General features: G+C 42.8%; 3 protein-coding genes and 1 pseudogene across 7 annotated transcripts; 1 reads left to right on the forward strand and 3 right to left on the reverse strand.

Annotated features, from left to right (window-relative positions):
* Positions 1-1,575: 1,575 nt before the first annotated feature.
* Positions 1,576-2,157, reverse strand: LOC311175701 (coiled-coil domain-containing protein 90B, mitochondrial-like; annotated as a pseudogene). The gene has a single exon. The product of its transcript is annotated as a coiled-coil domain-containing protein 90B, mitochondrial-like (transcript).
* Positions 2,158-12,797: 10,640 nt separating this feature from the next.
* Positions 12,798-13,683, reverse strand: LOC311176001 (nucleophosmin-like; the record flags this gene model as incomplete). The annotated part of the gene is given in 2 exon segments (XM_084241287.1): positions 12,798-13,223; positions 13,225-13,683. Coding segments are annotated over 2 exon segments (885 nt in total).
* A 24,107-nt stretch (positions 13,684-37,790) lies between these two features.
* On the forward strand, positions 37,791-46,934 carry BBS4 (Bardet-Biedl syndrome 4; the record flags this gene model as incomplete). Its single annotated transcript, XM_084239668.1, has 9 exons — positions 37,791-37,861; positions 40,421-40,475; positions 41,451-41,519; positions 42,737-42,889; positions 42,978-43,149; positions 44,537-44,606; positions 45,228-45,369; positions 45,851-46,052; positions 46,525-46,934. 9 exons carry the CDS (start codon positions 37,791-37,793, stop codon positions 46,638-46,640), a joined length of 1,050 nt encoding a protein of 349 aa, XP_084095794.1. The 3' UTR covers positions 46,641-46,934.
* Positions 46,935-54,890: 7,956 nt separating this feature from the next.
* On the reverse strand, positions 54,891-81,196 carry ADPGK (ADP dependent glucokinase; the record flags this gene model as incomplete). 4 transcript variants are annotated; one of them, XM_084241007.1, is made up of 7 exons in its annotated part: positions 54,891-55,442; positions 58,105-58,203; positions 58,765-58,961; positions 63,121-63,241; positions 70,226-70,288; positions 73,722-73,947; positions 80,970-81,196. In XM_084241007.1, the coding sequence occupies 7 exons, from the start codon at positions 81,194-81,196 to the stop codon at positions 54,891-54,893; spliced, it is 1,485 nt and encodes a 494-aa protein (XP_084097133.1). The 4 variants fall into 4 exon arrangements, with proteins under 4 accessions (XP_084097133.1, XP_084097132.1, XP_084097135.1 ...); XM_084241006.1 differs by having other exon boundaries at positions 54,891-55,445; XM_084241009.1 differs by lacking the exons at positions 58,105-58,203; positions 58,765-58,961; positions 63,121-63,241.
* Positions 81,197-144,179: the final 62,983 nt, after the last annotated feature.

The raw sequence follows: 144,179 nt of genomic DNA on the forward strand, positions 1-144,179 counted from the left end.
ATGATTAATGATGTTGAACATTTTTAATATGCTTATCTTAAGTATGTATATCTTTCATGAAGTGTCTATCATGACCTTTCCTATTTTAAAATTGGATTTTTATTTTATTTATTTTTTTAAAGCACTGAACTTTTTTTTTTTTAGATTTATTTATTTATGCATACAAGAACTAGGATACAGGCCAGAGGTGCTGGGAGTGAGAGGATTCACCAGAGACAGAGTGGGGAACAGAACAGGCAGATTGACTGAAGTACACTGCTGAGGGGAGCAGCAGGCGAGACAGGAGAGGTCTGCTGTGCTGTGTGGGTTGCTCCCTGGCCGGCCGGGGATCAAACTCTGTGCTGCAGAGTCTTCGGATTGCTTCACAGTGTGTTGCTTACCCTTGAGCCACCAGGGAGGCCCCCTCCAGCAACATTTGTTTAAAAAGATTTTCCTTCACCCATTAGATTGAGTTGGCCTCTTGGTTGAATGTCAACTGACTGGATGTGTGTGTAGTTATTCCTAGACTGTATTCTGTCACCCTCTATATTTCATTATTATTACTCTTAACATTTTCTAAGGAATATTCCTGATCCCTATCTAATTAAAGCACTTGAAGTTTGGTTTTGGTGTTTTGAGAAACCAAAATGTTTTCTCATGAAAAAAGTCCTGGCACATAAAGTGCTTTAACTTCTTAAGTGTGGGGTCAAAGAAAAAGTTTTTAGAACATATAGTAATAATAGCATCTTTATTTAATAAAGGTGTGAAAATATAATTTATTCCTCACAAGTCCTCTTTCAGGGAGATTTTATATATTGGAAACCTTTCCACCAACATCTTCCCCAATACTCCCCATCATAGCAACTAGCTGTATTATTCATCTAGTTTTTTTTTTTTTAAGTTAGAAAACTTAACAATCTTCCAGTGACATCTGTCTCCTTCCCCCTCATTCTTACATATCCAATTATACATCAGTGGAGGTTTGTTGTACCTCCTAGATTTCCTAAAATCCATTCTCCTTTTTTTCCATTTCTTTTCCCCCTCACTCTAGTCCAAGTGAATAGTTTCATTATGTCTTATTTGCAGTATCCTTTAATTTTCCTTCAATTATCAATTCTTGTTCCTCTCTCAATTTATTCCTCATTCATCAGCTAAACATGACCTTTTTTTGTTATATTAGCATTTTATATGAAAAGACAGTAGTGCTACACTTATCAGCAAAGTTGATACAATAACAAGTATGTAGGCTTGAGAATAGTTTTCAAGTTTGCAGAAAACACCAAGGTAAATTCTTCAAGCAAATACAAGAAAACTCTAGTTTGGTTTCTAAGACCTATCAAAAGGATAAATCAGAAGACCTTTCTGTTTCAAGTTAGTTTTTTTTTTATGACAGCTTGTTAATACAATGAAGATATAAATATAAAACAAACTACATCTTCCCATTCCAAAACATTTCTTTTTAGTCCATGTGTACTTTGAATAATCTTGTATTATGATTCTGCTGCAACTTTCAATGTTGGAAAATGGAAACCTTTCCTGATTCAGTGTTCTAAGCAGTCAACTCTGGCAGCTGAGTATAATGCAGTAGTTTCACTGCTATTTCCAGAATCTATAAAGTCCCAGTGCTATTGCCAGGAAGGTAAACACTGAGGCTGCAAGGTAACAAATTGTCTCAAGTTTGTAAGATTCCATCAGTGCTTTTAAAGCAGCGATTTCAGTGTCAGTTTTATTCCAGGCCTCTGAAATACTTCCGGTTTTGGTATCTTTTTGGGTAAATTCTGTGGTTGCTTAAGGTTTTTTTTCCCTATGTTGATGTCTAGTTTATTATCTGCTCTGATTTGACTGGTTTCATTTATCAGTTGTTGCTTAACTTGTTCTAATTCAATTTTCATTTTCTGGTTCTCTGCTCTCAGATTTGCACCTTTCTCTATATAACCATTTCTTTCCTGATGGAGTCCAAATGAGTCATTAATTATTGTACTGTTATTCCTTGTTGAGCTTGAGTGGCCATCTCCTTATAGATAGTGTCCAGGCTCATATTGGATAAAGTGGTTAGTGCTGATACAACTATTTCTGCTTGTACTTTGCCAAAGTTGTTAGTTTCCAAGTCTTAAACCAAGGCATGGGTAACAAAAGTTATTTCCTTTGTTCTAAAGGAATTATGTCCACTGGCCTCATAGCCTTCTTTAGTGGTGGTAGTTAATGACTCTGTGCAAGGCCAGTGAGAAATGCCCGCAGGGGATTGAAATTTAGCAGCCCCTCACTGTCTTCAGAATGCAGGAGTCTCCAGGGTCCTCCCTGGTGGCGCAGCGGGTTGAGCGCTGGGCTATGAAGCTGTCCCCAATCTCTGCAGTGTGGGTTTGATTCCCGGCCAGCAGGGGAAATAACCACATGGTGTGGCAGACCTCTCCTGTCTCACCCGCTGCTACCCTCAGCAGTGTTTTGGGTCCAGTCTGCCTGTTCTGCTCCCCGCTCTGTCTCTGGTGAATTTTTCACCCTCCCGTGCCTCTGGCCTGTACCCCAGTTCTTGTATAAATAAGTAAATCTTAAAAAAAAAAAAACAACTGCTTTAAAAGGAAAAAAAAATGCAGGAGTCTCCAAACACAGTTACTCCAGGTGTCCCCAGTTTTCCGAAACATGACTCTTTAAATGTTCATTCTCACCATGTCATTTCTTGCTCAAAACACTCGTGCCTTCTCACCTTTCACCTGGAATGGGTGAAATAATAAATCGCCAAAATGACCAACACAGAGGGAAAGAGAAGCACCTGCTATATGTTTTCTAGGCCTTTCAGAAAACTTGGAGTTGTTCCTTTGGCCACATACATGCAAATCTACAAGAAAGTGATATTGCAGACATCAAGAGGGTGGACACTGTTGTAAAAGGAATGCTCCACAATGGCTACCACAGCAAAACTGAAAGTCTATACCCAGCATGCAGTTGGCATTGTTGTAAACAAACAAGGGCAAGGTTCTTGCCAAGAGAATTATGTTCACATTGAGCATATTAAGCTTTCTAGGAGCCAAGAGTTTCCTGAAAGGTGTAAAGAAAATGATCAGAAAGAAAGGGAAGTCAGAGAAAGGTATTTGGGTTCAACTGAAGCTCCAGTCTGCTCCCCACAGAGAAGCCTACTTTGTGAGGAGCCTGAGCTGGTAGAACCCATTCCCTGTGAATTCATGGCATGATAGGTATGAAAACAAAACCACTGGACTATTGAAAAAAACACCACAAAGCCAACAACTCTAGTGCCTTCTCAATGCCCTTAGAATAAAATTCCTCAAATAGCCCTTGTGGCTCTTCACCACTAGTCTCTCCTACCTCTCCACCTATTACAGCTCTCCAACTCGCTTTGTCTTACTTCTTTCCAAAAGCTCTGGTCTTCTTTCTGTGTGGTGTAAACTGGCCATGCTTCTTCCATCTCCTGGATACTTTGCACAAACTCTTCCTTTGCTTTAGAATTTTTTTTTTAAAGATTTATTTATTTATGCATATGAGAGCTGGGGTACAGGCCAGAAGTGCAGGGGGTTGGAGGATTCACCAGAGACAGAGTGGGGAACAGAATAGGCAGACTGACTGAAATACACTGCTGAGGGGAGCAGGCAGCCAGACAGGAGAGGTCTGCTGTTCCATGTGGGTCAGCTCCCCGACTTGCCGGGATCAAACTTGTGCAGTGCTGCAGTGGCTGCCCATAGCTTCATAGTGCTGAGACTTAACCCCTTGTGCCACCAGGGAAACCCCTGCCTTAGAATTCTTTTCTAAAGATTTATTTATCTATACAAGAACTGGGGTACAGGTCAGAGGCGCGAGAAAGGGTTAGAGAATTCACCAGAGACAGAATGGGAAGCAGAACAGGCAGACAGGCCAAAGACACTGCTGAGGGGAGCAGCGGGTGAGAAAGGAGAGGTCTGCGGTGCCACGTGGGTTTCTCCCCCACACTGCAGAGGCTGTGGACAGCTTCATAGCACTGCGCTGGGCTGCGCTCAACCGGCTGTGCTGCCACTGGAGGGGCCCCTGCCTTAGAATTCTTTCTTGCACTTCCCACTTTCTCATCCCCCCCTTCCCCAAGCTAATGTCTTAAACCTTTAGGTTTCATTTCAAACATCACTTCCAGTGAAACTGATTTTCCCCAACTGAAAAAGTCTAGATTGGATCTCACTGTTAAATGCTCTTATAACTTTGTATTTCTCCTTTTTTAGCATTTACTACAATTTTAATCAGATAGTATGTTGTTCTTTTATTTTTCTTTATTATTGGAGTAGGTATTACAGCCATATGTACAAAATTCAAATTGTGTACAACATATAGAGTAAAATGTCGCTTTTCTTCCCTGTCCCTCTGCTACCCATTTCTCCTCCTTACAATCACTTTTAGCATTTTGAATATCCTTCCAGAACTATTTTGAGTATACAAGCAATTATGTACATAATGTTCGTCTTTATTTTAGCCCTCTCTATTACTAACATAATATATACATTTTTCCCTGCACTTTTTAATCTGTTATTTTGAAGTTCTTTATTAATATGTAAATAGTTGACTTTCTTTTTTTATGTACTATGTAAGGGCTGGGCATATTAATAATTTCGTTAACCTCAATTATTGGCCTTTCAGTTTGTTTACAGGTGTTGGTTATGACAAGCAATGCTGCTGCGTTGAATAACTTTGTAGGTAAAGGCATTTCCCACATTTATTACTGTAGAATAAATTCCTAGAATTGAAACAATTGATTTTGAGGTTATGTGCATTGAAAATTTTGTTTCCAGTTGAAGTTGTGCCTTCACATTCACTAGCCATAAATGAAGAGCGCATGTTTCCTTATACCTGTGTCAATAAAAGGGGTGGAAAGGATTGCTTGGAAATTTTAATTTGCCTATTTTTTTCTTACTGGTAAAGTTATATTTTCATATGTTCGAGTCATTTTTTATCTCCTTTTTTAGCGAGTTGTTTCTTCATAAATTTTGCTTATGTTATTATTTAATGTTTGACTTCCTCACTTTCTCGGTCCTCTGGGTGCAGAGACCCTGTTTTTGTTCATGACTTATTTGGAATGAATGAGGCTCAAATAAATGACTGGCTCATGTTATGGAGTAGTCAGGTTCAGAATTTGTTTGACTCCAAAGCCCACACATATTTCCACACTTATCTAGTGAAAGACTAAGCATTGATTCATTCAGTCTGGGGCCAGATATACAATGTAAATGTTATAGGACAGGGAGAGGGGCAGCCCAAACCCCGCAAACCTGCCTATTCTAAATGGGTTCTGCCATCCGCCGCATCAACACAAAACACATGAGACTTTAATGGGAAGGAACTTTAATAAAACTAGGAAACAATACAGGTAAGGCAAAGAGTCTAGTTTCTAAATGAAGCACCCAAAGTTACCTGTCCCCTCGTGGGTAAAACTCCATCCATATGGGATCCGCCCAGAACAAGGCCCCAAAGCCTGCTACAAGTCTAAAGCATCTTCCAGTGGGGACCCACAGAAAAGGGTCACAAACAACCGGACAAGCCCGGAAGGAAAAGAGCAAAATCAACATCCAGATAAAAGCTGCCATTGTCACCTCCCCACGGGTCTCACCCACATCTGTGTCACCCAGTCCACCACCAAAAGACAAGCGCAGTTTCTTCACATGTTTCTAGGCTCCATGCGCCTCTTCCAGGTCTCCTGGCTCCATCCTGCTTCCTTCCTCAGTCTCTTCTTCAGCTTCTCCTCTTCCTGCTCAGCTCCACCCTCCCTTGGGTGGGGCAGGGAACCTCCCCCTTTCCTGGGGACCACCCTGTTACATAAACAGAAGTGGGCAGGGAAGTGAGGACTGGCAAAAAGGTTACCTACTCTGGCAGCCCTCCTTCAGTTGTTTTACTGCTATGCAAGAACGCATGCCAGGGTCAGATCTTTATTCGCGCACGGATTCCTAGCTTTCTCACATCTCCTGATTTTTATATACTTCCAATCAAAACAGGACTGCGCTTAAATGCAACCCTCCCGCAGCGGGTTAGCTAGTGTAAACAAGGGAGGAGGTCTGATAGGCCAGTGCCTCCTTAGCACTAGCACGAGTAAGTTATTTTTTTTTTATATTTATTTATTTATGCACACAAGAACTGGGGCACAGGCCAGAGGTGTGGGGGGTGAGAGGATTCACCAGAGACAGAGTGGGGAGCAGAACAGGCAGACTGACTGAAATACACTGCTGAGGGCAGCAGCGGGTGAGTCAGGAGAGGTCTGCTGCGCCATGTGGGTTGCTCCCTGGCCGGGGATCGAACTCCTGCTGCAGTGGCTGCTGATAGCTTCACAGAGCAGTGCTTGACCCCTTGCGCCCCCAGGGAGGCCCACGAGCAAGTTTTCACGTGAGGCGAGACTGCGGTCTCTCTCTGCCCTAGCGTTTGGGGTTGGAGACCGGGACTCGGAAAGGAAGGTTGAACTAAGCGCGCAGCAGCCTCAGAATAGAGCAGGGCCAGGCAGCGGAAGACAGAGCCGCAGTCCCGGAAATACTTCTCCAGGAACGCCCAGACAACGCCCCACCGCGTGGGGCGGTGGGGGCTGCCGGCGACGGCTGGAACCACTAGCTGCGCCTCCCGTCACGGGCCCTCCAGCTAGGCGTCCCCCCGCCCAACTCGGCGACCTACTTCCTGGTGTGCTCAAGCCCCGCCCACACCCCTTACCACTTCCGTTTGCCTGTTGTCTGGGGAACGTCAACTTCCGGCGCGCCGCGCGGGGCGGAGCCAAGATGGCTGAGGTGAGACCCGCAGCGGTGAGCGGCGAGATTGTGCTTTGTGTCCCGGCCTCCAGGGCGGGGCCGGGCCGGGCCGGGCCGAGCGGCTTGGCTGGCTGGCTGGCTGCGGCCTCGGCCGTCCGCAGCGTGCCTGGGGGAATGCGGAGCGGGCCCTGAGCTGCGGGCATGGCGGGGCCGGGCTGAATTCTTTGCAGGGCTGGGCTGTGCTGGGAGGAAAAGGGAGATTTGTATCAGAAGGAGCTGCTGCCCTAGTCCCATCTTTTCTGTTTCACGAGATCTGGAGAGGAAGCACTAACCATTTGTGTAGGGATAGTTTCTGTTAATTCCCTGGTTTAGGAGTTGAAGTTGACAAAGCCTGGGAGTTGGCAGCGTTCGCTGCTGCCTGTCGGTGGGGTGGGACCAGGTGTTCTCGGTTAAGATTAAGGTTATGAAGGTCCTGTTCGGGATTCAGCTAAAGCCAGTTAGGCGTTGATTAAAGTCAACAGAACCGCTAATGCAAAGTAGCCCAGAGGAGTTTGGGATGATGATCCAGTAGTAGTTATTCTCGAGGCGTGTGTTCACAACTGGCTTTAATTTCTGTAAAGTTCTAAATGTAAATAAAGCCTTGCCTGCGTTGAAGTGTTGGGTGTGAAGGTATGTTCGACCCATTTGTTAGAATGACTTTAGTTCAGAATTTACTGCCCTTTTAAAAACGCCCTGGAAACTACAGGAGACATAAAATAGGAGCCTTGGCTGGCTGTTCTACAACTTAGTTTTGGCAAGTCCCACGATATCTGTCAGGAGCCCTGTTTTCTATTCTCTTTTCATTTGTAGAGAGATCAAATCATTTTTAGTGTACTCAGAAAACAGAATCCAGAGGAAGCCCCAAGGAAAGGTTTTTGTTAAGCTATGAATTAAAAAAAAAGTTAAATGGCCTGATTAGGGTTACTAGATTTTATTTTATTTTATTTAAAAAATTTATTTATTGATACTAGCACTGGGTACAGTCAGAAGCGCGGGAAGGTGAGAGAATTCGCCAGAGCGGGGAGCAGAGCAGGCAGAAGGACCGAAGTACACTGCTGAGGGGAGCAGCGGGCGGCAGGAAAGGTCTGCGCGCCATGTGGGACCCTCGCTCTGCGGCCGGGGATCGAACCGGCGTTGCAGAGGCTGCGGGCAGCTTCGCAACCCAGCGCTCAACCGCTGCGCCACTGGGGAGGCCCTTATTTATTTATTTTTTTTAAAAAAGTTTTATTTATGCATACAAGAACTGGGGTACAGGCCAGAGGAGTGGGGGGGGGGAGGATTTACCAGAGACAGAGTGGAGAGCAGAACAGGCAGACTGACTGAAGCACAATGCTTCAGGGGAGAGGTGGGGGGAGACAGGAGAGGTCTGCTGCACCAGTGGGTAGCTCCCAGGTGGGGGTGGAACTCATGCTGCAGAGGCTGCGGATAGCTTCATAGATTGCATCTTAACCCCTTGTGCTGCCAGGGAGGCCCCGGTTACTAGATTTTAAATACTGGAAACATACCAAAGAAAATATTTCCTCTACGTAATTTTAAATATAAGGTGTAATGATAACATGACATTGCTACAAATACTCTTCAATAGTCATTGCAGGTATAGCTAAGTGTCCATGTGGCCTAATATGAACTTGATTTCTGTGATGGCAGAATTTCCTGTACTTTTTAATCTTGTATGTTTTAAAGGTAATGGCTTTTTTGTTTCAATATGACTTTAGCACTTGAGGCTAAAATTAACTGTTTTCATGATTTATCAGTGTTATAATTACAGTAATTTCATCTGTGTGGAAATTTGAACTTTTGCTGTCTTTGAAAGTGAGCTGGCAGTTTGTAATAAAATTAAAAGGACCTAGCAATTCCACTTCTAGACCTGTATCCTTTCTAAGTGAAACACATGCATTGTAGTGCAGGGCATTCATTATAGTAGTGATGATAGTTGAAAAAAACCTGGAAATTAGTGAAGTCCTGTTATTAGGGTAATGATTGACATCTGTTCTTTTCATACCTAAGAATGTTATGTAGCCATGAAAAGAATGTTAGAACTATATGTTCACTTGGAGGGATTTCCAAGTGAACATACACATGTTTTTAAAAAAGCTAGATGTGGAATAAGGGTATGTTGTGTGAACTAAATTTTGTTACACACCTAAAAAACACATCAATCTGTATAAATGGATTTATGGAGGTGGAGGGGAGAAGACTAAAAGACCTCGAACTCATAGCACTTTGAAGAAATGCATACATGAAATTCTCAGAACACTGCAGTGAATGCCTTGACTGGGAGACATCCAGCAAATGGACTGAAACTAGGCCAATGTTGAACACACAGATATTATAAAATGCTGTGAGAACTAATGATTACTCTTAGTTACTTAGGCAAACTGGGGACTGTTATTTATATTTTATTGAGGAATGTATAAAAATGGTTGAGATATTAAAAACAAAACTAAGCAAACAGCTCTGGTTTCCATGGTTTATATGTATAAAATATTTTATAGTACCTTAATTTCCACTATTTGATGTGTTTGTATAAATGCTTGTCTCTGTTATGTGAAAGATTAAACCTTTCAGGACAGAAAGTAAAAATTATCACTGCACTAATTGATTTGGTTCATATATAATGCCTGGCATGTATCAAGTGTTATATGAATATTTGTTAGAGGAATACATACAAATTAAGAAAAAACCAAAAAAAATAATGACTTCTGCATAACAGCCTACTTATGAATGAGATTGAGCAATTTGAATGCTTTCCATTTCAAAGTTCTGGAAAGTCTGAGAAAGACGCACAATAAGTACAATTTAACTCTCTTTTGTGTATAAATAAGGTTTGTTCACTTATGAAGATGCCTTTTTTTAAACTTTTTTTAATTTATTTTTTGATTTTTATTTATTTATACAAGCGCTGGGTACAGTCAGAAGTGCGGGAGGGTGAGAGAATTCACCAGAGCCAGAGCGGGGAGCAGAGCAGGCAGAAGGACCGAAGTACACTGCTGAGGGGAGCAGCGGGCCGGCAGGAGAGGTCTGCGCCCCACGTAGGACCCTCCTCCTGTGGCCAGGGAGCAGCCGGGGATTGAACCGGCGCTGCAGAGGCTGCAGGCAGCTTTGCAACCCAGCGCTCTACCGCTGCGCCACTGGGGAGGCCCATGAAGATGCTTTTTGAGCCTTTAAGATTCTTAGGATGGTCTCACTCACAGCAGGAATCTAGAAAACTTAAATAAGGGACCAGGAAAATGAATAACTATAAGAAAGTGAAAATCAAAATCAACAAAAAACTACGAACCAGAGACACTCTTTGGGGGGTGGGTGGGGGGGCGGGCGGGGAGGGATTGGGGTCAGAATTGGGGGGTAGCAATTGTATGGGGAATATAAAAATAAAATTTATTATTTAAAAAAAAAAAAGATTCTTAGTAAGTTCCCCAAAGTTAAAAAAACAAATAAACCGAGTTAGATTAAAAGGTCTTTGGCATTTCAGAAACAGCTTGAAGTATAATACATGTATCATGAAATTTGCTCATTTAAAGTGTATGCTTAGTTTTAGTAATTTTATATTGTTGTACATTTGTCACCACTCACCAATTATCTTTCTGTTTTGATAGTTTTGCCTTTTCTAGCAATTTTCTATAATGGAATCATATAGTCTTATGTATCTTATTTTCACTTAGCATGTTCTTTGAGGTTCATCTATATTGTATGCAGCAGTAGTTCTTTTTTATTTCTAAGCAGTATTTATAAGAATATACACTTTTTTAAATGTAGCAATTCATGAATTTTTGGATTGTTTCACAATTTTGGCTGTTAGGAAAGCTCTCTATAAATAGAGTTAGAAAAATGGAAATTTTTGGCATAGAAATCTTTGTATGGATATGTTTTCATTTCTCTAGGAGTAGAATTAGAATTTCTGGGGTAGTGTGTATGAAAAACAAAAACAAAAAATTAAAACTAAAAAATCTTTTCTAAAGTGGCTGCCATTTTAACTTGCCTGTGCAATGCACATGTGGATTTCAGTTTTCCATATCCTTGTCAGCACTTAGTATTGCGAGTCTATTTAAGCCTTTCTGCTGGATATGTCATGGTGGTTATTATGGTTTTAATTTGTATTTCCCTAACAAATAATGTTGAGTATCTTTTTATGTGTGCATTCATTCATTATTTTGGTAAAGTGTGCCTACAAATCTTTCATCCATTTTTAAATGGGTGTTATTGTTTTTGTCTTTGTTAAAACAAGATAATAAATTAGCTAAATATTTACACATTTTCTTTTATTTTGAGGATTAATTTTTGTTATGAAATGTCTTTTGTAAGAATTTAAAAAAAGGTTATGTATAAGCTTTACAGAACAATATAATGGAAACTTGTTTTCCTACCTCACAGGTGAAGAAGTTGTCATTAATAATCACTTTGAAACCTAAACGTTTTCCCCCCTACTGCATTTTCCTCCTTTCCCATCAGAAATAATCTCTTCCTCAATTTTATGTTAATTGTTCTTTTATTTATAGTTTTACCATATTTGATACCCCAAGCAATATATTGCTTTTTATTAATGTTCCTTAATGTTATTTTCACTGCTGTATAATTCCCATTAAGGAAAATATTATAATAACTTTATCCATTCTAATAGATTGATTTTTTTTTCAGTTTCATTTTTTTTCATTTAGATGACAGTGTTGTGAAATATTTAAAGTGTAGAACATGATGATTTGGTGTACATATACCTGTTGAAAGGATTTTCTCTATTGAATTAATTAACACATCTGTCACCTCAAAGATATATACTTTTTTTTTTTTTTTGGTAAGAATACTTTGCAAATGTCAAGTAGTTCACCGCGTTATAAATGAGATCTTAGACTCTTTCCTCAAACTGAAAGTGTTTACTCTTTTCACCACCTTCGCATTTCTCTCAACCCCCTCCCCCCACCAACCACTTTTTGCTAGGAAAGGCAAAGGTAGTGCTTAGAGTGCAAAATTTAGAAGAGTGTCTCAGAAATATTCTTACAGGAAACTACTGTGATTGTGATAATTTATGCTTCAACTGTTTCTGTTGCATACTTCTTTGATATATCTTTAAATTTTGTCAACATGATAGATACTAAGTGATGCCATAATGTGGTATTGATTTACATTTCCCTGATTATTAATGAGTTTGAGCATCATTGGTTGTCCTTTTTCCTGGTTCATGTATTTTGCTTTTTTTCCTATTTCATTGTTTATTTTTGATTTGTAGATATGATTTCTTTAGGCTTTGTGGGTTAGATAGTCTCTCACAATTAACTGTGCAGTTGTAGTGTGAAAGCAATATGTAAGCATCTGATTGTGACTGTGTTCAGATAGATATTTGCTTATAGACACTAAAATTTGAACTTTGTGTTGGCAAAATATTAATTTATTTCTCTCAATCATTAAAAAAAGTAAAAACTATTCTTAGTTTGTGTAAAAAAAGGCTAGACTTGAACTATAGATCACAGTTTGTTGACTTTGTGTCTAGATTAACATTCATTTTACTTAAACCTGATACTTGTTAATAATCATTCTTATAATGTCTCAATGTGATATTGACTTCCAGTTTTAATTGGTGAGAAGTCAGCTGTCAATCTAATTGTCCTTTTTTTGTAGGTAATCTGGTGATACCTTTTTTGGGGGGTGTTGCTTTCAAGTACTTCTTGTTTTCTCTGGTGTAGGTCCTGTAATGTGTTTTTTCATTAACCTACTCAGAATTTGTTGCGCATCCGGTATCTAAATATTAACATTTCTTGTTACTTCTGTTTTTTTTTTTTTTTACTTTATTAAAATACTGAGTTTATTTCACATGTATAGTTTTGTCTCCCCACCATTTCCATTTGTCTGACCACCACTACTACTATGTCCTATCATAACATTCCATACATACTTAAAACCAAGTAAAGGGTGGAGTTCCATCTTTAAAAACTAAACAGGCATTTTGGACAACACATTCTTGGCAATGAAACCTGGACAACATTTATCAGACACGGTAGGGAAAGTTCTCACTCTGCATTATAAAAAGGACAGCCAGATATCAACTGTTACAGAAATGAAATAAGACGGAAAATTTTAACAAACTGAACTATTTTCTTAAAGAGACTTCCTCCACTGCCAAAGATCTTGAATAGCCTCCTGATCAGTCATCCGGAAGCAATTCTTCACATAATTGATGAACTTGGCTTCCACTTTGGGAAGAGAACCACCTTTTTCTATACTTGCTTGCATTTTTGCTTTAATGTCTTCTACAGAACTAGGTCCTTTTGGTGTTTTAGGAGTTTTTTCCTGTTTTTTGAAAGATTCTTGACCTTTTGATCTTGGTGTTGATGGTTTTGAGTCTTTTCCATTCTGGTTTGATTTTTGTGCATTTTTGGCTGGAGTATCTCGTATAGATTTCTTTACAGGTGCCTTTTCTTCAGCTTCATCATCATCAAAATCATCATCATCATCATCTTCGTCGTCGTCATCATCATCGTCGTCGTCATCATCATCTTCATCAGCAGCAAGTTTTACTTTTTTTCTGTGGAACCTTGCTACCACCTCCAGGTGCAGAACGCTTCCCAGATATACTCAGGAGTTTCACGTCCTCCTCCTCTTCATCTTCTGATTCTGCATCTTCCTCCACAGCTACTAAGTGCTGTCCACTAATATGCACAGGCCCTGAACCACACTTCAACCGTAAGACCACAGGTGGTGTGATTTCAAAGCCCCCAAGGGAAACCGTTGGCTGTACAGACATTTTCAAAGTTGCAAGTGTTACTTTAATAGGACTGCCTTCATAATTCATTGCTTCTGCTTCAACAATGTGTAGTTCATCCTTTGCACCAGCTCCTAAACTGACCGTTCTTAAAGATAACTGGTGCTCATTTTCATCATTATCCACTTTGAAGTGATAATCTTTGTCGGCCTTTAGTTCACAACCGAAAAGATAGTTCTGGGGCCTCAGAGGGCTCATGTCCATGTCCATCGAATCTTCCATGGGGTGGTGGCACGCACTTAGGTGGGAGAGAAGGCGGGCGGAGATAAATGACTACTGTTCCAAGGAACAGCCGCACAGGACGGAATCACACCAGGGCTGTTTTGTTTTTGTTTTTAAGGATTATTTATTTATTTATTTTTGCATAGAAGAACTGAGGTGCGGGCCATAGGTGTGGGAGGTGAGAGGATTCACCAGAGACAGAGTGGGGACAGAACAGGCAGATCTACTGAAATACTCTACTAAGGGGAGCGGCAGGTGAGAAGAGAGGTCTGCTGCCCCATGTGGGTCAGCTCCCTGGCCAGGGATCCAACCCAGGCTCTCGGGGTGGGCCTTCACGGTCCTTCTGTGGTAGCACTGAGACAACCCCTAGGCCATCAGGGAGGGTCCTCTCGTTATTTCTAGAAACTTTCAATCATTATTCTTGCTTGTATTATATCATAGGTGGTATGTATAAAAAAATCTATTTGAAGATTTTCTGCGAGTTATCGTGTAAGATTTTATTTATTGTATTAAATAAGGTCCCTTTAGAAAAAAATCTCTACTAGAATTGAATGCTAGACAGTTTCTATGTAGGGACTTCATAAGTTTCCTTTTATTAAAGTTAACACTTTTTGTTTGGCCACTGCCAAGTATGCCATTGAGTGTGATACTAATATGTAATGTCTAAGAACTCAGTACTTTTATTTGTGCACGTTTCATCAGGTGTTATAACTTTATAAATATGTATTTTAAATATGCATTATACATTATTGAGAGTTTGGATAGCAAAAGTAAAACTTGAAATTTGTCTTTTAAATTATATTCAAAATAATTCTGCCTATATGCAATTTACTGCATAGTTGGAGAGCTACTGATTGTTATTTGAGTGTTTTGTGGATTGACAATATTCATGCAGTAGTTTTTTTTTTTTTTTAATTTTTATGTAGAAGAACTTGGGTGCAGGTTAGAGGTGCTGAGGGGAGTGGGTGAGAGGATTCACCAGAGACAGAGTGGGGAACAGAACAGGCAGATTTACTGAAATACACTGCTGAGAGGAGTAGCCTATGAGACAGGAGAGGTCTACTGCGCCATGTGAGGGTTCCCTGGCTGGGATCCAAGGCAAGCATAGTGGTGATAGCACTGAGACTTAACCCTTAGGCCACCAAGTAGGCCCATATAACCTTGTTTTAATGCAGACTTCTTTCATTTCAGAAAACACAGTTTCCTGCATCTTCTGAATCTCAAAAACCTCAACTGAAAAAAGGTCTGTATGTAATTTCATTGTGTATGTATATTTGTATAATTTCTCTTGATTATTTTTTGTTTTATATGCATTAGAGCTTTTCAAAATGTGAGTGTTGGGAAAACAGTAATAGTATAAATGCTGTGCCACATCTAGCTTTTATGGAGTTGTTAGATATTTGGAAATAGTTTTTACCTATAAATGTTTAAATGGTTTATTTTGTTGTTATATAAATGTGTGCTTATTTTCTATTTGTGGCAAAGCAACTCAAAAGTTTCCATAGTAGATAATAGTTCTCAGTCTTATGTATATGTTAAATAAATGTGAGGTTTAATGAAAATTGCATCTGAAAAGCCTAACTGAAGGACTATGCTTTAAAATCATAGTGTTTACAGGAATAGAATTCCTTAATTTGCTAGCCTAGAAAGACATAGGAGGGTTTGCATTAGGTGATTGTACTGACTATTTTCCCATGTCTACCGGGTTGGGTATTCTTGCTACTTGTCAGGCAAGGTAAAGAAATCATCTATTGTATTATTTAATTAAGTTATTATTTTCTAGATGAGGAAACTGAGGCTGAGTGTAGTGGTTTTGTGTGTACTTCTTGTCTGCACACCTGAAAAGTTACCAAGCTATACATGCTTTTGCAGTATGTTTTTTTTTTTTTTCCTTGATAAGAGTTTTAGAGTTGATTTTGCTAGTAATTGTTTACTTGGGGTATTTCTGTTACTTTATGAAATTATAATGTATGTCAAAAATACTGCCTTTTAGGAATTTATTTTCATTGAAAGAGCGGTACATTAATAATTTGTGAAATTTAGATGTATGAGCAATTGTGTTAGATATTAGCAAAATTACATTTTACACCATTTCCAGTGTAATCTTGAGTTATTGTCTTGCTGTGAGAAATCATCCTGGTGATTAAATGAAGTGATAAATTGACTAGCTAAGCGGGGCTAGTGGTATTGTGATTGTCTCTCCCATCATTTTATGGGAATTTAGAATTCCTTTGCCATTATTGCTTTGGCTCTTTGGTGAGATTGTTGGCCCTTTTAGAAGTATAGAATTCAGGACTAAGTAGAATATTAAACGTCTGGTGTGAACAGGGCCAAGTAGAATGTCTGGAAGGCAAAAATTTCTTTATCTGGATTTTTTATTTGTTAGTCAATTTGGAGGGTGTATTGCCTTTGGGCAACCATTTCATGTATTTGCAATACTACTATACTGCACAATGGCAAAGGTATTCATGTAGACTACAGTGATTACAATATAAATGATACCTTTAGAGGTGTGTAGGGTAATAATGTGGGTTTCTCAAATACTAAGGGTATAATCTGCCCTTAATTTCTGGATTTCATAACCCATAATTTTATCTATTGACAGGGTGAATTACATTGAATTTTGGTATCTTGTGCCAACCTTGCATTCATAGAATAAACCTCATATAGCACTGAGATATTAACCTTTCTGTATATTGCTAGATTCAATTTGCTAATATTTTATTCATGCATCTATATTCATGAGGTATGTTGGTCTACAGTTTTATTGTTTTGTGATGCTTTTGTCTGTTTTTGGTATCAGGATCAGGCAGGCCTCAAAATGACCTAGAAACTATTTTGTTTCCTAGAAAGTGTTATGTAGAATTGGTGTTCTTTCTTAAGTGTTAGCTCCCTGGCTGGTTGCTCCTGCTATGTTGTGGGCCATCGAGGTGGGTCGGCTGAGACTTAACCCCTAGGCCACTAGGGAGTCTCTAGAGTTTTATACTTTTTATGGATCTTATCAAAGAACCAGCTTTTGATTTTTTTTTCTCTATTGCTTTTCTGTTTTGATTTCATTGATATCTGTTTTTTTTTTTTTAATATTTTCTTGTGTTTAATTTGCTGAATTAAACAGACTCCTGTTTCAGTTTCTTACGGTAGAAACTTAGATCATTGATTTGAAATTCTTTTCTGTTATAAGCTTTTAGTACTTTACATTTCCCTATATACTGGTTTAACCACATTTGAAATATCACACTCAACTTTTATACAATTCCATTTAAAAAAATTTGTGTTCCGGGGCCTCCCTGGTGGCGCAAGGGGTTAAGCACTGCGCTATGAAGCTATCTGCAGCCTCTGCAACATGAGTTCAATCCCCAGCCTGGGAGCTGCCCACATGGCACAGCAGACCTCTCCTGTCTCGCCTGCTGTTCCCCTCAGCAGTGTATTTCAGTAGATCTGCCTGTTCTGCTCACCACTCTGTCTCTGGTGAATCCTCTCACCTCCCCACACCCCACCCCTGGCCTACACCCCAGTTCTTGTATGCATAAATAAATAAATCTTTAAAAAAATTTGTGTTCCCCTTTTGCCCATATATTATGAAAGGTGTTGATTAATTTCCATATCTTGGGCATTTTCCCAGATATCTTTTTGGTTTTGGTTTGTAGTTTAATTCTGTTGTTGGTAGAGAACATATTTTATATGGCTTGTTTTATGTTGCCGAATATGGTCTATGTTGGTGAATATTCACGTGTCATGAAAAGAATGTGTATTCTGCCTCTTTTGAATGAAGTATTCTATAAATGTAGGTCAAGTTGTCTGATTGTGTTATTCTTCTATGTACTTATTGAAACTGATATTAATATTTTTGCTAATACTGATAACTAAAATCCTTAATGAGAGAAGAGTGTTGAGATTCAGGTCTATCAATTTTCACTTTGTTGATTTTGAAGATCTGTTGTTGGATGTATATACATTTAGGATTTTTTAGATGCCATAGTAAAATGACCTCTTTATCATTGTGTAATGTCCCTCTTCAATTCCTGATAGTATTCCTTATTGGAAGTCTACTTTGTAAAAATTATAAAGATATTTCAGTTTTGTTTTGACCAATGTTTACATCATAATTAATGTATAGTTTACACATAGTAAATTCCACATTTTTAAAATGTAAGGTTCTGGGAGTATTGACAAATGAGTCATATAACCACCATCATCACAATCAAGAAATAGATTGATCTTTGTAAGATTAGAACCTGTAAACTTAATCATCCTCAAAAATTCATTTTGACTTTGTAGTAAACTGCTTCTTCCACAACTAATAGCTGGACTCAGATTTTTTTCTTTCTATGATTTTGCCTTTGCAGGAATGTCCTATAAATGAAGTCATACATTGCATAACTTTTCAGCTAGAATATTTCTGATATTTCTGTCTGTTGTTGTGTGTCTGAGTTTCTTTTATTAATAAGTAGCACTGAATTGTATTTTAATGCCATAGTTTATTCAATTATTCATTAGTTTTAGGACATATGGATTGTCAGTTTTTCGCTATTGGAAATGAAACATTTGCTAGAAACATTTGCTTAGAGGGTTTTGTGTGAACATGTTTTCATTTCATTTATGTATACATGTATATAACTTGGAGTGGAATTGCTGGATAGTATTGTTAGTATATGTTTAACTTTATTAAAGTTGTTAAACTTTTCCAAAGTATAATACCTTTTTGTATTTCCATCTGAAAATTATGGGAGTTCTGATTATTCCATATCTATGTCAGCACCTGGTATTTTTTATTTTATTTTTAAAGATTTATTTATTTATGCATACAAGAGCTGGGGTACAGGCCAGAGATGCTGGGGGTGAGAGGATTCACCAGAGACAGAGTGGGGAATAGAACAGGCAGATTGACTGAAGTACACTGCTGAGGGGAGCAGCCGGCGAAACAGGAGAGGTCTGCTTCACTATGTGGGTTGCTCCCTGGCTGGACAGGGATCCAACTTGTGCTGCCGAGGCTTCGGATTGCTTCATAGTGCAGTGCTTAACCCCTTGCGCCACCAGGGAGGCCCCTGGTATTTTTTAAAAGCAATTTCAGGGGATATGTATTGGTGTCTCACTTTATCTTACATTTTGCCAATGACTGTTGATGTTGAATATCTTTTTACGTGCTTAGCTACAATACTTATGTCTTCCTTGGTGAAGTGTCTAAATAATGCTCATTAAAAAAAATTGGGTTCGGGCCTCCCCTGGTGGCACAGGTGGTTGAGCACCGCACTGTGAAGCTGCCCGCAGCCTCCGCAGTGCGGGTTCGATCCTGGCCGGCCAGAGAGGGTCCCACGTGGCACAGCAGACCTCTCCTGCCTCGCCCGCTGCTACCCTCAGCAGTGTATTTCGTCACCTCTGCCTGTTCTGTTCCCCACTCTGTCTGTGGTGAGTCCTCTCACCCTCTGGAGCATCTGGTCTGTACCCCGGTTCTTGTATAAATAAATAAATCTTTTTTTTTTTTAAAGATTTATTTATTTATTTATACAAGCACTGGGTACAGTCAGAAGCGTGGGAAGGTGAGAGAATTCACCAGAGCCAGAGCGGGGAGCAGAGCAGGCAGAAGGACCGAAGTACACTGGTGGGGGGAGCAGCGGGCGGCAGGAGAGGTCTGCGCGCCATGCGGGACCCTCCTCCGGTGGCCGGTTTGCAGCCGGGGATCGAACTGGAGCTGCAGAGGCTGTGGGCAGTTTCGCAACCCAGCGCTCAGTCGCTGTGCCACCGGGGAGGCCCTAAATAAATAAATCTTTAAAAAAAAATTGGGCTCTTGGGGTGGGAAGTGGGGAGGGGAGAGATTGGGGTCAAAATAAGGGGGTTGCAATTGTATGGGGAATATAAAAATAAAATTTATAAAATAATAAAAAAAATTGGGTTCTTTGCTTTCTAATATAAAATGTTGAGAGTTATTTAAGTATTCTAGGATCACCTTATATATGTGCTTCATTGTTAACTGAAACATCATCAAGTAACACATGACTGTATATAGCACCTGGAATTATTAAAAATGTGCTTTTAATAAATGTTGGGATAGATGGATAGCTGTTTTGATAAAGGAAACAATAGATTTATAGTTCACATTATCAGCAGTAATCAAATTCAAATGGCTTAGTCATCTAACGTAAGAATAAAGTATATGTACTGAAAGAAAATATAGCCAGAAGCAATATAAGATTGATATATATGACTTAATTTTTTTTTAATTTTATATGGCAAAAGATATTATGAGAAAAGACAAAGGAGAAATAAAATACTGGGTAAACATGCCTGCGGCATCGATCACATATAAACAGCTAATATTCCTAATATAAAAAAACAATTCTTAAAACCTGGAGGGGGAAAAGATCAAAATTTTTGTAGAAGTAGGGGGAGAAAAATCAGTTTACATACATACATGATATAGAGATCACCTTTGGGCATTCGAAGACAGCATTCATCCTGACTCTTCGAAGTTAAAATTAAATCTATACTAAGACATTTCTCTCCTACAAGGATAGTTAAAAAAGTATGAGTACACATTTAATTTGTGAGGCTGTGGTACTGCCTTCCATTGCTGATAGTACTCTAAATTTTATAGCCATTATGGAATTAAATTGACAGTACTAATAAAAATCCTTATATGTTTACCTTTTTACTCAGAAATCACATTTCTAGAACTTACCCTGAAGATACATCTCTGGCAGTAGACAAATGTTTATTTACAATGCTATTCATTGTAACATTATTTATGATTTGAAATACTAGAAATAACTTAAACAATACATAAGAGAGTGCTAGAATGAACTGCAGTATAGCTGTGTGGTACAGAACTATGCAGTTATAAAAATAATAAGGAAGCACTCTATGATTTGACATGGAGTTATTCCCAAGATGAATTGTGCGTATAAAAAAGCAAAGTACAAAAGAACATCTGCCTCGGATTTGCCTCATTACTCCCTTTGCGCCACTCCTTTCCTCCAGTGCCTGTTACTGCTTTTAAAGTCCTTCTTATTTATTTAAATGAGTTCCGTCTTTTTTTTAAAGATTTATTTATTTATGCATACAAGAGCTGGGGTACTGGCCAGAGGTGTCAGGTGTGTGTGTGTGAGAGAGGATTCACCAGAGACAGAGTAGGGAACAGAACAGGCAGACTGACTGAAATACACTGCTGAGGGGAGCAGCGGGCGAGACAGGGGAGGTCTTCTGCGCCATGTAGTTTGCTCCCTGGCTGGGGATCGAACTCATACTGCAGAGGCTGTGGTTAGCTTTACAGTGCTGTGACTTAACCCCTTGCACCACCAAGAAGGCCCTAAAGTCCCTCTTGTAAATCCTCAGTGTTTCCTTGTTAGACCCTGACAGATACAGCTGAAATTGATAGTAGTAAAAGTGCTTCATGTTAACATTCGTTTTGAGATATGTTACATCTTTTGTTGTTCTAAATACTATATTGAGGTAGAAAAAGTGTTTTAATCCATCTTATAACATGAGGAAATTAACATTAATTGAATGACCACGTTCAGATTTTTCATAAGTTTCTAGTGAAACTTAGGGGATGGGCGGTGGAGTGGGGGTGGGTGGAGGTCCAGAAAAATTACTTGCTCTAGGTTCCATAGAAGGCTGGTGTGAATCAAGATTGCATTTCAAAATATAAGAATTTTATGTGTTCTGTTTCTGTTAATCCTGGAAGAAGTCCTTTACCAAAGAAGCTTTCATTCATAATGTACTTGACAAAAGTTTTTTTCCCCCCCCAAGATTAATTTATGCATACAAGAACTGGGGTGTAGGCTAGAGGTGCAGGGTGGGGGGTTGGTGGTGAGAGGATTCATAGAGGGAGAGTGGGGAGCAGAACAGGCAGGTCTACTGAAATACACTGCTGAAGGGAGCAGTGGACGAGACAGAAGTGGTCTGTTGAGCCCTGGGGTCAGCTCCCTGGCCAGGGATCAAACTCATGCTGCAGTGACTGGTGATAGCTTGATAACTGAGACTTTAAGCCCTTTGCCACCAGGGAGGCCCTTAACAACAGTTTTAATCACTTGAGAAAAAAAATTCAACTAAAAATCCAAAGCACAGTAATTTTCTCATTAACCTCCATAATTCCATTCCCTAGTATTAATCAGTTTAACAGTTTGAGTTAGGGCCATTCCTAAGAGAATTTGGCTCCTAGTGGAGAGAAATTCTTGCAGAATCATGTTTTCTGAGTCATGGAATTGTTTAAGGTAGATGTTTTGTGCATTCTTAGAGGCAGAAAGAAAGGGAATAGATGTCACAAAAGAGTAGAATTGGTGGGGGGAGGGAGTGCAGCATAGAGGAGGGCCAAGTGAGTAGTACTGGCAGGTGCTAGCCTTCTGTCCCACTGCCTTGGTGATGTGGAGGGCTGGAGTGGGTGATGAATGGAATCTTTTCCCCACCGGTGAGAGGTTTTACCTTGTCCTGTGGATGATGGACGGAGGGGCAGTGTGGGAGGGAGGTCTTTTTTACAACCTACTGAAAGGCAGTACCCTTTTCTTCTCAACATTCTTGCTACCTGATTTCCTAACACAGGTTCCTAAAGCATAGCATTGGAGAAACCACCTCACTTTACTGCAAGATAGAGGAGGCTTTGCTTTACTTTGCATTTACATGCTCATCTTTGAGAGAGGATCTTTCAAATAGGTAATTTTCATAGTAGTTGTGAAAATATGTAAGAAACTGTATCTCTCTTTGTGGAGGAAATTGGAGTGAGCAATGATTTGGAATGCAAGAAATACAACATATATTTGCAGGTAAAATTTTAACTATAAAATTAGGATTCATAGATTCTAGGGATTTCTAAGGTATCCAGAATTCCCTCATTGTTGAAATAATGATGATGATAAAAATACAACAGTTTACATTCCTTTGTACTTACTATGTACCAGACACCATTTGAACCTCTTTATATATAGTATATCATTCAGTGCACATAAGGATGAGTATTTTAGTTCCTGACCCATCTGTTATCACCCAACCTATATGGCCTGTCCTTCTCCTCTGCTTTATTTTTTCCTTTAGGAAAAAAAATCACTCATAAATATATAACTCATTATTATCTGTTCCTTTTGCTAAAATCCTCTAACCTACCATTTCTATCACCCAAAGAAATAACTCCTGTGAAAGTAGGTGATCAGTTGGTAGGTACACTCAGTGAGTATTTGTTGAATGAATGAGTCTGTATTTTACAGATGAGAAAACTATGATTTTCCCAGATCATACAGTTAGTAGTAGGGCAATTATGGGCACTGAAATGATTTCTAAAATCTTTGAGGAGGCTTAAGTTGTTTTGACTTTTAGTCAACTGAAACTATGTCTTCAGGAGTGTGGAATGACCTTTAGGATACTTGGATTTGGTGGTACCTTTTGTTTCTCTAACCCTCAAATCCCCATTTCATGAGCCTCTGGACCCCTTTTTACAAAAACTTTATTATTTTTTAAAATTTATTTATGCATAGAGTGGAGTGTAGGCCAGAGGTGCAGGGGGTGGGTGGTGAGGATTCACAGAGACAGAGTGGGAAGCAGAACGGGTGGTCTACTGAAATACACTGCTAAGGGGAGCAGTGAAAGGCGAGACAGGAGAGGTCTGCTGCTCCATATGTGGGTTAGCTCCCTGGTGGGGGAATCAAACTCAGCCCATTGCAGTGATAGCTTGATAGCACTGAGACTTAACCCTGCACCACCGGGGAGGCCCTGGACCCTTGAACCACTTTACACATTGAACATGTTTTCCTCCATTTTCCACCCAAGGAACACAAAAATGACTTGTCTATAGTTCCTTGTGAGATTTTAATAGTAGATAAGATTCAAATTTGCATTTTATAAATTAGGTCTGTGGCTATAGAAGAAATGGTACTTAGTGATATCGTAAATTCAAATGGTTCAGTGTCTCTTTCTTTAAAGGGTATGTGGCACAGGGGTTAGCATACAATTGAGGCTTGGTTCAAGATTAGTAAGCCATTTGTCATAGAACTTTTATTTTGATGCATTTCTTTACCCATTTTAGAGACACCCCCCCCTTTTCTTTAAACTTAGTGATTTGGATGATCTTTAGTAGAAAATTCTGAAAGTGGCTAGATAGAACATGAATGGCTAATTCTGATAATTTATGGGGCTTGAGAGAAGAGAAGGAAAGAAATAAAAGTTATCCAAGAATCTTAAATAGTCCCTTGTTGACTCTTAAGAGTGAACCCACTCAGAGAATATGGGTAACTGGAAGATGAAAGTCAGTTGCTTAAAAATTTATTTTCTTTCCTTTGCCATATAAAATCCTATCCATCTTTTCTGTCATAATTTCATTTTACATATTCCATTGATATTCCCTATTCTTGGGAAGAAATGGACAACATCTTAATTTTTGTGTTCTAGGAGCATTAACTCTGAGTCATGGAAAACTTTTTCCTTTCTTTCATATTATGGACACATAAGTCTTAAGATTTCTGTTGATTGTATCTCCTAAGGTTCTGGAGCATCAAAAGATGCATTATGAATAATTTCTCTCTCATACCCTGCTGTATCCTCTTACTTTTTTTTTTTTTTAAATAGAGGCATGTTTTATTTATTTATTTGTTTGTTTATACATGCACTGGGGACAGTCAGAAGCGCGGGAGGGTAAGAGAATTCACCAGAGCCAGAGCGGGGAGCAGAGCAGGCAGAAGGACCGAAGGACACTGCTGAGGGGAGCAGCGGGCGGCAGGAGAGGTCTGCGCACCATGTGGGACCCTCCTCTGGTGGCCGGGGAGCAGCCGGGGATCGAACCGGCACCGCAGAGGCTGCGGGCAGCTTCACAACCCAGCGCTCAACCGCTGCGCCACTGGGGAGGCCCTCCTCTCACATTTTTAAAAATCAGGGAATATCTCAAATAAAATATCTCATATAAAAGTACATAAAAAATACAAATACCCATGTAATATGTACAAAATACCCACTATCCAGATTTAATAAATGAGAACATTTAGTCATGAATGCTATAGAGCTTTTAAAATGATTTTTTGGAAAGGATTGAGGAGTTGAAGTCTCCTTTTTATATTTTCCTGATCCCATTCCTCCCCTCTCCCTTCCTTGAGGCCTTGCTGTTCTGAAACCTTCTACTTATTACTATATACAAATACTTTTTAAAAAAAGATCTATTTTTTAAGATTTATTTATTTATTTATACAAGCACTGGGTACAGTCAGAAGCGCGGGAGGGTGAGAGAATTCACCAGAGCCAGAGCAGGGAGCAGAGCAGGCAGAAGGACCGAAGCACACTGCTGAGGGGAGCAGCGGGCGGCAGGAGAGGTCTGCGCGCCATGTGGGACCCTCCTCCGGTGGCCGGGGGAGCAGCCGGGGATCGAACCGGCACTGAAGAGGCTGTGGGCAGCTTTGCAACCCAGCGCTCAACCGCTGTGCCACCGGGGAGGCCCTAAAAAGATTTATTTATTTATACAAGAGCTGGGGTACAGTCCAGAGGTGCGAGAGGGTGAGAGGATTCACCATAGGTAGAGCAGGAAGCAGAAAAGGCAGACTGACTGAAATACACTGCTGAGGGGAGCAGCGGGCGAGACAGGAGAGGTCTGCTGCGCCATGTGGGTAGCTCCCTGGTCAGCTGGCAATCGAACAGCACTTCAGAGGCTGCGGACAGCTTCACAGCGTGGCACCCTACTAGCTGCACCACTGGAGAGCCCCTAGACAAATACTTTCTTTTTTTTTTTAATTAAATTAATTTATTTTTTAAAGATTTATTTTTATTTATTTATACAAGCACTGGGTACAGTCAGAAGCGCGGGAGGGTGAGAGAATTCACCAGAGCCAGAGCGGGGAGCAGAGCAGGCAGAAAGACAGAAGTACACTGCTGAGGGGAGCAGCGGGTGGCAGGAGAGGTCTCCTCTGGTGGCCGGGGAGCAGCCGGGGATCGAACCAGCGCGGCAGAGACTGCGGTCAGCTTCGCAACCCAGCGCTCAACCGCTGCTCCACCGGGGAGGCCCTAGACAAATACTTTCTTAATGGATTTTTTTTTTAAGATTTATTTATTTATGCATATGAGAGCTGGGGTACAGGCCAGAGGCTTGGGAGGGTGAGAGTATTCACCACAGACAGAATAAGGAACAGAACAGGCAGATTGACTGAAATGCACTGCTGAGGGGAGCAGTGGGCGAGTCAGGAGAGGTCTGCTGCGCCATGTGGATTGCTTCCTGGCCGGCCAGGGATCGAACTTGTGCTGCAGTGGCTGCGGACAGCTTCACAGAATGCGTCCTAACCCCTTGCACCATCAGGGAGGCCATTTTAATGGATTTTCACCTGAGTATTTTAAACTTTTGAATTCAATTGGCAAGTAACTCATGATTTCTCTACCATGCATCGTTTTCAGTGAGTCAAATAGAAAATAGATTTTTTTCATTCTTAACTTCTCATTCCTGGGTAACACTAATGTCCACATTTGTGTTATTTCTTAAAACTATGTTTAACTATTTCAGATATTTTTGTTAATGTGATCTATCAGATGTAACATTAACTGTGTGGTGTGCATTTTGTTAGTAACATTCCTGAAATATCTTTTAGAAAGTATTCTTATTCATCGTCAGCAAGGAAAGAGAGGAGAGACAGTGATTTTTTTTCTTTCAGACCAAGTTATTATCATTTGAGAAACTGACAGTATAATGCACAAAAACTGAAGAAAAGCATCAGTTAGGTGCCCTAACTGATATGTTAGGGCAAATATCTCTTAGTTTAATACTCTGCATTTTCGATGCATTATATTCTTACGGTCTTCAGCATGAAGAATCTATAGTTTTACATTGTATTTAACTATTTGAAGACTTGAGCACAATGGAGAAAGTCCAGCAATGACTCTTGTTTTTGTTAAAATATGATACCAGCACCAGAGTTTCCTATTTTGGAGAAGCAGAACTGGTTGATACATCTGCATTATATCCGGAAAGATTACGAAGCATGCAAGGTAAGAGACAGCGATCATACTTAAAATGTTTTGGGTAGGAAACTAGCACCGGCTGTGGCAGTTTATATCCCACATTTTTTATCATACACGATTGTGTATGAATTCATGTTTCTTCATAGTGTGTTGTTTGCTTTTGCTATGATAATGCTGTTTTACCGACAACCTCCAAACTTCAGGGGCCCCCAGTGACATTTATTGCTCATGGACCTACGGATTGGCTGTGGCTTGACTGGGTTTGGCTACAGGTCAGGGTGGAGTGTGCTCCTTGTATTTTTCTCATTTCAAGAAGGAACAGCCTCTCTCTGAAACTTGTTGGCCTGGTGGTGGAAGGCAGATGTTCAACATGGCACAGTGTTTTTTATTTTATATTTCTCATTCTGAACTTAACCATCCTTTGTGTATTAAAATACTTTGTATTTCCTTTTGTCTGAACTATCTTTAGTCACATACTATGTATGCCATATTCTTGTAGGCAGGTAGTAATATTAAACGCAAAACATATCCTTGGTATTACCTCTTTTGGCATTCAGCTTCTTAATGTTTCCATGATTGGTTTTTAATTTATATCTATGGCCTTTATACTTACAGCAATGCACAAAACGAGTAATGTTCTGTACTGGTGTGAATCTTGAAAGGCCCCTTCTTCCTTCCCTCCTCCTTCCTTCCTTATCCTTTCCATGTTTCCCTTATCCTTTAGTGGTCACTTTCTCTCTTGCCTTTTTCTGTCTTCTCTTCTTGCTTATTTTTTAAGAGTCGTGGCTGTGGATCTCTTTCTCTGCTCATTTTATACACTTCCTCCTGATCCCGAGATCAGTCTGTTACCTACTGGATACTTCAGAGGGATTTCAAATTCAACTTTTCTGTAGCTGAATTTATCTGCTGTCTTCTAAAACTCTCTCTTCTGTTGCCTGAGGAGTAGGTGCCATTATTCACACAGTTGTCTGTCAGTATTACATTTTCTCTTTGTCTCATGAAATTATCATCTTTTTCCTCCCCATGCCTTAACTAGTCCCCATCATTTTTTAAAATCTCCATCATTTTTATTTAAATGACTGCAAGAGAGCCTCCCCGGTGGCTCATCGGGTTGAGCGCTGCGCTGTGAAGCTGTCCGCAGTCTCTGTAGCGCGGGGTTGATTCCCGGCTGGCCAGGGAGATACCCACATGGCGCAGCAGACCTCTCCTGTCTCGCCCGCTGCTCCCCTCAGCAGTGTATTTCGTCAGTCTGCCTGTTCTGTTCCCCGCTCTGTCTCTGGTGAATACTCTTACCCTCCCGCGCCTCTGACCTGTACCCCAGTTCTGCAACCCAATAAATCTTTAAAAAAAAAAAAAATGACCACAAGAGTTCTTATACCACTCTTGCTCTAATTTTGCTTTTCTTTCCATCTATTTTTAACAGTGCTTCAAAAATGATTTTTTTTTATAAATATAATTAGGTTTACTTCCCACATAAAACTTAACAAGATTTTCTATTGCTCGCAATCTTTTAGCGTGGTATTTGAAGCCCTTGTCTCTCTGACTTTCTTGGTCATCTCAGCTCTTCCATTACTGCCAACATAGGATTTAAAATTGTTCACTCTGAAAAATCTTTCTTTATTCTCTTAAGTTAGAATCAGGTGCTTGCCCTTGAGTTCCTGTGGCATCCTGAGCTTATATTAGCCAATCATAGTAGTAAGGTAAAACCTGTATTTTGCTCATTAGAGAGCCCTTCATGGTGTCTGGAAAACTTTCGCATTTTTCTTAGCTTCCTTAGATTTTAGATAGGAATTGGCAAACTTTCTGTAAGGGGTCAAATGGTAAATATTTTAGGCTTTCCAGGCCATATATATGTGTGTGTGTATATATATATATATATATATATATATATATATATACACACACACACACACACACACACATATATATATATATATTTATATCTGTCTCATAGTCTTCATCTTCTGTTATTTTTTATAATTCTTTTAAAAACATAAAACCTGCTCTTAGCTTGAAAACTGAACAAAAATAGGCTTTGTGGGTAACATTCATGTGTCAGGGTGGCCAGGTGGCCTAAAGCGCTACGTTCAGAAGTATTTTTCTTCTGCTTTCAGGCTGTTATCAAAGAACAGCTTCAGGAGACTCAGGGGTTGTGTGAATATGCTATCTATGTCCAAGGTAAGACATATTTCTTCTCTTCTTGCTAAAGACATAACATGCTTTGCCTAGTTTGTAGAAAAGCACAAACAACTTAAGAGATACTTAAATTCAAGTAATGTTCTCAAATGTCTTATTATTGTGTTTTGAAATCACAGTGTAACTCTTGTGCTTGATTTGACTTCAGAAATGAAGTTCTGTTAAAAATGTTGCTACTATCCTTTACCCCTTTTCTAGTTTCCGGCTAGTGTTTTTGAGAATGAATGTTAGGGTCCCTGCCTCATACAGCAATCCCTGGTCCATAAGAGACTTCTGAAAGTGTTTCTTGTTGTCAGGCTAAAAGAGATGAGGGGAGCTTTGAAGACTGTGGTAAGGTTGAGTTGGGCTGAGGGGAAGGAGGCTAGAAGTATACATGATAAAGCTGAGAATTAATAAAATTCATCAGTAACCAAATATAGGAAAAAGCTGGCTGAAATTTCACTCCTTAATGCCTAAAGTAGCATCCTTAGTTTTTCCAGGTACTTTCTTTTTGACTCCTTGATATAAATGGTTTTGTTTACCACAAAATGTGTTTGTGATCTTCATATTAATATATAATTTTCTCACATAATTGTTAAGATATTGACACATCTGGAACAAAATGGCTTCCCCAAAGCTCCTTTATTCCCAATATCATATGTTCCACACTTTCAGTGCTTCATAATACTTAAGCATGTACAGTCTTTTTTTTTTTTAAAGATTTATTTTTATTAATTTATACAAGCACTGGGTACAGTCAGAAGCGCGGGAGGGTGAGAGAATTCACCAGAGCCAGAGCGGGGAGCAGAGCAGGCAGAAGGACCGAAGTACACTGCTGAGGGGAGCAGCGGGCGGCAGGAGAGGTCTGCGCGCCATGTGGGACCCTCCTCCGGTGGCCGGGGAGCAGCCGGGGATTGAACTGATGCTGCGGAGGCTGCGGGCAGCTTTGCAACCCAGCGCTCAACCGCTGCGCCACCTGGGAGGCCCCTCTTCTCTTTTTTCTGAACCAGGCTCCTTCCTAGAACATGATTTAATTTTATTTGTTTTCTGTTTCTTGGCAGCACTGATATTTCGCCTGGAAGGAAATATCCAAGAATCCCTAGAACTCTTTCAGACATGTGCTGTTCTCAGCCCTCTATGTGCTGATAACCTCAAGCAGGTGGCTAGATCTCTGTGAGTACTGGTAGCCAGGTGGCCCCAGGGCACACACACTATGTAAAGTGCATTTTCAGGCTGAGACTTTCTGGCAGCAGAGCAGCCGGATTCATAGAGAGAGCGAGAGAGCTGCTGAATAGGTATAGTGGGATTCACTTTGGAGAGTACGGATTAATTCTGAAACTTGAGAAATTGAGATGACTAGTGTAAAGGAACTGGGTATTTCAAACACTGTCTTCTACTTTGAATGGGGAGCACTGATCATGTTAATCATATAAATAGTGACAATTATGCACTCAGTCTCCTAATATTGTTGGCAACACACCGAGTTTTTCTCATCTGCTGTTTCAACACTTACATAATACTTAACACGTAGTAGGTTTTTAGTGTTTGTTGAGTGAAATGCCCTGTAGGTTCCTACATGTAACCAGCTCCCAAAGTCTTTATAAGCTATTAGGTACACTTCTTTTCCAGGGAGGTAAAGTGTTACATGGTGAGTTCCCATCTCCATGGTCTCACCTGCATTGTCATTCATACCTGCATTGTCTTTGCTTAGAGCCGAGTTTTCCAGTCTCTCCAGAATCATGATCCAGTGTTAAGGAAAGAGACAGTCTTGAAAAAGAAGGGCTTGTCCTTAAAAGATGATAAGGATAAAATGATGGTAACTCTTGCTTAACTGTTTATGATTTGGCTTATTTCTTTTTTGGTTTATATTTGTACATTGTAGAAAATAAATTATGGAAGTATTTCATTAAAATTAGTGTGGAATGGGCCTCCCCTGGTGGCGCAGCGGTTGAGCACTGGGCTGCGAGGCTGCCCACAGCCTCTGCAGTGCCGGTTCGTTCCCCGGCTGCCGGCGAGGGTCCCACAAAAAAAAATAAAAAATAAAAAAAATAAAATTAGTGTGGAATTGGACCAAGAACCTGGACAACTTCCAGTGCTGTTGGGACCTTCTGCTTTTGGGACATAACCACCACCCTGGCCAAACAGCATAACTAGCTCTTAGAATAGGGACTTCCCAGAATTCTCTGCTTGCTGGAGTATGAGCCAACTGTAGGGTTATTGGGGTTAGTCATGTAAAGCTTTGAGCTAATAATTACAGAAATTATATGTGTCTCTTCTTCAGATTTCTTTTGGGAAAACATAAAGCTGCTACTGAAGTATATAATGAAGCAGCTAAACTTAATCAGAAAGATTGGGTAAGTAGGAAACATGCTGTTGATTCCATTTATTGTATGACTATCTTTTTTTTTTTTTAAGATTTATTTATTTATGCACAAAAGAACCGGGGTACAGGCTAGAGGTGCTGGGGGTGAGAGGATTCACCAGATACAGAGTGGGGAACAGAACAGGCAGATGGACTGAAATACACAGGCAGATGGACTGAAATACACAGCAGGCGAGTCAGGAGAGGTCTGCTGCACCATGTGGGTCACCTCCCTGGCCGGGGATCAAACTCATGCTGCATTGGCTGCGGATAGCTTCATAGTTTGTGTTTTTATTTTTTGAAGATTTATTTATGAATATAAGAACTGGGGTACAGGCCAGAGTAGTGGGGGGGTTGTGAGAGGATTCACCAGAGACAGTGGGGAGCAGAACAGGCAAACTGACTGAAATACACTGCTGAGGGGAGCAGCAGGCAAGTCAGGAGAGGTCTGCTGAGCCATGTATCTCTCTGGCTGGGGATCGAACTCGTGCTTTAGTGGCTGTGGATTGCTTGATAGGTTGCATCTTAACCCCTTGTGCCACCAGGAAGGCCCTATAGTCTTTTTAATATACATTTAGGCACACTTTCTCAGTCTTATTTTCCAGATCATCATTTTTGTTATACAGTTCCCATCCAGTTATCTAACCTATCCATAGTCGGTATGTCTAATTTCAGTAATTATATATTTAATTTCTGTAAGAAGTAGGTCTTTTTTCTTCTTGCAATAGCCTCTCCATATCTGACTTTTTTTTTTTTAAGATTTATTTATTTATACAAGAACTGGGGTACAGTCAGAGGTGTGGGAGGGTGAGAGAATTCACCAGAGACAGAGTGGGGAGCAGAACAGGCAGATGGACCAAAGACATTGCTGAGGGGAGCAGCAGGTGAGGCAGGAGAGGTCTGCCGTGCCATGTGGGTTTCTCCCTGCCCGGCCAGGACTCGAACCCACACTGCAGAGGCTGCAGACAGCTTCACAGCGTGGCGCTCAACCTGCTGCGCCACCTGGGAGGCGCCATATCTGACTCTTGAAGTTCTCTTCTGCTTCCAAGAATTATCACTTTCTTCCTCTTTTCTTTTTGATGCTGTTTTTTCCCCCTTTTTTTGTTAAATATCTGATGATTCTTGGAGAGATGTAACTGGAAGTGAAGGATTAGATTGATTAGTACAGAGCGCTAGCATGGGTTTCCTCCACAGTTCTTATGGCCCTATTATTTTTGACTTGTATTCATTTTGTAAGGCAACTTTTTCTGTAGGTCTGAAATTTGAGATGTAAGTCTTTATGCTGTTGAATATTTTATAGCTGAGAATCAAAGTGAAACTACAGATAAAAGAAACTTCATTTACTCTTTATTCATTTAGTCATTCTTTTAACAAATGAATGTTTGCTATGTGCCAGGCACTGGACTGTGCCCTGGAAATGCAGAGATGAACTGGTGGGTTATGGGACAATTAGAATAGGAAATACAAGAAGAAAGAGAAGCATGTTTTGGAAGTCGGGCAATGATAACAAATCAAAGTTAAATCTTGTTTTTCAGAAGATGACAGACATGATTTTAACTTCTGGCAGGATATTTCAGTTGAGCTATCCTGCCAAAAGTTAAAATCATATGAGATGTGTCCAACGTGTGGCTAGATATAGAAATCCAAAATTGAAATATTCTGGGTTAGATGCATTTTGTAGTCAACCACATCAAGAAGATAATTAAAGCCATGAACTTGGATGAAATCACTTGTAATGGGCTGAGGATGGAACCTTGGAGAAAATAGTTCTGAAAGGCTAAACTGAAGAAGATCCCATAGAGGGAGATAGGAAGTAAGTAAGAGAGCTCAGAGTCACAGGGGGAATGAATAGTGTCTGTTCACCATCAAGTGGTTGAAAGAGTTCACTTGGTATTACTGACTCCCTTGGGATACATCCCATTGGTGCCAGTAGACGTGGTTATTCCCAAACAGCCAGACATTTTATGTCCTACACATTTTATACCTTTCGTTCTCCCAAAAAGCCAAGACACTCTGCGCCCTACATGCTGTGGCCTGTAGAAAACCTCAGTCCCACTTGTTTTGGATCATCAGGATATTCCAGTCTGACTACAATGGGAATAATTCCTCCTGCCGTTCTCTCATTTGACTTTTGGAATATTTCCCCCATTAACAGATGGAGGCAATGGGCTGACTTACTGATGGGCGCACAGTGAGGTAGTGGCAGAACCAGAGTTAGAATTCCTCACTTCACATCTGTGACCTTTCCACTGTACCTGCTACCTGCAGACTTCTGCTGGATTCCCTCACCCCACGAAAGACAGGATTTAATTCTGGTTTATTCTCTTTTCCTTTTAAAATTTCTTTTGCTGTCAGTCTGTTTAAGGCATATTACTGCTGCCATCTCAAGTAATACATATGACAGATGATATCAAAAGTTTGTGGTTAGCTTTTAGCACACTTATAGCACAAGTAGGGCTACATCTCTCCCCTTTGTATCTCTAGGTTTACATACTTACAGCATGATGAAGTGGAAGTACACAAATTTTGGAGGCAGGCCTGAGTTCAGATCCTAAGTGCTTTGCAATGTATGGACATGATTGGATCCTGATTTAAGAGAAAAATATATTTTTTAACGTGGGACACTTATGAGACTGAAAAATTTGCACAATTCAATACCTGATACTAAGCTGTTAGTTTTTCAGGTATGGTAATGATGTTATAGGCAGGCTAAATAAAAAGAACCTATCCTAGTACACATGCTGAATATTTGTGGATGAAATGTTATGCTATCTGGTATTTGCTTACGAATGTAGTGGGATAGGTTGGGGGGGGGTATGGGTTGGATGGTTTCTGTGACAGGATGATTGTGGGTCTGCTAGACTTAAGTGGCTGCTTGACTTAAGCGGCCTGTTCAGCCACCATTATGGTTACCTGCAGTTCTGCATTCCTATACAAAGGTCAGAACTGTCCAGTCACAATCATGTGAGCCAAACCTTACAAGTTGCCTTTCATATCAATCAAGAGCAGAAAGCTTGATCACTCTGGGAAGGGTATGCATCAAGAGGTATGATCGAGAATGCCCTGGGGGACTGAGGACGGATGCATAAACTTACTCCCGAATCATACATCATGAGGTTTGACCAGGAACACCCAGGGGGCCGAGGCCTGATGTATGACAAGGGACCCCAGAAGCTGATCAGTGGAATGCCTTGTTGATAAGATTAGGACCGGGGTCTAGTTTTGATTACAACACTTGGTCATCAAGCTGATAACATGGTCGGCAGACTCATGTCCCTCCAAGACCTAGATGACATTCCTGAGTTTCACCCAACCTTTTCTCCTTGTCCTCCTAATGCATGTAGCTGATGCTCTATTATTCTATCAGTAAAAACAGCCAGGATCTTGCTCTCAGCATCATCCTGCCTTGTGCAGCCTGCTCCACGACTCCCGTGTCTTGTTGCCTGATGCAACAGATGATGAGTGAATGGTGATTCTGTCTACATTTATACATGTTTGAAATTTTTAGGAACTAAAATGAAAGGAACAAAAACCTCTAGGTTGACAGTTTTGCTTAAGTCACACAAACTAAACTTTCTGAGGGAGAGAGGTTTTATTATATTGTTATACCTATATTGCAGATTTGCTGGGAAAATTACAGTAATAGATATGAAAAAGATCTGGCACAGAGCCTGGTGTGAAGTCAGTATTTAATAAATGATTGCTATTTAGTTGTTATTTGAGGAGACTCAGAAAATATGGCGTCACTTGTCTCTGAGCCCTGGGGTCCCTGTTTCTTCAGACAGGGTCTGAATACATCTGAATCTGAAGGTGCTTCCACACCTCCCCACAACTATCAAAATGATTTTACTTTTCCCAACATCAGTTTCCTTACCCTTGCTTTCTCCTGTTTCTAAATGAAGGGACATTTAATGTAAGGGAATTTGAAAGATTCAGTAGAATTCAAGTCAAGGAAAGACAGGTTGGTCTTGCAGGGAACTAGAAAGCTATCAGCAGACAAGGTAGCTATTCTGCATTCCTATATTCAATTTCTGAATAGAGATCAGAATCCATAGATCAGATGTTGGCAAATATTTTTTGTAAAAGGCCATTAGTAAATATTTTAAGCTTTGCAGCTTCATACATCTCTGTTGCAGCTACTTAACTGCAGTTGCTGTGTGAAAGAGCCATAGTTCATAAACAAGTGGTTGTGGCTGTGGTCCAAGAAAGTTTTATTTTCAAAAAAGGTAGGGGATAGATTTGGTCTCTGGGCCATAGTGTGCTTCCTCTGCTGTAGATGTCTTCAGGCTTGCTCCAGTTACAAAGATCCATCACGGTGGCCTCCAGATGGAGCTCTCAGTCCCTACGTCCACATCACCTGGTGAATTTCATGCGTGCGGCTAGCTAGCTCTGCTCCAGTCCCAAATTCCTAGGGAAGAGCCTCATTTTATCTTAATGGTGGAGCTGTGTGGCTAGCAGCCCTCCCAGCAGGGGATGTGGGCATTCTTGTCTGAGAAGGCACAAAGGGCATGGGCAGTGGACAGCACTGAGAAAAAGGGCATGGGAATGGCTTGGTCTGTATCCCAAAGTACCACACAGTCTGGTTTATTCTGATAAAGCTTTTTATCATTGGTTTATTCTGCTTTCTTCTCTCATAATCTGTATTTTATATTAAGGGACCCATTCTGTAAAATGAAATGTATTTGAATATGAATCCAGTCAAACATTGTTGTGCATGTTTTAAAGATTAAACTTGACTGAGCAAAATTCTTGTTTTATTCTTAAGACCTGTTTGCTTTCTTTTGTGTGCAGGAAATCTGTCATAACCTAGGAGTTTGCTACATTTATCTGAAACAGTTCAATAAGGTAATTTATAGAAATGGTGGTGGGGCTTGAGCAATTGACCAGGGATTTCTGAAGGTACACTTGTTATTATAGCGGTACCACTGTTCATTCTGTGTTGTTTCTAATTCTGCAGAGATATTTGAAAGTAAAAAGGAAAGTGCCATATTGCTGTTGACAGTGTCAGCTGCTGCTGACTACAAAGATATTTTGATTTGGAAGGCTGTGTTCGCGATGAAAGAAGCGTTGACCACAATAAATATATTGGATTTATTTTTTGAAAACAAAGCATTATAGACATTCCCATTTTAACTCTCATTGGTCATTATCCTTATTTTTCCTGATTTTAATAATTAAAAATTCGAGAAATACTATGAGGGAATGGAAAGCTTAATTGCTCTTCTTTACTCCACTCCTAGGTTAATTTTTACAATGTAGAGACAGATGTTTAAAACTTAGATATAAAAAAGTAGACCTTTTAAAAGTGCAGTTGTGACCATATGAACTGTCTGGCCCTGATGGCAGCTAACTTTAGTTTTTAAGGTCATTGGAAATGAGTTTTAAGTGGATTTAATTTTGGAGTTTGTTTTTAGACTTATTTTTTATGATGAGAATTTATGTTTCATTGTGATTAAGATGTAGGCAGCCTCTAAAGCTCTTCTATCAGAAAACATCTGAGCTACTGTGGTACTTGAGATAAAGAAAAAACATATATCTTAACTGGAGGACACATTAAATTATCTCTTCTCTGAAAGTTAATGATAGTGGGTTTGGGTAGACCCAAATAAAGGTAATAAAGCTCCCATTTAGTGATTGTTTAGTTTTATTCTCCTTTCTCAAATGCTAACAGGCCTGAGAATCTGAATTGGTTAATACCCTATGACAATGTTTAATTTGTAACAATTTGCAAACTACTAAAAAAACCTAATCTGTCCCTCAGGACTATAAAAAAAAATCTGTATATCAGCAGTTGAGGTATAAAGGTAATAACTAAAATAATAAATAATACATGTAAATAAATACTTTTGGTAGGTCCCTTAAGTTTTCTAGGAGATGTATCCTGTTACAGACTTACAAGATTTTTCTCTTCAGAGGATATTCCAAATAAGTATATTTCTTCCACAGGATTATTCTGAGCCAATGGAAAGGTGGACTTAGTTTTTGATCAGACCTATATTGAGGAGAACCATATTTAGATTTTATTGTAAAGCTGACAGGCTATGCAAATATAATACTTGGCATTTATGTAAATAATTGTTGAATGAGTGAATGACTAAATGAAGCTCTTCATTTGACCATATACTAGGATAGAAGCTTTCTTAGAGCAAGGAGTTTATTGTTCCGGTATACCCAGCATCTAGAACAAGAGATACTCGATTTTTATTGAGTGCATAAATGAAACAATCCATTCACTTCTCAAAATGCTGGTGAGCAAAATGGGGTCTGTTATACAGTTGGCCGGTGGTGTAGCTGGGATTGAGTTTGGGGCAGTGCTCTGTACTGGACTAGGATGTCCCTTTGACTAATGAAGCATGAGTCATGGGTGTGAATGTCAAGTACTAGAAAACACTCAAAAAGGTTAATCCTCTTGTATAAACTCTCTGAAGTGGCTTCAGAAGCAGACACCCTATGCTGCCAGCAAGCACAGTTGGTATTTTGAGCAGTGGGGGCTATTTGCTGTAAAGAGATGTTCCCAGCTCTGTCTTTATATTGGCTCATACAAAGCCATTGTCCTTCCATGGTAGTGACTTGGTTCTCTTTATTCTGTCGTTCTTGTTAGGCACAAGACCAGCTGCACAATGCTCTACATCTCAACAAGCATGACCTGACTTACATAATGCTGGGGAAGATCTACTTGCTGGAGGGAGACTTGAACAAGGCCATCGAAATCTACAAGAAAGCAGTGGAGTAAGTGTGTTTGTTTCCTTTAGAGCAGTGAGAAACTTAAAAAAACCCAAAACAGGAGTCTACATATGGACACCCAAGGTGAGAGAGAGTATGTTTGATTGCTAGTCAGTGTTTCTTTCTCACCCATTAGTATGGTTGGCCAGCCTAGCTGGACAGTCTGCTCCGCAAGGTCAAACAGGGATCCAGGTTCCTTCCCTGCTGATGCACCATTCCTTACATTGTTGTCTTCACCTGCATGTCTGCTGCTATCTTACAGTAGCACAGACTGTTCTAGGCGATCCTGGGAGAGGTGGTCTAGGAAGTTGAATACTGAATAAGTGGCTCTTAGTAAATTTTGATTGACTTTAGAGTTGTAGACATTGATCCTGCTCACGTTCCATGGTTTAGAGTGAGTGAAGGGGCCAGACCTAGCTGCGCTCAGGAGGGAGGGAACAGGTTTTGGACAGCTGGCAGCCTGCCATTGTGTTTTTTATAACAGATCTCGTGTTTCCAAAGATGTTAGGGACAGAAATCTCCTGATTCAGTAATGAACATCTGGCCTTATAAGTATGATACAAGCTGTTTCTAAAACATCAGGATAGGCCAGACTTGTGTTAATGGAACTGATTCACTCTCCCAGGGTGATGGTTCATGTTTTCTCTCTAGGGACACATGCTCTCTTTTGTCTTCTGTATAGGATCTTGTCTCTTATTTTTTTTTTAAAGATTTATTTACGCATATAAGAGCTGGGGTACAGGCCAGAGGTGTGGGGGGTGAGAGAATGCACCATAGACAGAGTGGGGAGCAGAACAGGCAGAATGACTGAAGTACACTGCTGAGGGGAACAGCAGGCGAGACAGGAGAGGTCTGCTGTGCCATGTGGGTAGCTCCCTGGCCAGCCAGGGATCGAACTCGTGCTGCAGAGGCTGCAGACAGCTTTATATATTGCCTTAACCCCTTGCGCCACCAGGGAGGCCCTAGGATTTTGTCTTGTTCTTTGTAGCAAAATGCTGTAGTGTCTCATTTAGTCACTTAATAGAATGCCTGGTCTATGATTCAAGGCCACTGAATATATTATACCTGATAACTAGATACTGAAGTTAGATTTCTGTCACCTGTGTCTTCTGGCATAGTGTAGTAACTTCCCGGTACTATCAAGCACAGCACTCTTTCTGAATTTTCAACCATATTTTATGTCCAAAAAGACATAAAAAAATCCTTTGGTTTGTTAAGCTACAAGAGACTTTTGTGAAAAAGAGGCTTTGTTTATATGGACAAGTAGGAAGGAGCCCAGGTAGCATATACTAAGCCTCTGTGGTGCGAGATAGAAACCTGATCCCTCTCTTCTAGAACTGGCTCTGAGATCAGCACACACAAATCTCAAGGGGGACTTCTTTTTTTATTTTAAGATTTATTTATTTATGCATAGACTAACTGGGGTATAGGCCATAGGTGTGGGGATAGTGGTGATAGGATTATTCACCAGTGACAGAGTGGGGAGCAGAACAGGCAGATCTACTGAAAACAACACTGCTGAGGGGAGCAGCAGGTGAGACAGGAGAGGTCTGCTGCACCATGTGGGTCAGCTCCCTGGCTGGGGATTGAAATCCGGCTGTAGCGGTGATAGTGCTGAGACTTAACGCCTAGGCCACCAGGGAGGCCCAAGGGTGACGAGTTTGCAGTGACTAGTCAAGGACTTGTCACTAGAATTCTGAGGGAGAAAAGGACACAGCTGGGCATCAGGAGCCTCACTGAGAATGTAGAGACCATTGTTCATGACCTAATTTGGGAGAGAGTGGTCATATTTTGGTGGGATGGAAGCCAACAGGATCATGGCATTTCCTTTCTTGGTTTGGGGGAGGAAGGTGATCAGATGGGTACTTATCATGGCAGAATGTAGAAGGCAGATACTCAGTTGAACTGAGTAAGCTTCTGGCTAGCTCAGGCCTCCCGTCGGTACCCAGCCCCACCTCATCCCTTAGAAGCGGGACATTGTTCCTTGCCTTCTGGCATTTTCACTGTTGAAATCATGTGACAGTCCTGTCAGTTCAGTGTTCACAGCAGCTCAGTGTTGCTTTGATTTTGTGACAAAGACAAATACCAGAGAATGGGAAAGCAGATAATCTTTTATTTAAAACCCTGTTTTAAAGCCCACGGCTAAGTCTTTCCTGGAGTTGATATATGTCTCCCTTTTTATGTTTAGTTTGGCTGTTTAACATGAAACAGAGCATCAAGGTCTCGCGATCCTAAATTAAACCATAAATTATGCTTGTTGGCATTATGAGTACAATGAGAACAGAAAAATATAATCCCACAAGAGGGAGCTGGCTAAGACCATGCATTTTTGGGGCTGATTTGATTTAAAAAATTTGTGAGAAGGAAATCTGGATTATAAGTTCCATTTCTTTCTTTTTGAGCAACCCCTTCCTGTCGCCAGGGTTGAGATGACCTACTTGTGAAGGGAATTCCCGCGTCAGCTTCAGGTCTTCCGTGGGGAGGGGGCCCGCTACTCCGCAGGTTCTCGCGTCTCATACACGCCGCAGTCCCTGTGAGCACGTCCGTGTGATCTCTCTGTTGCAGGTTCTCCCCAGAAAATACAGAGCTGCTTACGACGTTAGGATTACTCTACTTACAGGTAATGAGAACTCTGCTCATTCGTGCTTTGATGTTAGAGATGCTTTTGGAGTCGTGTGTATTGTGGTTTCCCAGCATTTTGACTGGACTTTAACACATTTTACTAAAGGTCATAGGACGCACATAACCTTACTCTCTGCATTTGCTAAAGGAATGAACTTAATCTTTTCCATTCAAATCAGAAGCAGATAAATCTGTTGGAGCTTAATGCAATCGTAATTTTTATCAACCAACGAAAGAGCAGTTATGAGAAATAATTGTCTAATGGGGAGAGAAACCTGAAACAAGTTAGTACTACCAGGTGCTCTGGGGTAAAGGTCATTTCTGTTGCTCCTTCCCGGCCATGTGCTATAGGAAAGTGAAGGCAACGAGTCGTGTAAAGTAAGACACCTCCTCTCCCCCGCACACTCCTGACCGTCAATGGGATTCTTTTTAGCACCATCTCTTTTCTGTATCAGCCTGAGAACTGGTGCTCTACTGATTTTCTGTATCAGCCTGAGACCCCGGGATCTCTGAGGAACCCCTCCGTGCCCAGCCCTCCACCCTCTCCCCAAGACTCCGGCTCAACTCGCCCTGCCTCCAGTTCTGACTCTGGTAGCCTTTTTGTTGGTTTCATTTTTCTTTAAAAGGAATCAGGAGCTTAACTCTGGCGCTTCCTGGGCACTGGCTTGAGAGGCTGGTCTCAGGGGAAATGAGGCGAACCAGCTCCTTGCCTGCCAAGAGGCATTAGCACGAGCGTAGCAGAGATGGTTCCTGGCAAATACATACTTTGACCTTATCGGGGACAAATCAACAAAATGGGGGTGGGGGGCACCAAGGTGGGGATTTTAACTCTCTTCTCTGGTAACTGCAGCCTTTTTTTCTCCCCAAGAGAACTCAGAAAAGTCAGGTTGTTTCTGTCCAGGGTGTGGGTGGCAGACTCCTTAACTGCCATCCCCCCACTAATGTAAATTCTCTGGTTTGCTTTTTCTCCAAGCTTGGCATTTACCAGAAGGCATTTGAACATCTTGGAAATGCACTGACTTATGACCCTACCAACTATAAGGTACTGCAGCTGCCAAACCCCAGCGCCTTCACATACAGTCCCACTGCTGCTTAGGTGAGCTAGGCCCAGAGAGTACAGTATTTCGAATATCTGAGAAATTACCCCTGTCTTAGCTAAATTATAAATAAAAGTGGTTCTTTTTGTTTGAAAATATTGTAAAGTGTTGGTTCTCTACTGATTTTCTAGAAGAGCACATTTGTTAGAACTGTAAAGAACACAGAAAATAAAATTGCAGTGCTGGTGAAGTTTGTGTTTAGGAAATTAGCAAAGCCTCTATGTCAAAAATAATTGTGGTGAAATGACTTCTAATGAACGAATGACTCCAAGGTTACAGCCCTTGTGCAGATTTGACTATGGGGATGAGAAGCTCATAAGTGGATGAGTATCACTGAGGGAGATGCAGCAAAGGGCCATTTTTTTTTTTTAAAGATTTATTTTATACAAGAACTGGGGTACAGGTCAGAAGCGCGGGAGGGTGAGAGAATTCACCAGAGCCAGAGCGGGGAGCAGAGCAGGCAGGCGGACTGAAGACACTGCTGAGGGGAGCAGTGGGCGAGGCTGGAGAGGTCTGCTGCGCCATGTGGGGTTCTCCCTGGCCGGCGGGGAATCGAACCGGTGCTGCAGAGGACAGCTTCGCAGCGCGGCGCTTAACCGCTGTGCCACCAGGGAGGCCCAAAGGGCCGTTTATTGAGGGCTGCAGACCCAGTTCTACTGGAAGTCTTGTGCACCCAACTCATCCATCCCCGTGGACATCTTTCTGAGAGAAAGGAAGGGGCTGGACTGAGGCAGCCTAGAGCTGACTCACCCTCTGTCCTGTGGCAGGCGCGCTCATCTTCACTGTAACTGAGTTGTCTGGAGCACCTGGTGTACCAAATAGGGGCCACAGGGAACAGGCAGTTTTTACTTACAGGGCCCTGATATTCTAAACTCTTTACTCCCCAGAGTAGGAAACACATGAGCCTGGGTTAAATCAGTGACATTTTATCTTTTCTCTGTCTTGAACTAAAGATAAGCCACATTGCGGGGGGGGGGGGGGGTGTGTCCATTCCTCATGGACACTTATCCCAATAGCTTGAATATAGTATGTCCCTGGAAGAAGCTTTTGAGTCCCATCTGTGCTGAGAGGCCTGCTGAATAGCTACACTCAGGAAGGCGACTTCAGTGCTACAGCCTTATGGGAATGACTGAATGATTGACTTTCATGACCTACCTTTCAGGCGATCTTGGCAGCAGGCAGCATGATGCAGACGCACGGGGACTTTGATGTTGCTCTCACCAAATACAAAGTGGTAGCCTGTGCTGTTCCAGAAAGTCCTCCACTCTGGAATAATATTGGAATGTGTTTCTTTGGCAAGAAGAAATATGTAGCAGTGAGTGTCTCCTTGTCTGCCTTGATACATGCAGTTACCGGGTCTCTGCACTTGCCCCAACCTCTCATCGAGTGCCCCTCTCCTGTAGGCTATCAGCTGCCTAAAACGAGCCAACTATTTGGCACCCTTCGACTGGAAGATTCTGTACAACTTGGGCCTTGTCCACTTGACCATGCAGCAGTATGCATCAGCTTTCCATTTCCTCAGTGCAGCCATCAACTTCCAACCAAAGATGGGGGAGCTCTACATGCTGTTGGCGGGTAAGAGACATTTCTGTGGAGAACTCCCCCCGCAGTCTATGAGGGGAGAATAAATTAGAATCATAGGTGGCCAGTGGTGAAACGTCCTAAAGAAAACATTTCCATGCAGATCCCCGAGGAATCTGGATTACTGTACTAGTGCTTGAAGAAATATGAAAAAGATGACGAAGCACTTGGTTGCATCTAACCTATGGCAAATTTCAGAGACCAACAGATTAAATCCAGATCATCCCTAGATCATCTTTTGCCAATTGTTTTCCCTTGGTTTGAAAACTGTACATTGAGTCCAACTGCTTGTTGAGTGTTAAGAGCTTGGGCTTTTAGGTATGTCCTGTCTCTACTAGCTGAATCTCATAGAGTTGATAAAACTGGCTTTGTTTTATTATGTAAGTGTTCTATTACTGGCTATTCTATAAAAGTACTGTTCAGTGTAAGCCCCCAAACAGTTTTCATGTTCTCATTGACAGTGGTTTTCAGGTAGGGTTTTTTGGTTATTATTGTGGGGTTCTTATAACACAAAGGTTGCAAAAGGAAATTGAATGGGTGTCATTTGAGGGTTGCAAGAATGCAGAGATAGCCGAATTTTAATGTGGGTAGAGAATATAAACAAATAGAACTGCTGCTTATGCCTTATGGTATGAATAACTTCAAGTAGAAATGGCCAGGGAGCCAGTGAACAAAGGCCTGAAGCCATGAAATTGCATGAAGTACCCTGTAGTTATTGGGCAGCAGTGTTCTAGAATGTAATAAGGAGAGCAGTCAGGACAAAGTAGTTTGGGGCCAGATTTTTTTGGGGGGTGGGGGTATGATAAAGGACTCTAGACTATCCCAAAGGCCATGTTTTTCGAATTGAATTCCTAGATCTGTCATGTCTGGCAGAAGTGAGTGGCTGTCAGAGGGGAGGTGGAGTGGACAGGGTTTCCAAAATAGTTTTGTTTCTTAAATAGATCGGGCTTCCAAAAAATATTGATTAAAAGGGGTGTGTTCTGTTGCTACATAGAAGTTTAATGATCATGGTTATGGATGATGGAGAAGCAGTGAGGAATTTTAACTAGGACAGTGACATGGTGAGATTTGTTGGCCAGTCGGTGAGTATGTCAGCATGGTGGCAAGTGGATGAAGGCAGGGGAGACGTTGCCACAGGGGAAAGCTCAAACACCTAAACAACTGGAGCCCTGAACAAAGGTGGTGTCAGAAAATGCAGAAAAATGGACTTATAGAACTTCAGTGTTGATGACACCGAGTGTCTAAGCTGAATGACTGAGTAGATGGCAGTGCCAGGAGCTGCCATCAGGGCAAAGGGCCTGAATGCACTGTGGTCTCGAAACATTGCCTCAGTTCTGTAAGTTGGGCCCTCCAGTTGCAGTGCTCATTTTCTTTGTTGCAGTGGCTCTGACCAACCTGGAAGATACAGAGAATGCCAAGAGAGCCTACGCGGAAGCAGCACGCCTGGATAAGTAAGCTGCTCTGTGGGGAACAGTACTGGGCAGGGCTGGACTCTCCAAAGCCACAAGGTGGCGCAAGAGCACTGGCGCCGTCTGAGTCCGCCCAGCTGCTTGCTCTCTGTGGCCTCTGTCCACAGAAGGCCTAAGTGTGGAAGGACGTGTGGCTCCTAAGCACACAGTTGCTCAGCGGAACTGTCACTCACTGAGAAAATGTTTCCAGCCCCAACTGTAGCAGGCGGCCGTAGAAAGCACTTGGGTTGCTGATAGATTTTACGGGCTAGTTGGACTATCAGATGGGACTCTGGGCTTCGTCTGTTTAAGATAAAACTGGACTCTCCAGAATTTATTCTACTGCCATCTGCTAGGCAGCAAGGTAGGGATTTCCCTTTTCAGCTCTGCCCTGGTTTATTTTGAGGGCTGAGATGTCACACTTGGTCCCAATACCTGCTTTGCTGGTTGGGCAATTCATTCCTTGATTCTTCTCCACAGGTCCACAGCATGTGTGGTCCCACATCGCTGTTGAATAGAAAAATCTCTACTTGGCCAGTTTTGTTGTTGTGCAATGAGAAGGATCTCTATGTGACTGTTTGTTTCTAAGCCCCACCCCATAGAATCCCTGTCTATTTGCCACAGGTGTAACCCTTTAGTAAATCTGAACTATGCTGTGCTGCTGTACAAACAGGGCGAGAAGAGGGGCGCCCTGATCCAGTATCAGGAGATGGAGAAGAAAGTCAACCTGCTCAAGGACAGCAGCTCTCTGGAGTTTGACTCTGAGGTATGCCGCCTTTTAGCTCCCAGGAGTTATTAGCAAGTTGCTAACGGACTTTTTGAATTAAGCCCATATAGCCCAAGTATGGCATAGGCTTGTGCATTCTCTAATTAGTAAATGTCTGAGAAAAAGCTTCCTTAGAAGGAAATAAGAAATCAGAGGAAATTTAGGCTTACTGAATTAGCTGTTATTGCTAATGCAAGTCATCTGAATTGAGGTCTCTGTAGTTTCCACTTTCAAGCAGGAAAAGCATTTTAGTCCAATACTGTACCAACCTTGAGTTGTTGGGTTTTGAGATCACATATGACCTCCCTTGCCATCCACTAATCTGTGTTCTTTGCTGTTTGAGAATGATTTCCTTGAAATGCTAGAACCAGCAGACACTACTTCAGCTGACCTCTACCACCCTCACCACAGTGGAAGGCCTAGGAAGGGGCTTTTCTCTACTAGTTACACATGATTCTTTTTCTTTCCATGTGGGCATAAGATGGTAGAGATGGCCCAGAAGTTGGGAGCTGCTCTTCAGGTTGGGGAGGCACTGGTTTGGACTAAACCAGTGAAAGATCCCAAATCAAAGCACCGGACCACTTCAACGAGCAAACCTGGTGGCTTCCAGCAGCCTCTGGGCTCTAATCAGGCACTGGGACGGGCAATGTCTTCAGCAGCTGCATACAGGAAGCTTCCCTCAGGTAGGTGACCACATGTAGCTCCATGAAGACTCAGGGGTGTGAGCCACCATGCCAGCAGAACACAGCTTGGAAAATGGCTTGCACTTTCTGACTCAGAATCTGCCCAATATAGTGCTGGCTAGAGAGGGGATAAGTCACAAGGTCACCAAGCTGGCATTTGTTTTCTTAAGGCAAGTTGTGTAATAGCTGCTGGAAGGCTTAGTTGATGTCAGTACACTAGTTCTTACAATTTAAGTTTAAAAATACATTCTGTTCCGTAGTCTTGCTTTCTGTAATTTTCTTGCCTTAAGTAGGCATGAGATATGTCAGCACTTTATTTCCTTAGTTCTGACTGACCTTCATAGCTGCAGATAGACTACAGTTCCAGTCATCCCAGAAAATATGGGGTTTCTTCTTGAAATTTAATAATGAAAATAATGATTTCTTCTGGAATTATGGAATTGAGAATTCAGGCTATTTCCTTTGTCACTAGGTGCTGGAGGCCCATCCCAGCTCACAAAGCCACCCTCCCTTCCTCTGGAGCCGGAGCCCACTGTGGAAGCACATCCAAATGACTCATCAGCACAAATAAGAGAAAAAAAGGAGTAGGATGACCTCAAAGTAGCGTTTTTTATTTTTTGGTTTTTTTTGGTAAGGATTTAGCAGGTTAAGAAAGATCACCTGGCACAGGCAAGCGTGCAAGCCAGCAGGTTCCCTGGGTGCGAGAGTCAAAACTCAGAACAAAGGGTGAGTGTGATGATCACGGGGAGCTCGAGGCCCGTGCAGCCCCACATGACCCTGCCAGCTGGGAGTAGAGAGACGATAGTCCTCTTAGATGAGAGGGCCTCTTAGAATTGAGAACAAGGCACTAGGTGGCTGAGAGAACTTATCTCCTGGCTCCCTAACCCCTTCCTTTGTGGAAAGAAAGGCTGAGACAGACCTCTACTCAGGAGCCCTGTTGTGATGAAGCCTTGTCCTTATGGAGGTGGCTCTCAGGCTGTTGGGCATGTCAGCACCCAATGCCACTATAAATTGTGGATCAGTAATCTAGCTCTCATAATCTAGAAAAAGATAGGAAGCTTTATAAATTGAGGCCCAGCCTATTGAGTATCCCAAGCTGCACTTGCCCAACGGAATCCAGAACAAGTCCTAGTGTCTTGGTGGTTTTTTGGGGGAGTGTCTTGTTCTTGAGAGAGGTCAGAGTGTTGAGCCAGATCATGTCAGCGTGATAATAGCAACAAGGGCTGGTCTGGTATCAGCATCAAGGACTAAAAAATGGGAGCATTTAACTGAGGAATTTTTATATAAGGCTATTAGTGATCCCACAGATGCTATCAATGTATAATAATATCCTTTTTAAAATAAAGAGATTATGTATCATTCTTTTTTGGGAAAGTTGTTATTCAGGTATAAAAATGAGATCACAATAAAAACTTTAAAAGAAACTATGATTGGTTTTCCGTTACCTATTTCCAAGCGTAGCTTTATACTGGAGGAATAACCTCAAGGCAAGGTTCTTGTTGGTGCCAGCACCACCTCGTTGCAGCCTTAATGAGTGGGCCTGTGGAGATTGAAACGGCAGTTAAAAGCCGAAACTTTCCGGGCCTGCCGGTGGCACAGCGGTTGAGCGCTGAGCTGCGAAGCTGCCTGCAGACAGCGGTTGAGCGCTGAGCTGCGAAGCTGCCTGCAGCCTCGGCACCCGGTTCGATCCCCGGCCTCCTGCAGAGGCTGCCTGCAGCCTCGGCAGTGCCGGGTTCCATCCCCGGCCGCCGGCAGCGCCGGGTTCGGCCCCTGGCAAGGGGTCCCACATGGCGCACAGACCTCTCCTGTCATGCCCGCTGCTCCCCTCAGCAGTGTACTTCGTCGGTCTGCCTGTTCTGGCTGATGCTTTGGTGAATTCTCTCACCCTCCTGAACTTCTGACTGTAACCAGTGCTTGTATAAATAAATCTTTAAAAAAAAAGTCGAAACTTTAACTTCTCATAAGCAATACCATGCACTGATATGATACAGTGCACATCGCAACAAGGAGTGTTATTACCAGAATAAAAGGGGGCATTTCATAATGACAGAAAGGTCAATTCATTAGAAAAACATAGCCACAGATATATATGTCTCTAATAGTGAAAATACATTAAGAACAGATAAAATTATCCAAAATCATAATTGAATGTTAGTATTTCCCCTTTCAGCAATTGCTAGAACTAGACACAAAGTGTAGAAGGACATACCAACCATCGTGACCTAACTGACAGGAGTGCAGAACACATTCACTGCAATGCGCAGAGTACATTCGGCAAGACAGACCATGTACACGGGCATCTCAAAAGTCCTTGAAAGATTGAAATTTATAGAATTTCTCTGACCACAATAGAATGAATTGGAAATAATATACCTAAGTATCTAGAAAACCTCTTAATATTTGGAAATCAAACACTTGTAATAACTTAAAATCAATGATGAATAAAAAGAGAAATAGAAAATATTTTGTCCTGAAAGGTAATGAAAACAAATGGAAATCTGTGGGATTCGACTAAAAACAATGCTTTCAGGAAAGCGTAGTTCTAAAGCCAAAAGTTCTAGGAAGAAAAACAAATCCCCAGCTAAACTGACAAAGGACAAAAGGAGACAAACCACCAATCAGGAATGAAAGCAGGAAAAGCACTGCAGCTTGAGTCTACAGACATGAAAAAGATAAAGATGATCAATTTTATGACAGACACAATAGACAAAATCTTTGAAATACAACACAATGGAAGTGAAAACAAGGAGAGGTATACTAAGACCTATTAAGGATGTTTGTTAGTCAAAGCTATCCTTAAAGCAACTTCTTAACCTAGATGATTCCACTGGTAAATTCTATTCACTGCAACTTGACAAAAATTTTTTAGAAAATGGGAGACCTTCCCATTTAGCTCATGAGACCATTGTAACCTTTTTTTTTTTTTTTAAATTTATTTATGATACAAGAGCTGGGGTACAGGCCAGAGATGCGGGGGGAAGGGGTGAGAGGATTCACCAGACAGAGCAGGGAACAGAACAGGCAGATAGACTGAATTACACTGCTGAGGGGAGCAGCGGGCAAGTCAGGAGAGGTCTGCTGCACCATGTGGGTGGCTCCCTGGCTGGCTGGGGATCGAACTCGTGCTGCAGAGGCTGTGGATTGCTTCATAGTATGGTGCTTAACCCCTTGCACCACCAGGGAGGCCCCAAGGCCATTGTAACCTTATCAAAACCTGGTGAAGATATTACAAGACAAACTACAGATCATTGTTTGACCATAGGTCCACAAGTATTTATTTGGTAGTTAGTATTGTTAAGGAACAATGTACTAGGCAAGTCAAATCCAGCAATATCGAAAGATTACTATGTATATCATGACCAAGTTGGGGTTAAACCAATTCTTGGTTTACTACTTCAAAGTCAAAATATTTATGTTAACAAAATCAAGAGTTATGGTTTTAGTAGATTCAGAAAAAGAAATTTTTAAAAAGCCACCATAAAATCTCTGAGCAAATCAGGATTAGAAGGGAACTTATTTTTAAGTTGGTAAAAGGCATCTAAGGAGGATGGGGGTGAGAACTGCTAATAGATTCCCATATTTAGTGGTGAAACACTGACTACTAAGTCAGGACAAAGGGCAAGATGTCTACTTTTTTTTTAAAGAATCATTTTTATTTATGCATACAAGAGCTGGGGTGTAGGCCAGAGGTGGCGGGAAGGGAGGTTTGAGAAGATTCACCAGAGACAGAGTGGGGAGCCGAATAGGCAGATCCACTGAAACACACTGCTGAGGGGAGCAGCGGGTGAGACAGGAGAGGTCTGTTGTGCCATGTGGGTTGCTCCCTGGCCGGATCGAACCACGCTGCAGTAGGTGCTGATAGCTTGATAGCGCTGACTTTAACCCCTGCATCACCAGGGGGACCCAAGATGTCCACTCTTACTGCCTTTACTCAGCATTATACTAGAGGTATATTCATGACATAGGATTAAATCAATGTTTTTTTAGGACACAGAAGAGAGCGTCCCTGTGGCCTAGGGGTTAAGTCTCAGCACTATTACTGCTATGGCCTGAGCTCAATCCCTGGCCAGGGAGCAACCCACATATGGTGCAGCAGATCTCTCGTCACATCTCCTGCTCCCCTCAGCAGTGTATTTCAGTAAATCAGCCTGTGATGCTCCCCACTCTCTGGTGAACCCTTTCACCCCCTGCACCTCTGGCCTGCACTCCAGTTCAATGCAAACAACAACAAAAAACAGGACACAGAAGACTAGTGCAACAAAGAAAAGCAATAAAAGGCAAAAAAATTAGAAAGGGAAGGCCTCCTCGGTAGTGCAGCGATTAAAATATCAGCACTATCAAGCTATCGCCAGCCATCATGGGCATGAGTTCGATCCCCAGCCAGGGAGCTAACACAGGTGGCCCAACAGACATCTGTCTCGCCTGCTGCTCCCCTCAGCAGTCTATTTTGGTAGATCTGCCTGTTCTGCTCCCCACTCTGTCTCCGGTGAATCCTCCCCCCACCCACCTGGCATCTCTGGCCTATACCCCAGTTCTTGTATGCAGAAATAAAAATTAAAAACAATTAGAAAGGGAGAAATAAAACTCTTAACAGAATACATGGTGGTTTATGTCAGTGATCTTAGGGAATCCTGAAAAGTAAATAGACAACTGGTAAGTGGATTTGGCTGGGTCACAGGATATAAGATCAGTGTACAAAAATCAGTATTTTTACATACCAGCATGGGACAGCTGCATTTTGCAATGTTAAACACAATTGACATGAAACAGTAAGTTTAGTAAAATACATCTAAGACCTATGTCCTGAAAACTTTTATAAAGCACTGCTGTGAAAAAGACCCAAATAGACATGCCTTGCTCATATACTCACTGGAAAATTGAATATTGTTAAGATAAATATTCTTCCCAAAGTGATCTACAGATTTCTACTATAAACCCAGCAGAGTTTTGGGTAGAAATTGACAAACCGGTTCTAAAATGTTTCAGAAATGTAATCATGAACAAAATTGGAGACTTATGCTATGCTACCTCATTTCAATTTACCATAACAGAAATTATGTGGTACTGGCAAGGGAAACAGATCAATAAAACAATATAAAGTCCATAAATCAGGCTAACACTTAAAAAGCCATTTGATTTTTGATAAAAGCACCAAAGCAATACAACAGGAGAAGTGTTTTCAATAAATGGTATAGCAAAAAATGGCTTAGCTCTATGGGAATACACAAATCTGCTTTCAACCAGATACCATACAAAAAGTAACTCAAAGAGGATTATAGATCCATGGATGTAAAATCTAAAATTATAAAGTCAAAAGAAAAAATGAGACTATATTCATGACACAGTAGACGTCCAGTGTTTCTCAGGACACAGAAGACCATTAAAATGATCATTAACTTACAGATTTATTTATGCAAATATATTTTGGGAGAATACAGTCACAAAATATATCTGACAAGAGATTTATATGCAGAACACATGAAAGATACAACTCAAAAATGAAAAAACTGACAACTGAAAAATATTGCTATATGAATGACCAGTAAGCAGGTGAAAAGTAGTCATCAGGGAACTGCAAAAAACCACAATGAGAGCACTATGTACCTATCCAAATGGTGAGAAACACCAATTCCAACTGTTGACAAAGCAAGCAGAACCATCATCACAATGTATGTACAATGACCCTAACACTTTGGAGAAAGCTGTGTCACCTACACACCTGTGTATTTATCCTAGAAATTCCACTCCCATGGATTTTTACCCAAGAGAAATGAAAATCTCTACCTAAAGACTAGACACCAGCATTGTTCACAAAGCCCCAACATGGAAACCAGTGTATTCACAGAGGACTAGTTAACCATGAAAAGCATCACATTACATGTAATGATGCAGGTTAATTTAAAGAATGTGCTGCCAAGGCTTTAAACAAAGGCCTAAACACTTTATGGTCCATTTCTATGAAGTTCCAGGACAGGCAAAACAATGCTGGAAAAAACTGGGTGGTTCTGGCGGCTGAGATGACATGCATGTGGCATGAGGGAACTATCAGATGGCAACAGTCTGGGTTAGACAGATGCATGCATTTGTCAAAACTTACCCAATTGTGTTATTAAAATTTGCAGCTTCATTATATGAAAATTTTTACCTAAAAAAAGAGCAAGCAATGTTAAATCATCATGGTAGCTTTTCAATGACTTCAAACAGTTCTAAGGAGACCCAGAAAATTGCCTGTTCAGTAACTGACAATTATCAAACTTTTAAATATATATCACATACTGTGCTAAATACTTTGTGTGGCATTCTCTAATAAAAACCCAATGAAAGTAGGACCCATTATTTGCCCATTTTACAGATGAGAAAATTGAGGCTCAGCAAGGGTAACTTGTCCAGTATCAAAACCCTGCATACAATTTGGATTTTTTCTGTTGATGATTATCTCCAGCCCACTCAAACTTGCCAGAAAGAATAATGTGCAATCTACACAATAAAGACAATTGCTATTTGGCTGAATTCTTATTGCCCGATAGTGGCTTGTATGTTTGAGTTTTTACCTAGGAGTTAAATCACTTTCAAGTGTATACAAGAATGAGTATTAGAACACTATTTGGAGAGCTTGTTTTTTTAAACCAGGCATCCTTTCAAAACTTTTTTTCTTCATATAAAATCATATATGGAAACCTTTAAAAAATACAGTTCAAAACAGAGGGTTGAGGACCCCAAAGACTTACCTGTTCCATTTATCCCGTGCTTCCAACTTCTCCATACACTGTCCTACGGGAGGGAGCCCAGTCACTTAACTTCCAGAGCTTAGTCTCTCAAGTGGGAGATTCACTGTGGGATGCGCACACATTCCTCTCCACACTCATGCAGGCACACACAATTTTACAGAAAGATACTTGTAATATCCCTCTACTTCATGATGCACTTTTGATACTTTTTGTGATAACCACCAAACTGATTAAGTGAGTGGATAGTTCAAGAAGCATCTTTTGAAAAACTGCTCTAAGTGCTGCCAATACTTCCTGAACTTGTCTTTGACATCACCAGTGCAAAATGGAGAACCTCTGAGAATATATGCAGGCAGGGGCTGAGTAAATGACTTACAAAGAACAAGGTCGCATGGACAACACATCTGTACTCTCCATAAAATCTTAAGTTTTACACCAACAATGAGTTATCCCAATTCTTCTTTGGAAAATAGAAATCTCACTGAAGCCTTTCTAATAAAAATAAGGTTGGTGTTTAATTATTTTTAATTGAAATTGGAGGCAGAGACTGATGAGGTTGTAAGCAGACATTTTCTTAATAAGCTTACTTGCTTTGGATTTCAAGTTGCATAATTTTCTAGGCTAACGTTCCTTTGAAGGAGTAATCAATCCTTTTCTTTTTATCCAAAGCAGGGAGGAAAGGTCATAAATGAAGAATGTGAGGTAGCGTTGAGATTCCAGAAGCTGCTGTTGTGATACAAATACCCAAACCTAAGCAGGCCTGCCACTAGCTGCTGTGTCTATACTGCTCTTCCAGCAAGCTAAGGCGGCTCACCACACCCTTTCAAAATGCTGTTTCATAGTGGTTTGGCCAGGTGGTACTACTATCTTCTCATTTCAAAATGCAGAGGCCAGTCCTAACGTTCATGATCAGAGTGTAGCACCACCTAACCTAATACTGGAGAAGACAAACACCTCAAGGGCAGAGTAACAAAATTCATAGGTCAACCTCAGAATGATTTATATTTTATCTGGCTCCACAGAGGTGGTGGAAACAAAATCAACTACAAATAGACAGGAATCCTGAAATGTAAAATTTTTTTAATACATTTTAAAAGCACACAGAGGTCTCTTGATTTATAAAAAAATAAATACATAACATGACACAATTATTCATGATCGTGGGGCTCTCATGAGGTCAAATTCTTTAATGGATGTGATGTGTCAAATGTAAACACACATGATCTGTTACACACACACAAGCATATTCCAGTTGTAAAAGCAAACTCCTTCTAGGATCAGAATGAATGTAGATCAGTCTTCTACAGCAGAAAGCAAATCCGGAGCAGGGTGATGAGGTTGGGGGCCCCGGCCTGGTGTCTTTAACCAGTCAGCTTCAACTCCAGGAGCCAGGGTGGAAGGCACAGTCCTTCAGTGCATAATGCCATCCTGCAGGGGGCCAGGCCGCTGACCACCATACCTTGGGCAATCCCTGCAAAAACACCAGTCCCTGCTGTGACTGTACAGCACAGGAGGGACTTTTTCCTTGCTTGTGGCACTGTCCTAAGTTTGGCGCTGTCCTCAGAGAAGAGATGGTGCACTCATTAAATATTTCCATTATAACACTGAATGGGATTTGTGATCCTGGCTGTGAGCACGGAGCTGAGAGAACACGAGAACCTCACACTGAGCTGAGTGCTGTGAGTGTGCACTTCTGACGTGGGCGAGGAAGAAGTGCTGTCTCCAGCCGACATGCTCTTCGGGTGAAGAAATCTGGCCTAAAATATTTGAGGATGCTGAATCAAGAAGGGATTTGGGAATCAAGTTTTTGCCTCTGTAAAGCACAACATAAAAAACAACAACAACAACAAAAAAAACAACTCCAGTCTTGTTAGTAGATAGCTAAATTTTGATCAAAACCTGAAATGTTTTTGTGTAATTGTCAATAGGCTGGAATGTATCTGATACAGTTTAATTTGTGGATGTTTCTTTGGCTATCTTTCAGTTAGATCTAGAAATTGCTCTGACACGCTCAGTCTGTTCTCTAACTCACTTAATTCCTTTAATTTTTATTTCCTCAGAAAAGAATTAATTCTTTAGTTTCCTCAGAAAATTACCCACAGCAACCTTCCTAATAGTGAGGGTATATTTCTGAGTAGAAGAGTCCTTCGGCCGAAATGGCATCGCCAAGGCCCACAGTTCGAACGGGATCTTTACATACCAACACTGGTGTGAAGTAGAAGGATATTCCCTCCCTGTGCCATTCTACTACTGGCTCACTTGGGTTAAATATGACCCTGGAGCCCTCCTCTGAGTGGGAAGTCAGGAACTCTTGGGGTGCCCTCAGAGATACTCGGCTGGCGTCGATGGTTTCTGTCGCACAGGCCTGTGTCCCAGCCACACGTGCACCTGCAGCCACAGCTGCCAGCTGGTTGGCCCAGTGCCCGTCCACAGTTGCCAGGATGTGGTAGACCAGTGTATGAAAATGGATCCTGGTGAGGTCTGAGGCTCTGCTCTTACTCCGCCCATGTTCTTTCAAGATCCAAAAGAGGATATCACTGACCATGCCCACATCAGGAACACCATTCCAGGAAGAGAGAGAGGAGTGAGGTCCAGATGCTGACTGGCTGAGAAATAACAGCTCCTGTTCATTCAGTCCAAGGGAAGTCACAGCAGGAAAGACCTGCTAACAAAAACAAAATGGTAGGTCTCTTTCTGATGGACACCTAGCTCTGAAGACATCTTAGGACACAGCCAAAGACTAACATTAGCATTTTTCTTCGTTACCATAAGACCCTGCCCTGAAGCCTATGGTGGGGAGGTGACGATCACAGTGCACTGTTTTGTCTGGTAAACCGCTGTCTCCACCTTCATCATCATCACTTGGATAAATAAGAAAATTGCAGTGACACTGTTGGACACCAGCCTCTCTTCACATGTGAAGCTGAGACAAAGCGGGGAGATGCACTTGTTTTCTGTGGTGCCAGGCTTTCACCTTGGCACACACAGGGTTTTCTTGCTACTGAGGGGACTTGCTTCTCAGTTCCTGAAGGTCAGCAAGGTTTCGGCTGGTGCAAAGGTGAAGGCCCCAGCTGCATAGCCAGGGGCATGACGGCTCTGTGTAAACACCATCAGAAAGCAAGCAGCAGTCTCGTGTGAGGGCTAAACCTCTGAAGCATTTGTGGGTCAGGAAGGCTGCATTTAGCAGTAACATTGTGAAAAGTGGTACCAAACAGGAACCACTGAACCTGTTATTTAAGGGGAATGACTATACCTACCTCATGCTCTTTTTTACTTAGCACTTTCCTTAAAGCCCGGAATGCATCTAAGGTGAATATGCAAGAGGTGAACCCTGTATGTAGCATGCAGATAGGGCGTGCGTGCTAACTATCTTTCAATCGATGACCTACACCTTTGCCAGTGTAACAGCCACTTCCATTTACTCCATGTTCAGTGCCAGGCACTGAGTTGAAGGTTTTATTTAATTCTTACAGTAACCCTCTGAGGGAAGAAGGGGTGACCTCCATTTTGCAGATAAGCAACTGAGGATCAGCTAGATTAAGTGGACAGTTACATAGAAAATCAAGTAAAAATGGCTTGTTTTTAAAAAGGGAGAAGACATTCGACCTTAAAGAGAGAAATGCAAGTAAAAGCCATACTTAAAAACACCAGGAGTGACACTAATGTAACCAGGGAGTTTAGGTGGGAAGATCTATCAACGTAGGCTCCTGACTGTATCAAGGTACCCCCCAGAGCAGTGGGCACTGACAAGAGGGAGACTGCAGGTGTGTGGGGCAGTGGTATATGGGAACTCAACATTTGTTCAATTTGGCTGTGAACCTAAAACTGCCTAAGAAGTTAAGTCTATCAAAGGAAGAAAAAAAAAAAAAAAACACTTCTGAAATACCATTTTTCACCTGCCAGATTGGTAAGAATGTATATATTTAAAAAAAATTTTTTTTTAAAGATTTATTTATTTATACAAGAACTGAGGTACAGGTCAGAGGCACGGGAGGGTGAGAGAATTCACCAAAGAGAGGGGGGAGCAAAACAGGCAGACAACCGAAATACACTGCTAAGGGGGGCAGCTGGTGGGACAGAAGAGGCTGCCACACCATGTGGGTTTCTCCCTGGCTGGCCGGGAATCGAACCTGCGCAGCAGAGGCTGCGGACAGCTTCACAGTGCAGTGCTCAACCCACTGTGCCACCAGGGAGGCCCCAAGAATGTATATTTTTAATTGTATTTCAGTGGCAAGGATATGAGGAAATAAGCACCTATAGTTGTACAATCCTCATATGGGTAACCTCAAACTTACAAATGCTTTTTAAGCTCTAATCCTGCAGCTGTACATCTGAGAGTGTACTTCTATACACATAGGTACTTGCTCATGGGCAAAACAAATTCATGTACAAGGTGATTTGTTGCAGTGGTGTACGGAATAGCAAATGATGTAACAACACAATGCCCACTAAGGGGGTTTGGGTTAAAAAAACAGGCACACCCACATATTCCTTTTACCATGTGATGACACAGAAAAGATCTCCGAAATGTATTCATTGAACAAAAAGCAAGTGCACAATAGAGTGTTTAGAATGCTTCTACTTTTTGTGGGTAAAAAGATAAAATAAGGATATATTCCCACATTCGCTGATGGATGTACACAGTAATTCTGGAGTCTACGGATGAAACTAACAGGGAGACATGGGCACAGAAGGGAAGAGAGAAGGATATGTTGTTGTATATCTCTTAATGCATTTTGGGCTCTAAATCATATAAATATATTACCCATTTAAAAAATGTTAAATAACAATAAAATGTAAGGTTTAATAACTTGTCTAACTTCTCAAAGCAGTGAGAGTGCCAAAGTTGGTACTCCAACCAAGTTTCCCAAGTTGTGTTCTTAAAGCCTCATGGTCCTGGCCTTATCTAATCATCACTGTTGTCCAAAGGCAAGAGCTGAACACCTGATGCCTGGTGCTGAGGGAGTCAGTTCCCCCAGGTTTTTTTTCTCTGAGCTTCCTGAAGTTCACCTGAAAGCAACCAAGCCGGGTTTTCAGTTTCCCCCCTTGAGTTCTACTGCAATCACGTCTATCTTCCCCCTTTCAGAGGGAAAAAACATGGCCCATGAACGCATCGATGACACTGCAGGATTTCTGACCTAGTAGGAGAGCCTGCCCCACAACAGCACTGGCTCCTTATCTGGATCTCCATGGACCAAGGTCTGAGCGACATGATATCCACACCTTGGTGAGGTGGCCCTGAGCCGAAACACAAAAGTGGTTTTCCGCAAGGGCCTGTGAGGGTTAAGGCCAGAGAGTCTTCCATGCTCAGCCCATGCGGTTACCTGATGCACAATGTTGCTCATGAGCTCCCTGTTGGTCATACTGGCCAGCTCCAGATGGATGGGAATGCCGGTCGGGATGTCAGAGATGGAGGCCACGACCTGCAGAGAGGTGAGGACAGCACCACCGTTAGAAACAAGTCGTCAGGCAGAAATGAAGATGGGACCAGGTCCTGAGAGCAATGCCTCCTGGCACTGCCTTCTCTGCCTCAGCGAAAAGCAGAGGTTTGCTTTTCCCAACAGGGAAGTAAGGCTCCGCAGAGCATGAAGAGTGGCTCTGCACGCTCCCACAGCCAGCCCCTTCCTGGGGACTAAACCCACAGTACATGAATCTGCAGGAATGCAGTGCAGCTGATGTGACATGAGATGATACAGGTAACACGAAAGACAAATTACAAACACAGCAGCCGTGTTCAGGTTAGCCCAGGATGCAGACTTGGGCAAGCGGTTCCGACCTGTCCTACTCAAGCTGCTGCCCAGGACTGAAAGAAGACTGTGAGTTGCCTCGCTGGGGCAGGAAGCAGGCTTTGGAGCCGGGTGCCATGATTTGTCCTTGGGACATTGGGGCTGCGGGTCAGGCAGCACAAGCTGCAAAACCAGGAGAGGCAGGGATCAGAAGGAAACACAGCTGAAATCTGTGAAATTCTCTAACAGTGCTATTACCTCAACGAGTCTCTTCCTCTGGAGCTCCTTGCTTTGTCCCTCCATCATGTGCAATCCAGAGAGGACCACCAGGTCTGGCTGAAACTCCTCCAGGCTAGACACAAACACCTCCAGCATATTCATGGCCCCGTTGGAGAGGTCGTGGGAGAAGATGAATCGGTTGGCATGGGGAGCTTTTAACTGGCCCCACTCCTCCCCTAGAAAAGCCCAGTCAACACAATGGGAAGAAAAGGAAGAGGCTTTAAGTCGCTTAGCTGGTGGGGGTGCAGGGTGAGGGGTGTACTTGCAGGGGCCTCACTGGCGCCTCGGCTCTGGGTAGGCTGGTCCTTGGTGATGGACCCTGGCCACGTGGCCCAAGGTGTGCACAGGACTGCATCCAGGAGGATGGTGGGCAGTAAACAAACAAACCAAAACCCCAACCCGACAATAAAACAGTAAAAGTGCTATGTGCCTTTGTTCAGGGCTGCCAAGTAGCTCCCCTCCAATCCCAGGAAACCTCTACTGTCCACTGAGCTCCCAGAGACAGGGAGGGAGGAGCACCGCCTCCACAAACCAGCACACTATACTGGGGCATGCGTCCCAAAGCATGTCCACTTCACAGCCACTCCCTGAGATCCCTCGCTCAGCCATGGCCTACATGGGGGTTTACAGGCACTTGATCCAGAGGTAAGAGTGTCTGGCCTCCTCCAAGTGAGTTGCTTGGGAATAAGGACTGTTCGAGACTGAGCTCAAGAGCTACATTCCCCTAAATCGTTGCTGACTGAGTGAGCCTGAGGAGCATTTTCACTATTCAGAGCATCCACAAGGTGGACTAAGGAAAATGATTAATCATTTTGCTTTGAGTTCTCTCTTCTATTCTCAACTCTACTTGCCACAGATTTGTGCCCCAGTTCTTTAAAGGGCAGGCAGGATGTCTGACTCTTGTCACAGTGCCCACTTGACATCTGCTAATCTGACCCAAGCAGAGGGAGACAGCCCCACCTTTGTGGGTCTTCTGGCAGGGTAGTGGAGTCTATGCACTTACAGGAGAGGTTCTCAGCACTGGCCACGCCATCAGACTCTACTGACACAGTGTGTGCTTTGTGAGTGGCAACGCCCCAGCGCTGGAGACCGAGGGGCAGATAGGTGGAAACTACTGCTTAAGACCCCACGCAGCAAGTCGCAGAGGAGCGTGCCACTGCTGAGTCCTGAAGAACAGGGAAGCAGTGTGGCGGCCGAGGGCTCTTGGAGCCCACCTGGTGAGGCTTCATGAGCTCAGGCGTTCCCATGCAGGGCTCACACCTTTCTTTACAAGACTTGGCAGAAAATCTTGAAGTTTAGTGAGCCTAAGGGTTGCCTCTGCTCTGCTACCATGTAGGGCAAATCCTAAACGAGGCCATCCCTGAGCACCAGAGGGAGCAGGTCCCCACCAGCATGGAAGTGGAGGGATTTAGGTCCCAGACTTACACAGCTTTCCTTCCACTAAAGGGTCCGTCCCATTTACAAAATCGAAGTCTGTATGTGGCAACCTGGTTTTTCATTGGTTCCCAGCATACATATTGCTATTTCCTTCTGAAAGTTTCCCCTTAAACAGGGTTTCCTCATAATGCAGGTTGATCTACCAACTGCAACTGGCAACCTGCGTCCCCCTTTCCAGAGCGTCCTCTTCCAACAGAACCCTACCTCTCTGGGGAAGCGTGCATGTGTGACTCTTCACAGCAAGGGTGTCAAGGTTGGGAGAACCCATCCTTCCTCTGCTTTGGGTTTAGTTTTACTGAATCTAATCCTGTGAGAGATATCTGAGTCATTTGTATACAAATCTGTGAAAGCAGAAAAAAATGTTACCTACTTACTAAACTCCAACACAACGGTTATATTTGCTAACATACCACATTCCTTTCTTACCTCCTGGCCCCTGTCTCATTATTTGTTCAGAGGAAATGCCCAGGGGTCATGAGAGCAGAATCTCAACTCTGCTTCATCTCTACAAACCCAACACAGGACAGCCTTCCCTGTGAAGGCTTTCCTAACCCTGCCACCCCCCAAGAGATTTGATCACTTCCTTCCTTAAGCCACTGCTATACCCTATTACAGGACTTGGAACATGATTTAGCAATAATTTGTGTAAGAGTCCATCTCTTGCAGTAAATGGTGAGCTGAGGACATCGTCCTGGTCTTCATATCATCATATTGCTACTGCCTCACTGTTCCTGGTATATAATTATACAACTGAATTAGCAAGACGAGTGAGATCAGACTGATGACTTAAATGCCCGTGACAACAAATATGGGTATAAATTTCAAATGCAGCATTTCTTCAGCAACGAGACTCTGGAGAGAGGAATACACAGGACATTAGGATTCTCCACTTCTAGGCAAGACCTGGAAGTGGGCTTCACAGAGTGAAACACTAAGAAGCACTGCCTATCTGAACCTAGCAGGAAAGAGCCACAACATTCAAAGTCAATTCATTTCCACAGGGAAAAAAAATGACAGAAGCAAAATCAACAGACTTCAGCAAGGCAAAGACAAGCAGGGATGTGAAGAGCTGGTCACTGGCTGTTTCCACAGACACAGGGCTGATGTAGAGCTTGAGAAGCAAAATGACCAAAACTCAGACAGGGTGAACCTGTAATGACAGATGCTGCCCTCTTTCTCACAGAGCACTTCATTTCTGTAAGTGCTCCCTTCTCTCAATTTATCATCCTGCCCTTGGGTTAGTAAGTTCACAAAAGCTATACAGTGACTCATTGGATCCCTAGCCCAATGCCTGAAAATAAATTCCTTGGGGGAGGGCTGGAAGGAAAAAGAGGTGACAATCCTCTCTGGGAATTGACTCATCCATGAGGAGAGTAGCTGGGGACAGAGCTGACCAGAGGGTGGCTACCCCTAGACTAGGTTCCCTCCTGGGGCTGATAACAATGTAACTTCACAGGAATTTTAATGAAAGTCCACTGTTACATATTGAGAAAATGGGGCATAGAAAAGAAAAAACTGAAAAGTGAGCTTGTCATTCCAAGGGTAGAAACAACTTCCTTTCAGGATAAGCTGTGCTGTCTTAATTGCATCCAAGGCACTGTTTGTCAAATATAACAGCAAAGTCTCCTGGAGGAAACTAGTCTCACTCTACTCACCAGGGAAAGTTACAGTAACCAGGCAGGTCCCAAGTTCATGGTGTGAGTGCTCACAGTGAAAGTGAGATGAACCTGGACCTGCGAGTAGCAGCAGGCACCTCCAAGACACATCTGCAGTATTCCAGTCCCTTCCAGGCAACAGCCATTCACGCCTTGCGTTTAGGCCCTCACAGTACTGAGACACGATGATCTCTCATCCTCGCTATTTCAATCTGCAGGCAGTAAGACTATGACTTCCCATTTGGGGAAACTAAACTGGAGAGAAACTCAAAACTTGAGCATCTTTAAAAGTGAACTGTCTATTCCAACATTCTGTCCCTGATTTTCAGACCCTTCCTAACTTCCTCATTCCAGTAAGTACCCCAAAGAGAACAAGAAACAGGAAGCAATTCTTTGTACTTAGAGAAATCACTCTATTTCACATCTTATTTTAAAAGTAATGGCTCTAGAAGGCGAGATGCTCCTAATTGTCTGACTTGGAAGCAGTTCACTGAAGCGTGTGAAGTGCTGCTTTAAGGAACCAATTGGTAACATGCTGAACCAAAATTCAAGAGTCTGAGTTCTGAGTAAAGAAAAGCTATAAAAGCAAACATACAGAATCAAATAAACAGAATAAAATATGTTCAGGTATTCAGGATTCTCTCAGAAATTAGATCTGCAAGTCTGTATAACACAAAATCTACTGGGATGGGCTGATATGATTTATAAAATCAGAACATTATATAATGGGAAATAAATTAAGTGTTGTTAAATACAAAACACTTCCACTTCCATACACACACAAGGAAAGAAAAATGCTTCAAAAGAAGTTTGCAGGTGCCTGGAATCAATCTTAATCAGCTTGTAACAGCTGACCAGCAAGGCCGAGGGCAGAATCCAGCAGAGCTGAGCAGATGTCACTGCCCTTCTCTTTTCTCAGTAATAAGGAAAAATATTGGGCATGCGTGTTTAATGCATTTTCATTTTTATGCGTGACACCTGCTTTCCTACAAGCTGATTTCTCTTGGGTTCGGACTACTGTGGACCTGGGAGTTTTGGGCAGTGCTGCAAGATGCCAGCACTCTTCCTCCAGACCATGGCCAGTAGCAGCTCAGCAGTACCACGGGGTCAGACAAAAAACGGGTCTGGTCTGGTCTGGCAAGAACGGAACCCTGACAATTTTCAAAGATAATTTTTACACACCAATCTGACAATACACAATCCCCTGACTGGTCTTACACCATTACTTACTCATTTCTCTTACCTGCTTGGTACTCTAAAATGAGGTGGAATTCATCCACTTCCTGCAATGACTCTGGTGGAACAAATACGTTGTCATCAAGAAGTTCGTGCAGCTTTGGACCAACTGGACCACAAAGAAGAACCTGGAGACAAACAAAACGAAGTCTATGAGAAGACCCATGCCTTTACCCATGGAATCTGGCATTAAGTGAAAAGGTATATCCAAGCCATGTCTATTCACTTCAACAAAACAATGAACTCCAAATCTAATTTTGAAAGCTTTTAGTATGGAGGAAGGTAGTAAAAGGCTATTATCAGGGGTCAGGACTCCAGAGGATATGAACCCAGAAATGAGAGGCTGACAAAAGACTCAAGTCACACAAGTTATACAGGTACCAATGCAGCCTCCAAATTCTATATACCCCATTAGGGTCTGAATGTTTCTATCCCTCCAAATTCATATGCTGAAGCTTAACTGCCATGTGATGGCATCTGGAAAGAGGGTAATTAAGATTAAATGGGGTCATCTGGATGGGGTCCCAACCCAACAGAAAAGGAGGTGAGATCTCTTTCTCTAGTATATGCACTAAAGAAAGGGCCATGGAGGACACAGTCAGAAGGTGGCCACTGCAAGCTTTCATCAGACACAACCCTGATGGAACTTTGATCTTAGACTTTCCAGCCTCCAAGTTGTGAGAAAATAAATTTCTGTTGTTTAAAACACTCAGCCTATATTGTGGCAGTCTATCCGACTAACACAATTCTCCTCCACTTTCTTACTCATAACCTGTATAGTAAACAGATAGGGATGTTGTCTGCTGAAAATTGCCAATGAAAACAAATGTTTGAATTTTATACAGCAAAGAGCCTCAGGATGGCAATACCCTCAACAATCAGACGGCCTAATCTGTGGGATCAACCTCTCTACTACAGTTATGTCAACAGGCTTGCCTTCCAAATATGAGAATTAAAGAGCATCTCAGTTTGGAAAGTATAGGGGAAAGTGTGCTGAAGCTTTTCCAAAACGTTTTTCTTCAACTCCAAGTTGGGCCTCTCTGTGGCTATTCTTTCTGGAAGCCATTTCACATCTGCTGTGTGTACCATGCCAGTTCTGTGCCCCACTCACAGTCAGGCTAACACAGTTGACACCAATGCGCAATGAGGGCTTGGGCCAGGATTTAAAGGAAGTCCCTAGAGATGACCAACACCATTTCAGATTTATACGCCCTACCCAGAAGCCTCGAGAGCATATGGATTTGCTAATTAACTGCTTTTTTTTTTTTTTTTTTCCTGAAGAGGCATGTTCACATTTCTAAGAAATCCTAGCTTCTGGGTAAAAATATATCTGCCTCCCTTTGACCTCTCCCTTTCTAACTTGACACATGCCCATATTTGCCACTTCTGAAAAGTCCTGACCCTACAACTTTATTTTGTTCCCATAGGAAAAAAGTCTAGCTCTAAGCTAGATTTTCAGTTTTCAGGATGAGATAACAAGGGTCAGATCCACCCTCCTAGCCAGACAAAATAAACAATGTTTTTAAAAAATTTGGACACTGGGCAACAAAGGACAGTGATTTATTTATTTATTTATTTAATTATTTAAATTTTATTTTTATATTCCCCTTACAATTACAACCCCCTTATTTTGACCCTAAGCCACCTTTCCCCGCCCCCTACCCCACATAGAGTGTCTCTGGTTCATAGTTGTTTGTTGATTTTGATATTTTCTTTCTTATAGTTATTCTTTTTCCTGGTCCCTTATTTAAGTTTTCAAGATTCCTGCTATGAGTGAGACCATCTGGTATTTTTCTTTTTCTTTCTGGCTTATTTCGCTGAGCATCACTGATCCTTCCAGCTCCATCCATGTTGCTGCAAACTGCATGTGTTTATCTTTTTTGAATGCGAGTAATATTCCATGGTGTATATGTACCATATCTTCTTGATCCAGTCATCTATTTTTGGGCATTTGGGTTGTTTCCAAAGCTTAGCTATTGTAAATAGTGCTGCTATAAACATAGGGGTGCAGGTGCTCTTTGGAATTGATGTTTCTGTGAAAGGACAGTGATTTCTAACCAACAAGAGGAAACTGAGTATGCTCTACAAATGTTCAGTAAATTACCTTTTTAATTTCCAGATACACAAAATTTGAATTAATCACCAGCAGACTTGCATTACAAAAAATACTAAAGGAATTCTTCAAGCAAAAGGAAATGATACCAATGGAAATACAGAACTACACAAATGAAGAACACCAGAAATGCTAATTCTGGATAAGGACATAAGTTGTTGTTTAAATATAATGGATGATTAGCTGCTTAAAGAAAAATATTAACAAGATAATCTTAATTTTACAATATATGTAGATGTAAACTACAAAGCAGTAATAGTATAAAAATGGAAAGCAGAAATGGATGCACATTACTGTAAAATTCTTATGTTACACGTGGCGATACAGTATCACTTGAAAGTAGACTGTGATAAGCTAAAATTGTACACTATAAACCCTAAAATACCACTAATATAACAAATTAAAATAATTAAAAAAAAGATAATGTGAAATAGAAGAAAATAACCCAAAAGAATGCAGAAAAAGAGGATGAAGAGGGGGGATAAATAGAAAACAAATGCCATATTTAAAAATCTAACCTAATAACATCAATAATCTTACTAAATGTAAATGTAAGTAGTCCAATAAAAAAAGACTGTCAAAGTAGATTAAAAAGTCCCAATTTTATGCTGTCCATAAGAAGTACATTATAGTTATACACACATGTACAATGTATATATGTGTACACTATATTATATACAATATACATATTACATAAACACAAACAGGTCACAAACAGAAGGAGTAAAAAGATACATTACGCTAACACTAATCAAAAGAAAACTGGAATGGCTACTTTAGTCAAAACAGATTTTGGGGCAAATATTAGGATTTCTTTATCTCTGGCAATGATAAAGGGATCAACTAATGAAGGGGATGTAACAATCAAACATTTATGCAGCTAATAACAATTTACAAATACACAAGAAGCAAAGTTATAGATCAGGCAAGGAAAATATACAAATCCATAATACCATGGAGATATTAATACCTCTTAATAATTGATAAATCTAGAAGACAGAAAGCAGTAAAAAGACAAAAGACTTTGAACAACACTATCAACCAACCTAGTCAAATTCAAGTAAACAAACTGGTGAAATAGAAGACACTTAAGAACACTCCACTCATTAACAGCAGAATATACATGCTTCAAGTGCATGTGGGCCTTCAAGAGAGATCATACTCGAGGTCATTAAAACATTTCAATACTTTTATTAAGAGTCAAAGAAACATATTCTGACCACAAAGGAATTAAGAGAAATCAATAAATGAATGTTATCTGGACCCTTGCCCCAAATATGTAGAAACTAAACAACACATTTCTAAATAGCCTATGCATAGATGGACCCATTGCAAGAAATGTGATTAGAAAGCATTTTGACCTGAATGAAAATTAAAACAGTGATTGAAAATCTGTAGGATGCAGCTATAACTGTATTTAAGGAGAAATGTATAGCACTAAACACCTATAACAAAAAGTAACAAAGGTCTCAAGTAAATGACTCCAGCCTCTTCCTGAAGAAACTAGCACAAGAAGAAATTAAACAAACCAATGATATACAAAAAAGGAAAACGAGAAAAATCAGTGAAACAGAAAGCTCATTATTGAAAAGATCAGTAAAACTGATAGACCCCTAGACAAATCAATCAAGAAAAAAAAAAGACATAAATTACCAAGATCAAGAAAGATAGTATTACTGCAGTATCTACAGATCTTGGAGAAAGAAATATTATGATTAATTTTATGCTAATTCCACAACTTAGATGAAGTGGACGAATTCTCTCAAAGATAAAACTGTTTAGAAACTCACTCAAGAAAGAGAAAAAACGAATTTTTCTATATCTATTAAGCAAATCAAAGTTGTCATTAAAAACCTTCCCACATGAAAAACTCCAGGGCTACAGGGCTTCATTAGTGAATTCCATAAACATTTAAGGAAGATACAAGACCAACTCTACATACTCTTTTTTGAAAAAATGAAACATTTCCCAACTTATTCTATGAAGTCACTGTTCCCCCAATGCCAAAAATAACAGACATACACAAGAATAGCAAAATATAGATCAGCATCCTTCTGGGAAATTGATACAAAGATTCTAGACAAAATGTATTAAAGGTAATCCAATGACAGAAAAAAGGATAATACATCAAAACCAATGGAATTTGCAAGGGATGCAAGGTTGGTTTAACATTTGAAAATGAGTGTAATTGCCATACACCAAACAAAAATCATAGTCATCTCAATCGATGCAGAAACTGCATTTGACCAAATCCAACATTATTCCTAATTCGTGGCTAAGTCACACAAATGTACTTCCCAGAGTAACTGCTCCCAGCCATGCAATCTTGCTTTTATTCCACCATTCGACTAAATGTCTCTTTGCTATAATCACCATGATCTATTTCTGAGACATACTCTTTAAGACTAGGGACTCTGGGGCTCAAATACTTGGATTAAATCCCAGTTATAGGCCTTACTAGGTGTATGAAGTTTCAATTTCTCCATATCTCATTTTTCCTATGTACAAAATAGACATAATAATAGGATTTCCCTTACAGTATATTGTAAGAATTTAATGAGCTAAAAAATATGTAAAGCACTTAACACAGTGCCTCGTATATAGTAGGAACTATATTAGTACTATTATTGTGATTATCTTTGAAAAATACCTACTTCTAATTTTGGGTAGTTTTAGATGATTACTTTATCCAGACTGAGAAGTACTTCAGAAAATTAAACTGAATCTCTGAGAGAGAGATTATAAGAGGTATAAAAGAGGGTATAAAGTCATGGCAGCACCTGGCACTGGAACCCTGGCTCTGTCATTTATTGGCTGATGACCTCAGGCACATTAGTTAATCTCTCTGGATCTCTTTATCATCTTTATTATTATTTTTTTAAAGATTTATGCATATATGAACTGGAGTATAGGCCAGAGGTGTGGGGGGTGAGAGAATTCAGAGACAGAGTGGGGAACAGAACAGGCAGACTGACTGAAATACACTGCTGAGGGGAGCAGCGGGTGAGACAGGAGAGGTCTGCTGCACTATGTGGGTAGCTCCCTGGCCAGCCGGGGATTGAACTCATGCTGCAGAGGTTGTGGATAGCTTCACAGTGCTGTGCTTAACCCCTGTGCCACCAGGGAAGCCCTCTTTACCATCTTTAAAGGGGTGATGATATCTTACTTATCAGACTGTTGTGAGGACTGCAAAATAGAGTCCTTTTTTCCCCCTCAAACTCCAACCAAGGTCAGGTTTGTTTAACCACAATGCTTCTGAATCAAACCAGTCCCAGGCCCTGCTTCTCCAGAGACCAAAAGCAAAAGCTGGTCCCTGGGATGTCAGTGTGGAAAGTTCAATGTTGTCCTCACCTAAGACTTCCAGGGTGTTGTCATCCCAGGGTACCAGAATTGGTTTTCAGGGTCAGCAAGGTGGCATTTTAGGGACCTATACAGATGTCCAGGATTCTGCAGGGAAGGGCCTGGGCTCTTTCTATGAAGTTTATAACCAATTTTTTTGTCTCTTCTATCCATTAATAGTAATATTTCTGAAGCCTAGAAATATTCTGAATATTCTGAAGCCCTAGAATTGCCAATCTTCTCTATTTGGGAACTGCAAAGAATCATGCAAAGATCATGACTGCAAAGAATCTATTTTTTCCAGCCTAATATTTCATGAGAACTTTAATTCTTATTAAAATGTGAATATTCAGACCTTAATGTGCTTTCCACATCTAAGTATACTGTGGCTCCACAGGAATTCTTCCCCTCAAACTGCTGCTCATCTATCTGTATTAATGGGTCCCTCTCTGGGTTTTGTTTTTGTGCTGCTAATCCATATTTCTATTTTTAGGCTGCTCCCCCAAACTAGAGGACTATTTATGATCCCCTTGATCATCAGAGCCACACCCATCTGTACATCTCAAGCTTATTTACTTTGAATCATCTTCTTAAATCTATCTCCTGTGCCCCCATGTATAGTATAGCACTGAGTGATTCCATTTTAGTAGGTTTTAGATAGTTCTTTTGGTTGCTGTAATCTAAACTTTAATCATTCTGCACCAGGACCACAGCAATAACCTCCCTGTTGGTCTCTCCACTAGGACCTACTGTCATTCACAGCAAAAAAACCAAAAAAACAAAACAAAAAAACAAACAACCTTACTCATATGTTATTTTGAAAAGAACAGTAAATTTTTTTTTTAAAGATTTATTTATTGATGCATACAAAAACTGGGGTACAGGCCAGAGGTGTGGGGGGTGAGAGGATTCACCAGAGACAGAGTGGGGAGCAGAACAGACAGACTCACTGAAATACACTGCTGAGGGGAACAGTGGGCCAGTGAGGAGAGGTCTGCTGAGCCATGTGTGTAGCTCCCTGGCCAGGGATCGAACTTGTGCTGCAGTGGCTGCAGATAGCTTCATAGGTTGCGTCTTAACCCCTTGAGCCACCAAGGAGGCCCCAACAGCAGTAATTTTTAAATTCTAGTTAAACCAAATTGTTTAAGACTTAAGTTTTCACTGCTGATCCCTCATCGAATGGCCTCCATGTTGCAACACTCGGGATGCAGGCTCACCAATACAGCCAACTCTTTTCTGTCATCACTGCATAATCTCCTGTCTCAGGCTCTTTACTAACAAACCTTTTAGTACTTATGAACATGGAGTCTAGTGTGAGCAGTTTCATTTTTATTCACTGTAAACCTCTCTATGCCTCAAGCTTCATGCACAAGGAGAGACAGTAACAGCACCAACAACAGTACAAACTAGCCTTATGAGTTGTTGCAAGGAATTAATGAGGTATCTAGGCACCACCAACATCAGACACACAGAAAGTACTCAGGAAGTATCAGCTATTACTGCTTTCCTACAATTACTATATTGCCTCCTAGTAAGAGGTCCAGGAGTTGGCACACAGTAGGCGGCTCATAAGTTGAATCAAGGTGCAGAAACTCATTCTTGCTCCTAAAATTATTAAAACTAATGAAAGGCATGCATTTTATCTGGGAATTTGACCTACCTTTAAATCCGGGTTGGTTGCAAATTTCTGTCCAATTAAAGCTGCATTTCCTCCTACATAGTGCTGTAAGAGAATTCAAGGTTTTAGACAGTATTTTAGCACAACTATGTTACCCAAGTTTAACACTTTTTTCACTTATTGTAGTTTTTTTAAAAAAGTTAAAGTGACTTTACATCAAGGACACACATATAAAGATAATAATACATTAACCCATATGCTAACAGTCAATAATTTATAAGGAAATGTGAAAAAAACAAACATGTTAACTGTGAAAATTAGTATAATTGTCTGGACCACAGATCAAGTTTGGTTTTGAGCTTCCAGGCAGCCAGAACAAATGAAAGAGAAATGAGAAGTGTGGGCAGGTCTTCCATGCTATAATCCTTCTAAAATGAGTATAAAACTATGTTGCTGTCCTCTGAGACTCACTGGGTAACTACTATAATGAACAAAATCGCTCTTCTGAAACATACAGGCCATCTGCCCTCGACTCTCCTTTCAACCTTCATCTCTTTCCTTCTGTGCTGCACTCCAAGTAGGCTTTCTTCTGTGCCTCAGGGCCTTTTGCACACTCTTGTTCTTTTGACTTGGACACCTGCCCCTTCTCAGACCTTGGTAAAACCTTGCCCACGTCTCAACTGTCAGTTGCAGTGCCACTGCTGTTACGCATCCTGTTCCCTGCCCCCTTACAGGTCTCTTGACGCCTGCTCTCTAAATGAGTACCTCTTGTTCACTTGGGCTATTACCCTCAGGGTACGTGACTAACTTTTGCAGGGTAGAAACTATCTCAATACAACAAGTGCTCAAAGGAGGAAACACAGAAACATCAGAATGCACCAAGAATTTCCTGGAAATAAATATTAAAAGTAATGGGTCCTAATAATGGACAATGTTTTCTCCTTAATATCCCATCTCTTTGGCCTCCCCGGTGGTGCAGCGGTTGAGCACAGGGTTGTGAAGCTGCCCGCAGCCTTTGCAGCGCCGGTTTGATCCCCGGCCTCCGGCGAGGGTCCCACATGGTGCGCAGACCTCTCCTGCCACCCACTGCTCCTCTCAGCAGTGTATTTCATCTGCCTGTTCTGTTCCCCGCTCTGGCTCTGGTGAATTCTCTCACCGTCCCGCACTTCTGACTGTACCCAGTGCTTGTATAAATAAATCTTTAAAAAAAATAATCCCATCTCTTAGCTGAGGACCTTGCAGGGTAGAGCAGGTATTCAACTGGTATTCTATGTCGCTAAGGATGGATCCACATGTTTTGGAAACCTGACCATTAGAAGAAAGGACTGATGTTCTGTGAAAATTGAGAAGCCAAATCAAGAGTCTTATCTGGGTGGAATGCTACTATCTTATCTTCCTAGTCCTCAGTTCCATCCAGAGGCACAGACTACAATAATTCATTCTAGATGCTGAACAAGGTTTATTATGTCAACTTCTGGATCAGGGAGGGATAGTAACAGCTTCCTACAGATTCAAAACTTTCCATATATCTGCTGAATTATGGCCCTAATTAGTTGAATGATAAGAATTTACTGAAAATCTCGGCGGAAAATATTAAGACTTTATGATGTGGATTTTTCATATAACAGTTATACACTGCTGTTTATCAGCCAATCTGCCTTCTACGTTAAGGGAGTTTGAAAAGGCACCAAATGAAATGTCACTGTAGTGAAAGGTACATATCATATTTTAGGTTTCAAAATTTTTAAAAAAAAGATTTATTTACTGATGCATACAAGAACTGGGGTACAGGCCAGAGGTGTGGGCGGTGAGAGGATTCACGAGAGACAGTGGGAAACAAAACAGGCAGATTGACTGAAATACACTGCTGAGGAGAGCAGCGGGCAAGTCAGGAGAAGTCTGTTGTGCCATGTGGGTAGTTCCCTGGTCAGGGATTGAACTCATGCTGCAGTGGCTGCGGATAGCCTCATAGGTTGCGTCTTAACCCCTTGCACCACCAGGGAGGCCCCAGGTTTCACAATGTTAAGAAATAACTCAGGTGGTCAAAAAAACTAGATAAAGTCTATAAAAATTCTGTTGTCACATCATGAAACAAAAGGCAGAGTTCAAGGTAAAAGAGAACAGAAATCAATAGGCGATTTAAATACAATTGTTATGTTAGAATGATGTAGGGTCTTAGAGGAGATCAGCACCTCACTACCGAGCTCAATAGTCAAAATGATAGTAACTTAAATTTTAACAGTTTGCTGCTTTGGAAACTCAGCCGGATTAAGCCTGTGCTCATTTCTAATGTTCAAATGGGCAGCTTCAAAGGGAAAAAAAACTTTAAAGGGTGGCCTGAGAAAGATACCAATTAAAAATGGCATTAAAAGCTTCCCCAGTGAAAACCACACCCAGACTGGGGTGTCCATGCAAAAGATTATAGGTGAGTAAGAATGGAGGCAAGGGGTGTTGGAGAAATGTTTAAATAAACAATCCAAACTGCTTCTCACGGGGCATGAGGGCACTTGCAGCAGCAGATGTGCCAAGTGAGGGCACAAGCCCTGGCAGGTCGCTATTTCCAGCACGGCCTCTTACTCAGTGTGAGCCTCGGGAGATATCTGGACCTCGCCGGCCCAGGGCTTTGTGATCACCAGGCGGGCACAGACACCCCCTTCCCCTAAGATTCTCTGTCTCTGACAGGTATTCAGAGATGCACACCTCAAAACAAGGCCCTCGAACCACCAGCATTAACATAAGTGAGTAGGATATTTGCTGGAAAGATAAATTATTGGGTGCCATCCCACATCAACAGATGCAGAAACTCTGGGAAGACTCAGGAATGTGTTTCAAAAAACCCTTCAAGTAATTCTGGTGCATGCTCAGGTCTGAGACAATTACAACCTGGGACAATTTTGTTTCCTTCCCTCTCAAGAGCCTGGAAACATTTCAGGGTGCATGGAGACGTGTTCAGCTGTCACAACTGTTGACGAAGGGTAATGCCACTCATCTAGCGTGCAGAGGCAGACATTCTGCAAAATGCCTCACCATGTGTGGGACAGCCCTCCCAAAAAAGAATGATTCAGCCCAAAATGTCAACAGTGTTGACATTGAGAAACCTTCCTCTGGACCAGCTTACTAAGAGCAGAGGTGAGAACCCAGTTCCCTCCTTCCCAGGAAGACTAGAACCAGTTCTTGGTGGGTTTGATCTTATTCTCCTGCTCTAAGAACTCAGCCATATCAAGATAGTGCAAGTCACCACAATACAAACAATACCCAGATGAGTTAAGAATACATACTTTCCTAGCTCGAACTTGGGTAATATGAAAAGAAAACAATTTAATGGATGAATCAGAACTAAGGTTTTGGTAAATATGCTTTTGAAGTGTTGGCTGAATTGAAGCAGTACGATTCATGGAAGATCAGATACAGTTTTACAAAAAGGGAAGATGCTGCAGTACCGAAGACCCCTTCTGGTGCAAACTGGAGGAAAAAGTTGTTGGGTTGTTTCTAGGAACAATTATCTTCCACCAGCCTAAGGCATCCTAAGCCAACAGACCTGGGCTCCTGGGAACTCTGAGGCCACCTGGGCAATGTTGTGGAAGGCTTCCTTATCGCTGAAGAAGCGCTCCGCAGCTGCTCCCTTCCCCATGAAGTGAATGAAGGTCTCTTCTAGATGGGTCTTTGAGTGCAGAACAGTGTGGTCTTTCCCATTCCCAGGACTCAGGCCAAGGGCCTGCAAGAGCTTCACCCCCGAGAGCACGACATCCACACAGGCATTGACTCTGGAGAGAAGGTGGAAAGAGATGGTGTGAAGGAAAGCACTAGGGCAGCTGCTCTGCATTTATTGGCAGAGAAATGTTTCAGAGAGCCATATTCCAACAGAAAACAAGATGTAGCTGAGCTGAAACTGGAACTGGAAAACAGCTTGTAGCAGAAGGAAGATTACTTTATCTGAAACCATGTCTCAGTAACACAACACAGTTTGAAAACTTTTACGCTAGTTACAAAGAGGTGCTCAGCATTTCAGAAGGAAGCTTTCTGATGGTACAAATATAAAGTTTCTGAGAAAATGCCAAACTATCTGAATTCACACTGGTTGTGTGACTTTGGCATCACACTTCAATTTCTCTGTGTCTCAGTTTCCTCATCTATGAAAGGATATGAGTATTTGACTCATGGAGCTGTTGTGACGAGTAAACAACATATGCTTAGGAACACTGCTTGGTGCAGAGTGAGCAAAATAAAAGTTTCGGTCAAAAGCTAAGTATCACACTCCTTCCTTCCAAAGACCCATGAGGGTGCTGGTAAGATACACTAAGTACCTAAATGTTGAAATACTCCCAGCTGAAACTCTTAAGAACTGGGTGGTGCCTTAAAGACTGAGGCCTTGAAACAACTGATCAATTGGCAGGTATTTATGGGACCTGTCTGTGAACTTTACAGTTAAGAAGCCAGTGCTGCATACTTGTACAGTAATTATAAAGTACTAAGGCATACTGGTAATGTGTGCATGAAAATGTTCTGACTTCTATGTTCAGTGTCTTTTGGCTTAAATCCATCCTTAAAAGAGAAGGGTCAAATAATGAGGGTAGCTAGAAGGTGTCTTCCTGCGCTTGCAGCCACCTCTGCCTGCTGGGGAGGTCATTCACACTAGTAAGGCAGGATGGCCATGTAGGTGGCTCCAGCCTCAGAAGAGCAGGCTCACAGCAGGCTAAGAGAGACAGCTCCTGGTGACCAGGGTGGCTGGGTTTCTGGGTTAATTCAGAGCAGCTCTGAAAACAAAGTAAAAAATTAATGAAGAGGTCCCAAGGGACTGGATTTTAATATATGACATATTAGCTATTCAGTGGACAATATGTTTCTCTTCTGGTCTCCTTCAAAAATTTCTTGTCCCCAAAATATTGTAATGTAGCAAATCTAACAAGGGAAATGAGACTGGAGTAAAGGAGAGGAATTTCATTTTTTATTAGACACATTTCTAAATTTTACAAGCATGTGTTACCTTTATAGTTTTTAAAAGAACAAACTATAAAAGGCTCAAGTGTAGGCTAGATATTGTCAAATTACTCAAGGAAGGCTGACAAGGGCAAGGGAAAGACAATTCCTTTTTAAAACACAACTGACTGCATCCTTATCACATGGATCCCAGGTTTTTGAAAAGTTTTTTGGATACTGAACAGCATTTAAATTCTCAATCTTTTACAATTCTTTTAAACTCAAAGACATACAAACAGATATACTGCAGGTTTGGTTCCAGACCACCACAATAAAGCAAGTGTCACAACAAAGCAAGACACAAATGTCTTGGTTTCCCAGTGCATATAAAATTTATGTTTACACTATTCTGTAGTCTATTAAGTGTTCAGTAGCATTATGTCTAAAAAAAGTATACATTATATGTGACAGAGACATGAAGTGAGAACGTGAGGCTGGAAAAAATGGGCCCAATAGACTTGTTCAAGGCAGAGTTGCCACAAACCTTCAATCTATTAAAAAAAAAAGCAGGATCTCCAATGTGCAATAAAGAGAAGTGCAGTAAAACAAGGTCTGCCTGTAATTACTCTGGCCAACTGGAAAGGCATAATCTACAAGTTGCTATGCCTTTCACTGCATAAACACACTGGTGAATATGGGGCAGGTGCTTTAAAAAATGTTAAAAACACATGCCGTTCACAATTTTGCATAATAATCCAACAAACCTGGTTCAATTCTACTCCCTTATTACTCCTGAACACAGCACTGGATGTCTGAAGGGTAGAGATCTCAGCAGAAAACCTGGTATCTAGGACTCTGAGACTCCAATAGGTTCCTAGGCTTTACAGAGTATGAGTCTGGATATCAAGAAAACCATTCCCACCAAATAGCCTATCTAGAAAATGTATCCCAATGGATTTGGGGCTTGATTCTGGTTAGCAAGAAGTTCAGATACAGAGGGAACTCATATTTGGAAATTATGGCCTCAATAACTATATCGCCTCTACTCTAGTTCTGCTGAGACCTTAAGAGTTTGATTCTTTAAAAATGAGGATGGGAAAAGTTTGCAAAAATTACAAAAAAAAAAAAACTAAAACAAAAAACTAAACTAAAAGGAACAGTCAGCACATTTTGCAACAAGATGAAACTGAAAAGAACTAATGCTGAGTTAAATAAATAAAGTTATTATTGGGAGTATTCTACAACCTAATCATATCATGAATAGCAGGGGAAAAGAGTCTTACAGAGGAAATATTTTTGATAACTCTAATTAAAGATCATTGAACATCTACTATGTGCCAGATACCAATTCAAGAACTTCTATATGTTATATTTTACTTGCTTTAACCAGAGCGAGATTCCTTCTCTGTACTTACCTCGATTCAATAACATCCCAAAATGTAAACTAGCACATTATCTTGGTGCTTTAGTATCAGGGGAAATAAAAAATGGGAGGAAAAGAACCAGAAAGCAAAATTATGCTGATTTGATACACAGGCCAAATTTCACATTTCCTTAAGACACCAATAAAAGATTATGATTTTGGAGACAACACAGACAATACAAATGGAAAGTAAAGCAAAGCAGTGGACAAACAAGAGGCTGCAGGGCACACTGAGAGCCCAGGTTTCCAGCCTCAGAATATCAGAGACTTTGAGGGGGCTGCGAGAAGTGGTTACAGTTCCCTCTTCTAGACTGTAAGTTCTTTAAAGGCAAGAAATGGTGAATTTTAACTCCCTTTTGCTTCATCATTTATGTTTCCTTAAGTTCTTTCTAGCTTTAACCCTGTACCTGAGATACTGTGAGGGCTACTCATAATCACAAGATACAGAACTGCTGGAGAGAAACTCAAAAGGGCCAGGATAGTGGTGCCTGGCTGACCCTAGGCCGGTGCTCTGAACAGCGAAAGAGGGGTGGCGTTTATCAAGTGCCGACTGCTATGCGGGCATCTGCAAATGTCATCAATTTGCACAACTCTGTAAGATGGGGAAGTAGTCATTACAGCTTTCAGATGAGCGAGGAGAGGCTGGGGGTTTATACTCCAAAGCCCAAGGCTGGAGGAGCCTAAATTCAAAACCAGACTGACCTGCTGAGGTCTATGCAGGGAGCACACACAAGCAAAGATGTGGAGGAAGGGAGTGACTGTATACAGACACAAAAGACTGCTGATCTAGTTAGAATGGACAGTTTAAACAGTGGAGAAGAGCAAGACAGGTTTGTTTCAAAGGTCAGGGTGAAGTCAGGTATGCGAGAACAAATGCTAGGATGAGGGGTTTATCACTCACCAGGAAGGTGGCACGTGAAGGATGTAGTGGACTCATCACTGACCATTTTCTTAAAATGCTTCTGATTCCTTTTTGCCACCAGTCCCTTACATGCCTTCCAGTCTCCTAGAATTGCCATTTCCCTTCCCTTCTTGTTCTCTTTCCAGGTGATGCTATCCAGTCTCTGGCCTCAAAGCTAACTACTGACATCCCCAAAGTCTGCAATTGTGCTCCTCAAAACTCCACCCTCTGGTTGTCAGCAGCTGATAGCTCAGCATCTTCTAAAGTCCCACAGAATGTATATTTTTCTTTCTCTGAAATCAAACTGATAACCTTCTGTAGGGTAAGGTAAAAGTATCAGGCTTTTCTGCCCTCCCGCCATTAGGATAGATGAGGGAACCCTGTGGTCCTGAATGCGTGCCTGATGGCGGGCACCTGAAGTGGGTACACCTGGGCTGAGAGACTGAGTTTATAAGGGCAGCCGTCGCAGGGACGCCCGCAGAAGCCAAGAATGAATGGACCGAGCGAAGAAGAAGGGAAGCAGAGAGAGGGCCAGAGAGCCCAGATAGAGGATTTGCTGGGAGCTGGGAGGACTGCCAGCATCCCGGCCCCCCAGCACCCCTGCCTGCCGTATGTCTGGTAAATCTAAATGAAAGATCTGCAAAAGCCACTGAGGACTCTGACTCCTCCTTTACCCGGTCTGCTGGATCAGAAAACCTGTACTGTGGCCTGTCCTGCCCCTACACCTTCCATTACAAACTTCTTTTTTCTTAATTTCTCTTAAGAGCCACAATGTGGCATGAACAGGGAGCCAGGAATAGGCTAAAATTGTACCTCTGGCACCGACAGCTGGGTGATCTTAGGCAAATCAATGTTTACTCATCTGTGAAAACGGATTTATAGTATCTGTATCTGCCTACATAAAGCTGCTGTAAGATACCCAATACTAAAAACCTATTATTTTTGACCATCTGTCTTTACCATATCCAACTTGTTACCTCACCTCTTTTGCACCACTACCACAGGTTCTTTTTCCCCTTCACCGAGACCCTACAACGGCCTTTTAATTAGTGTCAGGATTTCAAGATTTTCTTCCTCATGAATCACATTGTTTGAAGCAAGTATTCTCCCAGGTAGTCAAAGTACCACAACCAACATGAGATTCTGGCACAAGTACTGTATGTCTCCCTCCTCACCTTAGCACACCACATTCTTTACACTGGGAATTTCCTTGAGAAATGAGAAGTATTACCAATGGGTGGATGTCTGTTACCCACAGAAATAACTTGAAGCAAACAGGAGAGAACTGCGGCTCAAAATCTACCTTTTACATTCCCACCAGCTATCTCTGGCAAAGAACTGTGCATCATTTAGCTGCATATAAACCTGATGGCTTCCCCATCTGCTACTCTGACAGAAAAGGCCCTTTCAGCATTATCCTTTGACATCTCTTTACCACAAGGTCCCTGCCCAATATATAGGGCCAACTTGCTGTTCCCAAACAAACAATATACTTTTTCATATTCGGTTCTCCCCTACCTTCAAATGGAGAAATCTCATTTTTTTCTCCATGGTCTGTCCCACACAAGTCACTGTAGCAGACTTTTTTCTAAGATGGTCATAACAAGATGCCCCATCTTGTTAGGGCTCCCAAGCATATCATCCTTTTTACCATGTGATGACAATCCTTCCACCAGCTCTTCCCCCTACCAGTTGGACCTGTGAGTGCAGCAATAAGGTTAGATCATAATAGCAGTAAGCTTCAGCCTGGTCTTCTTAGGACATTTCCTATCCTAACCCAGTTACGCTGCTGTTAAGAGGATACTCATAGAACATACTATGCAGAACATCCAGCTGAGGTTATAGCTGACAACCACAATCACCCTTTAGGAAGACTCTGGGACTGGCCATCAACTGACTGAAACTGCACAAGAAAGAACTGCCTAACCAAGCCCCCTCAGAATCACGACAGGATAATAAAATGATCGTTATTTCAAGCTACTAAATTTTGGTGTGATTTGTGATATAGCAATGTGAAGCCTTACCCCAAATGTGGCTGTATTTGGAGACTATTTTAGGAGATAACTGTGGTTAAATGAGGGCATAAGCCAATAGAATTAGTGTCCATATGAGAGGAGGAGCGGCCAGGAGTGTGCATGCACAAAGGCCATGCAAGGCCACAGATAGAAAGCAGCTGTATGCAAGTCAGGAAGAGAGGACTCTTAGAGACCAATCCTGCTGGCACCTTGATCTTGTCCTATCAGCCTTGAGAACTGTGAGAAAATAAATTTGTTGTCTAAGAACCCATTCTGTGGTATTCTATTATGGACCCCAAGCAGATGAATATACAAATGAAAACATATGTTTTCAACAAATGAGGCAGGAAAGTTGCCTCACCCATTTTGGTATCCTCAGAACAGTGCAGACTTGACATATACCATGTCCTTGATGAATACTTGTTGACTGAGTGTGCAAAATACCGGGGAGGACAATTAAGAAGTTGCTAAGTGGTGAAAGGCCTGAGCTTGAAAATAATAATAATAAAAAAAGGAGACATACCTCAGAAGAAACAATGTTAACTGATAAAAAAGTACTACCTAACATTTGAGTGCTCTTTAAAGCAGACACCACGCTAGATGACATGGATTATTTCATTTACTCTTCATGATAACTTTATTCCACCTGACTCTTCCTGATCACAACACTCAAAACTATTAAAGTTCTTGGTAGAAGGCCTGCTTTTGTTTGGTGCCTGTGAGGTGATGGCAAGGCAGTAGGTCGAACTGAGTAAGGGACTACAATTAGACTAAAGGGAATAATTACATTCCCAGCGAGGAATACAAAAAAGAGGTACTGTGATTTGGGAGAACCTTAAATATGCAATGTCACTGAGTCAGGAAAAGAAAAGGCTTATAAGTAGAAGGGCGTGTTTAACGCAAAGAAGACTGCAGAGTTCATAATGAAGTTGGGAGGGGTAGCAGCAGGATTTGAGAAAGCAACATAGCACACAGCTGAAAATGATACAACGTTTTGTCGATTATACCTCATTAACACCCCTCCCCCCCCACAAGTCCGCGGTGAACTTCGAGGAGTTTGTCTAGTGGGGGGGGTCTTCAAATTATGACATTAAGGAAGGAGAAACGAGGCGTGAAGAAATAAAATTCGGTAGCTAAAGGCTAGAACCTTCCTTCAAGAAGTTCAGACGTAGGAGGAAGCAGAGTGGTCTTTGCAGAAGGGCAGTTACCACAGGAGTGGGAGGAGCTGAAACTGGAAAGGAGGCTCGAAACGAAGGTGTCAGACTGAGCGGGATTTCCGCCGAGTTGAGAGAACAGCAGAGCCGCTAGTCTAGCGGAAAAAGCAGTCCGGGAGTCCTAAAGCCGAGACCCACGGGATTCATCCCAGGCGTCTGACGCGTCTCGCCAAAAAGAGCGTGGACACCAGGGGCCTCTAGGGACCTCTGGAGACCCGGGTTTCCGCGCGGACTCTACCTCGCTGCTCCCAACCCTCTCGACCTCCGCCAAGGTGGCCCTCGAAATGGCCGAGGCGCAGGCCCCACAGACACTCACCCCACAGCCACGCGGCGCCAGCGCCGGGCTGGCCGCACGATAAGCGCATCCCAGGCGGCCGCCAACCGGCTCTCGGGGGAGCCAGGTCCCGGGGGCACGGGCCCCAGCTGTAGCGAACTCCACAGAGAACGAAGCGCCGAACCCGGCAACTGCGGCTCCAGCAAGAAGACGCAGCCAACGGCCAGCGCCAGAAAGCCCGCGTACGCGGAGCCGCGCCACAGCGCCATGGGGACCGAGGCGCCTCAGCAGCGCCGTTCGGCTCCCTCCTCAGCTACCGCACTTCCGGGCTCGGCGCGCCGACGTCGCCACCCGTGCGGAGACGTCACGCCCGCGCGCCCTGGACCCTCCCCTCGGGGGCGGGGCGACAGCGGTGGACGGACTAGGGCGCCCTCTGCCGACGCCCTCTGCCGGCGCCCAAATCCTGGCGCTTGGGGGCGCGGTTCCTCCGCCCTGAAGGACGTGGCACAAAGGCCGTAGTGCCCGCCTGGGAGCTGCATCCCGTCCAGGGACCCCCAACCGTACCCGAAAACAGAGGGCGAAGATATGTTTGCTTTGTCCGTGAGACGAAACGGACGGTTTATGAAGCAGCGGACAAACCTCACGTTGCTGCTTGAGCGGTAGGTGTCCCCGTGTGAGCTGCGCTGGCAGGTCCTCGGAGGGGCACGAATCACACGCCCCTTCTTTTAATCCGACCCTCCTCCTGCGACCATCCTCTGTCGTTTATTAAACTCATCCTTTTTGAGACCCACAGGTCGGCGTTCCCCGAGGGATCCGCTCAGAGGCCAGCAGCGCTGCAGCGAGCTCTTGAAGCGAGCGGGCCAGAGGGGTTCAGCCCTTTGGAGGGTGGCGGAGACCTTCAGCTGCCCAGGACTTAGGCTGAGACTGAAGAAGCCTGCAGTGATCGTCCTCGCTGGATGAGATTCAAGCCTAAAGATAGCCCTTGGGGAAGGGGAGGTGTGCCCTTTAACAAGCGCAGAAAATTGCACAAATATACACAGTCTGTACAGTATAGGGAGTTTATGAACCTGAGTGAAGAAACCCTGGTTTCTCCTATTCTCCCTTGATGGTAAGGTTTAAACCCACGCAGGTCCTGTTTTCCATATAGTGACCCTTTTATGTGTGAGCCTAGGTTGCGGGCCAGGGAAGCTAAGCTTGCTTCCAGCTCTTAGCTGCCACCATGCCCAGCCTAATCTTGTTCCCTGGACTGCTTCCATTTTTCCAGTTCTACTGGCTTCTGACCTTGGCTCTGTGTTCGATTTTCCACCCTGCCACTGACCTTTGGATTTGGCAGGGAAACCTTATTTCCTTAGCTTTGATCTAAGGCATTAATTCAGCTTCATTCCTTCCAGTCACACCTCACCAGTACTTCCCCATCCCAGTCATCTACCCTCCCCTGGCTTACCCAAACTACCTGACCGTACTATTCTCTTCAAAGGAATGTTCACAGAGGAAGAGATTTGGGCTGCTCTGTTAAAGAAACAAGGAGCTGTTGAGATCTGTGTGGAGCCATGAAGCTGTCGTCACAGAGTTGCTGTTCCTTCTTACCCCTTGAGGGAGACATGTCAGTATAGGGAGTACCCAGAGAAATGCTCTTTTCTTGGACCCCAGTGGGTAAGTTTTCCTATCACCCCAGAGGGGACGGAAGCGGCACCTAACTCAAAAGCAGCAAATCTGACTGGCCAAAGACCACTTCTGTCTACTGAGAATTCCCATAATAGTCAAGAGTTCCTAGCTAGTTGGTTTTGGTTGTGCTAGCTCATAGGATGAAGGTCAGATTGGGCCAGTTAAATATATTTCCAAAGTGAAGTTTGGGGGCAGCAGAGGAAGCTGAGCTGTGGGAAGCCCACAGAGCAGACAGGCCTAGAGAGCAGGGATGTGGAGAGAAAAGTCATGTAGGGCCTTCCAGATCCCAGGAGAGCTGCTGAACTGTCAGTACTTTTACACCTAATTCTTCTGCTCTTTCTAGGCTTGCCAGAGTGCCTCCTCCACCCTAGTTTTATTGAGATATAATTGACATATAACATAGAAGTTTATGATGTACAATATAATGATTTGATATGTATATACAGTGATTAACACAAACTTCATTAACACTCCTCACCTCACATAGTTACACATTTTTCCTTGTCATGAGAACTTTGAAAATCTACGCTCTTAGCAACTTTCAAATATATCATACTAGAACTTTTGATTTGGCCATAGAGGTAAAACAATAGCAACTTAAACAATGGATGTTTATTTCTGGTGTAAAAGTCCCAATGGGGGCTGCCAATTATGGCTACAGTAGCAAGCATGATCCTGTCTGGTCCTTAAGGAGGCTGCTCTGGGGCTCATGCTGCTTGGTTACTTAGAGTGGGTTGCCTTGTGGGTGATAAACCCAGAGCCAATCTCAGTTCCAGCAGAGAACTAAAGAGGCAGGAACAGCAGGAAGGGAGGAACTCAGAGACAGTTTCCAGTCATGGTGGTACCTCAGGTGGCTTCCAGTCACACATAGTCCTAGTGCCTTAATTGCTTCTCAGTCCTCACCAGGGGCTCAGAGGCAGACATTCAGCCCTCTTGGTACTACAGACCCTTGTGAAATATTTCCTTAAAAAAAATTAGTCATTGGGGGCCTCCCTGGTGACGCAGTGGTTGAGCACTGGGCTGCAAAGCTGCCCGCAGCCTCTGCAGCACCAGTTTGATCCCCAGCCACTGGCGAGAGTCCCTCATGGCATGCAGACCTCTCCTGCAGCGCCCGCTGCTCCCCTCAGCAGTGTATTTTGTCAGTCTGCCTGTTCTGCTCCCTGCTCTGGCTCTGGTGAATTCTCTCACCCTCCCGCACTTCTGACTATACCCGGTGCTTGTATAAATAAATCTTTAAAAAAAAATTAGTCATTGCAGATTATGACCATCTATCTGTTTAGAATCTGGAATGCTTTGCAAGCCAATTGTTGGATTTCTGGGAGCAATTATACAAAACAGCCCTGAATGGGCAACTGTGGCTCTATTGCCTCCACTGAACAGAGAGAAAGAGCTGGGCATGCCAAAAGGTGCCCCCCTCCCACCTCCGTGCAATTGCTTCCAGACATAGCCTTTGCTATTGGTTTTCCCTTCTTAGACTGGGGTGGAGGGGGCGGGGGAGTGCAGGAGGTGGGGGGGAGAGAAGCAATTCAGTTCCAGAAACTTCAGAGGCAAGTGGAGGCTCCAGGTGTCCCCCACCCAAGCCCCTGATTTAGACAGCCAAGGAGCAGATCCCATATTTACACAAGGAATTAGCAGAGTCCTGTCAGGTCCCAAGTTAGCCTAAGGTCTTGGCTTTGACACAAATACTAGTCAACACCCACATGATCTGAAGGGTTTTAAGAAGCAAGTTTATTCCCATGTTGGAACAGAAACTAAAGTGGGACCAATTGGTCCTTAATGAAAGTTGGGCTAACCCACTTTTCCCCCAGCTCCAGGCCTTCGGGTTTCATCCAAGTTGCCCTCTGAAGCACTCACTGTATTGAGGCCTTTGCTGATGGCAGGGACACAGCCAACCACAAGCCACACTCAAAGAACAGTGTTAGGCTACACTCAAAGGCCAGAGGCAGAGCACAGCTTTGAAGGTTATCAACAAGTTCAAGGAGACACAAGAGTAGGAAAAAAGAATCCTAGGATATTGAAAGAGAAAGTTTTGTGTCTGAAGTTACAGCCTGGGCAGACATCCTCCTTCCTAGTCTGCTTTTAGGAGGGCTCTAGAAGAGTTAGAAGGATGGGTTGTCAAATGGGGAGCAGCAGGGTGTTAAAAGCACAGGAGGCAGGTGACAAGAATGTCAGCAGCAAGCAGTGAGAACATGATAGTTCCTTGACAGTAATAGAACTCCTGCACAGTTTGGGGGCAGAGACCTCTTAGCTTATGGGATGGCCCTGGATTTATACTTTAGACCGGGTGAAAGTGCTGAGCATGGGAAGTAGGAGGGAGAATTGTTTAGCTTCTGTCTGACAACACCTGTGAGCTTCACTGGGCAAATGAGTAGGGGGCAGGGTGAATCATGGGCCTGGCCACAGTGCTCTCTCCTGGATGCTCCAGCTTCCTGGAACATGGCTGTCACACTGCCTGTGGAGGCTTTGTGCACTCACGCACCCTCCTGCTTCCTGCAGGTTGTGTAAACCGGTTCTGTTTTACATCCTGAAAACTTTGTCATCTGGAATATTTGCTATGTACATTTGGAAGGAAATGTAAAATTTGCTGTCCAACTGCATTTTTCTCTTGATTCAAGAACCCTAGCTGTTCTAGATCCACATAGTCTAAGAGTTGTTTTCCAAACTAAAATAAAGGAAAAAATAAAATAAGCAGAAGCAAAAATGTCCAATTGGGATTGCAGGCTGTGCTGTTCTAGAAGCTGGCAGGGGTGTAGTCTTGATCATTCATTTACTTATTCACCTAACTGTCCATCCATTTGTCCATCCATCCATCCATCCATCCATCCATCCATCCATTACTCTGCCATGCCTAGGGTGACAGCACAGAGGAAGGGGTATGACATAACAAAACTGGGGTTCTGTAAGGAAGGAGAGGTGGTGAATGGTTGTTGCAAGATGATCAATAGTATCTATTTTAATGGAAGGAATGTGGAATTTGATGGCTAGTTTTAAATCTACTTCTGCCATTCACTGTGTAACTCAGGCAGTCATTTAATCTTTCTGACCTTCAGTTTCCTTATCTACCAAATAATTCCTACTCTACTTCATAGTTGTGGGAGGTAAAGTTACCTTTAAAGAAACTTGTACTGTGTGTGCAACATGTTGACACAAGCCAAAACACATTCTGCCATCACTATGGCTCTCAAGTTGGCTCTGAGAACTATATTTAATTTTCTTCTCTGCTCTGCTTGTCTGTCTCACACTATAAAGGGGACAGACACTTCTGCATAGATCACTGTGCACTGCTTTTTGCTGCTCCACACCTATGTAATATTCCACTAAATGAAAATGCTAAAATTTATTCATTTTACTATAAATAGAGCATTTGGAATTTTCTCAGTTATTTTTTGCTGTTATGTACAATATTATTATGTACACACTGCTAGTAGATGTGCACAGAGAGTGTAACTAAGTGAAATGTCTGGGTTGCATGCTACACCTATCCTCAAGTTAACTAGATAATGTCATTAACTAGATAATGTCAGCTACCAGAGTGACATGTCAGCATGCCCCCCACAGGCAGCATGAGTGTTCCTGTTGCTTCACCGAGACTCCCACACATTCGTAAAAATCTTGCCATTCTGTGGGATGTGTAGTGGTGTCTCATCATGGTTTTGACGGTTAGTTGCAAATATCTTGTCTTCCATCCATCATTTGTCTTTTCATTTTCTCTATAATATCCGTAGGGACAAATTTGAATGTAGTTCATAGTTTGTTCCTTTTTATTGATGCCTTTTCTTTTATTATTAATGCTTTTTATTATGTGTCTCCCCAAAAATCTTTCTGGGGCATGAAGGTAGTGTCCTGTTCTACCTTCTCAGAGCTATATAGTTTTGCATTTCATGTCTAGGTGTTTAGTCCATCTTGAAATTGTTTTCTGTGAATGGTGGAAGGAATCCTTATAGATAACCACTGAACCCAATGCCTTCTCTCTCTCTCTTTCTTTCTTTCTTTCTTTCTTTCTTTCTTTCTTTCTTTCTTTCTTTCTTTCTTTCTTTCTTTCTTTCTTTCTTTCTTTCTTTCTTTCTTTCTTTCTTTCTTTCTTTCTTTCTTTCTTTCTCTGTCTTTCTCTCTTTCTTTCTTTCTAAAAAGATTTACTTATTTATGCATACAAGAACTGGGGTACAGGTCAGAGGTGCAGGGGGTGAGAGAATTCACCAGAGACAGAGTGGGGACCAGAACAGGCAGACTGATTGAAATACACTGTTGTGGGGAGCAGTAGGTGAGACAGGAGAGGTCACTTCCCTGGCTGGGGATCGAATTCATGCTGAGATGTTACTTACAGTTTCATAGTGCTGACGCTTAACCCCTTGTGCCACCAGGGAGGCCCCCAATGCCTTTTCTTTGGCCATTTCTCAATGACTTTATTCCCACCTCTGTCTAATGTCAAGTGTCTGTATGTGAATCTGTTATGGGCTCTTTATTTTGTTTATCCCCCTATCAGAACCTCACTATCTTGGTATCTGATAATATCAATTCTTTTACCTTATTTTTCAAGAGTGTCGTGGTTCTCCTTGGCCTTTGATTATCCCATATACATTTTCAAATAAACTTGTCAAAAAAAACCCAATCAGAATTTTGGGGTTTCCTTTTGGGACTCATTGAAATCTTTACAATATTTAGTTGTCCAAGCTAGGACTTTGGTATATCCCTTTGTTTATTTATATTACCTAAATGTCTGGCAATAACATATTAAGCTTTTATAGATAGAGGCTTTGTACAACTTCAGAATGCTTTATTTCTAGGCACTTCAAATTTGTAATAAATTCATTGATGTAAAATCAACATACAATAAACTGCATACTATGTAAAGGATACAATTTGATAAGTTTAACACATTTAATAATAAAATTTAACAATGTGATAGAATTATAATTATGCAACATATTTGTGCATATACAACACAAAGTAATAAACATATCCATCACCCCTGAAAGATTCCTCATATCCCTTTGTAATCTTTGCCATCCACCCTTCCTGCCCAAACATTCCCCTCCTTACTCTAAGGTGGGAATCCTTGATCTACTTCCTGTCACTATAGATCAGTTTGTACTTTCCAGAATTGTATATAAATTAAGTTGTACTGTGCATATGTCTTGTGATCTGACTTCTTTCACTCAGTACACTTACTTTGAGATTCATCTAGATTGTAGTGTGTAGCAATGATTAGTGACTTTTAAAAAAACCTTTACTTTTAAAATAGTTCTAGATTCACAGGAACTTGCAAAAAATGGTACAGAGAGATCCCCTGCATACTTTACCTGATTTCTCCCCTTGAGCTTTGCATGCCTGCCTGCTTTCTGTCATTCATATCTCTGCTCAAATACAATTTGTCCCTGACCAACTGATATAATATAATAAGCCTGTAGGCTCCACCAATTCTCCCTCTTTTATTTTCTGCCTAGAATATATTAATATCTGATTTTTCTCATCTTCTTATTTGTTTGTTTATTGTCATTTCACCCTATTGGAGTATGAATTCCATGTGAACAAGGACCGTCTGTTCCAGTCAGTGCCTGGCACTTAAATAATTGCTGACTAATAAAAATAATGAATCTTCCAGCAACCACATAATATGGATATTGTTCTCTCTGCTTTACAGATGGGGAACTGGACTGGGAAGGATTAAGTGACTTGCCGAAAACCACAGTTTCTGTTAGTGGTGGTAGGGATGTTTGGTGCTGAAATTCAAATCTCTGATTTCTAAAGACACGCCATGCTTTCTTTAAATAAAAAAAAAAATTAGGGCAGACTGAAGATGGTTTCATCTATCTCCTTCTATGGTAATGACCAGTCTTTATACCACAGACTCAGACTATAATGGCCAGGCCAGAGGTGGGTACACCCCAAGTGGCCCTTAACAGCAGCAGCAAGGCCTTTCTTCCCAGAAAGAGCAAGCAATTCATTTTCCCCATCCCCATTCATGTATGGTTTTTAATAATTAATACTTCTAGCAATTTTTAAATCTTTCTTTAAAGGGATATTACAGTTCATTACAGTTTATTGCAAACAGATTTCTTTATACAAGTCAGTCCTGATGTTGAAACTATAATAATACATGTTTTTCTTAGTTTCTGGCACAATTTACTTTTTGAACAATAGAGAATAACTTTTTAAACAAAAATTGGATACTACTTCACTGGAAAAATATTCTAACAAATAATATTTTGTTTACACACCAAAAACCTAAATATCTTTACTTAAGGTTATACTACCAAAAAATTTCCAAAAAGATACAAGCCTAAAAAGTCACGATGAAAGTTAGCTGGGTTTTCTTAAGAAGTGAAATTAAAAACAGACTGCACTGCTTACTTTTCAGCAAATTTCACTTTGCCAGGTTTTGAAGGCAAAAACTTAACAGTTTTCAGTGTTGTCTTCTCGCCCAGGGGAAGCTGGAGCATTTGCTCCTTTCTGCCAACCTGCTTTGTCACCAGTCACAGCTGAATCCATCAACATGATGGCTTCATACAATATGATGGCTTCCCATGTGGACCGTGCACAGATTAGTGCTGTAGACCCCTTCCTGGTGGAGCAGATAAATCCACTACCTCTTCACTGGAGTGTGGATTTCAGGGGTTGATCTGTATGCTCCAGACAATTTGCATGGAACTAATACAACAAAGAAACCACATGGTGCATGCTGGTCTACTTTCTGGAACAAAAATCTAGCATGTGGGTTGATATACTGCCCATCACAACTTGAGAAGGTACCAAGTTGCAATTTCTCTTCCAGAATTCCTGATTGATGACCAACTGAATGATCAACCCATTGGGTCAAATTTATTGCCATTGTCATATTCTTCAGAGGAGTAGCTTTTTGGTGACCAAGATTCTTGTGGTTGTCCAAGGATTGGTGAAAGGAAATGCCTCACCAACCCCCTTTCCTATTTCCTTGATCCAGCTTTTTAGATTGCTGTCTTCTTGGGATGCAACCAGTAGACACTGGTCCTTATCTGCTCAAAAAACAAAACAAAACAAAACAAAAAACACAAACAAACAAACAAAACCAACAATAAAAAACAAAAAAACAAAAAACAAAAACAATGGATAACCAGCACATCATTTAGAAAACATAGAAAGGTCCAAATACCCTTAAAGAAGCTCTTAATTCTCTTGTTAATATTCATTTTTTGGTGTAGATCTGGGCAGACTCTTACTTTGGGATGTGCACACATGGAAAATATAATGAAATTTTTGATATTTCACTAAATTTTTTTCCAACATGATTTTTCATGGTATCATAGGCTACCATTTCTTTAACCTACCCGCAATGTTAGACAGTTCACAAGTTTTGGCTATTACAAACAATGAAGGATAATCGTCTCAGAGCAGAATCTTTGCTGAGTTTCTTGTCTTAGGATAGAGTGAAACAAGTGTTCAAGGGCACTTCCAATGCTGTTGTCAGATTTTCCTCTAGCAAAGTTGATGGACCTGCGCCTTAGGTAGTAAATAGGAGCAGCGGTACACGCCTGTCCACACCGCAGCCCCTCCAGCCAGCCGGCTCCAGGAGACTTGGCGCTGAGAAACTCAGGAAAGAGGACGCTGTAGGGAGCATGGCAAATCCTGGAGACTGTGGCCACACCTAAATGCTCCTGGGCAAAAGAAGGGGTCTCCAGGGGGAAAGAGACCAGCGCGGCTAAGAACTGGTCTTAGGGTCCCAGAGGCTCCCCTTAAAGTCCGTGGATGTATCAGGTTCTGTCTTTGAGCCTCGGTTTTCTCATCTGCATATTGGGACTGAGATCCCATAGTGATGGAGACTGTGGACACCGCATTCTGGGGTGCACGGAGCTGAGCTCCGCCTGCGGGAGCGACCCGACGCCTGGAGGGGACCAAGGACCTACCGCTTGGCGGGCAGCCAGGGGCCTCCCCAGCCCGCCACAGCCGCCGCGCGGGCTAGCAAGCCCCGGGAGTGGTTAGGGGCCCGCAGGGGGCGCCGCGAGCCCACCGCCAGAGCCGCTGCGGCACCGAGGGGTCCGCAGGGGCACCCTGGGAGGAGTCTTGGGGCCGTGGGTCTGCAGACTCGGGGGGCGGGCGGAGGTTCCAGGCCGGGTGCTGGGTCTCCACGCTGTGGGATTGCTTTCCCCTTGCAACAAATACGCCATCAGCTTAACTGGCCGCGTCCGAGGCCTGGTGTTCCCCTCCCTCCGCGCCTTCCTGGGCTTCAGAGCCTTGTTTCCGGATTTTCCAACTTCAGAGCCGAGGTCTCCGCCTCCGGGGAGCCTTACAGCTCTTTACTTCGACTCATGGACAGGTTGCACTAGGCCGTGCCTTGTTCTGAGAACTCCCTTCCTATACCCGGTTGCCTCTGAGGACGCGCCGGCTTTGCCTCCCTCCCCGACTGAGCCCCTTATTGCTGCAACCCAGGGCCACTTTGCCTGGCGCTGAGTGGGTGTAAGCGAGAGCCACCTCTTCTCTCTGCAAGGCATAAGGGGCGCTGGAAGGCACCTTGATGCATCCCCAACCTTTTAGCCCCCAGATGCTGGAAGAGCAACCGTGGGGGTGTGGGAGGAGGGTTGGGGGGTAGGGTGTTGAGGGGCGGGGGGGGGGGGAGGGGGGGAGGGGAAGGGAGGGGGAATAGAAGAGGAGGTGTGGAATCCGGGAGAGTGGCGTCCTGCAACTGTGTGGGAGTTTACCCAGCATGTCAGCAAGGCCTTCGTGCATTTATGAGTGTATCTTTGTAAGAAAGCATCTCTAAATTAACCGTATGTAGGCATGAAGTAAGTATTCAAATCATATTGTAAAGGATTTCAATCCTTGATACTTGGTGCATTACAGATAAAATAGCCAAGAATTTTGAGGATCGGGTTGGTACTGTATTTGCAATGGGCACCTAACCTTGAGTAATCTCTTTGTCAACCAGACTTCATTGTCTCCACTCTGTTAAAAGATAATTTTTCTAAAGGAAAAATCATGACTCATAAAAGTGTAAGAGGAACACGTGTCAAAGATTTTACTTAACTTATTAATTAATGAGGAAAACAGTGATGTGTTAAAAACTGGTTCAAAGGACAGTGCATAGGCCAGATATGCATTTTGGCAACCAGGAATAATGAAAGGAATTTGTTCATTGATACAAAATTGGCTTCTTTCATAGTGTGGGGGGAAATCAGTTGCACCTCCATCTGGCAAAGTCATTTGCACTGCTTTGGAGAGCAATCGTTTGTATAATTTTTAGTTGTCTACAACTTACAGGCTCAAAGACAATGAAAGATGGAGACCACTATAGAATTAGATAAAGTGGAGGTGGATAGAATCACAGAATTCCATAGAGTAATAATGCTTATCTCCATTTCAACAGCTTTACAGTTTCCTTTTTGGTCATTCGAACAATAGGGTTGGGTTTCATAAGGTTGGAGTTTAAAAATTTTTAGTGATGGAACTCTTTTTAAGTGAAATCTTACAGGAAACCTTAATATATATATTTTTAATTCAGTTAAATTCTTCTGGAGTTAATCCATACTCATTGTAAAACTATCAATACATAAGATTAGTAAGTGAAAATTTAGTCTCCCTTCTCTTTTTTCCTTCCTTTCTCCCTCTGCCATTTCTGTTCCAAAGCTAGTTTCTTTCACACCTTGTAGAAACCGTCTATATGGAGACATACACACTTAGAATCACAAATGTGGTAAAGACTGTTTTGCTCCTGATACTTTACCTTTTCAGCTAAAACTTGCGTGGACATCTTTCCATGTGAGAACATAGACGTCCACCTTGTCGATTAAAATGACTGAATAATACTTCATTGCATTGATGCCCTTAACTTGCTTGCATTGATGCCCTTAACTAATTAATTTTCTATTAATGGATATTTTTTACTTGTTTCCAGTTTTATGGCATTTTTTTAAAAAAAGATTTATTCATTTATGCATACAAGAACTGGGGTATAGGCCAGAGGTGTGAGAGGTGAGAGGATTCACTAGATACAAAGCGGGGAACAGAACTGGCAGATATACTGAAGTACACTGTTGAGGGGAGCAGTGGGTGAGTCAGGAGGGGTCTGCTGCGCCATGTGGGTTGCTCCCTGATGGGCCAGGGATTGAACTCGTACTGCGCTATGCTCAACCTATTGCACCAACAGGGAGGCACCAACTTTTATGGTATTTTAAACAAATGCTTCAGTGAACTTTAATCAGTATTTTTGTGTGAAGCTATATAGAATTTTATAAGTGGAGTCACTGGGTTTAATATTTTGTCATATGTTCCATTACCTTCCCCAGAAGTTGTGATCATTTACTTATTCTGCCAAATAGCCTATCTTACATCCCTACCAACACTCAGTATGATCAAACTTTTAAATCTTTGCCAATCTGATAGAGAGAAATGACACCTCATAATTTCAGTGTACTTTTCTACAATTATCTCTAGCAGTTAAAATCTTCCTTTTGGTGGAAAATTGCTTCATTATTTGTGTGACTTACTTCTGCAGAACAACTCCCACGAAAATAGTTTGAAAACCTTTATGCCAGGTTGATTTTCTGGGCTCTCATATTTCAGGAGGCAGGCTTTGGTTCTGTTCTGTGTAATGTGGAGCCTGTGTGTGTGTGTGTGTGTGTGCGTGTGCGCGTGTGTGTATGTCTGAGTGCCAATGTGTTCATGTCAGTTGGTGTTCATGTCTCACTGCCTGTGGGGACACACTACACATGGAAGTGCCAGGGGGTGACAGGCAACCCCGCACTCTGTCTTTCTGGTATTCCTTGCTTCTCCAGGCTCTGCTCCCTTCTCTCTACAGAAATATCAACTTGCCCGAGGGCCCAGCCAGCGCAGGCACCCTAGTCAGATTCTCACTACCTTTCAGCTAAAGAGGTTATTGCTGCCTTTATCAGTGACTCAGTTTCCCAAGAATCAGCCATTTCCCCAGTATCACTGGTGAAGAGAAACAGCCACCAGAGGGCCTGTTTGCAGGAACTGAAGTAATGACATAAATCTCTGTTATTACATGCTCCATTATGTGGGAAGTGGCTGGAAGCTCAATTCTCTGTCCACTGGCTGTTCCAGCAGTGTGTGTAGAAGAAAGAGCAGGAACTCAGAAGGGACATGTACCTGAATTCCAATTTTAGCTCTTACCAGTTGTGTGACCAAGGCCCGCACCTTGATTCCTCTAAGTCTCATGCCCTCATCTGCAAATTGAGGTTAATAGTGCCCACCTTACAAAATCTTTATGAGGATTAAATGAAATAATGCATATAATGGATCTTAATAAGTGCCTCAGCCAACACTTCCCTAAGAGTGATATTTTGATAATCACACCTTTGAGACTTGCAAAGAACATCCCCAAACATCAGAAGCAGAGCCCTTCTTCCTTTGGTGTGCCTTTCAGTAGCAGCTTTTGCAAGAATGGCAAGATCAGGGCCTGTCTGCCCTCTTGTGCTGCTTGCTGCTGTGCTCTTCCCATCTTAGCCACACTGCTCTGCTCTCCTGTCTTTGCTCATTAGCTAGGCACTCAGCCTGGAGTGCCACCCCCCCCACCTCCCTCCACCTCTGCAAATGTCTATTTCTATCTCAAAACCTATCAGGGTATAGGCTACATTATTTAGTCTGGCACACCTGACTTTTTGTCTAGAATACAGTTACTTTTTTTTTTTTTTTTTGTGGGACCTTTGCCTGTGGCTGGGGATCGAACCAACCCAGCGCTCAACTGCTGCACCACCAGGGGAGGCCCTAGAATATACTTACTTTTTGTCTAGAATAGAGATAAGGGGCCCCCCTGGTGGCGCAGGTGGTTGAGCACCGTGCTGTGAAGCTGTCTGCAGCCTCTGCAGCACCGGTTCTGACTGGTGAGGGTCCCACATGGTACAGCAGACCTCTCCTGATTCGCCCGCTGCTACCCTCAGCAGTGTATTTCGTCAGTCTGCCTGTTCTGTTCCCTGTTCTGTCTCTGGTGAATCCTCTCACCCTCCCGCGCATCTGGCCTGTACCCTGGTTCTTGTATAAAATAAATAACTAAATATTAAAAAAATAGAATAGAATTAAACTAAACTCCTATCTTATCATATACAAAAATAAAATTTCAGATGGATTAAGGGCTTAAAATGTGAAAAATAAGATATTACAAATCTGGCAAGATGAATCACAATGCCACACTAGCATATACCCAGCAGAATGGCTAAGATGAAATAGTCAGATGATACTAGGTGTTGGGGTAAAAATAGAGCAACTAGATGTCTCTTACATCACTGGGGAGAGTGTAATTGGTACAGCCACTTTGGAAAACCAGTGACAGCTACAAAAGCTGAACATATACATACCCCATGACCCTGAAATTACACTCTTGGGTAATTATTCAACAGAAATGCAGACCTAAATTCACTAGAAGACATGTACAAAACTGTTCATGACAGCACTATTTGTAATAGCTTCAAATTGGAAGTAACTTAAGTGTCCACCAACAGTGAAAAAGATTAAGTGTAGCATATTTATATGAAGGAATTTCGTACAGCAACAAGAATGAATGAACCATATGAATTACTCTTGCAAACAAGTTATTGAGCTAAAAAAAAAAAAAACAAGTTATTGAGCTAAAGAAGCTAGAAACAGCAGAGTACATATGGATGATTCATTTAAATAAAGTTTAAACACAAGATTATGGTGTCAGAAGTGAGGGTAAAGATTAATCTTTAGGGAGGCTAGTGACTGGAAGGAGACACAGGGAGCTCCTGGGGTGCTGGTAGTGTTCTGTTTCTCTATCTGGGTACAGTTACGTGGGTGTTTTCACCTTGTGAGAATTCGTGAATCCATAAACCATGTGACTATTTCATATGTGTGTTAAATTTCAACAAAAATTTTGGCAAGGATGTCTCACATACTATAGGGGTTAGAATACTTTCTCGACCAAGGTCAGAAATATAGATGAAAAAAGTTGGTATTCTTGCCTTTATATATATGCATCTCATAGATATATATACACATATATAACTCTATATATAATTTTTATGACAAAAGATACTGTACACAATGTCAAAAGATAAGCCTAAGCTTTGGAGTAAAATATTTGTAAAGCAGATGATATCAACAAAGGTTAATAGTTATAATATACAAAGAGCTCTTATCAATTGATAAGACAAACAACTCAATAGAGAAATAGACAAATGATATGAATAGATATTTCAGAGAGGAAAAGTAATATTCAACTATATGGAAATTTACTCAACTTCATTGAAATTCAGAGGAGTGGAAATTAATAAGGAGTTTAATAATAAGACACTAGTTAGCATCTTTCAGGCTTGCAAAAAATTAAAAAGAACTGGGCCTCCCCTGGTGGTGCAGGCGATTGAGCGCCACGCTGTGAATCTGTCTGCAGCCTCTGCAATGCCGGTTCAATCCCGGCTGGCCGGCGAGGGTCCCACATGGCGCGGCAGACCTCTCCTGTTGCGCCCGCTGCTCCCCTCAGCAGTGTATTTCGCCAGTCTGCCTGTTCTGTTCCCTGCTCTCTCTCTGGTGAATCTTCTCACCCACCCACAAATATGGCCTGTATCCGGTTCTTGTATAAATAAATAAATAAATCTTAAAAAAATTTTAAAAAGAACTGCTACACCTATTGCATGTAGGGTAAAAGTGTGCTCTTAATCATTGATGATGGAAATGTAAATTATTACAGCCTTTTTGGAAATCAATATGGAAAAATCCATTAAAATTAAAAATACATATGCTCTTTGACCTCACAATTTCACTCCTGGGACTCTACTCCAGAGGAAAAAGAGCATCCACCTAAGGGCCCATGTACCAGGGTGTTTATTGCAACATTGATCATAGGGGTGCATCCTGGTACACACACACTCTCTCTCTCTCTCTCACCCTGGAAACAAAGCAAATGCCTCTCAGCAGGGAAATCATATCAATGATTGTGCTTTCCCTCAGGGGTCACAGTCCAGAGGCTAGGAGCCGAATTTCATCTTTTCGGGCCACAAGATGGCTTATCTGGAGCATTGGACAGGTGGACAGTTGTGGAGGACTGGAAGCCTGCCTCCTCCTGCCCTTAGTTAACAGCATGGATTCCAGAGCAGGATTTGGTGGTATGACCATCTGGGACAGAGGCATCTCCATTCCCCCTTTTGGCAGGGCTGGGACCCTGTCTGTCCCAAAGACGGGATACCTACGAAGGAGGATTACAAAGGCTGCTCTTAACAGACATTCACTGTCGATCACACCTACAGTTAAGTCACTGTCAGTCTCAAAGATCTGTTAATTGAAGGACAAAAGAGACATGGGATCAATTGCAAACAATTATTTCTAAAAATCAAGTGCCCCTTCTGTTGTTTGTGCTCAAGTCACATCCCCATCCACCTGAAGCACTCGCTCTCTCTCTCTTTTTTTTTTAGGTTTATTTATTTATGCATACAAGAACTGGAGTACAGGCCAGAGGTGTGGGGGTGAGAAGATTCACCAGAGACAGTGGGGAACAGAACAGGGGGATTGACGGAAATACACCGCTAAAGGGAGCAGTGGGCGAGGCAGGAGAGGTCTGCTGGGCCATGTGTGTAGCTCTCTGGCCAGGGATCAAACTCGAGCTGCAATGGCTGCAACAGCCTCATAGATTGTGCCTTAACCCCTTGCCCCAGCAGGGAGGCCCCTGAAGCACTCTTTTAAGTGAATTAAAATGTGCAGTGGGTGTACTGCCCTTCAGCCATGTTGGGCACCCTGGCCTCCCTTAGGAAGGCAGCTGCAAGCAAGTCTTCATACAGTAGTCCCCCTTTATCCTCAGGGATCCCTCCCAAGACTCCCCAAAGAGGTCTGAAACACAGATATTACCAAACCCTATATAGACTATGTTTTCCTATACACACGTCTATGATGTTTAATGTCTAAATTAGGTACATTAAGAGATTAACACTGACAATAATAAAATTGAACAATTATCACACTATACTGTAATAAAACTTATGCAAATGTGGTCACTCTCAAAATATATTGTAAGTAATATTTTTTGGATGATAGTTGATAGTGCGTGGTAGTGAAACTGAGGAAGGTAAAGCCATGGCTAAGTAGGACTACTGCACTAAATGGAGGCCTATACTGTATGTATGTCAATATTCAAAATTATAAGCCAAGTCAACAAACTATTAGATTAAAAATATTCTGTCTCCTGCCTTGAAAAAATCATGATATTAAAAAAAGTTTTTGAAAGATAACAGTATGTTTTTTATGTGAAAGAAAGTTGGTAAAGCAGTAGAGATGATAGGATTTAATTATTTTCAAATATATTTGGATATGCTATTGATTGATAAGTAATAAAATCAAGAATACATATGTAACTTTTCAGTACCTTAATATTCTTGCTTTATTGCAAAATTATTTTTTATATTGTTATAATCAAGATTTTTGCATAATTTCTCTTCTTTTGATGATACCAAAGTAGACAATCTTTTTTGGAGTCACTGTAAATCTTAGGTAATTTTAAAAATGAATTTCAATTTGGAGAAAGTTTCAGAAGTAAGTGCAATTGTCATCAAAATCTTAAAAGCAATAGTTAAATTTGGAAACGTCATGAATTATACATACCCTATTCAAATATTTTAATGGAGTTGCATAAAATAAATGAACATTATTGGCCCAATATTACAAAATATTTTAATTTATCAATATACATTTCTACCTATCATGTCACAAATTTCATCATCTCTTAAAGTAGTATCTAGATTCATGCAGTGGTGAGAAGAAATAGCTTCATACACACTACATCTATACTTACATACATAAGATTTAAAGCAAAGTGTTAATATTGTGAAGTGTTCCTCAGTCGCCATGTGCAACTGTTAATACCATACTAATTCATGGGCACCCCCTGGACCATAAACCGGAGCACACAGAGAAGTATGAAAATGGACATGTGGCACTACTGGGAAATGGTACTTCACTCTGCAAGAAACTCTACACTCACGCTAGCTGGGAAAAGGGTTTGACAAGTTAATTAATTTGTCTTTTTTCTGACCTAAGTGCTTCTGCCACTCAAATATTCCTCTTACTCCGAAGCAGCGCCTGTCTCCAACGTTGGCAGAAGCATCACCCAGAAACCTTTGTGACATTCATGCACAGTTGCTTTTTGTGTTAAAGGCTTAGAGCAGCAGAGGAGGAGCAGCCTTTCTCTGAGCGCTGCTGGTACCAGAACGGATGCTCAGGTTGCAGATTGTGCTATGCCAGTGCTGAGAACCACACGCTGCATTCTCTTTAATCAGTTAATTTTTTTTGCGTAATTGTGATATGTGGGGCCTTCCAAAACAGGGCTTCTCAAACCATTGATGGTACAAGATTGGTTTTTAATTTTCCAATTCAATACAGACCAGTTCTGTTGTGAAAATCCAATAAACACAAATCACTAGAAAAGTGAAATGAAAAAAATCCATGCAAAATACAAGGTTAATTTTTTTTTAAATAACAGGCATTCAACCTTTCTTTTTCCTTTAGTAAAACTTGTGAATTTTAATCAATTGGAATGACATTTTCAGTAATACTTCATTTTTAAAAAAGATTTATTTATTTATGCATTCAAGAACTGGGGTATAGGCCAGAGGTGCGGGGGGGTGAGAGGATTCACCAGAGACAGAGTGGGGAGCAGCACAGGCAGACTGACTGAAATACACTGCTGAGGGGAGTATTGGGAGAGACAGGAGTGGTCTGCTGCGCCATGTGGGTAGCTCCCTGGTAAGCTGGGGATCGAAGTCATGCTGCAGAGTCTATGGATAGCTTCATAGTGCGGTGCTTAACCCCTTGCGCCACTAGGGAGGCCTGAAAATTAATTTTTTAAAAAGATATAAAATTAATTTATATTATACTAATATATATTAAATTATACCTCAGTTTCTGTGTGTAACTCAAGAACTAGTAATAGACTGTAATGGCCATCTCGGAGTGCTGTTCTAAGTCAGCGCGCCTAGGGTGGTGGTCCCTCTTGCCTATCTCAGGTCATATCAGTAGCTGTCAGGCGGAACCCTACCCCAGGCTTTTTCCAGTCTCTGTGAGTACTTTCTCCTGTGTCATGTGGCTTTCATTTCATTTCTTCTGTTCTCTTGCTGTCCTGACACAGTTGCAGTTCCCTAAATCCCTTCCATCTCTGGAAGTCTCTATAGTCTCTTCTTCATCCTGAATCACCCCATAGTGGGGCATGATGGGAGACCCTGAATGTCACACCCGTAGCAGAGTCCTCAAGGACTCTGAGAGTCAGAAGTCACTCTGAGAGTGTGATACTGTTGTCACTCCAGTCGGGACCTCTCCTGGGTCTGGGCCTGGCGGTCAGCTCCAGGCACTGGACAAGGGGTCAAATGCAAAAAGGCTCCTTTGTTCCTAGAATGTGACTACTTCTCTGCTAGGGCCACCTGCAGCAGGTGGGTGCATTTATGGAGCAAAGACAGGACCATTCTGTCATTACTCATAAGAGCTGAAGCCAGAACTTGGAGCTGTCTTGTCTCACTGCTGTCTCTGCTGGAGGAGCCAGGCTGCTTGGTCCAGGGTAAATGATCATGCATACTGCAGAAAGCAGGGGATGTTTCATTTGAGGTGTTTATGAATATTAGACCAGAAAACCTACAGTCAGGTCCCAGACATGCAGCTGGTGAAAGAAGTCTATGCAGAGCTGGTCAACGATGATGTCCCCGGTGGGGGAGAGAGTAAAGAGGAGGAGAAAGTTTACCAGAATGCTATGTGCTTTCTTAGCAGAGGTAAGACCTCCCACCCCATCTGGGGTCAACTGCAAGGCCAGAGTTCATCACATACATCCTAGAAATCTTGCAGAGGCCCGATACATACTTTTAAAATTATCCAGGCTATATTTTTTATCACCTACAGATTTTTTTTATGACCCAATTCAAATTTTCTGTCCTTGTCATTTATCCTTCTCAAAGATATTTTTACAGTGGGTTTAGCTTTATCCATTACCAACTACTGGCAATTGATTTACACTTTCTCTTTAATGTTTTAACATTACAAGAGGAATTCAGAGGTATAAAGTGGGATTCTGTCGTCATCATCACCCCTTGTGCACTCACTTCTACCCCTAAGAGTAAAGACCTTGACTAACTATTAATAGTGTGTCCTTCCTAATTCTTGCCCACAAATTTGCAACCACCTGTTTCTCTCATCACTCAAGCTGGGGGAAGGAGTGTCATGAATAAGCCCATGGAGATGCCCAAGTGGGGAAGAATTGAGGCTGCTGGCCAGCAGCCATGTGACTATGTTTGGAAGCAGATCCTTCAGCCCTAGTCAAGCCTTCAGATAAGACTGCAGCCCTGCAGCCTCTCTCCACCTTCAAGAGAAACTCTGAGAGAGGATGTCCCCACCCTGAGGAATTCCTGACCCTCAGAAAATGTGTGAGATAATAAATGCTTGTTGTTTTAAGCTGCTAAATTTTGGAGTAATGGGTTACATAGTAACATAATTACTACAATTTTCATTTCTTTCCAATTACTGTATCATTTTTTTAAAAGATATATTTATGCAAGCACTGAGTACAGTCAGAAGTACACTGCTGAGGGGAGCAGCGGGTGGCAGGAGAGGTCTGCATGCCATGTGGGATCCTCGCTGGGGATCGAACCGGTGCTGCAGAGGCTGCAGGCAGCTTTGCAACCCAGCGCTCAACTGCTGCGCAACCGGGGAGGCCCTACTGCATCATTTTTAGTTCCCCTCTCCAGACAAGCTCTAGAGGGTTGTTGATAATCACATTTTCCTTCCTTCCCTACTGTTTCCCCCCCTCCCCACCACTATTTGTTATGATATATTAGCCAAGATCTACTACCTATGTGAGTAGGATGTGACAGGGCAATGCTGATTAGTTGAATTTTTCTTATGGCTCTCTGTCTTAGGTACCTGTTGTAGACTCTGAAATGAAGGTTCATGTGCAAGCGATTTATTTAGGATGAGCTCTCAAGAGAAATTTCAAAGAGAATAGGGGAAGCAGGACAGGAAAGAGGAGAAAGTGAAACCAGGGTGACATTTCAGGCTAACAGCAAGTCTCAGACAGATCCTGGACAACTCTGGAGAAAACCACACCTTAAAGTTTGCTCCACCTTGTGGCAACAGAGCTGGGCTTTCATAGTCCTAAGTTGGTCAGTCATCAGGCAGGCAACCCCCAGGACGTAAACTCCCAGACACTTCTGACTGTTTGCATGTACAGACAGAGCAGTTCTAGGGCAAGCGTCTGAAGAAGACCGCAGGTGCAAGCTGTCAGGATCAAAGCACCTAGACAGAAGCTGGGGGAGGAGCACACAGAAGCATTTAAGGGATCCAAGCAGATCTGGGCAGAGTGCAATGTTTGCTATAGCCAAGCTTCTTAAACTTTAATGTGTCTTCAATTCATTTCATCAGGGACTCTTGTTAAAATGCAGGCTTAGTAAGCCTGAGATGGGGCTGAAATTTTGTATTTCTAACCAACATCCAGGTGGCTCTCAAGCTTTTAGTGGCAAGGAGATACAGGTCCATTCACAAGAACTTAACATTGTAGGAACCAATCTTTGGGTCAAACATCACATATGTTCTAGGTAGTAGCTATTGCTGTGTATCAAACCACCCCTAAAACAGAATTGTTTAAAACACAATGTATTGGGCCTCCCCGGTGGCGCAGTGGTTGAGCGCTGGGTTGCGAAGCTGCCCACAGCCTCTGCAGCCCCGGTTCGATCCCCGGCCACCAGCGAGGGTCCCACATGGCACGTAGACCTCTCCTGCCATCCGCTGCTCCCTTCAGCAGTGTATTTCGTCAGTCTGCCTGTTCTGCTCCCCACTCTAGCTCTGGTGAGTTCTCTCACCCTCCCGCACTTCTGACTGTACCCAGTGCTTGTATAAATAAATAAACAAACAAACAAATAAATAAATAAACTTAAAAAAATAAAATAAAACATAATCTATTCTCTTGTGGGCTGATTGGGCTCAACTCAGTGATTCTCACTATGGGTCTCTCAATCATTTGCAGTCAGAAGTCAGCTGGAGCTGTGGTCTTCTGTGCTGACGGTCCAAGAGGGCTCATATACATGGCTGGCAGCCGACAAGGTGGTTGGCAGGGAGGCCAGCAAGGCTACTGCCTGGCATGCTTTCACACGGCCTCTCCATGCGAACTTGGACTTGTCATAGCTCAGAGGAAGCTGAAAAATACTCAGGATTTGTTTTAATCAGCTCTAGTGAGACATGCAGAGATGGAAATGACTGTCATAGAGGAAGAAGTTTATACTTTCCGACCTCTAGAAACAGGACCATGCCAGGAAGCACACCCGGGCCAGTCAGAAAGCAGAAGGGGGAGAGGAGAGCATGACTCACAGTCTTCATTGGAATTTTCTGAGGAAGGAATAGATACAGCATGGTAGGTACACTGGCTATGTTTATAATTAGATTGTTGGAATAATTTTAGTGGGTTCTGGGCTATTAGCGTGGCCCCAGGGTAATGGAGGGCAGGGCGATATTGGCTTGGTATGTGAAAATTCACTGAAGGGAGGGTTGGAAGGGTGGGCTCTGGAATGATTGGTTTGTACATCAAAGGCACACTAGCAAGAGAATCTCTAGGAGTGAGCTATCTCTGGAAGGGACAGTCTATCTAGGCTCAAGACTCCAAATGCCACAATATCAAGAAAGCAGAAAACAAGGAAATAAAGTCAACACAAGTAGCTAGGTTTTGAAAGGGTAATTCCAAGATTAAGCATGCCAAGAAGCAGGAAGCAGAAGCTCCCAGGACAGTTAAAAGCTATGCCTGGCACAGGATTACTTTTTCTGTCTTCTATTGATTGAAGCAGTCATTGGGCAAGTCAGATACAAGAGGGGAATAAACACCACCTTGTGATAGGGGAGTGACATGTTTACATCACAGAAGGACATGTAGGATGGCTGATATGTGGCCATCTTTGGAAAGTACAATCTGGCAGTTGCATATCTTAGTCAATGTAAATATCTGACAACATCCAACTTGACAGATTCTGCAGAAAAAATGCTCTCAAACAGAAGTATCTCAATGTATGGCTCTTCTGCACCCCCACCAATCTGAATAGCAGGATGCTCAATCTTTCTAAGGGTTTCCTTCCTTAGCATTTCTAAAATTTCCAGTAATGCCCAAGTCAGCCTACAAACCACTGCAGGATCTTGATCATTTTTGCACCGCCTGATTGGCAGGTCAGATATTCAGATACTTCCCACCAGCCAGGACTCCAAACCATCGCCCTACCTTGCCTCAGGCCCTGGTGACTCTAAATTACAGGCTTAGACTCAAATGCCATTAAGATGAGTCCCTTCTAGGGTTCTGAAATGAAACACCCCCATAGGGTTCTGTTTGGGACCGCCTCAGTCCATTCAATATGTATTTACCTTCCTCTGTGGAATGAGAGTACTAATTATTTTTCCCCAATGCAATGAATGGGCACAAATGGATACTAAAGACTCAAGTTCAAGTCTACTGCCAGAAGCTTTAGGGCCCAAGCCTGTGGAAACAGCTGTATTGGAGGGAGTGTGTTACCTGCCTTGAATTGCTATGGTAACCCTGGCTTTCCCAGGTGGAATTGGGTGGACAAGGCTTAAAGAGCAGAGGAACAAAGCGTTTGTTTCCTTTCTTTAATGCACTTGTACACCTAGAACCACCCAATCAGAATGTCCTGTGATTAGATTTTATAATTTACAAAGAAGCTGCCCTCAGACAATCAAAGCATGATCGTGTTTTCATATAAAGATTGATCATTCCACTCTCTTGCATCTTGTGGTAGATTTTTTTTGGAGGAACAAAAAGGAATGCTGAATCTTGCTTCAAGGCTGATGAGGGATGAATCAGAGGATCCCCCTGGGACCACCAGGCTGGGTTCAAGGAGCACTTGATTCCTCTACACTGTGTTCTCTGAATGTCTCTTTTCTGTAAAGAAAAGAACATTTGAAGTAGAGAGCACAGCCAGACCAAAGCTGCGTTTGGAAAGGGATGAAAAGGCCCATGTGGGTGGGGACATGTGTGAGCATATTGGGAGGTGGGGTGAGGAACAAAGAGGCAGGAGATGGGGCTAGTGGGTGGGTTAGGGCTCTGGGTAGAGCCTTGTTTACCTTCCACATCAAGGGTTCTCCTAAGTACCCTACCAGTCAAAATCGTGAGGTAATCTAAATAAAACTCAGTGCTCCATGTGGCCCAGGCTTGATTCAGTATCACATTGAAAGCAGTGCAGTTCATCTTCATTCTGTAATATCTACAAACTCTAATCATTCATTAACTTCCTCCAAATGGAAGTCTTGTTTCTACAGCAGACAAGGTTCCCACCCTGCTCTCCCCCTCTTTCAGGAGCAACCTCCCCTTGGACTTATCCAAAGTACTAGATAATCCTAGGCCCCCTGGACCTTTGGTAGGCATACTCCAGTGCGAGGGGAAGTAACCCTGGAGGAAGTGTGTCCTGGTGAGCATGGGGAGGCTTTCTGGCCACCTCACTGCTCTCGCAAAGGTCCCCAAAGAGCTTCCTGGCAAAGACATTTCATACGTTTTAACTACTTGGCAAGTGGTTTACAAATCCTTCTAAATACCAGCAGATTAGTCGGTGGAAATCCAAAACTTTAGAAAAAAATTAATTGAAAGAGCTATTGAATTGAGAAGGTTTTGCCTGAGTAAGTATTTTCTCTATGGAATTCTGATATATTCATTTAGTAATCCTAATTATGGTTTTGCTAATTTGGGGGTCGTTTCAGAGAAAGTACTTTATTCCATCAGGAGCCTTCACTAGGTTAAGAGGATTTTATTTTTCATTTGTGATATTTCAAAGGAAATTCATTCTTGCAACAACTTTGACTATTCTTTGCTTATGTCCACTGCCTTGCTGCTCAATGTTGACAAGAAAATACCTTGACTTTTGTAGGCCATGGCTGGTACCTTGTATGCTGGCCATGTTCTTTGTGTACAGGGTCCTCCTGGGGGGCTCATAGAAGAAACACGCACAGGTGGATGAGCTGCATTGTCCAGGAGTTTCCATTTTCTTATTATTTTCAAAATGGTGACTAGACTACCAGAGCAGAGACCAAGTTCTCTTGGACCTGAAATGCTTTGTCTTCTATCCTCTTCACCTAGTTCTCTGTAAGTCATTCTTGGTTCTCAGTTCAGCTGTCACTCTTCTGGGAAGTCTTCTCTGACCCTTTGTCTACATCAATAGCCATGGAGCTGTCTTTTGAATACCAGACCTGTGGACTTATTAATATCGGACATTTAGTTGGATTTCTCATAGGTACCTCAACATATCCAAACTGAATGGTTCATTGTCCTCTCCTTCCCACTTCCAGCTCTTTGCCCTCCTCTCCTCTCCACCTGTCTTTGCAGTGTTGTGTCTCCAGGTAGGGCACTGTTGGCCATAAAGTCACCAGTACAGAAAACCACAAGTTATTCTAGAATCTTCTCTTTCCTTTTTCTCATGTCACCTTCAATTCTATTTCAATCCTGTATCCACTGGATCCCACCTTTTTAAAATTTTAAAATTTTTTTTTAGTAGAAGAACTGGGGTGTAGGGCCTCCCCTCCCCTGGTGGTGCAGCAGTTGAGCACTGGGCTGCGAGGTTGCCCGCAGCCTCTGCAGCACAGGTTCGTTCCCTGGCCGCTGGCGAGGGTCCCACAAAAAAAAAAAAAAAAAAAGAACTGGGGTGTAGGCCAGAGATGCGAGGGGTGAGAGGATTCATCAGAGACAGAGTGGGGAGCAAAACAGGCAGATTTACTGAAATACACTGCTGATGGGAGCAGCGGGCAAAACAGGAGAGGTCTGCTGCGTCATATGTCAGTTAGCTCCCTGGCTGGGGATTGAACTCAGGCCATAGTGGTGATAGCACTGAGATTCAACCCCTAGGCTACCAGGGAGGCCCTGGATTCCGCCTCATATTTCTTTTAGATCCATTCTTTTCTCTTTTTTTAAGATTTATTTATTTACACAAGAACTGGGGTACATGCCAGAGGTGTGGGAGGGTGAAAGAATTTACCAGAGACAGAACGGGGAGGAGAACAGGCCAACGAACCAAAAACACTGCTGAGGGGAACAGCAGGAGAGATAGGAGAGGCCGCATCATGTGGGTTATCTCTTGGCTGGGCCGGGAATTGAATCCATGCTGCAGGGGCTGTGGACAGCTTCACAGTGCTGTGCTCAAACCGCTGCGGCACTGGGGGAGGCCCTAGATCTCTTCTTTTCTTTCTTCTCTTATGGAGTGAATGTTTATGTCCCTGAAAAACTCACCCTAATGCCCAATGCGATGACACTTTAGGATGGGGTGTTTGGGAAGTAGTCGGTTACGACAGTGGGATCCTCATAGATGGGATTGGTGCCCTTATAAGAGCGGAAATGAGGGAGCTTGCTTCCCTCTCGGCTCTTCACCATGTGACGATACAATGAGAAGTTGGCCATCTGTAAAGCAGAATGATGGCCTTCACCAAAAACCTGGCCATTCTGGCCTTGGCCTTTAAGATCCTGATTAGGAAAAATAAATGTTTAAGTCAGTCAGTCACACAAGGCAGCCACAGAGAAGAGAAATTTGATTTGTGAAACCCACATAGGAAGGGATCAGTGGGTAGAACATCCAGGGATGCTGGTCTCAGGTAATTAAGAAGGTATTTGCAGTCATCAGATCCACCCGATAATGGCATGAATGGGGAGGCAGTGAGCACCCTTAACAGCAGCAGGAGCTTCTAAACAGCTTCTTGTTGGGGATGCTGCAGACGGGTTTTAAGCATTGGCTGCTTCCTTGCAATTTTGAGATTTTTCAGAACTTTTGTAAGTCACCATGTACTGAACGTCAGAGAAGGAATCATAGAAGAGAAGGAAGAAATGGAGTTTTAATTCCTTCCGTTCCTGTCTTAATTGGTTCGGGCTGCTATACCAAGTTTACCATAGACTGAGTAACTTGGACACTGAACATTATTTTATTTATTTATTTATTTATTTATTTATTTATTTATTTATTTATTTATTTATTTATTTATTTAGTGGGACCCTCACGAACCGGTGCTGCAGAGGCTGCGGGCAGCCTCGCAGCCCAGCGCTCAAACACTGCACCACCAGGGGAGGCCCTATTTTTTTTTTTTTGATGGTTTAGTATGTTTTATTTCAAAGCAAAAAATTTTTTAGCACTTTTTTTGGTGTCATTTTATGATTTCTCCCCTTAGGTGTGATCATTGTAGTCTCCCACCACCAAGCACTCACAGTCAGTCACCATAGTCTCCTGTGCTCTTCCCCACTTGCTTTCACCTCTTTCCTTGCTCCTCTACTCCTGGATGCCTCAGATCTAAAACATCAAACATTTTACTTCCCACAGTTCTGGAACTTGGGCAGTCTAAGATTTATTGAGAAGCTTCTTTCTGATTCATAGACAACTGTGTTTTTGCTGTGTTTTCACATGGTGCAAAGGGTGGAAGAGCTCTGTGAGGTCTTTTTATAAGGCACTAATCCCATTCATAAAGGCTCCACTCTTATGACCTAGTAACCCCTAAAGGCATCACCTCTAAACACCATCCCATTGGAGGTTAGGATATCAACGTGTAAATTAGGAGAGGGCACAAACTTTCAATTCATAACAATTCCTTTTTCTTCTCTTATGAGTTCACCATATTCTTCATGTATCATAGTGTGGCTCCCCTCACTTCCTGCTATTTTATACAAATTGTGCCCACCTGCTCACACACGAACAGTCATGTTCATACAAACACGCGCATTAATAGACCCACAGATGCACATGTGCACACATACATGCACACATGCACACACACACACATTGCAATTAAGGCCCCTGAAACACACACCACTATACATATGTACATTTGCCCCTGTACAATGTCACACATATTGTGGGCCCAAAGAGTGGGGAATGGTGTGGGGTTCCATCTGGAAGGCTGCAGCTTCCTGATCCTCCTTGGTGTGGAGGTTTCACCTCTGAAGGTTCAGCCCTGTTGGCAAATTTAAGGGAAATGAGCCCAAATGTGCAGGGAGGTTACCGGCTGATTAATTCACCTCATCCCATAGGCCAGAGGTCTGAGCAGGTGGGAGAAGCCCTTGGCAAGCAGGGCTCTCCACTCCCACCTTGATTTCTCCTAGAACAAACCTTTAGCCTTTCCTGACAGGGGTCAGCTAATACAGGAATTTGGCTGGACAGACTTGGTCACTTCTCTTCTGGGCCTTGCACCTCCTTCACCCTGCCTCAAGGCTACTCACTTTTCTGAGGACAAGCAGTGAGATGTTTGGGGAAGCAGCGTCCAGGGAGGGCTGCAGCTCTGACAGATGGAGCTATTTCTGTGAGTGGAGGTAACTGTGAGCCAGGCTGATGTCCTGTCCCCCTGGAGCCTGAGGGCAGAGTCAAGCAGCTGAGAAGCTCCCCAAAGAACAGTGGGCAGGGGATGATGATCAAGTTGTGGAGCAGGGAACTCAAAGTGCCAAGGAATATTTGGAAAGATGCTCAAATTGCACTAGTCATCAAAGACATGCAAATTGAAACAATGAAAGATTACTTTATATGCATTAGATTGGCTAAAGAAGTAACAGCAAGTGTTAGTGGGGAGGTGGATGCTCTCACCACTGGTGAGAGTGTTAAAGTAGCAACTGCCTGACCCCTCTGCTCCCTCTCTGCCAGCAGACACAGAGGGAAGGTGCTGGCCCCATGCTCCTTCCCAGTGACCTGGGGGTAGGAGTTGTGCTGCAGGGGTGTCCTTGCTGGTTATGGAGGAAGACAAGGGACAAAAGGGTGCTGGGTATCTGGGCTGGGAGGAGCCTTCCCAAAAGAAGTGATGGGGACTCCAGGACAGAACTGCTACCAGGAGCTCTGCCCCACATACTTGCCCACTGAGCCCCTCCCCGCCTCCCCCCCCCCCCAGTCTGCCCTGGGAGAGGAAGCATGATACCAGGTGGCTCAGCTCTCTGTAACCAAACAATCTCAGCTTCCTAAGGGCTGCAGGATGCAGCCATTGTCCAACAGGTCCCCTGATAGTTTGTTTTTTTTTTAAATTTTTAAAGATTTATTTTATTTATGCATACAAGAGTTGGGGTACAGGCCAGAGATGCAGGGGATGAGCGGATCCACCAGAGACAGAACAGGGAACAGAACAGGTAGACTGACTGAAATACACTGCTAAGGGGAGCAGTGGGCGAGATAGGAGAGGTCTGCCTCACCATGTGGGTTTCTCCCTGGCTGGCCAGGGATTGAACTTGTGCTGCAGAGGCTGTGGATTGCTTCATAATGTGGTGCTTAACCCCTTGTGCCACCAGGGTGGCCCTCCCCTGAGAGTCTGAACACAGGTCTAGATGATGCTTTCAGAAGCACTGGTGTGGAGTGATGTTTTGCAACCATATCAGGCTGGGTAGGTTCATCGTAGGTTCAGGCAGCTTAAATGAGAAACTTAGAGCCCTTAGCATCATCCCCAAAGGTTTTTTAAAATAGGACATAGAGAAAACAAGCCAGTAAGGAGACAGCAACTTGGGCCCCAGTGTGAATCTCTATACACTCTTGTCTCTGGGCTTTCTCTGGAGTTCTCTAATGGTGTCTCCCTCTCAATTGCGCCTCCTCTTGTAGCCATTCTGCTGCCTCTAAGTAACGCTACCTTTACAGCCCTGACCTCCAGGCTCAGGTGTGTCCATGTACGCATGCCCACGCCATACTCCAGATGTCCACCATCAGTCACACCTGGGGTTCCACCCAAGCTAAAGGTGTTCCATTTGTTGGGCTGTCTGGTGCCCCGTGCCCACACTCCCAAGTGCCTTCTGCATTCAAAGCCACAGGTGATAGCCACAGACGCTTGTGTTGTAAAACCTGACCAATTCACTGACCCTACAGGAGGGGAGACCAAAGGCAGACTGTGGATGGAGAGGAAGGAGGGGATCAGGGTATAAATGGAGTTAAAAGGACCTGGGGAGAAAGAGCCACCACACTGTATGACAAGGAGAAAGAAAGAACATAGGAGACCATAGTAAATTTTTTCCCTCATGATATAAAAGACTGAATTGTATTTAAGCATGATTGAAAATCCCGATATCTGATCTTTTTTTTTTTTTAAAGATTTATTTATTTATTTATACAAGCACTGGGTACAGTCAGAAGCGCAGGAGGGTGAGAGAATTCACCAGAGCCAGAGCGGGGAGCAGAGCAGGCAGAAGGACCGAAGTACACTGCTGAGGGGAGCAGCGGGCGACAGGAGAGGTCTGCGCACCATGCAGGACCCTCCTCCGGTGGCCTGGGAGCAGCCGGGGATCGAACCGGCACTGCAAAGGCTGCGGGCAGCTTCGCAACCCAGCGCTCAACTTCTGCGCCACCGGGGAGGCCCTCGATATCTGATCTTTAACTAAAATAGAGGTGACTATTTAGACTTAGGTGCCCCTAAGTCTGACATGCTTATTCAGGAAAAAACCAACAAGTTTGCCTAAAGACATAAAAGTGTCCATAAAACCTTCATTTGTGCTTGTAAGGGCTAGTGTTGTGGGTTGAAAGATTGCTCCGGTCTTCCTGATGTCCCAGGCAGTAGTAAAGCCACACATGCTGACGCAGAAGCAGCAAAAAGCTGTAGGAAAGGGGACCGACTCTTGCTGCAAGGGGTCTCTGCATTTTTTACCTCAATCAGATTTGTGTGAGGCACAGAACCTTCAGTATGTGACTGCATGTTAGACCTTGCGATTTCAGGCAAGTTTGTTCATTTGTTTGAAAGGGAGGCAGTATCAGTGGGATATTTTTATATTGTTAAATAAAGCATGAAAAAAAAAACATCTTTTCATAAAAGATTGGAAGGACATAACTACGAATAAAGGACAGCCCTACAAATGGAATACCTTTAGCTTAGGTGGAACCCCAGGTGTGACTGCCTGTGTATGTGTAACAGGGTGGTCTTCAGGAAAGGGGGAGGTTCCAGGTTCCCTGCCCCATCCAAGGGAGGGTGGAGCTGAGCAGGGAGAAAAGAGGCTGCAGAGGAGACTGAGGAAGGAAGGAAGCAGGATGGAGAGCCAGAAGGAGACCTGGAGGAGGCACGTAGAGCTGAGAGACACATGAATATGCTTTAGATTTGTGGCAGGCTTTGGGGCCTTGCTCTGGACCAGTCCTATTTGGATGGATTTTACCCACAAGGGGACGAGTAACTTTGGGTGCTTGATTTAGAAACGATATTCTTTACTTTTCCTGTATTGTTTACTAATTGTATTACAGTTCCTTCCCATTAAAGTCTCATGTTTTGTGTTAATGCAGCGGATGGCAGAACCTATTTAGAGCAGGCAGGTTTGCAGGATCTGGGCCGCTCCTCTCCCTGTCCTGTAACAGATTTGGCGCCTGATGTGATTTAGGACAGAGCCATCCGTGGTTAGTCATCCCCATGGGGAAACTGGGCTTTCCTATGGCACTGGCTACCATAAGCACAAATGTGATCTTTGATTTCTCTTAGTGTGTTTCATATGTAGATTTGCTGTTGAAAAACTGGCTTGGGCTTTGTGATGATTCTGTGTGTCTGTGTGTAATTTGTTTGTAGTGACTTGGTAAGAGATTTTGTTGTAGAGCAACCCCAATACAAAACGGGGTGCCTGACTGTGGGTTTGATTTTGTGGAAATTGTTCTGTGCAACAGTTTTACTCAAAAGATTAGGTAGTAGGTTGGACCATGTGGCCAGATCAAAGATGGCGTCTGAGGCCACTTGGCAGGCTTTTGTAAAACGCAGATGTTCTTGTTGCTAGGACTTGGGACCTTTTTTTCTTTTTGTGATCTCTGCTGTCTCATTAGCATTTCTGAAGGCAATAATGATTCTTTAGTGATAATGTTGCTTTGTCTTAGACTACTTCCTGACCTCTGCCTGAGGGGTTTTGCAAGCCAGCTGTGGATCTGTGGTGTTTAAATTAGCAAATGTATACCTGGGTGTTAAGGAAAGAGTTGCCTTAAGCTGTAACTGGTTATCGCTGGAAATAACTTAAATTTTTGCAAAGTCTGGATCAGAAAAATTAAAAAGATTTTGTCTGAGTCTGACAGAATTTGCTGCTGTGAATTTTGTCTATGCAATTTATTTTGGGCATGTTTGCCATTTGAATTCTGGATTTAATTGCTGGTGTAAGACAAGATTCTAAGTTTCTGCTTCCTACTGAGGAAGGTCTGTTGTGGAAAGCACTCTTTATGGTGCATCATGTAACTGTAACAGGTTTTCATACCTGTGTTGTTGCTGTCCCTCCCTAGTGTGGGGGAGGTGTAATCTGTACTTTGATGTTAAATCTGCTCTTTCAGCTTCTGTCCCAGAGTGGCTAATAGAAGTAATGAGATGACTCCTTTTAATTGAAAGTTAATTGCTGATATTTTGATTTTGCTTTTTCAGGTTCTGTTCCAGGAAACCCACGTATTGCCTGCTTGGTGGCTAACAAGAGATGAGTCCTTTTGCTTAAAAGTTAACTGTTGCTTTTGCTCTTTCGGCTGCTGCACGGGATACCCCAGGATTAGCTTGCGGCGGATGGCAGAACCTATTTAGAGCAGGCAGGTTAGCAGGGTCTGGGCACTTCTCCCTGTCCTGTAACATCTACACTGGAGCAAGACTCAGCATTGGATCACAACCCTGCAAAGTCAAATAGGACTCCACAAATCATTAACAGGTGATGCAGATTTTTCCTGAAGATTTGGTGAAGCAGTGGGACAGAGAGTGATCTTGCAAACAGCAAAACAGAACTAAGTCAAATATCACTTTGTCATCTCTGTTCTACCCCCAAGCTCTTTGTTGGCCAGGTCATCAATCATCCCCCATCTGCCTCCACCCTTCCTAAGTCCCAGAGGTTAAAGTAGATGCCAAAATGCCAGTTTATTGCTTTACAGATTTCTCCCACTATCTCAAAGTAGAACATGGTATGATTGAGTACATGGTATGGTATGATTTTTTGGGTGTAGGAATGCTGTTATCACTTACTGTATGGAAAAGTTTTTGACATTCCCAGTTCCAAAAAATAACCCACCCAGTCACACAGTAAGAGGAACATGTGGGGTTCCTGGTTTGGGGGTGTTCTGGGTAATTTGTCATGCTTGACTCTATTGCATCCCCCTCAGCACTGCACCTGACTATAATGTCTTCTCCAACCTTCCACATAACCTCTGCCTGTGGCTCCTCTCACTGCCCATGGTCACTGCTGCCTCCCATGCTGCCTCAGCAGCACCCTCTGTGATCAACCCCCACTCCTGTGGCAAGTTGGGTCCCGGTTCACCATTTACCAATGTGCTCCCAGCTCCAGTCTCTCATTGGAAGGACAATGCCACCTTTCACAAGCAGCTTTTGGACTGTAGACACTATATGGAGTAGGACAGAAGGCTATTTGCCATCTTAGGAACCCTTTATCTCTCCCAATTTCCTCCCATTGTTGTCACTCTTGCATTGTTTCCGTCAAGCCCTATAATGTAAGTGTTAGGGGGAAAGGATGTCCTGAGCTAATTCCATACAGACTTTGTGGACCCCACCCCCACTCCAGACCAAAGCCATCAGGACATTGGGAAAGACAAATCCCGTCACCACCAAAGGGAAGGTGGCTGGGACCTCAGGGTGGAGTTAAGTAGCCAGGTTTGGTATAAAAACCAGACTCGTGGGCTTTGGAGGGGGGGGTTCCCTTTTTTTGGCTCTTCGCCAGCTCACGGTGTTATAGGACAGGGAGAGGGGCAGCCCAAACCCCACAAACCTGCCTATTCTACATGGGTTCTGCCATCCGCCGCATCAACACAAAACATAGGAGACTTTAATAGGAAGGAACTTTAATAAAACTAGGAAACAATACAGGTAAGGCAAAGAATCTAGTTTCTAAATCAAGCACCCAAAGTTACCCATCCCCTCGTGGGTAAAAGTCCATCCAAATGGGATTGGCCCAGAACAAGGCCCCAAAGCCTGCTACAAGTCTAAAGCATCTTCCAGTGGGGACCCACAGAAAAGGGTCACAAACAACTGGACAAGCCCGGAAGGAAAAGAGCAAAATCAACATCAAGATAAAAGCTGCCATTGTCACCTCCCCATGGGTCTCACCCACATCTGTGTCACCCAGGCCACGACCAAAAGACAAGCGCAGTTTCTTCACGTGTCTCTAGGCTCCATGCGCCTCCTCCAGGTCTCCTTCTGGCTCCATCCTGCTTCCTTCCTCTGTCTCTTCTGCCACTTCTGCTTCTCCTCTTCCTGCTCAGCTCCACCCTCCCTTGGGTGGGGCAGGGAACCTGGAACTTCCCCCTTTCCTGGGGACCACCCTGTTACAAAGGCTCTCGGCCAGCTCTCAGAGTGCCTTTGAGTTTCCAGGTCGATGGATTGGGTAGGATGCATTTAAGACTTTATTTCCCTATTTTCTCCCTGAGTTGTACATTTCCTCATTTCCCCTTCCCTTGTAAATAAACCTTTTATTAACCTTTTGTGTGTGCCTGTAGTGGAGTATTAATAAGTCCCTTTCAAGCGCGCGGGTGAGGACCCACAGCCAGGCAACCCGTTTTATATTGGTGCTGGCCTGTAACATAAGCACAAGGGTGGACACACCAACAGTGACAATTCCCCTGGTTTGCATGGTTTCAATACCAAATAAGAATGTTCTACCTTTGGATAGTGGGAGAAGCTTGTGCCACAAAAATTTGCAGACCTACAGAGTTAATCATGGAAATCTATAACTCAGAAGCTTCAGCATTCCAGCCTTCTAGGATATAATTTCAGCTGGCATCTAGGTAAGTTTACTCCATGTGCTGTGGGAAAACACTGCGTCCCCCAGGGTGTCAGCTTGGGAAAGGGACAAAGGGGGAAGTCTGTGCCCCTTGCTTCTTGCTGGCTGCCTTTTTCCTCCTGCCCCTGACTCTTCTTGCTTTCCCGGGGACCCCTTTCCTAAGGCTACCTCCTGGGATTGTTCCAAATACTGTGAGTTTATTATGCAGCGCAATTTAGCTGCTGCTTTGTCTCATCCTTTCCAAGCAGAGCAGCCCTGGGGCCGCTCTTTGAATAATTAAAAGATTCATTAAGGTGTTTTCCCAAACAAAAGAACAGCTCTCTTTCTCAGAGGAATTCTATCATCCTCTCAGGACAAAGTTTCTGACTTCAGATTTTTAAATAATAATAATAATCACACATATACATACTCATCAGGGAGAAGGGCGGGAGACAGGGAAGAAGGCAGGAAGAGAGTGGGGGAGAGAAAGACATGGAGAGGGAGAGAGGGGGGGGGGCGAGAGAGAGAGAGAGAGAGAGAGAGAGAGAGAGAGAGAGAGAGAGAGAGAAAGAGAGAAAGAATAGCTTTAGACTCATTCTCCTTGTAGTCCATGTACAAGTGAGAGCAGCAGCTGCTGGGGTGCATTTACCGAAACTCATAAGGCAGGATCATGTGGCCTGTACCTTGTCTCTATGCTTGCAGGCAGACAGGGAGCCAGAATGTTTGGTGTTTGGTGCTTCCACCCCCGGATTAGAGATGGCTCACCTTCAGGCCTGGAAGTCCTCATTCCAGCAACCCCAGCTCACAGCCCTCTGTGTACACCTGCATATACCAACCCTCAAAGGCCATGGGCAAGACGTCTTTCTCCCCACACAATTTGTATGGCCCTGCCTTCACTTCCTTCCACTGCTTTCCTGGCTCTGGCATTTTCTGTTGACACTCTTTTCTAGTTCCCCATTGAAAGACTGACCCCAAGGCAGCTTAGTGCCTCGATAAGGATTATGGATCAGAGAGCCGGGTCCTGCCCTAGATGTCGTCCCTCACACTTGGGGGAGGGTCCCACATTTGTTGTTGAGCTGGTGTCATGGCTGAAATAAGTTGGTAGTGTCTCATCATGTTATAGAGCAACCCCGATATTAAACGGGTTCCTGGCTGTGGGTCATCACCCGCGCGCTTTAAAGGGACTTATGAATACTCTACTACAGACACGCAAAAGGGTTAATAAAAGGTTTATTTACAAGAGAAAAGGAAATAAGGAAAATGTACAACTCAGGGAGAAAATAGGGAAATAAAGTCTTTAATGCGTCCTACCGGATCCGACGACCTGGAAACCCAAAGGCACTCTCAGAGCTGGCCAGACGCTGCGAGCTGGTGGAGAGCCAAAATGGGGTCCCCCCAAAGCCCATGTGTCTGCCTTTTATATCCACCTGGCTGCTTGACCCCACCCTCAGGTCCCAGCCACCTTCCCTTTGGTGGTGATGGGATTTGGAGTTCCCAGTGTCTTTGGCTTTGACCTGGGGTGGGGGTGGAGTCCACAAAGCCTATATGGAATTTGCTTTGGGACATCCTTTTCCCCCTAACAATCAGAACGCTCAGCTGACAACCTGATACCGTGTTACAGCAATTTGGCTCCTTAACTTAATGTAGCCGGAGAAACGGTGGCTGTTTGCAAGTCTGAGGCATTTGTTAAAGATTGGGACCAACTAAATGACCAACAGTCCCAGTACACTCAGACTGCCAGGTCCTGAGATGCTCCTGGAGGGAAGGATTTCCTCCCACCCTCTTAGGTTCTGTGATTGGCTTAAGAATTAAACTGACATAAGACAGATTAATAGGAGTAAAGCACACAAATTTATTTGTATTGTCACTTGTACATGGGAGTCTTCAAAAGGAAAATGACCTGAAGAAGCGGTGAGGCCCCGGGCTTATGTACCTTTTTACACAAAGAACAATAAATTGTGAGGTGTGACAAGACAAAGGAGCTAGGGCTAGGGGTAGTAAATTGTGGGACAGTGACTAGGAAATATATGGAGGAACTAATGGAAGATAAGGGTTATTTTAGTAGTTTGCTTGTACGGGTTCATTTCAACGTCAACTTCCCGGGCTGTGGCGATAAGGATGTTCTTTCCTGGAACCAAGAGGGCACCTTTCTTGGGAAATTTTATGTGCTGCTTTGTGTATAGGGGGGAGGACAGGGAGCTGTTTTTGCATCTGCAGTTTTTCAAATGTCTTGAGCTCAGGATAATCAATCTGCCATAGCTGCATATTTGGGGGGTGGCATGTTCTGAACCCTTTATTCTCTCTGAATCCCCAAGTTGGGGATCATAGCCCTGAGCCAGTCCCAGGGTCCTCAGGGCTGGCGACCTGCCTGCTGTCACAACTTCCTCTCACTTGGGCTGCTGCAGCTCAAACCTGTTCTTCTAGAGACCTCTTGTCTCCCAAGAACCCTCTTCAGCCTGCTTGAGAAGGACTCAGGTGGGGATGCTGTGAGCATTACTTTTGAGAAGAGTGTGTATATTTGAGTGATGTCCAGAGGCTGACTTTACACTTCCCTATGTATATGAAAGCCGAAGGGAATAGGGTAAAACCTTTCAGGACATGTCACTCAGGACTGACTGAAGGGGAAATGAGTTGGGGTGTGAGTTACTTGGGAAGCCGGTTACTAAAGCTGCAGAGTGATCACTCCTTAGGCCCTGTCCCCCAGCAGCAGGGTAGGGGCTGGGGAGATTGAGCCAGGGTCCCTCAGATCTGGAGCCGGGCCATGGGAAGGGGGTGGGGGGATGTGGAATGTTGGTTTCTAGCCTGGGTCAGTAATGTCTCCTTCTAAGTCAATAGTCTTCATTTCATATGGAAAATGAGCTAGTGGGGTACAGGTTGTGGGAGTGGGGAGCACTGAGTCTGACCTCTTCCCTTGCTTGGTTGTCAGCCTCCCAAAAAGACCTGCTTTGGGAGACAATGTTCTTGGACTTCGGGCCACTTCAGGTGGAGCCAGTGATGAGCAGCTCCAAGTTAGGCCTGTGCTTTGACATGAACAAAGTGTTATCATTACTTATGCCAGTTGAGCACATACTTATATATAATGGGCTTCCTTGCCTGAACCCAAACATTGCCCCTCTCCAGAAACCAGACAAGACCTGAAATAGACATCAACAACATCTGGCCAGGGGTTGACCGCAGGTAGGACAGTGCTCCCAATTGGCTTCAACGCCCTCTTCAGAACGCACCCCTGTTGCTAAGCAACAAGTTACTGTTTCTGGCAATAGTGCGGCAGCATGCTTTTGTGTGCACAGTGGTGCTTCTGGAAGGGTCCTCACCCCAGGAAACCATTTGCCCAGTGGAGGCATAAAGGGACAAAATAGCTGTGGGTTTAGGCTAGACTCTCTTTCCCCCACTAACACTCAAAGGCTCATGTCTAGATGCTAAGGCATAGGAGAGGGAATGTTCAGAACTAAAATTCCAAAAGGCTGTGGGGTCCAAGCAGCCCTGCTCTGGATCCTGCTGACAGTGTGGCTTAGAAGGACAGAGGTTTTGTCCCACTTTGCATGGCTGGGGGGCAGCTTTGCATCTGGGCACAGGCCCTGGCTCCACAGTGGTGGAGGCAGGGTCAGGTAGACATAATGGCTAATGGAAGAGGAATAAATCTGCAGCTGTCGCATAACACATGCAGGTCAACTCTTAGGACTCCTAGAAACACCTGGGGAGATTTAGCAGGCAGTGGTGTCCTACTTGAGCCAAGGAACTCCCTTACTTGTTTGTGTCGTCCTTTCTAGGGCTTGTCAGCATCCTGGGAGTTAAGTGAGAAGCAAAAGAAACTAGGCTTGCTGTTTTAAGAGAACAAGACCCCATTTTTGTGCAAACAGATCCTTCCAAGCAGCTGCTGTCTGAAGGCTGGGTCTCTGGCTGCTGGCCCTGCTGTACCCAGGGCTGGGAGGTTGTCTGGAAGGGCTGTTGGGGTCCCGGGCTTGCATGCTGTGTGACCTGACCCCACATTGCACAGACAGCCTGGCCCGGGCTGGGCTCATGGAGTTGGCAGCAACCAGCACCAGCAATTCCTCAAGGTGAAAGCTTTCTCTAGCGGGTCATTGGGGCTGCATCTGAGTGGTTTTCTGTTCTCGGAATCATTTATTTCTGGTGTCAGGGAGGCCCAGGGTGGCTTTTCCCACTGGCTGTAAATGGTCTGAGTATCATCGATTCCTGTGCTCCCGCCCCTGGAAATCTGCTGGAGCTGCAAGTCTGTGTCTGGGATTCCTAGTGGGGGTGGGGCAGGGCAGGGCCAGGGTGGCTCTGGTTCCCTCTCAGCTGGTGGTGGGTGCTGAGCCTCCTGGGAAGCAGATTCTTGGTTTGGATGCCGTGCTGGAGTTTCCTGGTCTGTTCTGGAGTGCGGTTAGTTGTATACCCCCAGACTTGTAATGCCACCTAGCACTTCTCTTGGGACCTACCTTGTCTCAGGATCACTGCATATACCCCTGAGCCTGGGTAGGGTCACCTTCAGAATGCAACTTCTTCCCTTCAAAGACGCCCCTAGACTTTCATTTCCCCTCTTCCTGTTATAGGCTACAGCCCACTCATACAGGGCCTAACACTAAATGCCAGACTATAGAATCACTGCGGTATGAGCAGGGGACTTGGTGACCTCATGTGACCCTGTCTGCATATGTATGTGTGTGTGTGTGTCTGTATGTCTGTGGTTTATGTGCGTCTGCATGTTCTCTTCGTGTTTGCAAATGATCCTGAATTATATGGTTGTGACTTTGTGTGGGCATTTATGTGTCTAATATGCAGTATGAATTTGTGTCGGTGCCTGTTCATTGTGTGTGTGTGTGCCTGTCTATTAGTGGGAGGTGTAAGGCTGTGTATGCATGTGTATGAGGGTGCCTGTCTCTCTCTGGTCCTCCCCCATTCTTCATAGTCCTTTTCTTCCTGTCATCCAAGGATTTATGGAAAATCCTAGAGAGGAGATGGTGACTGGGGAGGGGATGCCCTCAGATATGGGTCTCTTTGCCCTCTGAGCTGATCTGGAGCCAGAGGGGGCAACATTTCCCAGGCTCTAAGAGCCTCTCCTGAGAGAAAAACATCAATCTGCTTGTCAGAGGGAAAATGGCTATTTGTCCATGTCTGGAAGGACCCGAGGGCAGAGCTGGCTCTGAGTCATCACTGTCTCTCCGGCCAGCACAGAGTAGGGGCAGGGAGAATGACTGATGAGCTTAGGGAGTGGGTAGGCTGGGGAGTCTGGGGCTGACACCGGTGGGCAGTCTGGTGGGGGGTGGCTGCGGCTTGGTGGAGACAGGAGGGTCAGGAGAGGTGGGGGTGGAAGGAATGGGGCCTGGTCAAGTTTATGTCAGGGCTGCCTCAATTGGCAGCTGGCAAGAGGCTAGGGATACTGAGTGAGTGTTGATGGTTGGAGTGAGGGCAGCATTTCCTTTTGATGAATCATGAAGAACATGGCAAGCTCTGGGCCCAGAGACACTCCAAGGCCTGGCCTACTTCACAGGGATCTTGCTGACAAGTAGCCTCAGGTGGGGAGAGGGTTTTACTAGGGTGCTCCCTGGAGAAGGGTCAGCTTCCCCTCTCTTTTCTTATTTTGTTTCCTCTGCATCATCTCCTCAAGGCCTGGGGCAAGTTCTGAAGAATATTCCTACCCAGATCTGTGTTTACTGAGTGACTGCTTGGGAGAGTGGAACTCTTTGAGGTCAGACCCCTGGGCCTGAGACATGGCTCTGCCCCTCAGCTCTTACCAGATGGTACCCTCTCAGTCTCTGTTTCTACCTGCACAGTGGCTAAGGTCTTTCATGGTCTGGCCATCTATGGTCCTGTGGCTGGTAAGGTCCACCCCAGAGCCAGAGGCCATACTGGGATGGAAAAAAGCCCATCAATGCTCTTGCCTCCTTCCCCTTTCTGCTGTTTGCTAGCAGTCTGTTGGGTCCCAAGAGCAAGGCTGCTGTGCTTCTGGGTCTCAGAGAAGATTGAGCAGTAAGTGGGCAGGAGTCTATGACCACTAGGATTATCCTTCTGGGCTTGGCTCTACATCTGGGGCCAAATGGGGAGAGAACAGAGTCAAAGCCAGAATAATAGTCCACAGATAAGAATTCAGCAAAGTGCAGGGCTGGGTGATTTCTCCTGCCTTGTGCAAGTGACTCTCAGTGAGTCTCTCCACACTCTCCTCACTCATCAGTGAGGAGAACATATTGCACATGTCCATTTGCTTATTTGCCAGATGTTAACAGAGCATTTACTCTAGGCCAGAGCCTCTCTTTTGGCCTAAAGGGACCCAGACCACTTCTCAGCTTTTTGGTATATTAAGAAATGATGTCCTTGTATTTGTGCCCTTTTGGAGTTCTTTCTCATGTTGAATCTGGGCTGGACTTGAGACGTTCTTGGGCAAATACAATATCCCCTTTTTTTTTTTTTTTTAAATTTCCATCTTTTTTTTTTTTTTAAAGATATATTTTATTTATTTATTTATTTATACAAGCACTGGGTACAGTCAGAAGCGCGGGAGGGTGAGAGAATTCACCAGAGCCAGATCGGGGAGCAGAGCAGGCAGAAGGACCGAAGTACACTGCTGAGGGGAGCAGTGGGCGGCAGGAGAGGTCTGCGCACCATGCGGGACCCTCCTCCGGTGGCCGGGGAGCAGCCGGGGATTGAACTGGCGCTGCAGAGGCTGCGGGCAGCTTCGCAACCCAGTGCTCAACCGCTGCGCCACCGGGGAGGCCCTACAATGTCCCTTTTGCATTGATTTCTGGTCCTGCCTGTAAAGGAACCCATGCTAGGTTCCTTGAAGGTAAGAAGACCTGTGGAAAGAGAGGGAGGTCCAGGCCCCCTGAGCCATGCCAGTCATCCAGCTGAGTACTAGGCATACGCACGGGGATGTCTTGCTTCATCCATTCCCAGTCAGGCACCAGCTGGCAGCAAATGCTTGAGTGAGTCAGCTGAAACCATCTGTTGCAGAGACAAATTGTCCACTTGAATACAGCCAGATTGCTGATTTTAGGCCACTAAGGTTGAGGGTATATTTTTTTTTAGGCATCAGAGACAAATTGAAACAGAAATTTGTACATAAGAATAGAGATGCTACCAGAGGGGAAAAAAAAAGAAAACATGTGAATAGACTCAGTGGCAGCTGAATGTTGGATTGATGACGAGGATGTGGATGTTGGGAGGGTAAATGGGAAACTGCTATTGAGGCCTGAAGAAAAGGCACCTTGTGTTATAATGTGGTAGAACAATTATCTTGGGGAATAGAAAATACAATGAAAGAGCCTATGGATCTGGCAAAGGAGGTTTCCAAAAAGAAACTAAAAGTGCCTTTTGACTTCTTTTAGCAGCATATGATAAGGTAGTATAAGAGAAAAAGGAACTCAAAGAAATATTCAATGTGTAAGAAGAATTTAGAGGTAGTACAGAGATTTCAGGACAGTCACTTTGGCAAAAATTCTCAAAATAACAAATGGTCTTAGGGCAAAAAGATGAATCAAGATTGTGACTATAGGAGTCTTTGTTTAGAACTCAACAGGACCTAAGGTGGTGCTCAATGGACCCTTTAGACAAAGGAACTTCTAACACAACCCTTAAATACCCACCCAAAGTAGAAAAAGCCATAATTGGGGAATGATATGAATGTTACTTTTGAAGCATGTGATGACTCCCAATCAGATTCATTGGAAACCCACAAATTTTAAAGAGCATTTTCCTTGCAAAACACTAGTAGTTTAAATTATAAAGAACAGAAACAACAAAATGAAAAGAGGCTTAGGACTCCCAACTTTTCACAGGAAGCAGGTGGAGAGAGCTACCTAGCTGTAAATACGATCCATTAATGCACTTAGGAGAACTGCTGACATGTGCTCAGACAGATTTCAAAATTGCTAAGGAACAGTGACTATTACATACATTTCAACTACCCCCTTTTAAAATGAAGGTGTCTCTAGGATGATCACCTATTCCTGCTTCACCATTCTCTAAGTGTGCTGAGACAAAATAACTTCTTTTTAATTAATAGGTTTCTGGTTCAACATGAACACTATCCAAGGAATTGCACCCAAAGAGCCCCATCTACACTGAATCTGATTTATTTATTTTTTTAAGATTTATTTTTATTTATACAAAAGCTAGGGTACAGGCCAGAGTTGTGGGAGGGTGAGAGGTTTCACCAGAGACAGAGCAGGGAGCAGAACAGGCAGACGGACCGAAAGCACTGTTGAGGGGAGCAGCGGGCGAGGCAGGAGAGATCTGCCGCACCATGTAGGATTCTTCCTGGCCAGCCGGGAATCGAACCCATGCTGCAGAGGCTGTGGACAGCTTCACAGTGCTGTGCTCAACCCGCTGTGCCACCGGGGAGGCCCTGAATCTGATTTAGATGATTACATCTTGGACTTGGAACCTAGCTATAACTGGTTGAAAACATGGGGGTCTTGTATAAGGATGAGTGTGGGAGGGATGTTACTCATTGGGACCCGAGTACAAATTATGGTGTATCATAATAATACTGAACAAAATGGATCCTGCCTTCCCATGTTCACATATCTTTACTTTTTAAAAATTATTTATTTATTTATTTTTAGATTTATTTATTTATTTATTTATGCAAGCATTGGGTACAGTCAGAACACAGGAGGGTGAGAGAATTCACCAGAGCCAGAGCCGGGAGCAGAACAGGCAGACTGACAAAGTACAGCTGAGGGGAGTAGTGAGGGTGGCAGGAGAGGTCTGTGCTCCATGTGGGAGTCTCCCCAGTGGCCAGGGATTGAACCGGTGCTGCAGAGGCTGCGAGCAGCTTCTCAGCCCAGGGCTCAACCGCTGTGCCACTGGGGAAGCCCTTAATAGATTTTTGAAAGATTTATTTATTTATTTATGCATACAAGAACTGGGGTACAGGCCAAAGATATGGGGGGGGTGAGAGGATTCACCAGAGACAGAATGGGGAACAGGCAGATCTACTGAAATACACTGCTGAGAGGAGCAGCAGGCAAGTCAGCAGAGGTCTGCTGCGCCACGTGGGTATCTCCCTGGCCGGGGATCGAACTCGTGCTGCAGTGGCTGTGGACAGCTTCATAGGTTGCATCTTAACCCCTTGTGCCACCAGCGGGACCCCACATATCTTTATAAGTGATGTTTCCTCTTCCTTCACCAAGAGCTGGGGTCAATTCCCTACGTTTTTGAATCTATGTGGGCTTACTAACTTTCTTTTTTCAATAGGATGTGGTACAAATGAGCTTGTGTGAGTTCCACAGCTAGGCTTTCAGAGGCCTTGAAGCTTCTAATTTCCCTCTCTTGAAATGGTGCCTTATGTGAGACCACCGTATAAGGAAGCCATTCTAACCTCCTGGAAGATGAGAGGCTGAATGAACCAAAGTGCTCATGTGACTTTGGCATTAGATATGTGAATGTGAGGCTATCTTGGACTTTCCAGACTAGCTGAACCTCTGGATTAATATAGCCAAATGAGTGAACCTAGGAGAAGCCAGGAGAGAAATTTCCCAGTCAATCAATTGAATCATGAGAAATAATAACCGTTGCTTATGGTGTTATGTGTTATGCAGCAAGAGATAACAGATACATCTAGTTTTCATGAACCTGAAGAAGTAGCTACATTTATACATTTTTATAGCATTATTAATTTGTTTAAACTTTTTTTTAAAGGATAATTTGGAAACATTTGGGTAGATGTAAATCTCAGTCTAGGCACTCAAGTGTATTAGAAATACACATGTACTTCATTTCCACACAAACAACCTAATAATGATGTTGTCTTCATCCCACAAAGGTAATGGAAAATTCCATTTCAGTAATTATTGAGCATCCTCTCGCCCCTTAGGAGCTCACCAGCATATGGAGGTTAATGTGGTGCTTGGAAAATTGCCTCTAATCACCAATCTATCATGATTGCTGGTAATTCTTAAGTCCCTCAGCGTCTGCCTCCATGGTCCCCCCAATGTCCCTCTGTTTCTGTTCCATGTATGAAAACTAAGAATTACTAGTCAGGGGCCCTGTTATTTTGGGTGTCACTTTCCTTGGGGGGACCACAGGCATCTCAAGTGGCTTCTGGTTCACCTGCAAAATTGTTCTTTTCTTGAAGAATAACACATGCTTCCAGTTTTTTGTCTGTAGAATCCCAGAAACAGGTAGTTTTTCTTTATTTTTTCCCATCTCTTCCCTCAGTCCAAGCTGGTAGTGTTGTACATTTTATATATTATTTGTAAATCACCTCAGCTAAATATTCAAGTTCATTACGTGTAAGTCCCATTTTCTATACAATCATAGAACATGATCCAGCCAGTTTCTTGGATCACCTTTTCTCATTTCCAATAACATGCTCCTTATTTTTGTCTGAGATTGCACCAGAGAAATCTTTAGTATTCATATTTCTACCAATTTTCTGTTCTTGAAAATATATGTTTTCTCTAAGGCAATGGAAACTTTCTCTACCATCCTCTTAACTTACATCTGAGCACTCATGGGCCTCCCCTGGTGGCGCAGCGGTTTAGCGCTGGGCTGCGAGGCCGCCCGCAGCCTCTCCAGCGAGGGTTCATTCCCCGGCCACCAGCGAGGGTCCCACAAAAAACAAAAAAACAAAACAAAACAAAAAAACAACCAAAAAAACCATCTGAGCACTCACCAGAATCTCTCTAATGTCCATATTTAAGGCAATCTAGGCTTTTTCTAATTCACTTCATTTCAAAATTCTTCCGTTGTCTACCCATTGTCCAATTCCAGAACCCCTCTACATTTTCAGTTATTTGTTACAATAACACCATTTTCTTGTACCAGAATTTGTATTGGTTTTCTAAGGCTGTTGATTACAAACTGGTGACTTAAAAAAAAGCCCCAAAATTTATTCTGTCACAGTTTAGGAGACCAGCAGTCCAAAATCACAGTGTCAGCAGGGTTGGCGGCTACTGGAGGTGTTGAAGGACAATCTATTCCTTGCCTATTTCTAACTTTTGGAAGCTGCCCTCAATCCTTGGTGATCCCGTGGGCCCCATCACTCCAGTCCCTGCTTGCATCTTTCCAAGGCAGCCTTCCTTGTGTGTTTCTCTGTATGGATTTCTTATCAGGACATCAGTCACTGGATTTAGGGATCACCCTATTCCCATATTATAGACATAATTAACTAATTATATCTGCAAAGATTTTATTTCCAATAAGGTCACATTCTGAGGTTCCAAGTGTACGTGAATTTTGGGGAGACACTTTTTAACCCAGTATAGATATTAAGTAGTCTCTGAATGATAGATATTGGCCACATTCACATATGTAAAAGCAATAACAGAAAGGAATGGATTCACTTCAAAAGAAAGTATAGAAACATCTGGTCTCAGTTTCCACCCAAGGTTGTGTTACCCTCCACAGGATTCATTATAGTAGTCCATCTCTTTCTGGGCTCTTTTAATGAGATGTATCCTGGTCACTCCAACTAATATTTAAATCACTCACACACCTGGACATTCTGAATCCCATGTCTCTGTTTTACTTTCTTCCAAGTATTTATCACTCTTTAATAAACCATGTATTTTGCTTATTTATCTTCTTTGTCTTCACCACTAGAATAGCTTCTATGGAAGTAAGGATTTTCATTCATTACATTCATTTATATTTTTCCAGTATCTGAATAGCATCTGGCACATAGTAGGTGACCAATAAACAATTATGCAATGATTGAATGCATGTCTGAGAGAGGGAATTCCTGCAAAAAGGGCAGCTAGCTTCTGTGGACATGGAGTCCATTTCTTCACTGGACAAATTTTGCCCTTTTAAATCACTTAATGAATTGTTAGAAAGACAGTGTTAGGCCTCCAGAGTTTTCAAGTAGAACCCTAAGGGTCTGTTTGACATTTTTAGAGTCTAGGGAGATAATTGGGCTGGTTGATTGGCTGGGAGTAAGGAACAGAGTAAGAGCTCTGGGGTTCTGGGACTCTGGGGCTGCCACTGACCTGCTGGGTCACCTTGGGAACTTTGTTCTTTGTCTCCTTGGGCACCTCACTTCCTGACCTCAGCCTCCTTCACTTGACTGTCAGGAAAGCAGTTATTTTCTCTCCTGACCTCTGTTTCCTTTGTCAGGGATGTGAGAATTAAAGACATAATGTCTCCAAATCACTCTGAACTTCAAGGAGGAGGGTGCCAATCAAACTGAGGACATTATTAGTAAAAAGACAATTCCTTTGAAAATGGAAATTGCCATATCACACAATCTCCCAACCATGGGGTAGAATTAATGAGGAATTTGCTCAAGATTCACAACTTCAAAATGATCTTCCAGGTGGCCAAAGGAAATTCACATTTACACTTCAATCAGAAATTCCTTTGTAGCAAGTATGAGGGGAGGGTTTAATTTTCTAGGATCACAAATGGCCATCCCCTTCTGGAGAGGAAGAGAGTCCGTGATAAAGACCGCCCAGTATCTGTGAACTCTCCAACTAATTAGAAAAGTGAATCTCATTTCACGGATTTCAGTTCCTATTAAATTATTCTGAGCTTGTTGGTAATGAAGCTGTGTGTTTGTTTCTTAAGAAGAAAACATCAGAGGAAAAAAAGAATGAGGTGTGAGGCTATGCTGTTTATTCCCCAACTTCATTCTGTTAATTGAGGAAATAACATACGACTTAATGTATATTACGATGTCATCACCACAGCACTTGATTGAGCTATTAAAAGAACCATGTGTGGTTAGCCCATCAGGGGAACTTCCTATTTTAGTATGACTAAAACTTGAACTTAGTGGGTTCACTGAACCAGGGTCTCAGGAGCACCTTTGGTGAGGGTGTAATTGTCTCCAGATGTATAGTCCCATCAAGGTCATCTCAATCTCTTTTCAGTACCTACATTTCCCTGGAAGAATGACAGACTTCCCTTGGTCCTGACCATAGGAGGAAATGTTAACATCTCTTGGAAAAAAGCGATTAATGTAGGTCATGGCACTGGCAGTTCGCATACTCAGTTGGTTCCTATTCTCCTCTGTCAGGATCAGGATAGCCTCTGGAATTGAACTTTTCTCTGCACCTAAGCCTCCATTTGCTTTGGTCAGTGCCAAGTTTATCCAGATGCTGTTGACAGTAACCTGTCTCAGAAATTTACATTATCTAGATACTTACCTGAAATCTCTACTGCTTAACTCTGAGTGCTTAATATTCTACTGTTTGAACACCTAGATGAGCTTTGTCCTGTAATGACTGCAGAGGATTTACGAAGGAAGGCTCAGCCCTATCTCTAAGGACTGAAGTTTCCTATCAGCCTGGCTACAAGATATATATGTGGGATGAGAAAGTACAGAATATACAAATTCTTTTTTAAAGTTCTTATTGCATTTGTAAATATACAATTATTTATGGTAATTCTTTGCTTAAGATTGCCTTTCATAGATTCTAAAATCCCTCTGTCTTGCTCAAAGTCTAGCTTGCCTAGAACATGGGAAATGCTTAATAAATATTTATTGAATGCTACAGGAAGGTGCTAGGCAGAAGGAGAAGGTAAGGATCTGTAGCAGACCCTGTAGGCCACTTCTAATCATGTATCTATTCCTTCCCTCTTCCTTCTTTCTGAATTGTGGCAGACACTGGAAATTGTCTCAAACCCTTTTTTAGCCCACTGTGCTAGGGGGTTGAAAGCTAGAAAATGTTCCCCAGACTCCCTCCCAGCAGAGTCTGCTGGTGACTTGCATTCTGCTAGGCGAGACCTGACACCCAAGTGAGCAGAGTCAGGGGCTGTGCAAAGAGTCATCGGATCTCCTGATGTACCAGAGTATATTTGCCAAAAGTGGCCACAATCAGTGGATTCTCTTGTGCCCTTTCTGAACTTAGATTTGCCCTCGAAAATCAAGACGTAGGTTCTGTGTCCTTCTCCTAGAGCTGGGTGGAACTTCATGATTGCCTTGGGTGAATAGAATTTGGTGGAAGTGACACTGCATGCCTTCTGAGGCTAGGTCAAGAAAGGAGAGGTGAGTTCTCTCTCTCTCTCGTCCCCCCTCACCCCTTTCCCCCTCCCCCCCCCCCCCCCCCCCCGCTCCCGACTCATGATGTGTGGAAGCCCAGGCAACATGGAGAGCCACAGCAGCCTGCACTAGGATATTTGGGAAAGCTTTCTTTACTTCTTATAAGTAGCCTCAAGAAGAGATGATCTGTCTTCATCATGTGTGATGACTGGAAACTTCTGTGAACATCTAACGACTCACTAGAGCGTGGCGGTTCTCAGAAAACCATCGAGAAAAAGTTGGGGCATGAAGTACCCTGTTTGGAGTCCTCTCTTCCACTTGTGAGACAGACAGGATCAAAGATACTTTGAGTTGAAGCTTTTTGTTACTTGTTGCTGAAAACATCCTGAGGGATTTAGAATTTTCTCACTGATGGCTATGGTCCATTCCTGCCCTTCCTGTGTATTCCAGGGGTCAGGGCTGAACTAGAGGAGCCACCAAAGCTGCAGAAAGCGCAGGCAGTGGTGCAATGAGATTTCTGGGGGTTGGATCCATTGTCCAGCGTCTTCATAACTTAAGCAGGACTAGCTTTATCCCTTCATCTGAGGTTATGTGTGAGAATTGAGCCTCCTATGTTTCTTAGGAATCATTCCCTGGGACTGAGAAGTGGAGAAGGAGGTGGGTAGCTGCAGAGGTCAGTTGCCTGAAGGACTTTCCTTGGTGGCAGAGGGTGAAGTAGAAGGGACCCAATTCCAGAGTCAGACAGATGTAGGTTTGAATCCTGACCCCTTCCTAGCTAACCATGTGGCTTTAGACAGGCGACTTTCTCCTTCATGTACTCAATTTCCATGTCTTAGGAGCTGGTGTATTAATTTGCTCAAAAGATGCAACTTGGCAGCTTGTTCTGGCCTGTATCTGATCTGTGAATATGTTTGGGTGGCTGATGGAATAGCTTTTTCAAAAGTTGAGTTTGTCCATAGCTGTATACAAATGTCAAAACTTACCAGACCTTGCACTTACACTCAAATAGAGGGGATTTATTGTATGCCAATGATACCTCCCTCAATAAAGCTGTTGAAAGTTGTTTGTAGGCAATGTTTTAAAATGAAGAGATTTCATCTAAAACTATGCACATCTGGCTTCTCTAGAAAAAAAAAGGAAATATTTGGTAGTTATGGGCCCGAATTCTCTGTGGCAGAGGGCCTGGCCCCTTTGATGGGGTGTGCTACTCCCATATGCCACAGACCCATCAGAGCCCCTTACTCATTGACTTCTGCTGCCTGACCCTCGAGAGGGTTATGTGTGTGACCTCTGACCAAGCTCATGCATTTGTCATGAGCCTTGGTCTTGGAGGGTGATATGCAGACCAGCGGCATCCTGGAAGCTTGATGGAAAACAGAATCTGGGGCCTCACCCTGGACATTCTGAAGCAAAATCTGCATTTTAGTTAGCCAGATCCCTTGGGACTTCTTTGTACATTCTAGTTTGAAAAGCACTGACTGTGAAGGCCAGAAATAACGTCTACAAGTCACTCAGCTCAGAGTGGGCACCCACCATGGGTGAGGTGCTGCTGCATCATTTACTCCTCACAGCAATTCACTGCACAAGAGTTCATCCTCTTGTGCATGATTTGCCCAGGATCTCACAGCCCTGGGATCCAAACACAGGGCTGTCTCATCCAGAGGTTTATTGTTCATCCCTTCCCATCTCTGTCTTCCAAAGAGAAAGAATCTACATGCAGAGGTGGGATCTTTAGAAAGCGTCCATGGGAGCCAGGCTTATCTCTAGGGCTAAGATTACTCATGAAGGGGATAGAGCCTCTCCCAAGGGGCCCTTGGAGTCTCACTTCCCTCTTCCAGCTCGTGGCCCAGAGCTCAGTGTGGAGTAAAACTCAAAGGAGGAAGTGGAGGAGAGGAGAGAAGATGAAAAAGGAGGAAGAGAGGAAGGGAGGAAGAAAGACAACCAACAGGCATGTCCTCAGCTACCTGCCCTGGCCCTGGCCTCCAGAGAAGGAAGTTGATTAGTTAGGACTTGCATCCAGTTTACACTAAAGCATCTAAGAGTTTATTAGCATCTCTAGCCACCCACCAGGGAGGAGATGGTGGTGTAGTTGTGGGTCAGGAATGTAGGGTCTAGAGTCCCTGCTTCTCTCTGCCTTTTCCTCACGGTCACATGACAACTGTCTAGGCTCTAATCATCACAAGCTAGGCAGGGAGAAAGGAAAGCAACTCTTTGTTAGAAAACTTTATGTTCTATGGGCAAGACTGGGCTGAGAAATGTTTTTAGTTCAGTTTAGTTTTTAGCCAGGCTTCTTTGTTCTGTCACCCCCCCCTCCCCCACCCCTCAAACAAGGCTTATATTAATGAGAAAGGAGGGGTAGGTAAACAGATAGCTGGTAGTCTCTGCCACAGATGGGGCACAGGACAGAATTCCTGACTCCTTACTAACCAGGGCAGTCTTCGAAGATCTGGGGCCAGTCACCAAAGCTCCACTCTGCTCCGGGAATGAGAAGCTCCCCTCCCCCTCCCTGTGCCTCTCCCCTGTCTCCTCCGGGGGAGGGCACTCCTCACTCAGTGTGTGTGCTCAGGGCCCCTGATTCCATGTGTCTGGGACAGCTGGGCCACAGCCTTCCGCCCTGGCTGTACACCTGTTAGAAACTATAGTTAGAACAGCAAATCTAGGGGCAAGGAGAAGAGAAAGGCCAAGGAGAAAAGAAAAAAAAGCAAAGGCTATTTCCCCCCCAGCCCTCTGCTACCAGGGACACTAGCACACAAAGTTGCAGCCCTCTCTAGTTTGGGGGCTGGTCCTTAGGTTGGAACAGCCTGTGGGTGTTTTGGGCACCAGCCTGGAATTAGGAAGGTGGCTGACATGGTTTGGGAGCTGAAAACTGCCTGTGCTGTTACACAGGCTTGTCCTGAGTAACCCTAAGAAACAGTTCTGCGGACGGGCTCCTGTGGCCTTGGCACCCACAGGCAGGCTATAGGCTTTGTGGCTCCTCTCTCCTTGAATTTCCACTGGGAAAGAACTCAAGGATTACAAAGAAATGAAACAAACTAGACAAATTGGGTTTATCATATTGCTAGCAATGGAAATGATTCACTTATTACTTTAAAAAATATGAACCTGCCTAGTAGATCGTTGTACTATAGAACAATTTCCTATAAACTTACAAATTACTCAGTAATTTCATTTTATTTATTAAAATAGCTGATATTCACAAGCAGTCCATCACACAGCACAGGCTCCTCCAAGGGCAATAGGTATGTAAGTGATCCATATCCAAACACCAGACTTAGATGGTCTCAAAGCTGATGATAGAAAAGTTATAAGCTAAAAATTATTAATGCAAATGTGAATCACTATAGACTGAAATTAACCTCATACCCACAAAGAGCTAAGTGGAGAATGTTAAACTGAAAAAAATTTTACAGTGAAAATAGCAAGGCCATTAGTAATGAAAAAACCACAACCAGTTCAGGATAACATAGATGAAGTCCTGCATATGTCTTTTCTAAAAATTGTGACATTCTAACCCTTTTCCAGTGTAGGAATTGAACAACATTGCTAAAATTGTGTGGCAGTCAGATTTCTTTGCAAAGGTTGAAATCATTAGTTTGTTTCTAAATATCACATTTTAGTAAGCTTTCATGATGCCCTCATTAGCTTACTAGTAAGTAATACTTAATTGTCCAAAAATAAAAATCTCTAGAAGCAGGAGTCACTTAACTGTGAAAATTGAAAAAAGACCCTATGACTTGGCTGGGCGCCTCATGTCATTTGTGGAAACTGCTTGGACAAGTAGCCATCTTCCTTGAGGACTTTCTTCTACCTCTTTCCTGTATAAGGCAATGATATGAAAAATTTTCTCTCTACTAAATTCCCATTAACACACAAACAGGCTGTAATGACTGCCACCTTGAAGCTTACTATCTTGACTATCTTGGCAATCACATCTTCTCCAGCTGTTACCACAGTTCACTTCTGGCTGCTGCAGCAAAGCTCATTTGAGTTGTCTCATATTCAGTGTCATCTACTCTTCTCCCTTTTGTCTTGAATTATTCTAAAAGACCTTTGACCCCATCATCCCACTGAACTGGCTTTTTGCAAGGTTGCCACTGGCTTCTACCACAGATACATTTGTCATGCTTGCTAGCATCGTCAGTGGGGTATCCAGGTTTGCACCTTTTCCAGGTTTTAAAATGGAAAGGCTCATATTCCAGGAACCCAGTCCTGGGCAAATCCAGATGGCAGGTCACCCTATATTGAGGCCCTTCATATTGCTAAATTCATCCATTGGTGAATTTTACCTTATCTTACTCGACCTCAAAGCAACCTTCTGAAAAACAGATTGATTGAGAAATAATTTACAAACACTCAGTGCATCTATTTAAAATATGTAAGTTAATAAGTTTTGACATAGATATACATCCCTGAAACTATCACAGCAGTCAAGATGATAAACATATACATCACCAGCAAAGATTTCTTTATGGCCCATTTGCAATCCCTCTTTTGTTCCTCTCATGCCTGCCCCCTTCATTCAATCTACAGATGTATTAATTATCTATTGCTTTGTAACAAATAACCCCCAAACTTACCAACTGAAAGCAACAAACATTTCATATCTCTCATTTTCTGTGGATTAGGAATCTGGGCCCAACTTACCTGGGCGCCTCTCCCTGAAGGTCTCTCTCAAGGGTGTAACCAAGGTGTTCACCAGGGCTGTGATCTTGTCTTACTTCTTAACCAGGGCAAAATCTGCTTCCAAGCTCATTTATGTGGTTGCTGGCAAGACTCAGTTCCTCCCGAGCTGTTGAACCAAGGACTACTATTTCTCATTAGCTTTTGGCTGGAAGCTTTGCTCAATTCGCTGCCATATGGACCTCTCCTCAGAGCAGCTTATACATGGCAGCTGATTAAGATGGGGGGAGGGGAGAACACCAGAGAGAACAAGCAAGATGGAAGTTGCCATCCTACCTTGTGGTTAAATCTCATCATTTTGTTCATATCCTGTTCATTAGAAGCGAGTGACTAGGTCGAGCCCACTTTTAAGGGCAAGATATTACACAAGGGTGTGAATACCAGGAGGTGGCAATCATAGGTAGTCTATCACACCAGGCAGGTGATCATTGACTTGCTCTGTCATTGTAGATTAGTGTGCATTTTCTAGATTTTATATAAATGGAATCATTCAGTCTACACCTTTTAAAAAATCTTTTACTCAGCATGATTATTTTAAGATTCATTTATGTTGTTGCATTTATAAAAAGTTTTCCAAAATGGTTACACTTTTACATTCATCTGGCAATATATGAGAGTTCCAGTTTTTCCACATCCTTGTCAATACTTGTTATGGTCCATCTTTTTTATTTTAGCCATTTAAATATCAGTGTAGAAATATCTTGTTGTGGTTTTAATTTGCATACTCATAATATTTAACAATGCTGAAAATCTTCATGTGCTTCCTTGTTGTCCATATAAATTCTTTGGTGATGTGTCCTTTAAAAAGTTTTTTTTTTTTAAGATTTATTTATTTATGCATACAAGAACAGGAATGTAAGCAAGAGGTGAGGAAGGGAGGGTGAGAGGATTCATCAGAGAGAGTGGGGAGCAGAACAGGCAGATCTACTGCAATACACTGCTGGGGGGAGCAGCGAGCAAGACAGGAGAGGTCTGCTGTGCCATGTGGCTTGCTCCTTGACTGACTGGGGATTGAGCTTGTGATGCAGTTGCTGGCAATAGCTTGATTGGACTGTCTTTAATCCCTGCGCCACTAGGGAGGCCCTTAAAATCTTTTGCCTGTTTTTAATTAGGTTATTTCTTTTCTTTTTATTTAGCTTTGAGAATTTTTTGCATATTTTGAATGTATGTCCTTTAGCAGGTAGATAATTTATAGCTAGTTTCTTTTAGCCTGTGGTATGTTTTTTATTCTCTTAACAGTACCTTTCAAAGAACAGAAAATTTTAATTTTGAGGAAGCTGATCAATTTTTCTTTTACAGTTTGTATTTGTGATGTCATATCTAAGAAATCTTTGCCTAAACTAAGGTCACAAAGATTTTCTCCTATGTTTTCTTCTAAAAGTTTTATGGTTTTATCTAAACATTTAGATCTATGATTCATTTTGAGATAATTTTTGTAAATTGAATTTTGTAGTGTGAGATATGAATCAATTCATTTTCTTGCATATGAAATGCCAATTGTTCTTGTATCATTTATTACAGGATATCTTTCTTCCATTGAATTGCCTTTCCTCTGTTGCTAAAAATCAATTGTCCATATATGTGTGGCTCTGTTTCTAGACTATTTTCTGTTTCATTGATTTATTTGTCAGTCTTTACAGCAATACTTATCTTGATAACTGTAGCTTTAGAGTAAAGCTTAGTATCAGGTCATGTTAATCCTTTCACTTTTTTCTTCTTTTACAACATTGTTTCAGGTCCTAGGTCTTTTTAATTTCAGTATGAATTTTAGAATCAGCTTGTAAATTTCTTCAAAAAAGTTCTGCTGGTATTTTGATTGGTATTGCTTTGAATCAATATCTCAATTTGGGGGGAAATAATGTTTTATTGAGTCTTCTAATTCATGGATACACTGTACCTGTCCATTTAGTTAGTTCTTCTTTAAATTTTCTCAGCAATGTTTTGTAGTTTTCCATGTGCAATCCTTCTACACCATTTGTCAGATTGATTCCTAAGTATTGATCCCTAATTATCCCTGAGTTCAGTTTTCTGTTTTTGTTCATGTCATTATTTTCTTTCTTTGCCTTTTAGGTAAATTATTTAAGAAAATGCTAAGATTTAACTTTCCATTTAAATATAATTGTTTCCCAACCCTTTTAAGAAAAATAATAGCATACAATACACACTTGTCTTACTTTATTTACTTAAAGATATATGTTGGAAGTCTCACTTTAGTAGTATATAGAAATGTTTCTCACTTTTTTATAGCTGCACATAATTTTATTATATCAATATACCATTATTTATTCAATAATCTATTTTTTGGGGTGGACTTTCACATAGCTCTGTAATGAAAAGCTTCATAAGTATGTCTTTTTTTATTTTTTGCCATTTTATGTTTAGTTTATATTTCTAGAAGTTCGACACTGGGTCAAAGAGTGAATGTAGAGGCAATTTTGCCAAAGTCCTTTTCTTAAACAACAATAATGGGGTTTATTTAACAAACAGGGCAAACACCAAAATCCTTTCTATAGGGATTGTAAATTTTGCATTCCCACAGTGGTGAAAATTGGGAAAATTCCCAAAGTGTGAAAATTCTCCTATAGCAGGAGTAATCTCCTATATCAAGAGTAATTTGTCAGAAATTTTAATTTTTCCCTGTCTAATAAGTTAGGATGAAATCTCAGTTTACATTTCTCTTATTATCAGCAAGGTTGAGCATCTTTTCATATGGTTAAGAGACATTTGCATTTCTTTTCTGTTAATAGTGTGTTAATATCTCTTGATTATTTTCCAATATAGCCATGTTCTTCTCTATTTTATAAACTTTAAAAAAATATTGACAATATGAACTCATTGAAATAGAAATTGAAAATTATTCCCCCCAGTATATAGGTTCTGACTTTTTTCCTAACACAACAAGAAGTCCAGAAGTAGGTGCTTGTCACCAACAGTTCAGTGGCCTGGTGATGTCAGGGACAGTGGGTCTCTGAGATTCTGTAGGCATTTCCCTCATGGTCATATGTTAAGGGCATGGAGGACAAGGAAGGGATGACTCCAGAGATATTGTTCTCTCTCTCTCTCTTTTTTTTTTTGGGAAGGCAAAAGCTTTCTCAGAAGCCTTCTACAAATTTGCATTTATATTTAACTGATCATAACTAGTTTCTCTACCTCTCCCTTCCAGTTTCAGAGAAGGCTGAGAAAGAAAATAGTATTCATTTTCCAGCCTCTGGAGCAGAGGGTGGAATGCATATTGAGTTATACAACCAACCACCATGGATAGGAATGGGCACATTTAGCTCAAATGGAAGACTCATCCTTTCTCTCATTCTGTGACCTGTCTACAAATTCACAGAGTCAGAGTCATTGGGTGGACAACTACAAAAGAGAATTCAGTACAGGTTGCATCAGTAGAGGTTGAATGTCTATAGTGTGGAAGGTGAGATGAAATCTAGACCTGTATGCCACCCTCAGAGCCCATGTTGAAGGAATACTGCTGTATGGGAGCAGGTCCATGGGGAAACAACCATGTCAGAGTGAGAGGGTCCCAGAAAACTTCCCTGTCAAGAATAATTGACAGGGGCCTCCCTGGTGGCGCAGCGGTTGAACACTGGGCTGCGAAGCTGCGCGCAGCCTCTGCAGTGCTGGTTCGATCCCTGGCCACCGGCAAGGGTCCCACATGGTGCGCAGACCTCTCCTGCCACCCACTGCTCTCCTCAGTAGTTTCCTCCGTCTGTCTGCCTGCTCTGCTCCCGCTCTGACTCTGGTGAATTCTCTCACCCTCCCGCACCTCTGACTGTACCCCAGTGCTTGTATAAATAAATAAATAAAACTTAAAAAAAAAAAAAACTAATTTAAAAAAAAAAAAAAGAATAATTGACAGAAGATGTAGAAGGGAGGAAGATACATCTCATTGGAAACATGAAGGACTGACATGTGGAAGAAATCAGATTTGATATTTGGTAACAGTTGGTGGATTCTATAATGAAGCAGATTTTAATTAATTAAATTAAATTTATGTTTTAAGATTTATTTATTTATGCGTACAAGAAGGTGTGTGTGTGTGGAGGTGGGGGGTGAGAGGATTCACCAGAGAGAGTGGGGAGCAGAACAGGCAGATCTACTGATATGCATTGCTGAGGAGAGCAGGGGGCAAGGCAAGAGAGATCTGCTGCGCCATGTGGGTCAGCTCCCTGGCAGGGGATTGAACTCATGCTGCAGTGGCTGGTGATAGCTTGATAGTGCTGTCTTTAACCCCTGAGCCATTAGGGGGCCCCTTAATTAATTTTAAAAAAGCATTTTTCACTAATTTGATGAGTTGCTTCATGAGGTAATGAGCTTCCTGCCCACTGAGTAATCAATCTTGCTGCTATCCTGGTTTTATCTCCCATTGCTCTCAGGTTTCATCCTGCATCTCTGTGTCAGTGATTCTGCAAGCTAGGTCTCTAATCCAGACTTCTCACCCAGGCTCTGAAGGCTCCAGGTGCCTGTCTTCTCCACTGACAGTGACAATCTTTCTTATTCAGAATTGGGTCAGTCAAGATTTAATCAGCAAATAGAAACCAATTGAATATTTAAAATAGAGGGATTTTACTAAAGGGAATTTGTTAAACAAGTGGCAGAGGGCTAAGAAGTCAAACAAGGACCAGTGAGAGACCATTCCAAGGTATGAATCCCTATTGGAGGGTCACCCAGAAAGAGCTGGAACCCCACTGGGCTTGTCTGACAGGAGTTGGAGGCATGGGGGAAGATCCAGCAACTTCTAGAGTTGCTATTAAAGCAGAGACAGAGGGGAAATAGTGTGACTCTCCCACTCTCACCCACTTAACCTGCCAGTGCTTTCCAGGGAACAAACACCAATTGTGTTTCCCTCCCACCGTCCTCTTCAGAAGCCAGATGACATATGAATCTGGGAACACAGCCTAACAGAGCAGGAGAAAGGTGAGGGGAGATGATGGAAGGAGCACAGGGGCACAAATTAAGGAGGCCTAGAAGGTCTTTTAGGTTTTGATCTGTTCCTCCCTTTTCTCAGTCCACTCATCTGTTGTTGGGCATTTAGGTTGTTTCCATAACCTACTTACTGTAAATAGTGCTGCAATGAACAGAGGTGTGCATCCTTCCTTTCAAATTAGTGTTTTTTTATTCTTTGGATAAATGCCAAGGAGCAGAATTGATGGAGCATATGATGTATCTATTTTTAATATTTTGAGAAATCTCCACATAGTTTTCATAGGGACTGGTTCAGTCTACATTGCTACTAACTGTGTAGGAGGGTTCCTTTTTCTCCACACCCTCAGCAGGACTTGTTGTTTCTGGTTTTGTTTTATTTTGACAGGGCTCATTCTCATAAGGGTGAGGCGGTATCTTATTGTGGTTTTGATTTGCATTTCCCTGATTATAAGTGATGATAAACATTTTACATATGTCTTTTGGCCATCTGCATGTCTTCTTTGGAGAAGTGTCTTTTTATCTCATCTGCCCATTTTTTTAGTTGTTTTCTTTTTGTTGAGTTGTATAAGCTCCATGTAGATGTTTGATATCAATCCCTCATCAGATGTATGGTGTGTGAATATTTTTTCCCATTCAGCAGGGTGTCTCTTCATTGGTTACTGTCTCTTTCACTGTACAGAAGCTTTGCAGTCTGATGGAGTCCCAGTGTCTATATTCTCCTTGCTGCTGGAAATGAATCTGCAAAGATGTTTCTGAAGTTTATGTCATGGACTGTTTTGCCTATGTTTTCTTCTATGTATTTTATGGCTTCAGGTCTTACATTCAAGTCTTTTATCCATTGTGAGTTGATTTTTGTGTATGGTGTGAGTAGTGATCTAGTTTCATTCTTTTGCATTTGGCGGTCCAATTTCCCTAACACCATTTATTAAAGAAGAGGCTTTCCTTGTTCCAGTGTATGTACTTTGCTCCTTTGTTGTAGATTAGTTGTCCATAATTTGTGGTTTTATTTCTGGGCTCTCAATTCTATCCCATTGGTCTGTGTGTCTGTTTTTGTTCCAGAACCATACTGTTTTAATTATTGTATTTGAAAATTGAAATATTATTTTTGAAGTTTGAAATCTGGATGAACAGTTCCTCCATTTTTCCCCCCTCTTTAATCAGGAGAACTTTGGCTATTTGGGGTCTTTCGTGGTTCCATATGAATTTCAGTAATGATTGTTCTATTTCTTTGAAGGATGCCGTTGGGATTTTTATTGGGATTGCTCTGAATCTGTAAATTGCTTTTTGGGATGTTTTAGAATGGCCATTTTGATGATATTATTCTTCCTATGCATAAGCAGGGAACATATTTCCATTTCTTTGTGCCTTCTATTTCTTTTAACAGTGTTTTATAATTTTCCTTGTACAGGTTCTTCACCCCCTTTGTTAGGTTTATTCCCAGGTATTAAATTTTTGTGAGGAGGTGAGATTAGGGATGGCTTTCTTAATTTCTTCTTATTCTAACTCATTATTTGCATATAAGAAGGCAACTGATTTTGTGTGTTGATTTTGTATCCTGCTACTTTGCTGACCTGGTTTATTGTTTTAATTAGTTTTTCCATGGAGTTATTGGGGTTCTCTATGTGTATTATATCATCTGCAAGTAATGATAGTTTTATTTCTTCTTTTTCCAATTTGGATTTCTTTTATAGCTTTCTTTTGCCTCACTCTGGCTAACAATATTGAATAGTAGAAGTGAAAGTGGACATCTTTGTCTTGTATCAGATCTTAGTAGCTTTAGCTCTTATATTTAGGACAATAGTCTGTTTTGACAATATAACTGGCTCTGCATGGATTAGGGATCCATTTGGTCTAATTAGTGTAGCTGGGGAGGTGAAGTACCATGGTAGAGAGAGCTGACTTTTGTGGGACTGTGGGCAGAGCTGGGACCCTAGGCAGTTTCTGAGGCAAGGGTTCGCGTGCAAGTGATTGACAAAGAAAATACTTCAAGGAAAAATCAGATGGGGAAGAAGTCAATGAAGGAGATGTTTCATTTTAAGTCCAAACTTCTGCCGAATCCTCGGGAAACTCTGTAGTATAAAGTGCATCAGAAAGTTTGCATCTGACAGTTTACACCTACTCAGGGAGGAGAGGTGGGCATTTAAACCAGTACCCTGGAGGGAACTTCAGTCATTGCTGAAGGAGAAGGGGCAGGGGAGTCAACTCCTAGGCACTCTAGCACCTATCTTGACTTAAGGATTTGTGTGTGGCAGGCGTTCTGTGAGCCCAAGGGCAAGCCTCTGAAGAAGGTCATAGCTGCAAACAATTAGTAACTGAGCACACAGAAGCTGAGGGTGGGGAAGGAGGTGGGGTGGCCTCATGATGCTGGGAAGGGGGATCTGAGGGGGATCTGGGTGGGAGGCTGAGGGTGTCCACCAGAGAATGTGGTTTGGTGGGGGGTGAAGATGGACATGCACATGACATGGCATGCAAAGTGCTGGGGGCATTATGGGATGGAGAGGTTTCCTTCTCTTTGTTGCTCTGTTTTGTTGTGGTGAGAAATTTATTGTGCTGACTGTCAGAGATGTGGAAGTTCTCTTAAGAGGCTGCAAGAGACCCATGAAGGTAAATAAATTCTCACTGTTGAGAAAGTACTAGAACTTTTCTCTGATCACTGAGTGGGCTCTCATCTCCCCGGTGACTTCTCACCAGCATGCTGAATTCTTGTTCTCTCTTGGCTCTGCAGGCATGCTCCCACATATGGGGGCTAAACCTGCTATCTTCTTGGCATGCCTTGGGCAGAACCTGCAGACCCCTGGTTTCTGTCTCTGCCCGGTCCCCAGGTTATTCTGCATACAGCTTTACCACCTTTTACCTTTCCCCTCACCCTACCCCAAATAACAGGACTGTCTTCTCTTTGAGAAGCTCATTTCTAAATATAATCCTGGTGTATTATGGGTAGATGCAGTGATACAGTTAACGAGTCTAATGTGGACAATTATAACCTAAGCAGCTTGGCTTAGTTCTCTCCCACTCACGTGCACCGACTGATTCAGAAACACACACCCACTCACAATTATCCTCTTGTCTCTGAGAAAATACCATACTCCGGCCTCACAGGCAGCAGCCCAAGCTGTGCACATGCATGTACACACAGGCACCCGAACGCCCACGGGCCCCCACTCATCTCAGAAGTGTTACCGAAATACACGTTTCAAGTGTTTTCCCAGACAACACCTCTTCCTAGCAAGGACCTGCCATGGTACCTGTCGAAGAGGTGGGTCAAGGTGGCTGTGTCTGCAGCAGTCGGGCCTATCCCCCTCCCAGCAGCTGTTGCGATGTGGACCAGCTGACCACTTGCCCTTGGGTCCCACAAGCACATATGCTTTTAGGGATCCTATGGTGGCAAGAGGCAGAAACCAACTTAGGTTGTCCTAGCAATCAGAACTTGGCACAGGACACAGAGCAGGGAAATCAGAAGGGCCTCACGGGGGACTGAAACTGAAAATAGTGTCATCTTCAACTTAGGTCACCCTTTCTTTTTTTTTTAAGATTTATTTATTTATGCATACAAGAGCTGGGGTACAGGCCAGAGATGTGGGGGTGAGAGGATTCACTAGAGACAGAGTGGGGAACAGAACAGGCAGATTGACTGAAATACACTGCTGAGGGGAGCAGCGGGTGAGACAGGAGAGGGCTGCCTCACCATGTGGGTTGCTCCCTGGCTGGCTGGGGATCGAATTTGTGCTGCAGAGGCTGCAGATTGCTTCACAGTGTGGTGCTTAACCCCTTGTGCCTCCAGGGAGGCCCCCTACCCTTTCTTTTCTCTCTGGGGCAGTGAAGGTCTTTCATCCCTCATCTGCTTGTTTCTCTCTTGCTGAAATACCTTTGTTCAAACCACTTGGACCATTTATTAAAAATTTAGAGCCAAATCTCTAGGGATAGAGCCAATGAAATCTCATTTTATTTTATTATTATTTTTTAAAGATTTATTTATTTATGCATACAAGAACTGGGGTACAAGCCAGAGATGCAGGGGGATGAGAGGATTCACCAGAGACTGAATGGGGAACAGAACAGGAAGACTGACTGAAATACACTGCTGAGGGGAGCAGCGGGCGAGACAGGGGAGGTCTGCTTCGCCATGTGGGTTTCTCTCTGGTTGGCCGGAGATCCAACTTGTGCTGTAGTGGCTGCGGATTGTTTCATAGCGTGGTTCTTAACCCCTTGTGCCACCAGGGAGGCCCTGAAACCTTATTTTAAACCTCATTTTTAAAAAGACCCTGGGTGGCCCCTAGGCCAGAAAAATCCAAGAACCCCACACTGTTATGACGCTACCAGTTCAAGTTTGACATACTTTTTTGAGACAGGTCCCCTTGGCTCCCCCCTGCCCACCTCCGCCAACTAACTGGTGTACATACCTGTTTCTCAACCCCAAATTCCTGGGAGTGAGAAGCCAACAGATGCTTCTTTGGCTTTAGAGGTCCTGAGGTCCTGATCCAACAGGCCATGGGAGTCAATGAGGTACAGTCTGGTCCCATCAGGGAAACAGACCAACTTGACATAGTGAGATGATTCCAAGTCTTTATAATAAATTCCCTTTTACCTAAGCAGCTTGGGTGGCCTTTCTGTCCCCAAAGGACTCCTAAGGCCCAGGCTCTGAAAAATATTCTGTTACATATTCTCACTGTGAGAGCACACACACTCAACACCCCCCTCCTCCAAACACACACATCAGCTCACAAGCACACACACAACATGGGACACTATGAGAGAGGTTTCTTCTGGTAATGATCTCTTTGCAGCTCAGTAAGGCTATAAAAAAAGGTGGGGGACCTTTATTAATTATATAGCTTACATTCAATGAAACATAATATTTAATTTAAATAATTGCAGGAGGCGGCTTTGATACTTTGATTCACTTCCCAGAAAAATGGCCCCCTCCCTCTCTAGTCCGCTGCGCTGAGCTCTCATGATGAAAGACCAGCCTGGTGTGTCCCTTTCACAGGAGTTTTGTCCTAGAAAATGATGAAATGCTTCCCTGACTGAGTATAAAGCAGGGGTTGCAGCTACTTCACCAGCTTTGAAAAGGAAATGTCAGGGACATAGATTCATTTTATCTTTTCTAAACAACAGTTTGAGGGGATGATGCTTCTGAGTTATGGCCAGGAGGCTGACTGGAGGAGGCAGGGGTTCTATGCAGAAAAGTGTGTTAACTCTCCCCATCCCAGCCACACCTTTCTGTGTTCTGTCAATGGAGTCTCACAAGTCAAAAGAGAATCCACTTTTCTTGCTGTCCTTATCCCAAGGTCCCCAGAAGTGGAATCTTGGTGTCCTGGTGACAGTCTTAGAAAACACCAGATTGCTGTAACACCATAAACCTCCCGCAAAACTGACAAAACGGGCCAGGAATTCCTGTTTTGACACAAGCTTTCAGCATTCAGGTGAACAGAGGGCTCATGCCAAGATCTGATTAGAAGAGGGAACCTCAGCATCA

This window comes from Talpa europaea (genome assembly GCF_964194135.1).
Source record: "Talpa europaea genome assembly, chromosome: 8".
Lineage (NCBI taxonomy): Eukaryota > Metazoa > Chordata > Mammalia > Eulipotyphla > Talpidae > Talpa > Talpa europaea.